Below are 127,187 nucleotides of genomic sequence, written 5' to 3'. Positions count from 1 at the left end.
GTTCAGGATAGGACTGTCTGTCAAGGCGACTTTACTCTGATTCCAGCTATCATCCAATCCATCCAATGCTCTTTTTGCTACTTCTCCAGTTAAGAAGGAACCGTCTGATTCTGATGTGACTCCCTACCCCACCCCCATTCATTTATTAAATCCGTTATGTACCAGGCACTGTTCCAGGCTCTGGATGCAGAGTACTGAATAAGACACCAAATTAACATTCTTGTAGGGGAAGATTCAGAGTAAGCATACAAAAAGTCTAAAATAAAATGTCACATAGTGATAAGAATTTGAGGTAGATAAAGCAACAGTGAAAGGGATGCTATTTAGATGTCCACTGGCTTTTGCTGTCATTTTATTCCCCCATAGGGTTATCTATAACCAGTGTCTTCTCTTGGCAAAACTCTGTTAGCCTTTGCCCTGCTTCATTTTGTACTCCAAGGCCAAAATTGCCTGTTACTCCAGGTCTCTCTTGACGTACTTTTGCATTCCAATCCCCTATGATGAAAAGGACATCTTTCTCTGATATAAGTTCTAGAAGGTCTTGTAGATCGTCATAGAACTGATTGACTTCAGCTTCTTCAGCATTAGTGGTTGGGGAACAGACTTGGATTACTGTGATGTTGAATGGTTTGCCTTGGAAACAAACAGAGATCATTATGTTGTTTTTGAGATTGCATTTCTAACTCTTTTGTTGATGATGAGGGCTGCTCCATTTCTTCTAAGGGATTCTTGCCCACAGTAGTAGATATAATGGTCATCTGAATTAAATTGACCCATTCTGGTCCATTTCAGTTCACGGAATCCTAAAATATTGATATTCACACTTGCCATATCCTGTTTGACCACACCCAATTTACTTTGATACATGGACCTAACATTCCAGGTTCTTATGCAATATTCTTCATTACAGCATCAGATTTTACTTTCACTGAAATCAGATTGATTATATTCTTTGCAGCCGAAGATGGAGAAGCTCGATACAGTCAGCAAAAAGAAGACCTGGAGCTGACTTTGGCTCAGATCATGAGCTCCTTGTTGCAAAATTCAGATTTAACTTGAAAAAAGTAGGGAAAACCACTAGACCATTCAGGTATGATGTAAATTAAATCCCTTATGATTATACAGTGGAAGTGACAAATAGATTCAAGGGATTAGATCTGATAGACAGAGTGCCTGAAAAACTATGGATGGATGTTTGTAACATTGTACGGAGGCAGTGACCAAAATCATCCCAAAGAAAAATACAAGAAGGCAAAATGGTTGTCTGAGGAGGTCTTACAGACAGCTTAGAAAGGAAGAGAAGCAAAAAGCAAAGGAGAAAGGGAAAGAAATACCCAACTGAATGCAGAGTTCCAAAGAACAGCAAGGAGAGATAAGAAAACCTTTTTAAGTGAATAATGCAAAGAAATAGAGGAAAACAATAGAATGGGAAAGACTAGACATTTCTTCAAGAAAACTGGAGATACAAAGGAACTATTTCATGCAAAGATGGGCACAATAAAGAACAGAAATGGTAAGGTCTTAAGAAGAAGAGATTAAGAGGAAGCAGCAAGAATACACAGAAGAACTGTACAGAAAAGGTCTGAATGACTCAGATAACCACGATGGTGTGGTCACTCACCTAGAGTCAGACATCCTGTAATGTAAAGTCAAGTGGGCCTCAGGAAGCATTACTACAAACAAAGCTAGTAGAGTTGATGGAACTCCAGCTGAACTATTTCAAATCCTACAAGATGATGCTGTGAAAGTGGTGTACTCAAATTTGGAACACTCAGCAGTGGCCACAGGACTGGAAAAAGTCAGTTTTAATTCCAATCCCAAAGGCAATGCCAAAGAATGTTCAAACTACCGCAAAATTGCACTCATCTCACATGCTAGCAAGGTAGTGCTCAAAATCCTTCAAGCTGGGCTTGAACAGTATATGAACTGAGAACTTCAAGATGTTCAAGCTGGATTTAGAAAAGGCAGAGGAACCAGAGATTGAATTGCCAACATCCGTTGGATCATGGAAAAAGCAAGAGAATTCCAGAAAAACATCTGCTTCATTGACTACAACAAAGCCTTTGACTGTGTGGATCACAACAAACTGTGGAAAATTCTTAAAGAGATGAGAATACCAGACCATCTTACCTGCCTCCTGAGAAACCTGTATGCAGGTCAAGGAGCAACAGTTAGAACTGGACATATAACAATGGACTGGATCCAAATTGGAAAAGGAGTACATCAAGGCTGTATATTGTCACCCTGCTTATTTAACTTATATAAAGAGTACATCATGCAAAATGCCACACTGGATGAATCACATGCTGTAATCAAGATTTGGGGGAGAAAGATCAATAACCTCAGATAGACAGATGATACCACCTTAATGGCAGAAAGTGAAGAGGAACTCAAAAGCTTCTTGATGAGGGTGAAAGAGGAGAGTGAAAAGGCTTGCTTAAAACTCAACATTCAAAAACTAACATCTTGTCATCCAGTTCCATCACTTCATGGCAAATAAATGGGGAAAAAGTGGAAGCAGTAACAGATTTTATTTTCTTGGGCTCCTAAATCACTGTGGATGGTGACTGCAGCCATGAAATAAAAAGATGCTTGCTCTTGGAAAGAAGCCTATGACAAACCTGCTCATGCTAAGTTGCTTCAGTTGTGTCCAACTCTTTGCGAACCTATGGACTGTAGTCCACCAGGCTCCTTTTTCCATGGGATTCTCCAGGCAAGAATACTGGAGCAGCTTGCCATGCCCTCCTCTAAGGGATCTTCTCGACCCAGGGATCGAACCCATGTCTCTCATGTCTCCTGCATTGACAGGCGGGTTCTTAATTCCCAGCACCACCTGGGAAGCCCTATGACAAATCTAGACAGCGTATTAAAAAGCAGAGACATCACTTTGCCAACAAAGGTGTAGAGTCAAAGGTATAGTTTTCTCAGTAGTCATGTATGGATGTGAAAGTTGGATCCTAAAAAAGGCTGAGTGCTAAATGATTGATGCTTTGAAACTGTGGTGCTTGAGAATAGTCTTGGGAGTCCCTTGGACTGCAAGGAGATCAAACCAGTCAATCCTAAAGGAAATCAACCCTGAACATTCATTGGAAGGACTGCTGCTGAAGCTGAAGCTCCAATACTTTGGCCACCTGATGCAAAGAACTGACTTATTGGAAAAGACCCTGATACTGGGAAAGAATCAAGGCAAATGGAGAAGAAGGCGGCAAAGGATGAGATGGTTAGATAGAATCACTGACTCAATGGACAAGTGTTTGAGCAAACTCTGGGAAATAGTGAAGGACATGGGAGCCTGACATGCTGCAGTCCATGGGGTCGCAAAGGGTCAGACACGACTTAGTGACTGAACAACAATTCCAATCATAAACAGAAAAGAAAGAAGTTCCTTCAAACTTATTTTATGAGACTAATATAATTACTATAACAAACCAATGAAAGGATGATACAAAATATGGAAATGGATGTAAAAATTATAGACAAACTGAATCCAGCAGTATATATTGATATGTCCTAACCAAGCTGAGTTTTATTCTAAGATTATAAGGATGGTTTAAAATTAGAAAACCAGACTTAACAAATTTAAGGGAAGCAAATTATATGACCATGTCAATATATGCAGAAAAAGCCTTTGATAAAATTCAATACTTACTTATGATAAAAAGAAAACTAACAACTTAGAGAACTATGAATATAAGGGAATTTTCTTAATCTGATCAAAATCACCTATTAAAAAACTTAAAGCAAACATCATGTTTAATGGTGTTAATGGGAACAAAGTAAAAAACAGAAGATGTTTGGTGCAACATCATTCATGTAAAATAAAACACACATCCTTCATCACCCATTCTCTTTTAAACCTTATCCTTGGAGTTTCACTCTGAAGAGAAAGACCCATTAACCCCAAATGGATTCCCTTGCTATTAGGATGCAGGCATACAGATCCAGCCAGTAACAAGCTGGAAAAGAAATGGGAAAAAAACATTCAACTTAGGCTACAAAAATTATAAAACAGTTCAGAATAAACAATAAAACATACCAAAAAACTATATTAAAAAGTATAAAACTTTACTGAAAAAAAAAGAAGACCTGAAAAAATAGAAACTACCACATTTCTAGAAAGGAAAAGCTGACATAATAAAGATGTCAATTCTTCATAAATTAATCTGGAAATTATTTGCCTGCATCAAAATCTAAACGTTTTTATGGACTTTTAACAAGTTAATTCTAGATCAAGAAGAGTAAGTGTTCAAGACATTTTTGAAACAGAAAACCAATGGTGAAGGTCTTGCCAAATTCCTTAGTTTGAATAAATGGAACTTAAATGATACAATTTCACTCTTGCCATTGAAAAGTAGAAAAATAAACTAGAGTCTAAAGTATTTACTAGTAGAATTTAAAATTGGCCATTTTAAAAAATGGGATGACTATAAAAATTTTTAAATGCATCCCCTTGAAAATGGAACTATATAAGATAAAAAACAAGAACAATATAGTATAGATATCATTTGACAGAAAAGCCACAACCTGGAGGATTTTACTGATATGGCGAACAGATCATAAACTTTTACTCTGTCTTCTAAAAATCCCTGAACTGATAGAAAGCGTATATATTTTTAGAGCAAAACCAAACTGACCACAGAAAATAAGAAAGGTTCAACAGTTCAAAATTTTAGAACTAACATCCCAGATGATACCACAAAACATAAAACACACAAATATATTTCAAACACTATGGAACATTTTGTAAAGTTGTTTATGAATTAAAGTTTTAAACTCAGTAAATTCCAAACTGTAGAAATCATGCAGTTCAGTCTCTGGCAACAATACAATAAAATTAAAACTTAAGAACAAAAGAATGGGCAAAAGTAAAACAAAACCAAACCAAAAATGTACTCTCCACTTGAAAGTTTTAAAATAGGCTTCAAAATAACTCTTTGGTTAAAGAGGAAACATAGAGTAAAATTATAAACTCTTCAGAAATGACCAACAATGAGAGCCTTATATATTAAAACCTATGGTGTGTGGGAAAACTGGTCATCTAGAAAAATCAATAACTGTAACTAAATTTATTAGAAAAGAGGAAAATATAGAGGGCGGATGGAGTTGGAGTTTGCAATTTGCAGATGCAAATTATTGTATATGGGATGGCTAAACAACCAAGTCCCACTGTATAGCACAGGGAACTATATTCAATATCCTGTGATAAAGCATCATGGAAAATAGTTTTTTTAAAAAAAGAATGTCTATATGTGTATAACCAAGTCATCTTGCTGTACAGCAGACATTAACACAACATTGTAAATCAACTATCAGTTCAGTTCAGTCATTCAGTCGTGTCCAACTCTTTGCGACCCCATGAATCGCAGCACGCCAGGCCTCCCTGTCCATCACCAACTCCCGGAGTTCACTCAAACTCATGTCCATCGAGTCAGTGATGCCATCCAGCCATCTCATCCTCTGTCGTCCCCGTCTCCTCCCACCCCCAATCCCTCCCAGCATCAGACTCTTTTCCAGTGAGTCAACTCATCGCATGAAGTGGCCAAAGTATTGGAGTTTCAGCTTTAGCATCAGTCCTTCCAATGAACACCCAGGACTGATCTCCTTTAGAACGGACTGGTTGGATCTCCTTGCAGTCCAAGGGACTCTCAAGAGTCTTCTCCAACACCACAGTTCAAAAGCATCAATTCTTCGGTGATCAGCTTTCTTCACAGTCCAACTCTCACATCCATACGTGACCATGGGAAAAACCATAGCCTTGACTAGACGGACCTTGGTTGGCAGAGTAATGTCTCTGCTTTTTAATATGCTATCTAGGTTGGTCATAACTTTCCTTCCAAGGAGTAAGCGTCTTTTAATTTCAGGGCTGCAATCAGCATCTGCAGTGATTTTGGAGCCCAAAAAAATAAAGTCTGACACTGTTTCCCCATCTATTTCCCATGAAGTGATGGGACCAGATGCCATGATCTTCATTTTCTGAATGTTGAGCTTCAAGCCAACCTTTTCACTCTCCTCTTTCACTTTCATCAAGAGGCCTTTGAGTTCCTCTTCACTTTCTGCCATAAGGGTGGTGTCATCTGCATATCTGAGGTTATTGATATTTCTCCCGGCAATCTTGATTCCAGCTTGTACTTCTTCCAGCCCAACATTCCTCATGATGTACTCTGCATATAAGTTAAATAAGCAGGGTGACAATATACAACCTTGACGTACTCCTTTTCCTATTTGGAACTGTTGTTCCATGTTCAGTTCTAACTGTTGCTTCCTGACCTGAATACAGGTTTCTCAAGAGGCAGGTCAGGTGGTCTGGTATTCCCATCTCTTTCAGAATGTTCCACAGTTTATTGTGATCCACACAGTCAAAGGCTTTGGCATAGTCAATGAAGCAGAAATAGATGTTTTTCTGGAACTCTCTTGCTATACTTCAATATAAAAAAACAAAGAAACATTTGACTTACTAAAAAGAGGAAAATAGTTAAGAAATGAATTGATTCTGCACACCATGCTCACATTTCTGTGTGCATACCCACATGTATACACACAGGGGATTGCCTTTCTTTATCGTGAGACGCTCACTATAAGAAAAGTATCCAGGAACAAAAAGGTATAAGTTCATCAGAGTGAAGGGAATATGGTGAGGATGGGAGGTTATCCTCAACTGACAGATTTCACCAATTTTTTGGAGATCAAGATGGGAATTAGTTGATGAATAAAACAGGCAGGAAAAATTCAGCCTAGAATATTAGACAGAGCGACTATGGAGTAGGTGGAAGCCAGTTGGTCAGATATAACACCAGAGAGTAGGCTCACAGTCAGCAGGCATGTGGTGGAAGGCAATAGAATTAAATGGGTCTGAACACCTGGGGATTCATTGTATGCCCCAGTACAGAATGGTTGCATCATTTGAAACCTCATCTCCTCTACCAGACAGCTGAGTTAGCAGCTGGAGCAGGCCTGCAGGGAAAATACCTGACAATTCTCTAAAGCAATTGAATGAAACATCTGTTGAAAACTAGGGCTTCCAGCCCACATGTGGGCAACTCTGTTCCTCAACTCCTTGCTTTCCACTGAGGAGTCAAAGCAGGAAAACGGAACTATTCCCCCTTAAACCTGATTAAATCACCAAAGCTATCCAGCCCTTCTTTGCTGAATATAAACCAACCAAACCAAAAAGCATCATCAGAAATTTGAAGAAAGCCTTCAACGTGAAAAATAGTCAAATACAACTATAGGTGAAAAATGAACTTGGAAGAATCCCAGAAAATGTGGAGGAAAACATGAGAAAGTTTAAATTTTTAATTACCATATCAGAGAACTAAGGAAATATTTTATCCAAAGAACAAGAACAGAATATTATGTAAAAGGAGTGAGGATACGAAATAATTATTGGAAATTAAATGTGATTATTAAAATTCAAATTTCAATTGAAATATTGAAAGATAGAACTGAAGAAGTCTCCTAGAAAATAGAACAAAGCAACACAGACAAAAAATATGAGAGAGAACATAAGGATTTTGGTGAGTGATCTAGGAAGTCCAGCCAGCAGCCAACAATAGTTTTTGTCAAATAAAAGCAAGAAAAAGGAATAGGAATCAGACCTCATAATAATACAGGAGGATAAAAGATAATAGGACAACAATTTTAAAAAGATATTAAGGCAATGCTTTCCAACTTCCAAGAGAAAATGATTTTCAATTTAGAATTCTACACCAGCCAAAATATCCATCAAGTGTGACAGTGAAATAAAAATATTTAAAAGTATGTAATACCTAAGAAAATTTACCTCTCAAATATATTTTCTTAGGAAGCTACTTGGGCTTCCATGATAGCTCCATTGGTAAAGAATCCGCCTGCAATGCAGGAGACCCTGGTTCAATTCCTGGGTCAGGAAGATCTGCTGGAGAAGGGAAAGGCTACCCACTCCAGTATTCTTGGGCTTCCCTTGTGGCTCAGCTGGTAAAGAATCTGCCTACATTGAGGGAGACCTAGGTTCGATCCCTGGGTTGGGAAGATCTCCTGGAGGAGGGAAAGGCTAACCCCTCCAGTATTCCGGCCTGGAGAATTCCATGGACTGTATAGTCCATGGGGTCACAAAGTGTCAGACATGGGACACGACTGAGTGACTTTCACTAGGAAGCTACTTAAGGATGTTCTCCAGTAAAATAAGCCAAGATAAAGGAAGATGTAGGATCCATAAGACAGTGGATCGAATCCAGGAAAGCTGTGACAGGAAATACCAAGGTTGCCAACTGGGCAGAAGGCCTGATTGGCAATCAGTCCAGATTGGAAGACAAGAATGGCAGGCTCCGGAAGAGAGGAAAAGTTTAAAAAAAAAAAAACAACTTTTAAAAACCTTTTAAAGTGTATGTATGTGAATTCAACATATTAGATAGTGTGATTGGGAGTTTGGAGAAAATTGAATTTGATTATGGTAATTAGTTCAAGAAAATAAGAAAAGCAGTTAGAAACAGCAGGGAAAAAAAGAACTGCACTGGAAGCTATCATCAAAATAAGAAGCAAAGTGAAATATAATTCTACCAGTTGATGATGTTTAAGAAAAGAGACTCCGTTAGCCCTTGATGCTAAGAAACTTTTTTCAAATGGCCCAGGGGTCATCAAATTAGATTTATAAGAAGGAAATGTAATCCTCTTTTTGACTGGGCTTTTTAAAATAGTTACAGAAGCATCCTAATGTGAATTTTTGTCTTTGATTTTTCAACTTGTAGAGTCAACCTATGCACAAAACATGGAGAGAGAGGTTTTTTTATAGGGTGGGACATAGCTCTTTCCCCCCCACGGGTAGTAAAGGGTTAACTCATCAGTCTTGGGTGTTTCTGAGGGTGGTCTTGGTGACCCCTGACATACCATATTTGATATTCACACTGTTATCTTTAGTTCTTTGTAAGTTTGAATAATACACTCAGATCTCTTGTTCTGTTAACTTTCTATAGCCGTGTATCTTTGACCACTTGGTATTAGCTACACTTACTTGTATATTGTCAGAATTAGCATTTATATCGGAGAAGGCAAGGGCAAGCCACTCCAGTACTCTTGCCTAGAAAATCCCATGGACAGAGGAGCCTGGTAGGCTGCAGCCCGTGGGGTCGCTAAGGGTCGGACACGACTGAGCGACTTCACTTTCACTTTTCACTTTCACACATTGGAGAAGGAAATGGCAACCCACTCCAGTGTTCTTGCCTGGAGAATCCCAGGGACAGGGGAGCCTGGTGGGCTTCTGTCTATGGGGTCACACAGAGTCGGACACGACTGAAGTGACTTAGCAGCAGCAGCATTTATATACCATCCTGATAAAGATGAAAAGATAATCACTAAGGGGGAGGTAGGAGACTGGAGGAAATTCAGGGAACAAAAGCATACTAGGGTTTGAAGGTGCTCAAGGAATCGCAGAAGAAGCTGAAATTGATCCCTTTTGTGAAGACCCAGAAGACCTCCTAGAACTAACACCAAAAAAAGATGTTCTATTCTTCACAGGGGATTGTAATGCAAAAGTAGGAAGTCAAGAGATACCTGGAGTAACAGGCAAACAGATTGACTTTGGAGTACAAAATGAGACAGGGCAAAGGCTAACAGAATTCTGCCAAGAGAACATACTGGTCATAGCAAACACCTTTTTTCAACAACACAAGAGACGACTTTACACATGGACATCACCAGATGGTCTATACTGAGATTAGTTACATTCTTTGTAGCTGAAGATGGAGACACTGTTTACACTCAGCAAAAACAAGATCTGGAGCTGACTATGGCTCAGATCATCAACTCCTCATAGCAAAATTCAGGCTTAAACTAAAGAAAGTGGGGGAAACCATGAAGCCAGTCAGGTACGACTTAAATCAAGTTCCCTATGAATATACAGTGGAGGTGACAAATAGATTCAAGGGTTTAGATCTAGTAAACAGAACGCCTGAAGAACTCTAGACAGAGGTCCATAATATTGTATAGGAGGCAGCAAACAAAACCATCCCAAAGAAAAAGAAATGCAAGAAGGCAAAGTGGTTGTCTGAGGAGGCTTTACACATAGGTGAGGTAAGAAGAAAAGTGAAAAGCAAGGAAGAAAGGGAAAGGTACACCCAACTAAATGCAGAGTTCCAGAGAATAGCAAGGAGAGACAAGAAGGCCTTCTTCAATTAACAATGCAAAGAAATAGAGGAAAACAGCAGAAAGGGTAAGACTAGCGACCTCTTCAAGAAAATTGGATATATCAAAGGAACATTTCACCCAAAGGTGGGCACAATAAAGGACAGAAATAGTAAAGAACTAGTAGAAGCAGAAGAGATCAAGAAGAGATGGCAAAAATACACAGAAGAACTGTTAAAAAAAAAAAGATCTTAATGACCCAGATAACCACGATGATGTAGTCTCTCACTCAGAGTCAGACATTCTGGAGTGTGAAGTCAAGTGGGCCTTAGGAAGCACCGCTGTCAATAAAGCTAGCAGAGGTGATGGAATTCCAGCAGAGCTATTTCAAGTCTTGAAAGATAATGCTGTGAAAGTGCTGTTCTTAATATATCAGCAAATCTGGAAAACCCAGCAGTGGACACAGGTCTCGAAAAGGTCAATCTTCTTCCCACTTCTCAAGATGGGCAGTACTAAAGAATGTTCAAACAACTGGACAATTGCACTCATCTCCCATACTAGTAAGGTTATACTCAAAATCCCCCAAGTTAGGCTTCAGCATTTTGTGAACTGAGAACTTCCAGATGTTCAAGTTGGGTTTAGAAACCACAGAGCAACTAGAGACCAGATTGCCAACATCTGCTGAATCATAGAGAAAGTAAGGGAATTCCAGAAAAACATCTACCTGTTTCATTGACTACAACCCCCCTCTGCTGCAGGCCTGGGGTCCCCATCCTCACTCCTTCCTCACTCCTGTCTGCACTTTGACCCCGGACATCATGAAAGGGATGCGTGAGCTCTGCCAGCCTGAGCGAGTCTTTCAGGATCCAAGAGAGGATGAGGGTCTTATGGAAGCACAGTTCATTTGGAGTGAGGAGGAGAAGGATGAGGTGGAGGAGGAGGTCATAGCTTTTCTTCTAAGTATCAAGAGTCTTTTAACTTCATGGCTGAATTCACCATCTGCAGACTACACTAAAGCCTGTGACTGTGTGGATCATAACAAACTGTGGAAAACTCTTAAAGAGATGGGAATACCAGACCATCTTACCTGTTTCCTGAGAAGCCTGTATGCAGATCAAGAAGCAACAGTTAGAACCCTATATGGAACAACTGACTGGTTCAGGATTGAGAAAGGAATACGACAAGACTGTTTACTGTCAACCTGCTTGTTTAACTTATATGCAGAGCACATCATGCGAAATGCCAGTCTGGATGAGTTACCAGCTGGAATCAAGATTTCCGGGAGGAATATCTACAACCTCAGATATGTGGATACCACTATAATGGCAGAAAGTGAAGAGGAACTAAAGAGCCTCTTGATGAGGGTGAAGGAGGAGAATGAAAAACTTGGCTTAAAATTAAATATTAAAAAAAAAGCTAAGATCATGGCATCCAGCCCCATCACTTCATCACAAACAGAAGGGGAAAAGGTGGAACCAGTGACAGATTTCCTCTTCTTGGTCTCTAAAATCACTGCAAATGGTGACTACAGCCAATAAATTAGAAGACGATTGCTTCTTGGTAGGAAAGCTTTGACAAACTTAGTTCAATTCAGTTCAGTTCAGTCGCTCAGTCACGTCTGACTCTTTATGACCCCATGGACTGCAGCACGCCAGGCTTCCCTGTCTATCACCAGCTCCCGGAGCTTGCTCAAACTCACGTCCATCAAGTCGGTGATGCCATCCAACCATCTCATCCTCTGTCGTCCCCTTCTCCTCCCACCTTCGATCTTTCCCAGCATCAGGGTCTTTTCCAAGGAGTCAGTTCTTCACATCAAGTGGCCAAAGTATTGGAATTTCAGCTTCAACATCAGTCCTTCCAATGAATATTCAGGACTGATTTAGGATGGACTGGTTTGATCTCCTTGCAGTCCAGGGGACTCTCAAGAGCCTTCTCCAACACCACAGTTCAAAAGCATCAATTCTTTGGTGCTCAGCTTTCTTTATGGTCCAGTTCTTACATCCATACATGACTACTGGAAAAACCATAGCTTTGACTAGATGGATCTTTGCTGGCCAAGCAACGTCTCTGTTTTTTAATGTGCTGTCTAGGTTGGTCATAGTTTTTCTTCCAAGGAGCAAGTGTCTTTTAATTTCATGGCTGAAGTCACCATCTACAGTGATTTTGAAGCCCAAAAAAAGAAAGTCTGTCACTGTTTCCATTGTTTCCCCATCTATTTGCCATGAAGTGATGGGACCGGATGCCATGATCTTCATTTTTTGAATGCTGAGTTTTAAGCCAGCTTTTTCAATCTCATATTTCAAACCTAGATAGGGTGTTAAACCTAGATATTTGGCAAAGACATCACTTTGCCAACAAACATCCATACAGTCAAGGCTATGGTCTTTCCAGTAGTCATGTATGGATATGAGAACTGGACAATAAAGAAGGTAGAGCACCAAAGAATTGATGCTTTCGGACTGTGGTGCTGGAGGAGACTCTTGAGAGTCCCTTGAACTGCAAGGAGATCAAACCAGTCAATCCTACAGGAAATCAACACTGAATATTCATTGGAAGGACTGATGCTGAAGCTAAAGCTCCTATACTTTGGCCATCTAATGTGGACAGCCAACTCATTGGAAAAGACCGTGATGCTGGGAAAGATTGAAGGCAGAAAGAGAAGAGGGTGACAGAGGATGAGATGGTTGAATGGCATCATCAAGTCAATGGACATGAACTTGGGCAAACTTCAGGAGATGGTGAGAGACAGGGAAGCCTGGCGTGCTGCAGTCCATGAAGGTCTCGAAGAGTCACACACAGCTTGGCAACTGAACAACAACAAAGAAATCCTATCCATTTTTTTCTTGCCTGAGAGTCACGGAACATGACAACATGATTCGAAGGTTCATCAGAATAAAGGCACAAGATGAGTAAAGAAAATTGACTCAAGGGAAAGACTTGCCATACTGGCTACCCATGGAAATTACAGTGAGGAAAATAGTGCAGCTTTCGTGCTGAAAGAGACAAAATATCAATGGGACTGAGAAGACCCTTGAGAAGACCCAGACACAGTCAGGGCAGATCCTCTTTCTGCTTCGTTGGCCTAACTCTGCTTAGATTCTGAATTCCACTCTTGTGTGATTCATGAAGAAATCCTGCTGTGAGGAATTGTGGTGACCCGTGACCTAGTTCTACGCAAAGAAAACTTCAGGCCGATCCTTCAGGGGCTTCTGGGAGGCCTCAGCCTCTCTAATCAGCTTGGACCAGCTGAAAGTGACATCTGAAATGGTGGCAGTAGCTCAATCAGGCCCCGGGAGTCTCTTTAGAACTTTCTCTGTGGTTAAGGGTTCCCCTGATATAACTACTTTGTCCATTGCCTCAATCACAAGGTACCTGTGGCCCTTGGGTGGCTTATAGCCACTTCTGTGAGGCCTTGGGAGATTAGAGACTTCATCAGTATGTGTTGTGATTTCCTAGTTTAGGCTTTCTCTTTTTTTAAAGTCTGTGCTGAATTTGTTACAATATTTCTTCTGTCTCATGGTTTTGTGTTTTTTGGCCACACGGCATGCGGATCTTAGGTCCCCAACCAAGGATCCTACCTGAACCTCCTGCATTGGAAGGTGAAGTCTTAACCACTGGCTAGTTTAGGTTTTTACCTTTGTTTTTTCCCTTGCTTACATTGGCTACTGTTCTATCTTTTGGTCTCATTTTTGGGTTCTCAGAAAACCAGTTTAGGGACTCATTTATTAGTTCTCTGATTTCTCTGTGTTCCTACTCAGTACTTTATGTTCTCATCATCCCTGTTTTCTACAATTTCTACTACATACAAATATTCTACAAGTTTTCCTGTGAATTTTTTTTAACCAAAGATGTTTTTTAAAGCAAGTCCTAAATTCTAAAGGTAGGCTGTTTTTTTCTTTTCTTTTCCATTTTTGTTATTAACATTCTATGCCAAGCATGGGTTTTGGATTACTTTCTTTTCTGTTTTATTAGAGTTTCTTTCAGCTTCATATTTGGTCACTGTTTCATCTGTCACTCTGCTCGACCGTGACGCCCAGCAGGGCTGTTCCTTACTGTGGTCTCCTATTTATTGGCTAATGGCTAGTCTATCCATTGGGGTCGGGCATTGAATGCCAGGAAAGGGGCACCTAGGACCACTGGGAAGTAGATGGGGAGAAGTGAGGCATGAAGTCACTGGAGGGACACAAGAGAGGATCTGGAATCCGGGAGGGCCTCGGCAGGAGCTACAGCAGGTGCCCTGGGGGCAGAGAGGGAGACAGGCAGTACCCTTCTACTCAGTCCCTCCCACCCTCTAGGCGCTGCTCAGGCCTCCTGCCATCCATCCTAGCTGGAAGCCCACTGAGCCCAGAGCCTGGGAGAGGGAGGCAGCGAGGCCTGCCCCAGAAGGGCAAGGGAGAGATGAGACATGATGTGTGGCCAAACAGGCCTGGGACAGTCCCGTAGCTGTTTAACATGCTGTCTAGGTTGGTCATAGCTTTTCTTCCAAGGAGCAAGCATCTTTTAATTTCATGGCTGAAGTCACCATCTGCAGTGATTTTGGAGCCCAAGAAAAGAAAATCTGTCACTGTTTCCATTGTTTCCCCATCTATTTGCCATGAAGTGAAGGGACCGGATGCCATGATCATCGTTTTTTGAATGTTGAGTTTTGAGCAAGCTTTTTCACTTTCCTCTTTCACTTTCCTCAAGAGGCTCTTTAGTTCTTCTTCACTTTCTGCCATAAGGGTGGTGTCATCTGCATATCTGAGGTTATTGATATTTCTCCTTTCAATCTTGATTCCAGCTTCTGCTTCATCCAGCCCAGTATTTCTCATGATGTACTCCACATATAAGTTAAATAAGCAGGGTGACAATATACAGCCTTGAGGTACTCCTTTCCCAATTTGAAACCAGTCCATTGTTCCATGTCCAGTTCTAACTGTTGCTTCTTGACCTGCATACAGATTTCTCAGGAGGCAGGTCAGGCGGTCTGGTATTCCCATCTCTTTCAGAATTTTCCACAGTTAGATGTGATCCACACAGTCAAAGGCTTTGGCGTAGTCAATGAAGCAGAAGTAGATGTTTTTATGGAATTCTCTTGCTCTTTCTATGATCCAACGGATGTTGGCAATTCAATCTCTGGTTTCTCTGCCTTTTCTAAATCCATCTTGAACATCTGGAATTTCATGGTTCACATACTGTTGAAGCCTAGCTTGGAGAATTTAGAACATTACTTTGCTAATGTGCGAGATGAGTGCAATTGTACAGTAGTTTGAACATTCTTTGGCATCACCTTTTTTGGGGATTGGAGTGAAAACTGACTTTTCTCAGCCCTGAAGCCACTGCTGAGTGTTCCAAATTTGCTAGCATACTGAGTGTAACACTTTCTTTCACAGCATCATCTTTTAGTATTGAAATAGCTCAGCTAGAATTCCATCACCTCCACTAGCTTTGTTCATAGTGATGCTTCCTAAGGCCCACTTGATTCCAGGATGTCTGGCTCTCGATCAGTGGTCACACCATCATGGTTATCTGGGTCATTATGATCTTTTTTATACAGTTCTTCTATGTATTCTTGCCAACTCTTCTTAATATCTTCTGCTTCTGTTAGGTCCGTACTGTTTCTGTCCTTTGTTGCACCCATATTTGCATGAAATGTTCACTTGGTATCTCTAATTTTCTTGAAGGGATCTCTAGTCTTTCCCATTCTATTGTTTTCCTCTATTCCTTTGCATTGATCACCTAGGAAGCCTTTCTTATCTCTCCTTGCTGTTCTTTGGAACTCTGCATTCAAATGGATATATCTTTCCTATATATCCAAAGATGGATATATCTTTGCCTTTCACTTCTCTTCTTTTCTTAGCTTTTTGTAAGGCCTCCTCAGACAACCATTTTGCCTTTTTGCATTTCTTTTTCTTGGGGATGGTCTTGATCACTGCCTCCTGTACAATATCACAAACCTCCGTCCAAGTTCTTCAGGCACTCTGTCTATCAGATCTAATGCCTTGAATCTGTTTGTCACTTACACTGTATAATCATAAGGGATTTGATTTAGGTCATACCTGAATGGTCTAGTGGTTTTCCCTACTTTCTTCAATTTCAGTCTGAATTTGGCGATAAGAAATTCATGATCTGAGGTACAGTCAGCTCCAGTCTTGTTTTTGCTGACTGTATAGAGCTTCTCCATCTTCAGCTGCAAAGAATATAATCAACCTGACTTCGGTATTGACCATCTGGTGATGTTCATGTGTAGAGTCATCTCTTGTGTTGTTGAAAGAGAGTGTTTGCTATGCAAGTGTTTGCATTCTCTTGGCAAAACTCTGTTAGCCTTTGCCCTGCTTCATTCTGTACTCCAAGGCCAAACTTGCCTGGTTACTCTAGGTATCTCTTGACTTGCTACTTTTGCATTCCAGTCCCCCATGATGAAAAGGACATCTTTTTGGGGTGTTAGTTCTCAAAGGTCTTGTAGATCTTCACAGAACCATTGAACTTCAGCTTCTTTGCATTAGTGGTTGGGACATTGACTTGGATTACTGTGATATTGAGTAATTTGGCTTGGAAATGAACAGAGATCATTCTGTCGCTTTTGAGATTGCACCTAAGTACTGCATTTCAGACTCTTTTGTTGACTATGAGGGCTAGTTCATTTCTTCTAAGGGATTTTTGCCCTTAGATTCACCCATCCTGGTACATTTTAGTTCACTGATTCCTAAAATGTCAGTGTTCACTCTTGCCATCTCCTGTTTGACCACATCCAATTTACTTTGATTCATGGATCTAACATTCCAGGTTCCTATGCAACATTGTTCTGTACAGCATTGGCCTTTACTTCCATCACCAGTCACATCCACATCTGGGCACTGTTTTCACTTTTGCTCTGTCTCTTCATTCTTCCTGGAGTTATTTCTCCACTGATCTCCGGTAATATATTGGGCACCTACTGACCTGGGAAGTTCATCTTTCAGTGTCTTATCTTTTTGCCTTTTCATACTGTTCATGGGGTTCTCAAGGCAAAAGTACTGTAGTGGTTTGCCATTCCCTTCTCCAGTGGACCACGTTTTGTCAGAACTCTCCACCATGACCCGTCTTGGGTGGCCCTACACGGCATGGCTCATAGTTTCTTTGAGTTAGACAAGGCTGTGATCCATGTAATCAGCTTGGTTAGTTTTCTGTGATTGTGATTTTCATTCTGTTTGCTGTCTGATGGAGAAAGATAAGAGGCTTGTGGAAGCTTCCTGATGGGAGGGACTGACTGTGGGGGAACCTGGGTCTTCAGTAATAATAATTAGATAATTATCATTAAACAATGTAGTCAAACCTTTACTACTTGATTGAACAACATTGGGCTATAGCTCTTCTTGAAAGATAAGGAAGTCAGCCCACTGGAAATTTCTCCCACCTCTTCTCCCTCTAACCCAGATTTCTTTTTCTGAATTAGTATTTCCATAAAGTCACCCTTCCAGACACAGATGTTTCATTTGGTGCAACAGCTCCTGATCTTCATGGACTTCATACTCACCGTCCTTCTACAGACTGTTTCCTTTCAGATAATTGCTCATTTCCAGAATGGGCTGATTACACCTGAAGCAGTTACAAAGATGCCCCTGGTCCCCCTCCACCCCGTGGGTTCACCACACCCAGCAAGTTCACCCCTTAGATGTACCGCTGCACTCTTCAGAGAAGTGTGCACTCTCAGCTGCCCCATTCATAAATTAATAGAAAAAGCAACAGTAGTGTCTGACAAAGGAGAATTCAGAGAATATGAAGTGGGACCCAAAAAGTACCATTTTATGTCAATGAGGAGAGTACTTTGCCATCAAGAAGTCACTGTGAAGAATCTTTATGAGCAACCCTTCACTGAAGCAGTTTCCCTGGTGGCTGGTGATTCCCTGGGATTCCCTGGTGGCTCAGCTGGTAAAGCACCTGCCCACAATGTGGGAGAGCCGGGTTTGATCCCTGGAGAAGGAAATGGCAACCCTCTCCAGTACTCTTGCCTCGAAAATTCCATGGACAGAGGAGCCACGGGCTCCACTTGAGCTACAGTCCATGGGGTCCAAAGAGTTGGACACAACTGAGCATCTTCACTTTCTTTCTTTTCACTGAAGCAGAGAAAGCACAATTTGCTGGAAATGCTCAAAGAAGAAATGGGCAGGAATATAACAGCGTTTTTCTTGGGGCGAGACAGAGAAAAGGTTTTGAGTTGGTGTTTCATTTCTTTTAAAGGTTGATACAAAGGGCCCATGCAGCAACAGGGGACAGGGCCCCAGGAAAATAAAGTGCCTTGCCTTCTCGGGTCCTAGAGACAGGACGCTTGACCTGTGGGGCCACATGGGGAAACCCCAGGGTGGTCAGGAGTCAGGAGAAGCTGAAGGTTAAGACTGTTATTGGGGTCTTTGAGGGCAAGGCGGAACAGGATGAATGGCTATGAACAGGGTGAAGACTAATGGCTGCTTTGGCTATAGTCTTGGCGAGCTTTGGACCGGGGGTGGAGGTCTCTAGTCGCCTGGCAGCTGGCTTTGGGATGATGAGGGTAGAGGAATATTGCCTCCCAGGCTATCGAAACAGATGCAGGAGGCCTGGCACTAAATTGGTTTGCACATCTAAGACATACACCTGCCTGGGCCCTTTGCTATCTCAGGGAACTGGATGGCCCAGGGAAGGACCATGTTTCCCCAGCCAGAATGTCAAAACCCTGTAATTTACAGAAACGTTATAAATATTTACTATAGCACACAGTCGGCTAAAACTCTCCTCCATGACATAGGTATGGACCTAACAGGGTATACTACCAGAAGACATGTTTTCCTGGTTCCAAGGAGAAATTGATAAAAAGTGATCCCAGAGTATGCTCCAAAGGAAATTGGAAGCAATTGCTCTAGTGTCCTGGACTTCAAGAAGTCCTCCCCACCCACAGCTCCTACAATTGCCACTGCTGTGCTGTACTATCCCACTCCACACCTGAGCTCTGCACTACTCCAGGTACCACCTCTCCCAAACGTTACAGGATCGAGAGACATGCTGAGTTTCATCCCCCCACCCAAAAGTACGTGCCATGGGGGCAAGGCTGAACCTTGTTCTGCACCCACCCTTGGCATTCAAATGTCAGTTGTCCCAACAGAGAAACTCCCAAGACGCACCTGCTTGTCTATTCCCTTTGTTATCCGGGGCAGGAAGGAAATAACATCTTTGTCATATCATCACGGTAGGGTCTAGGCTCCCCAGAGATGGGAAGCTGGACAGAGCTGTGGTCTGGCCTCTGCTTCTCAGGGAGCTCCCTTTCAGAGACGCCAGTAAGCATGGTCACGAGCGACTCCTGGGAAACAGGGCTCCCTGGTTGGGCATCTGGCAGGGCTGGGGTGGAGACCCAGGACTGCATGTGTCTGTCTTTTACATTTTTTTTCCCATCCAGGCTGGCTGTCTCCAGCCCTGGGACCTGGAGTTAGGCCTGACCTTCCTCCAGGGGCTCCTCCCCCATCGGTGCTTTGTTTCCCTGTAGCTCTCGCCTTCCTCTATTGGGTTGACCTTCAGGTCCCTGAGATGAGTAGGCAGGAGGGACATTTATGAGAACTCACTGTGTCTGATGACGTCTCTATCCTGCCTATTGGGCTAGTTACAAAGTTCGAGGTTGGAAATGATTCTTCTCCGGCATCTAGAGGAATTTGTGCCTTAGCTCTGGTTTCAAGGGTTGCCCTTCTGAATCTTGAGTCTTTCTCATGATTTCTGGCCCCTCTCTCTGTAAACATGTTGACTCTTCCCTTTGTCCTCAGTTCTCTGAATAAAGCATCGGGGGTGTTGATTTGGCTAATTTTGGCAAGGCCTTCTCAATGTGGCAGTTCTTGTCTTGCAATTCTGCGAGAGTGATTGGAAGGTCAGTCCCATCTGGACTCCCCAGAGAAGACACTTGTAAACCTTGCCTAGGGGCCCCAATCTGGATACAGAAGAAAAAGACCCTTGCCCTGTCCAGGTAGAATTTCACAACCCATTGACCCCTTGCTTGATCCTCTGACTTTGTTGCAAAGAATCGGACATGACTGAACGACTGAACTGAGCTGAAGTAGTTTCCACTCACCCACACGTTTTTTTTCCTTTCTTTCTTTTTTATTTATTTATTTATTTTAATTGGAGGCTTATTACTTTACAGTACTGTAGTGCTTTTTGCCATTCATTCACATGAATCAGCCATGGGTACACATGTGTCCCCCATCCTGAACCCCCCTCCAACCTCCCTCCCCATCCCATCCCTCAGGGTCATCCCAGTACACCAGCCCTGAGCGCCCTGTCTCATGCATCGAACCTGGACTGGCAATCTAATTCACATATGAAAATATACATGTTTCAATGCTATTCTCTCAAATCATCCCACCCTCGCCTTCTCCCACAGAGTCCAAAAGACTGTTCTTTACATCTGTATCTCTTTCACTGTCTTGCATACAGGGTCATCATTACCATCTTTCTAAATTCCATATATATGCGTTAATATACTGTATTGTCACCCACATGTTTTCTCAGCTCACAAAATGTTATTGCTGGGGCCTCAGCCTCTGCCCTCCAGTTTCGTGGAGATTCATGGTTTTTTTTCTCTCAAAAGTCTCTGGACTGTAGTTTACTGAAAGGGAGAATTAGATACAGACGTGCAGTCTGCTCTCTCAACCTGAAATTAAACTCTGTGCATTTTTATGTTCAGAGCGGCTTTATTGTAACAGTTCCAACTGGAAACATCTCAAACGTCCTTCAGAGTATGAATGAGGAGCTCACTGTGGTCCTTCACTCAAGGGAATCCTGCTCAACAACAAAGAGGAAGGAAATACTGAAAGATGCAGCCACCTGGGTGAACCTCCAAGTAATCATGCTGAGTGAAAGAAGCCAAGAGAAAAAACAAAGAGTCTATATTGTGAGTCCACTGATACTGTTAATAAAACTCTAGGAAATGCAGAGAGCAAACATATAGTGATAGGGAGCAGAGGGGGCACGCAGGGATTGAAGCTGCAGGGAGGGGATCCAGAAGGGGGGCGAAGGACTCTCTGGAGTGATGGCTACATTCATCTTGATTGCTGTGCTTCCCGGGTGTATATATGTGCCAAAATATGCCATGATGTCACTTTAAGAAATACGCTTTTCATGTGTAAGTTATACTTCACTAAAGCTACTTGAAATAAAGCACGGGAAATATGTTTTACACTGTAAAGAACTATTCTGCAGTGAACACCTGGGTCAGCACTTGGCAGCTCAGTCAGCCCTCTTTCTGCATCTTGTCTTCATTTTTGCATTCATCACGCCCTCATTCTTCTTTAGACTGTTGCCTGCTAAAGAAGCTTCCCGAACAAGAGTTTCCCTTGGCCTATTTTGGGACTTTATGTGGATAGAATAATGCAGTATAGGTTAGTTTGTGTGTCTCTTCTTTCACTCGCCATAATGTTTATACAATTCACCCGTGTTATTCAACCCAACTATACTTAAATAATTGTCATTCCAATATGATCTTTCAATGTCTGAATACAGCACAGTTGATTTCTCTGTTCTACTGCTGATGGGCACTTATGTGCTTTCCAGTTTTTGCTCATGACAAAGAGGCAAACGTTCTGTGAAAGTTCATCTTGGAGCCTGTGCCCAGCATGTCTCTCCATTGGCACAGACAGTCACCCAGGGGAGACATCTGTACCAAGTTACGGTCCCAGCAGCGGTGCCTAAGCGCTCCTGACACTTGGTGTCCCTTGCCCACTTGGCACTACTGTCAGAGCTGGGATTGTTCATTCTCGCCACCTGGTGCGTGAGTCATGGTATCTTCTTGTGGGTTTTCTGTCTTTCTTCCCCTCTGAAGAAGCAGAGGAATCTCAGGAAAAGACACCAGGGCAAGAGGGTGGGAGAAGCTTTGGGGGCCAGCATCAGGTTGGAACCTCCACATGGGAGGTCCCCTTTGCCTGCCAACTCACACCCAGGAGTGCCTGAGCTCCTATGCATCCAATCAAGACCCCTATTTGGGGCACAGTTGCAGTAGGGGGGACTCCTGTCTTAATTGGAGTCCTCCTGGACAGTCTCCAGCTCACCAGAGAGTTCAAGAAGCTTCTTAACCCCTCCTGGGTTAGGACAAGGCTTTCTCTTCCATATGCATACCAGTGGGAAGAGTTTCCTGTGAAAGCTACCTGCTTCCAAAGGAAATGAACAAGCAAAGACACCGAGGTTCTCAAAACCCCAGAGAACCCCAGTTCTGGTTGGTCTCAAAGAATCTCAGGATGCAAACCTTTGGAAGTGGAAGCTTCCACACCCGCGAGGCTGTAAAAGTCCTGCTCCCTCGAGGTGAGGACACAGAAGAAACCATGGGCTGGCTCGGAGCGCTGGCAGGGTCTAGACCATGTGCATACTCACAGCTCACCCCCAAGGGCTGGGCCTCTGAGCAAAAACCTCAGAGGAAGCTCCTGAGGTGACTTTCCTGAGAAGGACCAGTGAAATGGAAAGAGACTGTTCTAAATCATCTACAGTCCAGCATTGCCATCAAGCAGGCTGGCAAGAAGACAGCTTTACTTATCATTCTATTCCCTCAAAAGAAAATCATGTTTTCACAATTACTGTCCTATAAAGAGGCAATCAGAGTGTGCAGCCAAAACAAAGTGAGAAAAAGATAACACCGTCTGCTCAAGTTGAAGTGATCATGCAACAACAACAGAATTTTGCAGGCTTTTGTTGTTTTGTGGTAGTAGCCAACTGTTTGAGATGTGTAATTTGTTGACATTTCTGGTTGGTAAACCTATTCAGATCCTTAAGTGAATTCAAGAAGTTGATATTGTGGGGACCATACCACATCATGTTTTTTTTTTCTGTGCACAAAGATAATTTCTAAATGCTCCAAAAGGAAAAGAGAAACATTAATCAATAAGATCATAGAATTTGAGGTTATTATTATATTCTAATAAGTTTTCAAAATCTATACCTAACCATATAAAACCAACTAGGATCTTATAGTAAAAGTCTAAGCAGTAGGGTTTCCTTGATATGTGCTTTCTCTCTCTAAAATAAGTTTTTGGAGGAGAGAAAATGGAAAACTGGAGTTTTTTTTCTGTAATTGTTGAAATATCCTGGTTGCTAAGTTACAGGATAAGGGAAAGGAAACACATATTGCTATCAGACCAAATGTTAACAGAGACCAAGAAGCTTCAGGAACCCCTTCCGTATTAAACACACTTACCAATATGTCAAGGGCTTTAACAACATAAGAGAGATAAATGGGGCAGTGACCTTCGAGCCAAATCAGAATGGGAAAGCCAAGAGGTTTGCCTGCTCCACACACCTCCAGGGGCAATGACCAGGCTCCAACACTTGGGAGTCTTCTCAAGTTCCCACCAGTTATGGGATTCTAAGGCCATTTAACTGTGTGGCCTCAGGTTGCAAAGGCCCCAGTCACTGCCTTCATCTCCAAATGACACAACCCTGTTTTAATCTTGTGATTAAAACGTTTGGACCCACATATCAAGTCATGACCTTACTTGTACTCCACTTGATAAAATAAAGCCAAGGGAATAATCTCAAACTCCTAGTTCCTTCAATATTTCTATGCAAAGTAAATCCTTGAATAAACTGTTTTGTTAATTTTCATATAAAAGATACCTCTGTCTTCTCCCTAATTTTATCACAATATAAAATACCATGAAAACACTACATTTGGGTTTTTGCAAGATTTGAGATGTATTTATTAATTTTTTATAAGAAACTATTAAATGTAACTTCCTAAACTCCTGAGAGTTATCCTATAGATCAGATATGTTAGGACTTCTTAGACTAAATAGCTACAGTTATGTAAAGGTAAACACATGAGTTGAACTTAATTGAGTTAAAATAATGTGTTTTTTAACAATTGATCCTTTTAAATTTCCAACAATAGCAGTAATTATGTAACCCTACAAAGCTACTCCATTTTGTACAGTGAGTGATTCATTCATGAACTGTGATCGTAATTTTCTTCTATCTCAGTTCAGTTCAGTTCAGCGCTCAGTCGTATCTGACTCTTTGCGACCCCATACACTGCAGCACGCCAGGCCTCCCTGTCCATCACCAACTCCCGGAGTTCACTCAAACTCATGTCCATAGAGTCGGTGATGCCATCCAGCCATCTCCTTCTCTGACGTCCCCTTCTCCGCCCTCCCCCAATCCTTCCTAGCATCAGAGTCTTTTCCAGTGAGTCAACTCTTCGCATGAGGTGGCCAAAGTATTGGAGCTTCAGTTTTAGCATCAGTCCTTCCAATGAACACCCAGGACTGATCTCCTTTAGAATGGACTGGTTGGATCTCCTTCTTGACCCACTATAATTTCTAAGATTCCCTAATCCATTGACTTTGAGACCTTGGGTGAATAATAAATTGAGGTAATCAGCAAGTAATCTTTACCTGGACAATCTCCAAAGGAATTAAAATTCATAGAGACAGAGAATACAGAAGGACATGATCACTTTTTGCTGATACATTTTTGTCTGTGTATAAACAAAACTGCCCTTCATGACACTCAAATTCAGAAAATTACTGTAGTATAGACATTGTTTTGTGCTCGGCATGGTGGTTTTCATTATATTCAAAACCTAAAAATCTTAATGCTTTAAAGAACATTGCCACTGGAACATCTTTCACTGTCGCTGTTTGTAAGTGTCAATTTGCATAATACATATAAAGTGTAATAAGTCAGTAAATGTTTTAAAAGCTTATGTATAATACAGTAGAGAGGCCTGAGCACGCAGAAGAGAAAGGGTCTTTAATTAATCAATATCTTTTCAGCACAAGTATTCTACCGAGAGAGTGGAGTTTTTTGCATCACCACACTAGGCACTGAGAGCTTAAAATTCTGCTAGCAGAGGTGCTGTCCTGACGCCCCTGGGTATGGTTATTTCAGAACTGAGGCCAATTATAAGAAAAGAAACAAGAACAAGGAGCAAAGGAGGAGCTGAAATTCTTACTGGTTATCGTGTTACTTTCTCTTGTGTGTTGTTATCAAATATTGTGACTCTGGTTACACTGTCAAGGCCACTGGCATTTCTGGTTCCAGGGCGCCTGCTGCACTCTTATCCAGCAGTTGACCAGTCTCCTCTGACAGGGCTCGGAGAACAGCAAGGTTTGCCCCTTTGCCTGGCTTGAGTGACCCACCACACAGCACATGTGAATAAAGCGAGAGGCGGGGGTGGGGGGCGGTCAGGAGAAATGAAGCCTGATCAGAATGCACCATATGAATGTTCCTATGGCCATTTTGTTAATTGCTTTGGATTTGTTTTTGTAGGTCTTTTTTGCCTCTTCTTTTGTTCTCTTGTGATTTGATGGCTATCTTTAGTGATATGTTTGGATTCATCTTTTTTGTGTGTATATCTATTATAGATTTTTGTTTTGTAGTTACCATGAGGTTTTTGTACAACAATCTATATATATCTATATGTTATTGTTCTATTACATACATATACATCAGGGAAGCCCTAAAAAAGTGAAAGTCGCTCAGTTGTGTCCAACTCTTTGCGACCCCATGGACTATACAGAATCCTGTGAGATTCTCCAGGCCAGAATACTGGAGTGGGTAGCTCTTCCCTTCTCCAGGGGATCTTCCCAACCCAGGGATAAAACCCAGGTCTCCTGCATTGCAGGTAGATTCTTTACCAGCTGAGCTACCAGGGAAGCCCCTAAGTTGCTGATCTCTTAATTTCAAATGCATTTTAAAGACCCTGCATTTGTACTCATCTCCCCTCATGAGTACTGTTTTTGATGTCATAGTTTATGTCTGATTGTTTTGTGTATCCCTTAACTGCTTAAGACTTCCCTGGTGGCTCAGATGGTAAAGCATCTGTCTATAATGCGGGAGACCCAGGTTCAGTCCCTGGATTGGGAAGATCTCCTGGAGAAGGAAATGGCAACCCACTCCAGTACTCTTGCCTGGAAAATCCCATGGATGGAGTAGCCTTGTAGGCTACAGTCCATGGTGTTGCAAAGAGTTGGACACAACTGAGCGACTTCACTTTCTTTAACTGCTTATTATGGATACGGATGATTTTACTACTTTTGTCTTCTAAACTCCCTACTAACTTTGTGTGTAGATGATTTCCTACCTTTCTGGTATGTTTGCTTCTACCAGTGAGATTTTCCATTTTGTCATCTTCTTATTTCTGTTTGTGGCCTTTTCTTTCTCACCTAGGAAAGTTCCTTTAACATCTATCATAAAGCTGGTTGGTTGGTGCTGAATCCTTTTAGCTTTTGACTTCTCCATCAAACCTGAACAAGAGTCTTTCTGGGTAGAGTATTCCTGGTTATAGGTTTTCCCCTTTGATCACTTTAAATATATCGTGCCACTCCCTTTTTGGCCTTCAGAGCTCCTGCTAAAAAATCAGCTGATAGCCTTTTGGGGGTTCCCTTGTATTTCTTTTCCCTTGCTGCTTTTCATATTCTGGCTTTAATTTTTGTCATTTTGATTACAGTGTGTCTTGGCGTGTTTCTCCTTGGGTTTATCCTGCCTGGGACTCTATGCTTCCTGGACTTGGGTATTTATTTCCTTTCCTAGGTTAGGGAATTTTTTAGCTATTACCCCTTTAAATTTTTTCTCAGTCCCTTTCTCTCTCTCCTTCTTCTGCAATCCCCACAATGTTAATAGTAGTGTGCTTGATTTTCTCCCAGAGGTCTCTTAAACTGTCCTCATTTCTTTTCATTCTCTTTTCTGTTTGGTGGCAGTGATTTCCACTACATTACCTTAAATGTAAATGGACTAAATGCTCCAACCAAAACACTCAGACTAGCTGAATGGATAGAAAAACAGGACCATATATATGCTGCCTACAAGAGACTCACTTTAAATCTAAAGATATGTACAGAGTGAAAATAAAGCGATGGGAAAAGGTATTCTATGCAAATGGAAATCAAAAGAAAGCCAGAGTAGCAATACTTACATCAGACAAAGTAGGCTTGAAAATAAAGACTGTCATGAGAGATAAAGAAGGACACTACATAGTGATCAAAAGATCAATCCAAGCAGAAAGACATAATGACCATAAATATATATGCAGCCAACACAGAAGTACCATAATACACAAGGCAAACATTAACAGACATAAAAAGGGAAATTGATATACCACGATACCACAATAATAGTGGAGGATTTGATATTTTTGAAAATATCTAAATTATTATATACATAAATAAATTATGTCTTTGATAAAAAGACATGGGTTTGATCCCTAGGTTGGGAAGATCCCCTGGAGAAGGAAAAAGCTACCCACTCCAGTATTCTGGCCTGTAGAATTCCATGGACTGTATAGTTCATGGGGTCGCAAAGAGTCGGACACGACTGAGCGATTTTTACTTCACTTCAAAAAGGAATAAAATACTGCTTCATGCTACATTTTCAATGAATCTCAAAAGCATGATGCTCAGCAAAAGAAGCCAGACACAAAAGGCCACATATTGCATGATGGAATGTCCAGAACAGGCAAATCCATAGAGATGGAAAGTAAAATGGGAGGTTGCCAAGGGTTGGGGGGAGCAGGGAATGGCAAGTGACTGTTAACAGGCACAAGATTTCTGTTTGGGATGATGAAAGTGTTCTGGAATTAGACAGCAGTGATAGTTATACAACACTGTGAAAGTACCAAATGCCACTTAATTGTACACTTTAAGATGGTTAATTTTATGTTATATAAATTGCTCTTCAATAAAAACACATAAAATATGTTTTGGCAATTGCCTAACTTCTTAGGATAAATTTTTTTAAGATAAAATTTTAAATGCTCCTATTTTCATGCAAGAGCTGAGATAAGCAATCAGCACAATGACTTTTATACCTGCTGAGAGATCATGCTATGCTAAGTTGCTCAGTCATGTCCCACTCTTTTGGGACCCCATGAGCTGTAGCCCGCCAAGCTCCTCTGTCCATGGGATTTCCCAGGCAAGAATACTGGAATGGGTAACCATTCCCTTCTCCAGGGCATCTTCCCGACCCAGGGATCAAACCCATGTCTCTTACGTCTCCTGAATGGGTAGGTGGGTTCTTTAGCATTAGTGCCACTTGGGAGCATATTCCAAGATTTAAAATCCCTTTGCTTATTAACAGTCTTAGGGATACACAAAATAGATTGTCAGGCCCAAGGTGGCTGGAAACACATGGCCCCACAAGACAGTATCATGTTGGGTATCCTGTCCAACTTTGAACAGTGTCTTCCTGGGTCTTGGGTTTTCTCTCAGATGTGTGCACGGGCAGCACTTCTCAGTGGATGGGCAGAGATGACCCCTGCAGTGGCTCCCATTCTGCATATCCTCCTGCAATACACCTGGACCACTCCTCCTCCCAACAAGAGGCAGAGTCTCTTTCCCCTTCTCCTGACCAGGTCTGGCCCTGCTACTTTCTTTGACTAAAAGACTGAGGCAGAAGTGATATGGGGTGGCTTTCGGGCCTAAGCAGAAGAGGTTTTGCAGTTTCTGTACTTACCCTCTTGGAATCCAGTCCCAAGGGAAAAAAAAAGTTTGGGCTATTTTGCTTGAGAGGCCCCACAGAGAGAAAGACCCTGGAGGATGCGACACCACGTGGAAGAGAATAATAAAACACAGTTCAGTTCAGTCGCTCAGTCGTGTCCGACTCTTTGCGACCCCATGAATCGCAGCACGCCAGGCCTCCCTATACATCACCAACTCCCAGAGTTCACCCAAACTCATGTGCATCGAGTCGGTGATGCCATCCAGCCATCTCATCCTCTGTCATCCCCTTCTCTTCCTGCTCCCAGTCCCTCCCAGCATCAGGGTCTTTTCCAATGATTCAACTCTTCTCATGAGGTGGCCAAAGTATTGGAGTTTCAGCCTCAGCATCAGTCCTTCCAATGAACATCCAGGACTGGTCTCCTTTAGGATGGACTGGTTGGATCTCCTTGCAATCCAAGGGACTTGCAAGAGTCTTCTCCAACACCACAGTTTAAAAGCATCAATTCTTCGGCGCTCAGCTTTCTTCACAGTCCAACTCTCACATCCATACATGATCACTGGAAAAACCATAGCCTTGACTAGATGGACCTTTGTTGGCAAGTAATATCTCTGCTTTTTAATATGATATCTAGGTTGGTCATAACTTTCCTTCCAAGGAGTAAACCCAGCTCAGCCAGCACCAACTGCCAGACATGGGACTGAGGCCATCTAGAATGCTTGGGCCTCCTTGGCTATGCACCCAGCTGAATCAAGTCACAAGAGGGACCCCAACCAATATCATGTGGATGAAAGAACACCCCCTAGAGCTCATCCAATACATTGATTCAGAAATAACAAATCACTGAGATTTCAGGGTGGCTTGGTGAGCACTAGAGAGCAGATAACACCTGAGATCCAGCACAAATTATCCAATGCATGTAAACTCCTGAGAACAACCAGAAACCACATGAAGAACCCATGTCAAGTGGGAGGGGACAAAAGCTCAAGATTGCTAGGATCAACCCTGACCAGAAGCAGATGACTTCCTGAGGTGGGCTACTGGCCAAAGACCCGTGAGCAAGATGTAATTATCAGAAACGATCTGGGAACAAGTGAAACTGATGAGGAAGAACCAGTTGTCACGATCTGTCCTGGCATTTGGGGGGATTATCCTCGTTGTCCCTTTTGCTAATAGTCACACACTGAAACCTTTTCTTCTCTCTCTTTCTCTAGTTCTCAATTTAAGAGGTTACACCTGTGCAGATTGTACTTCACAGCCCATTGACATCAGGATCATGTTAGATTTCCCTAATGTCACCATGTGAACAGGAAGTACTACCATGGAGAAAATGTTCCAGAAAACCTGAAGATGATTTCTACAGAGCCAGGTGCAGATTCACTGGATCCCATGTGGATTCAAAAGCCCACAACTGTCTTTTGATAGAGGAATTGGTCTTTTGATAGTGTATTAACCTTGACCTTTATTCATTTATATCTCTCTTACCATTCTGACCCTGGACCCCTGCCTAAAGACATATCCTTCTCATATGCAAAATATTATTTATTTCATCCTGACAGCTCCCAAAGTCTTAACTGGTCCCAGCGCTGACTCAAAAGTCTAGAGTCCAAAAGTGAAGTGAAGTGAAAGTCGCTCAGTCATGTCCAACTCTTTGGACTGTATAGTCTATAGAATTCTCCAGGCCTGAATACTGGAGTGTGTAGCCTTTCCCTTCTCCAGGGGATCTTCCCAGCCCAGGGATCAAACCCAGGTCTCCCACATTGCAGGCAGATTCTTTACCAGCTGAGCCACAAGGGAAGACCAAGAATACTGGAGTGGGTAGCCTTTCCCTTCTCCAGAGGATCTTCCTGACCCAGGAATCGAACCAGGGTCTCCTGTATTGCAGGCGGATTCTTCACCAACTGAATTACCAAAGCCACATGTAAATAGCATCTAAATGAGCTGTGTGTCAGACTCGACATCCAATTTGTCCCGAGGCAAACTCCTCTCCAGCTGGAAACTGCTAAAGGAAGCAAGTTCTGTGCTTCCAAAATACAACCACAGGACAGGTAGAGGCTGGACACTGCCATTTCGAAAGGGAGACATCAAAAGGAAAGAGCCGACAGGTCAAGAAGCTCTGGCAAAACATCAAACGCAAAGGCTGGAGTATCAGCTTCTTGACCCCAGTGCTCTGCCCACCAGATCCAGCCGAGCAGGAGCCCAGCCTTCCGAACTTGCTGCAGGGTCCCTGTCCCCAGGGCTTAGCTGGGCACAGTCCACACAGCAGCTCTAATGGACCAGGGTCGGGTGCCCGCAGCTCTTCGGGCTCCAGTCATATGCCCATGTCTCGGCTAGTCTGAGGGCTCCAGGGATGGCCCCATCCTCACAGCTGCACTGGGTATATTCCCCAGGCTGAGGCCCTCTGCCTGGGTCTCTTGCCTGCCCCACCAGTTGGATGGAGATCGTCTGGCCTGACGAAACCCAGATGATACCCCCCACCTTGGATTGGAGCAGGTAGTGCTGACGATCTCCGAGTAGCCTTTGGGGTCCACACCAGGTTTTAAAGAATCATCACACTGTCCCATCTCATAAACTCTGAGAAGTTCCATGGCCTCCCTTCACTCCTTCCTGTCTCCGTCCCCTTCAGTTCCAGCTGGGGTGGCCACAGTCAAGCCAGTCTGCTCATCAAACGCTCGCTCAGCCATGACTTTAGTACTCAATGCAGAACACCTGTTCCTAATATTTTGTGCTATGGGAAGGCTGAGAATTTTCCAAATTTTAAGTTCTGCTTCACTTTGGATTGGAGAAAGATTGGATTAGTCATTCCATCTTTAAGTCATTTCTCTGTTTTCAGATTGGACAGTGAGCTTTCAAAGGAAGGCAAGCTGCACCTTCACCAAACATCCAATTTCACGCTCACACATTTGACCTTCTACAAAACACTAGAAGAACATGAACCCAGGGTAGACAAGTTCTTTGCCATTCTCCAACAAAGAGGGCCTTTCTTCCTCACTTCTGTTCTGCAACCTCATGAGAATGACCGTTACCATCCACACCTTTACCAACATTCTGCCTTCCCTGGGAAGACCGAGGTTCTCCTCTTTAACTTCTGGGTCCTTATCAGACTCACTTCCAAACTCTTCCAGCCTTTACTCCCAACAGGGTTCCAAAGCTGCTTCCACATTTTTAAGTATTTGTTACAGCGGCACCCCAACTATTCGTTAGCAATTTCCTGTCTTAGTCTGCTCAGGCCCCCGTGACAAAATACCATAGGCTGGAAGAGCTTATGAACCACAAACAGTGATTTCTCTCACTGATTTCCAGCACTGGGAGCTGGAAGTCAGAGATGAGGATTTGAGCATGGTCAAGTGGGGGCCCTCTTTGGAATTTCAGACTTCTGGCTTTCTTCAGAAGGCAAAAATATCTTCACATGGCAAAAGTCTCTCTCAGATTTCTTTTATGAGGGCACAGTCTCATTCACAAGGGTTCTGCCCTTATGATTTAATCAGTGTCCAAAGCTCTCACCTCCTAATACCAGCACATGTGCCAAAGTCAGCGAAGAACTTGACCAAAGGCAGTTGCCAAGGGTGTGCTGGGTCTCTTTCCAAGGGCCGCCGGGCTTCAGAGGAAAGCAGTCATTTGCATCAGTCCATCCAAGGTGAGCCTCTGGATAAATTGAATTCATAATCACAGCCTCACCAGAAATGTCACTTATAAGGTAAAGGGCAACTGATCAGATTCAGACATGCAGACTTAGAGAAGAAAGCTCGAATGGACCGGGCAGAAAATGGCCTGGGACATCCCCTAAGGTGTGGAAGTTCATAGCCTCACAGAGGAGCAAACAGGTCACTTCCCCAGAGAAATAGGGGCACCTTCCACTTGGCTCCCTGAATCAAAGACAGTAAAAACCTTTCCAGAACAATGAAAACAAAGCAGCATATCTTTTGCTGAAGTGTGAATAAAAGGCAGAACAAACAAAAGGAACACACATAGTAACAGATAACGTGAATACACACAATAAAACCACAGAGTCCTGAGCTACAGCAAACAGTACTGTTAAAACGGCTTCTCCCTAAGCTTCTGTTTGGAATTTCATCCTTAACCAGGGTGGACAGTTAAAGGGAGTCATATTGCATACCCACATCTTGTTGATAATTTAATTGCATAAATATTGGGTAAGCTTTTGTCTGATTTCCACTGTTTGTGATAGTGAAAATGGTTTCAAATTTTAACTGGGCCACAAGTGAGATTCGTGATCTCAATACCAAAAGAACAAGGAAGACTGTGCTAATGCACTAACGCCACTGAAGTGTACACGGAGAAACGGTTATGATGGTAAATTCTGTTATGTGTGTTTTACCACAATTTAAAAACTAATTTTTTGGAAAGAGAAAAAAAAAAGACAATGAGATTTCTGGGTGCAGGGAGGAGTAGGGAGCAGCAAAACACCCGAACTCCACTTTTAAAAGTGCAGAAACCCCCGTCACCCCCCAGTTCACACTCGTGGAACCAGAAGGCACAGACAACTGGCAAACGGAAAAACCCGTTGGACCAGAAGCCACGAGGGCGTGGCAGGGCAGCAGGACGGCAGGAAAGGTCCCAGGCGTCCCCGGGGCGCACCGACCGGGATCCAGTCCCTCTGGAGCCGACCCGATGCCGCGCGGGGAGCGCGGTGCGCGGACCCGAGGCGGTGCAGGACGAAACCGGAGCGGGGGTTGGAGGTGCAGAGGGCGGAAGCGGCCCAGGCTGCCGCTCGCCGAGGCCTAGCCGGGGGCCGTGGCACGGCAGCGCCAGGAGAGGGCGCCCGAGAGCCGGCGCCAGGGCCCAGAGCCCATCCCTTCCAGGACCCGCCCCCCGCCACTGGGACCCCTCCCCGCCCCGGAGACCCCGCCCCATCGCCCCCGTAGGGTCCCTGCACCGAGAGATAGGGGTCAGAAAAGCCAAGTCGATCCCACCCAGCGAAGCATTTTTGCACGCCAGTGCGGACTCGGAGGCTGGCACACATGCCACGGCTGTCAGCGGTTCTGTTCGATGCTCAAAGGGTCACCGGCGTGGCCGCGGGCAGCCCCTCCCGCGCCTTCCCGCCGGTTCCCCCAAGCTCAGCGCCCCATCGCCGCAAAAGCTGGCGTGTGGGTTCCCCCTCCCACGGGACGTTCCTGCGAGATCAGACGCTTCCCCTGGGCCTCAGGTGGGCAGGTGCGGCTCCCACAAACCCCAGGCTCTGGCCCAACGCAGCTTCGAACTCAGCCAGATGCCTGGTTGGCTTCTTTGGAGTGGTCGCAACCCGGACACCAATACTTTCGAAGGGACAGCGCCGCCCGCCTTCACAGACCCACAGAGACCTCAGTGCCAGCCATGTAACGACTTCTTCGTGTTCTTTTTAGCCGCAGGGGAGTGGCTGAGCGCTTCTCCCATGATGGGGTACGCTGTTGCCAAAAGTCACAACAGGGGTGTGATGTCGTTGATGGCGTCAGAAGAATATATATATTTTTTCATTTGTATTTGCATCACACACTTAAGCTCATCATTTCTAAATGTACAGTTCGGTAGTGTTACATTTTGTTCAGTCAGGGGCCATGAAACACTAACTCTACATCTGCCCTCCTCCCAGTCCCTAGCCCCCCACCCTCCTACATTCTATCCCTATGACTTTGACTACTCTAGGAATCTCATTAAAAAATGGAATCATGTCCTTTTGTAACTGGCTTTGGAGAATATGTCTTTTTCAAGGCCCTTTATATTCCAAACTAAACAGGTTAATTACAGTGGAAATTGCAGTTTAAGGCTTGCCTGTGAACTGGATTATATAACTATAGATCAGATTGGAAATAAAACACTTTTCTCTCCAAGTAAAAAGGAGAAAAATAAAATTTCAAATACAAGGAAGAAGAAACAAAAAAAGAAAAAGCAACAAAAAGCCCAACAGGTTTTTTTGGAGTTGAATTCCGTAACATTGGAAATGAACAAAGCTGTGTGTTTCTCCTCAGTGGCGGTCACAGCGAGCAGAATTGAGGGACAGAGGCATGGCAACTTTTAATCCATTCAAATTTCAGATATTTGCACACAAACTTTTTAGGTATCCCTTGTTAATTCTGTTGCTGGGGTGGGAATAAAGACCTATGGATGAGCTGCAAAGGTGTGGGAATTACTGATGAAGGTGATACCAAAATAGTCCTCCTCCAGCCAAAAATCAACTGAAGCCTTGTGGGGATGAGGAACAGAACAGAGGCAGTCCTAGTGGGGAGCTTTAAAGTTAGGGCTTCAGTGTCTTTATAGATACAGAGCTCTTCAGATTCCCTGTTTCCTCTCAGACTCATTTGACTAATTTGTGTTTCTCTAGGAGTCTGCCCATTTTATCTAAATTTTCACATCCGTTGGGATCAAACTGTCAGCACGTCTGTCCTCTTTGGGTAACATCTGTGGCTTGAGATGCTGGCTTCTTGTCATTGCTCAGTTGGATTCCTGCCACTCAGACCTTCCCTCCACCAGCCACACCCCCACTGCCCTGACTTCTGGACTGCGGACCACCCCATCTTATGCTTACTCAGTTCCCAAGCCTTTGAGCTGGCTTTGACTCCTCCCTTCCTTCACCTGCTTCTAAGGCAGCCACCCAGAGACTGCGAGCCCTGCCTGCTGGTTGCCTTGACACTCTATCAACTGGATGCCCGCAGGGCCTGTTACACGATAGCCCTGCTACCTCCCTGGCCCCTAACACTCTCAGAACATCCACCAGAGGGAGTGTGCCATCATGTAAATCACTTTGCTGCTGCTGCTAAGTCACTTCAGTCGTGTCCGACTCTGTGTGACCCCATAGACGGAAGCCCACCAGGCTCCCCCGTCCCTGGGATTCTCCAGGCAAGAACACTGGAGTGGGTTGCCATTTCCTTCTCCAATGTGTGAAAGTGAAAAGTGAAAGTGAAGTCGCTCCGTCGTGTCCGACCCTTAGCGACCCCAAGGACGGCAGCCTACCAGGCTCCTCCATCCATGGGATTTTCTAGGCAAGAGTACTGGAGTGGCTTGCCATTGCCTTCTCCGAAATCACCTTAGATGAACGTGATTTTTCACTTTCACTCCAAAAATCATAACATGCTCTGTATTTCATTTACAGTGAAAGATAGCATGCTGAAAATGGCCTCCGGGACACACAGAGACACTGGCCCTCATCCCCTCTGTGATCTTCCGTTTCCTAGGCCCCACTAGTTCACTCTGCTCCAGCTGCCCTGGTCTCCTTACTGTGCCCGTAACACACCAAGCATGCTCCTGTCCCAGGGCATTTGCACTACTTCCGGGCCCCCTCTCTCCTTTGAGACTTTGCTCACATGTCCCTTTCCCAGAGAGTCCCACCATGATGCCCTATGAAAACGGACATCTGTTCTCTCCCCACCCTCTACATTTCATTTGTCCTCTTTTTTATTTTTATTTTTTTCCATTTGTTCTCTTGTTCCCATCCTCCATCCTGCTCGACACAGCTTATTTGTTGCGTCTAATGTTCATGTTGTATTGTTCCTGCCCCCAACGAGCAGGGCAGCTGCAAGAGGACTCTGTTCACCCGGAGCCGAGAACAGGGCCTGGCCACAAGACGCGCTTGCTGGGTAGCTGTGGAATGAATGGCTAGAACTTTTCAAGAGGATGACCTCATTCAAGCGTTACAGCAAGTAAATGTTCTCCCTATGTTTCCAACGAGAACACACACTCTAGAGATGGTGGCTGACTTGCTCAAGGTCCTGGAGGGTAGCCGCAGAAAACAGATGCATTAGGAGTATGGGCCCAAGGTAAGCGTTTGCTGACTAGACTGACGAGGAACTTTGAGCTGGTTTGGGGTATCAGCCACCTGGACAGGTGAGGAAAATCTGATGGTTATCAGTTCTGAGATCTGCTGGAGAAGGGATAGGCTACCCACTCCAGTGTTCTTGGGCTTCCCTGGTGGTCCAACTGGTAAAGAATCTGCCTGCAATGTGGGAGAACTGGATTTGATCCCTGGACTGGGAGAAGGGAAAGGCTACCCATTCCAGTATTCTGGCCTGGAGAATTCCATGGACTGTATAGTCCATGGGGTCGCAAAGAATCAGACACGACTGAGTGACTTTCACTTCACTCACTTCACTGTCAGGTCTGAGTAGAGCCATCGGGACTTGGTGGAATGGTCACAGAAATGGGGAAACAGCCCACCCTTGTCTTTAGACTTCATATCCAAGGTCCCTGTTTAAAGATATCTAAAGAGCTTAAGTTGGGAGAACTTTTCAACAGAAACAAAAATGGAAATGGAGTCATATTTCATCACAGAAAAATCAAAATTCAATGTATATAAATCTTTGCCAAACACAAAGGCAATGGATGATCCTTGAAAATCCTGTGCTAAGTGAGAGAAGCCAGACACAAAGACAGACCCCATATGACTCCACTTGTATGAGGTGCCTAGAGTCATCAAACCCTAGACAGAGAGAGGAAGATGGGGGAGGGGGTGTTGGTGTCTAATGGGGACAGAGTTTCCACTGGGGAAGATGGACAGTTCTGGGAATGGTCAGTGGGGATGGCCACACACCCACGTGAACATACTTAATGCTGCCAAACTGGACACTTAGAAATGGTCAAGATGCTAAATTTGATGTCATGTATATTTTATCACAGTTAAAAAAAAGAGGCCAAAGGCAAATGGCCAAAGGATTCCTTGCCATGTTGTGGTGGCCACGGACTCTTCATGACTAAGCCCCTGGTCTACTGGCCAGAGCCAAGAGCAGAATCAAGGTGACAGCTCCCGGGGCTGCTAATCAGCACCCTGCATCGAGTCACTTCTCCATAGTCGGATTAGAGACAAGTCTGGCATCTCCTCTTCTAGCCTGGCCAGGGGGGCCCAAGTGGGGCAAGGGGGAAGGCCTCGCCTTGGCCCAGGAGCCCCAATTTCCCCAAGCACTCAAGCCTCCCGCCTTGGCCCCTTCTCCTTCCTCCCCTGCCTCCTTCTCCAGCTGCAGCTCATTCACATTTTGGCCCCACCTTCCTGGTCTCCAGCTCCCTCCCAAGAACCCCGCCCCTTCTCTCCACCTTGAGTCAGATGCAGGACCCCAGTGAGCTTACGCTGGGCCTTGGGGAGCACACGTGTGCACCCAGGTGCTAGGGGACTTTCCAGGGCAATAATCTGCTTTTGGCTAAAACGGGACTTGATCTTCTGTTAGCCCTAATCATCAATTAGCACCCCCACTCTGCAGACGGCCGGGGGGGGATGTCCAGGACTCACTGCTACCACCTCTGCTCCCTGTCCCCCTTTCCCAGGGTCTGGGGGCAGTAGGCAGGATGGATCAGCTCTGAGGCTCTGGCTGGAGGCTCCCCCAGCATGTCTGGCTGTCCGGCTGATTTGGCACTTCACAATCACAAAGGGTTTCCCAATGGCACAGCAGCCCTGGGAGCACCCCTCCCCCATCCAACCGGCAGCCTCCTGAGAGGGTGGGGTGGGTGGGGGTAGGCAGGATGGGTCTTCTTTCTTTAGACAGAAGGTGAACCTGGCCTGAGATGGAGGGATCATCCCACCCAAGACTACCCAGCTGGTCCATGGCCTTGCTGGCAACAGGCGGTCCTGCAGCCAGCACTCAGAGGGAGCCCACTTCCACCTCTCACATTCTCTGATGTGCTGATTCTTTGACTCGGGTGGGGACAGGCGGATTGAGCCCCCGGCAATCTAGACCTGAGAGAAAAACATGGCCTTGGAAGTTGGAAGAACCTGGGGTGGCGTTCTTGGGATCTGACCTCGTTACATCAAGTGTCGTCAAACACGCTCTGTTCATGCTGTGAACAAAAGCCCTGTCCGTTCTTTTGGGCATGTACTCAGAAGGACAATTGCTGAGTCACATGGTAATTCTATTTTTCAATCTTTGAAATTGCCCAACTTTTTTCTGCGGTGGCTGTACCATCACCATCTAATTTTAGAATTATTTCATCACTCCCCAAGGCATCCCTCTTTCTCTAAGGAATCCCTCTCCATGCCCCTCCTCCCAGCCCCTGGCACCCACCAATCTGCTGTTTCTGTGGGTTTGTCTGTTCTGGGCCTTCCACCATCTGAGATCGTTTGTGTCTGCTCCTTTCAGTTAACATCATCTTTTCAACATTCCTTCATGTTGTAACATGCATCACAATTTCATCCCTTGTTTTGACTTTATGATATTCCAGTACATGGATATACCACATTTGGTTGGGTGTCCATTCACCTGTTGACTGACTTTGGGACAGTTTGACCTCTTGCGAATGATGCTGCCCTGAGCATGCATATATGCTTTCTTGTGTGGAGACAGGCAAGGCTAGAGAATCGAGTGATTTCTAGGTAACAGGTGCCCCTGCCAAGTGCTCAGCTAGCGGCAACCAGACAGCAATGGGTGCAATGTGACTGTTGAGGCAGCCTGTCTGGAACATTCTGCAGAGAAGTTTGCTTTTGAAGGCACGTCTAGAGGAAGTCCTAGTCAAGGGCAGTCCAAGGAAAGTTGTGAATTCAGAGGAGGGAGAGTTGGACAGGTGGGGCCTGTGGGCACCCTCGGAGGCTTCAGGATGGCTGCTAGGGGGGCCTGAAAGAGCCCTCTGGTGACCAGGGGAGCTGCAGCTCATGGGAAGCAAGGTAGGAGGGGCAGGGAGAGCCGGGTGGATGGTGGGATGTCCATCCCTTCCTGGGGAAGGAGCCCTAGTGGTGCAACTTGTATCCATCTGGGCCCTCAACATGGCCTGACCCTCCAGGAGGCTCTAGGTCCTGGCTCGAGGCCCCAAAAATTGCTTGGGGAGGAGCCGCTGTGAAAGGCAGGGCTGGGCTCTGGACTGAAAAGTCCGCTGCTTGGGCCTGCCTGGCCTAGAGCAGGTGCTGGACGGTAGAAAGGAAGAGAGGACAGGGAAACAGGAGTGAGGGCCCGCAGCAGCCCCCGCAGCACCCTGGCTCAGAGTTTGGCTCCCAGCAAATCCCTCTGAGACACCCCCGTGGGCTCACCCAGGAGCCAGCGGGCCCAGCGCTGGGGGAGGAGGAGGTCTAAGTCCCAGGCCCAATTAAGAGATCAGATGGTGAAGGGTTTGGGGGCTTTTAAGGTGAGGAGGCCTGGGCTGATCCCACAGGCCGGTATAAAGTGCTGTGGCCCCCCAGGCAGTGCCAGGGCTGGCGGGCATCAGGGACAGGGCTTTGCAGAGCCATGGCCCATGAGTGGGGCCCCCAAAGGCTTGCAGGTGGGCAGCCGCAGGCCAACTTTGAGGAGAGCACCCAGGGGAGCATCTTCACCTACACCAACAGCAACTCCACCAGAGGTGAGCAAGCAGGCTGGGTCGGACTGGCTGGAATGGCCCTCTGGGGACACAGGCCCAAGTGGCTGCGAGTGGGGTGCTGGCTGGCCACCCCGCCACCCAAGAGAGCTTCTGTACCCCATTGCTCCCCTTAGATTTTATGATGCCATGAATGGGGGGATCCTTTCTGAATACAAAAAGAAAGAAAGAAAGTGAAGTTGCTCAGCTGTGTCTGACTATTTGTGACTCCATGGACTGTAGCCAACACCAGGCTCCTCTGTTCATGGGATTCTCCAGGCAAGACTACTGGAGTGGGTTGCCATTTCCTCCTCCAGGGGATCTTCCTGACCCAGAGATTGAGCCTGGGTCTCCCGCATTGCAGGCAGACACTTTACCATCTGAGCCACCAGGGAAGCCCCTAAGGACACCATCATATCAAATGTGCATTTTCAAACCACATTGGCTTTACAGAGCCTCTGAGAATCCCTGTCCTAGACTGCTAGTGAGCGCTCATTGCCCTCAACCTCACTGCGTCTATGTGGGGGCTCTCTTCCTGGGGAGGGAACCTGGACCTAACTCATCTTTGCATCTCCCAAAGTCAAACAGAGATGGCCAGCTGGAGAGGGAGGCTTGGGTGGCCCAGAGGGGGCTGAGTGCCTTCGAGAGCCTAAGGATAGAAGAGACCATGGCGGTCGTCTTGTCCAAGCTCACCCTGGAGTCTTTGGCCCCTGGCGGCATGTGCTAGGGAAGAAGTTAGCTTGGCTCCTCAGGAGAGGTGCTTCAGCCACACCAGACAGTAGAAAACTCTGTTGAGGCAGCTGGCATTCAGCCCTGGGCATGGCCCAGTCACAAGGCTTTGTCTGTCAGCCCGTCAGAGAGCTGAAGATGCCAATGACCCCCCAGCCCCTACACCCCCACGTCCCTCCTTCCAACCGAAGACCTTCAGTTCCTTCAAAAATGTCTCAGTTCAGTTCAGTTCAGTTGCTCAGTCCTGTCCGACTCTTTGCGACCCCATGGACTGCAGCACACCAGGCCTCCCTGTCCATCACCAACTCCCGGAGTTCACTCAAACTCATGTCCATTGAGTTGGTGATGCCATCCAACCATCTCACCCTCTGTCATTCCCTTCTCCTCCTACCTTCAGTCTTTCCCGGCATCAGGGTCTTTTCCAACGAGTCCATTCTTCACATCAGGTAGCCAAAGGATTAGAGCTTCAGCTTCAGCATCAGTCCTTCCAATGAATATTCAGGACTGATTTCCTTTAGGATGGACTGGTTGGATTTCCTTGCAGTCCAGGGGAAAAATGTCTCACTTGCCACAATTTCCAGAAGCCATACCGGCTCCTTGACACCCAGAGCAGGACCAGCAATAGGGTTCCCAAGCCAAACTGGTAGAGAACCGTGAAGTTCACCTTGACCTGATGGTTTTCACCCCAGAATGTTCCTGATGGAGACCCAACAACACTCTTCCTGGAGGCCCCTGGGGCTTTGTCGATGCCCCAGATTTCCTTATTGTAATTTTTTTTTTTTTACAAAAATTCATGTGTCTAGCAAAATAGGAGAGGATAATGGCACTGGGTACCCATCACTTGTTCCCTCCCATCACTTCTCTTATTTCCTCTCTATCCTATCCACTAACCACTCCTGCTGATTTCTGGAAGCAGATCCAAAACATCACATTGTTTCCTCTGTAAATCTTCAGAAGGTAACTCTAAGAAGAAAAGACTCTTTAAAAACATAAATGCAAAGTCATACTTTTAGAATGTCGTTGCAATTTGTTTGTTGAAGAAAATGAGTTGATTGTTCCTGGACTGACCCATGCTTTTCTGCCCAACCCCCCTCCCCATCATCCTGTTTCTGTCACTTAGCGGTTGAGTAATCTGCTGAAATGGTGGCAGCAGAAAGGTCCCTCCAACAGGGAAAGGTGTAGACCCACTGTCATAATAAAGGGAAGCTACTCCTCATTTTCATTCTGTGTGCATTTGCTCCAGCTGCAATGGCAAAGCACCACAGACTGGGTGGCTTAAGCAACAGAAATTGATCATCTCCCAGTTCAGGAGGCCAGCAATTATGGGCTCGACAGGGTTGGCTCCTCTGGGTGGCTCTGAGGGACACTCTGTTCCAGGTCCCTCCCCTGGGTTATGGTGAGTGAGTGAAGTTGCTCAATCATGTTTGACTCTTTGCAACCCCATGGACGGTGGCTACCAGGTTCCTCCATCCATGGGATTTTCCAGGCAAGAGTACCGCAGTGGATTGCCATTTCCTTCTCCAGGGGATTTTCCCAGTCCAGGGATCGAACCCAGGTCTCCTGCATTGCAGGCAGATTCTTTACCAGCTGAGCCACCAAGGAAGCCCAAGAACACTGGAGTGGGTAGCCTATCCCTTCTCCAGCAGATCTCAGAACTGATAACCATCAGATTTTCCTCACCCATCCAGGTGGTTAATCCCCCAAACCAGCCACCAGGGAACACTACCAGGGTTATGGTAGTCTCTGGTAATCCGTAGTATCCCTCCCCCAGTTTATGGTAGTCTCCAGAAATTCGTGGTATCCCTCCCCCGGGTTATAACAATCTGTGGTAATCCGTGGTATCCCTTGGCTACTGAAACACCACCCTGATCCTTGCTTTCATTTTCACATGGCCATCTTCTCCTGAATGTGTCCAAATTTTGCCTTTTTGTAAGGACACAGTCCTATTGGACTAGGGCCAGCCTAGCGACGTCATCAGAAGTTGATCATCTCTGTACAAACCCTTTCTCTAAATAAGGTCACATTCTGAGGGAGTGGGGGTTATGATTCCCACATGTCTTTTTTTGGAAGGGACACAATCCAATCCATAGCAAAGGCCCTCAATCATTCATTCTCGGGGCACTGACTGTACATGCACGAGACACAGTTCAGCAAGGAAGACAGGACACGCACGTGCAGAGCTCCGACATGGAGTTAAATCTCAGCTGGGGAATTGGAAAAGGTCCTGGAAGGCAAGGGAGTGAAGCCAGACTGGATGGTATGAACCAGCCAAGGACCCGGGTACGAGTGAGACCACAAGCAAAGATCTGAGGACAGAATGATGTGTAGCACACACAGGCAACAGCATCGGGGTACCGGGGGGCTTTCAGGGGAGAAGGAGGCAGCCAACCACACTCCAAGAGGGTGACCTGACAGACAGTGGGTGGGCAACTCAGACCAGGGAGCAATACCTGGCATGGATGATGCTTTGTTAAGTTCAAGGACGCCCATGCAGGCATTTCCAGCAGGTCGTGGCCTTGGGTCTGGGAGACAGAATCGAGGGAAGGTTGCCTGCAGATGAACAAAGCTAGGGGAAAAGGCCAGTTGCAAAGGCGAGGGTAGGTGTGGCCGTACAGGTGATGAAGCAGCTGCCCGAGTCCTCTGCTCACTCTGTACCTCCTGCCTCCAGATCCCTTTGAAGGCCCCAATTACCACATCGCTCCCAGATGGGTGTACCACCTTACCAGCGCCTGGATGGGCTTTGTGGTCATCGCGTCCGTCTTCACTAATGGGCTCGTGCTGGCAGCCACCATGAGGTTCAAGAAGCTCCGCCACCCTCTCAACTGGATCCTGGTCAACTTGGCCATCGCTGACCTGGCGGAGACCATCATCGCCAGCACCATCAGTGTCGTGAACCAGATGTACGGCTACTTTGTGCTGGGCCACCCCCTGTGTGTCGTGGAGGGCTACACTGTCTCCTTGTGTGGTAAGTCCCCTGGGGGCCTGGGTTCAGGGGAGACCCAGCCTGCTGCATGTAAAGGAGACTGTTATGTGGCGAAATCGTCAGGGGCAGCTGTGGGATGCGGGCTCAGCACATCTTTGAAGGGGGACAGACCTGCTGGGGAAGCTGGGCTGGGACCATTAGAGGTGTCTGCTCTGAAATAGACCTGACCTGGCAACATTCAGTTTGAGACCATGTAGCTGGCATGGACGGAGACAGACAGATCCACGTAATCCCAGAACAGCGTGGCACAGGAGGCCTCTGGGCACCCCAAATGAGACTCCCACTCAAATCTGGGACACGTGCTCTTTCAGCTCACCTGTGTCAGTTTTTCCCTGGCAAGGAAGCAATTCCCAGGAGAGCTCCCAAGATATTGAAACTAGATCCTATGTCCCTTTCCCCAGCCCAATCGCTCATCTCTCCATGGGTCATGGCTCTGCTGAGATCTCCATTGGCTGCCAAGCCCCTGTGTTCGTCACTCTGTGCTGTCGGGCATCTGGGTAGTGAGAGTATGGTGCCGTCAGTCCTTAGAGGACTGGGACCTGGAGGAGGCCATGAGGGAGCTGGATGTTGAGTCAGAAGGACGCGAGGGCAGTCACGCCAAGTGGTCGAGTAGGGTGGGGCACCAACAGCTAGGCTGGTTGGGTGGCCAGAGGCTGGGTGGGCAGACAAGGGACGAAGGAGGCCCAGGATGGCAGGCTGAGATGGGGAGGAGGGGATCGGAGGGGGAGACTGAGAGGAGGCTCGCCAATGGCTGGGAGGATGTGAGGAAACCAGGGCTGGCTGGCATCTACCGCACGCTGAGCACTAGGCAAGGCTGGGGCATGCTGGGAGGCCAGGTCTGCTTGCCAGGGGCCTATGAAGAAGAGGACATGGACCCCTTGGGGGCACATATCCCCAGGAGAGAACCAAGGGCTGTGGGGTTGCAGCTTGGCATCCACCGAAGACGACAAGGAGCCCGAGGGCCCCAGTGGTCAGCATGTGCACCCCATCTCCAGGCCCCCGGCCATCAAAGTAGCGAAGGCTCGCAGCTGCCTCCTCCTGGTTTTAAGTTCCTATGGCCACCTGCTCACATGCCTGGGTCCTTGGCACCCACATCTATGTTGGGTTTGTCTCATTGCCCTACAGTGATCTCCAATTTGGATTCTCAAGAGATGAGCCATAGAAAGACAATAGGATTAGTAGGGCAGGTGAGAGGGGACCTGACCAGTGATCTGAGCCACTGGCGGTGTCACCTCCACTCACTGACCTGACCAAGTTCAAATCCTTCGGGCACCATGGGTAGCTGGTGCTGGGACCCTCGAGTGGCTCCTCCATCCCGTCCATCCCACCTCTGTAACTGTTCAAGGTCTGCTCTCAGGTCACCAGTTTGGGGGGCCATGGATTCCCAAGGAAGCCGATGATACTGAAATACGGTTATCGAAGTATGAAACATGAATTAATGACACAATCCCTCATTCAAAGTGTTCACATTAAAAGTAGTTTGTAGAAGTATTCAGGACACCACTCCATGAAAGTATCAACTGTATCTGGCCGGAGAGCCCTGAAAGGTCAACGTGGTATTGAATATAGTTGTCTGGGCAAATGCCTGGCACCTCTGTAAAGTGACAAGCCATGGGTGCTGCTAACGCTACTGCACTCATGTTGGGAGTAAGGGAGGCCAAGTGTCCAGCAGACGTTGGTGGAAATGAACACATTGTTGCCCCATCCCGGCTCATGGAATCCTGAATCCCACGCAGATTGCTGCCAGGTGGGCCGTGCTGAGAGGCCTGGGCTGAGGGCAGGCATGCCCACGGCTGGAGTGTGCCAGTCACCGGACATGTCCTGTTTCCTGGCCTTGGCTGGGACAGTGGCACCTCAGTGTGGCCTCAGGGGTGTACGTGGCCATCGGGATTTGCATCGACAGTATCACGAGAAAGGCTGGTGGCCAGATAAAAGAGACGAGAAGCGAGGTGGGCCATGAGACTGAACCAGAGAGGGCAAAGGGAGGCGGCTGCAGGCACACCAGGAAAGGAACAGGGAACACAGGTGTTAGAGAAAGAAACTGACCAAGAGACCTGCTGCTTCATGGACCTGAAAACACTTTTTGGAGAATCTGGTTTTGCAGGTAGGTGGGGGGGGCGCGTGGGGGGCATTCTCCCTCTTGATCTTGCAAAGTGTTGACTCAAAGCCCTCCTATGTCTGCTCTGCCCCAAAGGGATCACCGGTCTCTGGTCCTTGGCCATCATCTCCTGGGAGAGGTGGATGGTGGTCTGCAAGCCCTTTGGCAACGTTAGATTTGATGCCAAGTTGGCCATTGCGGGCATCGCCTTCTCCTGGATCTGGGCTGCTGTGTGGACGACTCCGCCCATCTTTGGTTGGAGTAGGTGAGGAGGCAGGGTGCCAGGAAGACAATGTGTATAGAACGGGGCAAGGAGGGTCAAACTCGTCGTTCACTTTGAGACCTTGGGGCAAATCACTCTCTGTCTCTGGGCCTCTGTGACCCCAGGAGTGAAGTGGGAGTAGACCTGACTCCTCCTGAGGGTCTTTCAAGCAGGCCAGGTCTGCGGCTGTATGATTCTGCCTGGCTGCCACGTGGGCCCTGTGGTCTCCAAGCCTCAACAAAAGTCTGTTTCTCCTAGACAGGAGCAGCTCATGAGAGTTCAGAGAGGAACACTGCAGGCTCAGGCCATGGGCACACTGGATCACTGGGCAAACAGAGTCTTACTCACTCTGTCCTAGGCCTCTTTCTTGCACCTGCTAAGGGGCCCCCTTTGCAGAGGCTTCTTGGGTCGCAGCTCACCAGTGTCCTCATCAAGTGGATTATTTGGGGGAAGACCCAAATTTCCAAGGAAGCAGCTCCGATATTTGAGTGGGCGTGATGGGACAAGGCCACTGCATTTCTGTCTTCTGATGCAAGCTGGTGAACAAGTTCTTTCTTTGGGAAGCTTCCATCATCATAGGGGCCAGGCTCTGTCTGTCACCCTCCTCATGCCCCCATGCCCACAATAGCTGGGATTGTTGAACACATGCTCATGTAATCCTCAGGGGCTCACAGCTATTCTTAAGGCAAAAGGGTGCCTCGCCTCCCCTTTGTAGAAAGGGGATGTGACGGGGATGATGAAAATGTTCTAGAACCAGATTAGTGATGGATGCACAACATCGCAAATGCACCAAACCTCCTGCTGCTGCTGCTAAGTCACTTCAGTCGTGTCCGACTCTGTGCGACCCCATAGACGGAAGCCCACCAGGCTCCCCCGTCCCTGGGATTCTCCAGGCAAGAACACTGGAGTGGGTTGCCATTTCCTTCTCCAATGTGTGAGAGTGAAAAGTGAAAGTAAAGTCTCTCAGTCATGTCCGACCCTTAGCAACCCCATGGACTGCAGCCTACCAGGCTCCTCCATCCATGGGATTTTCTAGGCAAGAGTACTGGAGTGGCTTTCCATTGCCTTCTCCACCAAACCTCCTAATTATGTGTAAAGAAAAAAAGAAAGTAAAGTCACTCAGTCGTGTCCGACTCTTTGCAACCCCATGGGCTGTAGCACACCAGGCTCCTCCATCCATGGAATTTTCTAGGGAAGAGTACCGGAGTGGGTTGCCATTTTCTTCTCCAGGGGATCTTCCCGACCCAGGGATTGAACCCAGGTCTCCCGCATTGCAGGCAGATGCTTTACCGTCTGAGCCACCTATGTGTGTTTTACCACCAAAAAAAAAAGGGGGGGGGTGGAATGAGATCAGAGATGGAGAAGGATTTACAGAAATCCTACCAAAGGCCTTCCTTCGGGGGGTGGTGATAAAAATGTCTTGGAAGCAGACAGAGGCGGCAGTTGTCCCATACCGTGTATGTCCTAGATGGCTCTGAACTGTTCACTGCAAAAAAAAGTCAATTCAGGTAATGTGAATTTCACCATAATAATAATAATAATAATAATAATAATAAAAAGCCCAACAACCCTCAATCAAATCATTGGGGTGCCGGGGCGGGGATTTTGTTTCCTGCCCATTTCAGCACGGGTTTCCGGCCCTTCTCTGAAGGTACTGGCCCCACGGCCTGAAGACTTCATGTGGCCCCGATGTGTTCAGCGGCAGCTCTTACCCGGGGACGCAGTCGTACATGATCGTTCTCATGATCACGTGTTGCTGCATCCCACTCAGCGTCATCGTGCTCTGCTACCTGCAAGTGTGGCTGGCCATCCGAGCGGTGAGCTCAGGCAGAGGGGAGCCACAGGGGACCGCCCAGTCTGCTCTCCTGCCCCCAAACCAGACGTGAGGCTCCCTTGGCCCTGCCTGTTCAGGGTGGGCAGGGACAGTCCCCGTCTCTTCGTGGAGGGACCCAGAGCTGACCCTGGGGAGGGGGGTGAGGAGGAAAGCTAGCCACAGACCCAAAGCAAAACCTGCAAAGCATCAGAAGTCTGCCACCCGAGGGCTCCCTTTGCTCCCCATTCTCACTGCCCACCCCACCCCACCCCTTGGCAGTCAGGGATCAGAAGCAACTTAGCTAAGTCCCACGGACTTGGGCCCTGGTCAGGCCAGGCACTCCTTTGGGTGGGAATTCTGTAGTGGGTAGCCATTTCCTTCTCCAGGGGATTTTCCTAACCCAGGGATCAAACCCGGGTCTCCCGGGTTGTAGGCAGACGCTTTACCATCTGAGCCACCAGGGAAGTCAGCAGCAGGGAATCTCCTGAGATACCCGCTCATACCCCTCAGTCCCCAGGATGACTCTCCGTCTCCCCCAGGTGGCGAAGCAGCAGAAGGAATCTGAGTCCACCCAGAAGGCGGAGAAGGAGGTAACCCGCATGGTGATGGTGATGATCTTCGCTTACTGTATCTGCTGGGGGCCCTATACCTTCTTTGCCTGCTTCGCCGCTGCACACCCCGGCTACGCCTTCCACCCTGTGGTGGCTGCCCTGCCAGCCTACTTTGCCAAAAGTGCCACTATCTACAATCCCATTATCTATGTCTTCATGAACCGCCAGGTAAGGCACACAGTTGGCAGAGCAAACTGCAGATAGACCCTGGAAGAGCCCAGAGATGGCTCCCACCAGGAAGTGTGTCTGCAGGAAGCCTGAAAATGACCTCCAGGAAAATAACCCCGGGAGGCTCGGCACCAGTGACCCAGCCCCAGCCTCTGGATCCTTTTATGGTCTGGGCCTGACAGTGGGCACTTCCTGCAGGGCACTATGTGTGCGTGCCCATCCCATCAGCTGACCTTAGCTGAGCCCGGAGCTCAGACACTCTAGGATTGCCAGAATGCATCTAGCATACAAAGTAATCTGGGTATGTGCGTCTTGATTTCACAGATAAAACTCTTCTTGGGAACTTAATCTTTCCATATTCAAACCCTAATTCTGACAAGGACACAGAGGCCCTTCTTGCCTGTGCTGACTTTTGGCCTTCTTAACTTTGTGGGTCAGTCCAGGCAGGACATACTGTGGTCTTGCCAGATGGCAGCCATCAGAAGCTGTATTGAGCCTCAGCAGTAAACTGCCCATGATTCCTAGACTTCTTGCAAAGTTACAGGTGACCATCATCACCTACCTGTAAGGTCCATCATCTTTGAAGGGCCATTTGCCTTATTCTTCCTCGAATCCATCATGTCCACTCCAGTAAGGTGTCGAGTAGATGTGATATGGTTTGATAATCAGAAAGGTCTGCAGGTTAGAATACCACTCTCCCAGGGGCCTCGCATCTCACCATGGTATTGTTTAGGTTATCGAATAGGACCGACACCATTATGGAGTCCCCAGGACTTCACACTGAGAGCAGAGCTCACCCCTTGGCCCCCAATTCCTGTCTTTCCCATGGGTCTCTTCTGAGGTTTGACTTTCGTTTGCGGAATCCTAGGCCATTGTCGTCTTTTCTTGAACTTTTCCATTCTCCCCCCTGGAGCTCCCCTTCCTCTACTACTGTCTGTGTTCCCAGATTCTCCAGGCTTTTGAACTTTGCTTTCACCCTTTCCACACTGTTATCCCTTCCTGTTGCATGCAGAGAGAATTTTCTGGAATGGAGCTCCACAAGGACATGAAATGTTGCTCTTTTGATTTAATGCAGATGCCCCAAGGACACATGGGTTCAGCGTGGGTGTTCAGTATGTAGATGCTGAATGTGTAGCCAATGGATCCCTCAACCTCATCTGCTGGGTCTTCAGCTGAGTCTGTTCTGCTGCTCAGCCCAATTCTGGTGTTACTGACTTCAACAATTATGTTTTTGTTAGAGTTTTGATGTTGGAGGTAGCTAGAGGTAGTTGAGAACAGGCCCCAAATATATAGGAAATGCCTCTGCTTTGTATTCTCAAAGCATTGTTGTTAACTCAGTCATGAGATATAATCTGGTAAATGCATACATCCCATTAGGGGTTCAGTAGCAAAGAGCAGAGGGCTTCCCTGGTAGCTCAGCTGGTAAAGAATCTGCCTGCAATGCGGGAGACTCCAGTTTGATTCCTGGGTCAGGAAGATCCCCTGGAGAAGGGATAGGCTACCCACTCCAGTATTCTTGGGCTTCCCTGATGGCTCAGACAGTAAAGACTCCACCTGCAGTACAGGAGAACAGGGTTTGATTTCTGGATTGGGAATATCCCTTGAAGGAGCTCATGGCAACCCACACCAGTATTCTGGCCTGGAGAATCCCCATGGACAGAGGAACCTGGTGGGCTACAGTCAACAAGGTCACCAAGAGTCGGACACAAATGAGCTTTAAGCACAGCACAGCACAGAGCAGAGTCCTCCTGATGCCAGAAGACTCTTGGTTGAAGAGACAAGGTGGGCTCTTGCCTACCTAATCCTCACCTGGCCCCTTGTTGAGAGAACAGAAACAAGACAACAGTCACTTTCCTTTTCACAAAAATGCCTCTGAGACTCTCCCAGACATTGGCCCCTTAGCTGAGATCATTTTTCGTCACTGTGTATGTTTCGTGGGGCTGTCATAACAAAGTACCACAAGCTAGGGGTGTTCAAACAACAGAAATCTATTCTCTCTTGGTTTGAGATCAGGGTGTGGGCAGGGTTGGTTCTTTCTCCTAGGTCCTGACAGGTACCTGTAACCTCTGGCGTTCCTCGCATTGGAGATGAGTCCCTGTGATCTCTGCCTTTACCTTCACATGGCGTTTTTCTGTGTCTGAATCCAAATTGCCTTCTTTTCTTGAGGACATCTGTCATTGAATGAGGGCCCACCCTACTCCAGTATGACCTCATTATAATATGCACCTCAATCACATCTCTAAAGACTTATTTCCAAATAAGATCACAGTTACAGGCTCCAAGGATTAGGACTTGAACATATCTTTGGAGGAACACAATTTGGCCCACAGTAGTCACCATCAACTAGTCAATTAGATAATTCAGATAACCGAATAGTCAGGAACAGACTATCCACCTGTGCAAGGAGTAACTGGAGCCTTCCTCCATTCTCCTTGTAGATTCTGAATGTGTAAGCCATCAGTTCAGTTCAGTTGCTCAGTCCTGTCCGACTCTGTGACCCCATGGACTGCAACACACCAGGCCTCCTTGTCCATCACCAACTGCCGGAGTTCACTCAAACTCATGTCCACTGAGTCAGTGATGCCATCCAACCATCTCATCCCCTGTCATCCCCTTCTCCTGCCTTCAATCTTGCCCAGCATCGGGGTCTTTTCCAATGAGTCAGCTCTTCACATCAGGTGGCCAAAGTATTGGAGTTTCAGCTTCAGGCCTCCTAAGCCATCAAGGTGACACATAAGGACTGCTATCCTCACAGGGCCCCACCATTGTGTTTAGCCTAGCACACTGGCCCTGCCTGCTCTGCTATTCAATAGCCCTTTCTGTCCTGCCAGTTTCGAAACTGCATCTTGCAACTTTTTGGGAAGAAGGTGGATGACAGCTCTGAACTCTCCAGTGTTTCCAAAACAGAGGCGTCATCTGTCTCTTCGGTGTCACCTGCATGAGTCTCTGCCAGCCCCGAAAATGAAAACACCTGCCTCTCACCTGGAAATGGAAAACGGAACCTGTCCCCACCTCCAGGGCTTTGGCCCCCATCCACCCCGCCTCCCCACCCTTGCTTCTCCATCCCTGTGAAATAATTGTAGTTTCTCTTTGCCAAAAACAACCATGTCACAGGGGCTGCCACTGCCGTTTTGGGGCAACCGAGCCTCTGGGCATTGGGTCACTGGGTCACGGGAGGGCACACAGGGTAGAGAGGGGTGCAGTACTCCAGATGTTCATCTTTTATAAGCCTCCTATCTGCAAGTGAGAAAGAGAAGCGTGAAGCAGGTGGGCATCACCAGGCTGCCAGGGATGGAACAGGAAGGCAGAGCTGAGCAGTGGCCATCTGGAGAGGTGGGAGGAGCTAGCGAAGCCAGGCCCTTTAAGGCCCCTTGGATGGAGGCCAAGAGGCCCTGGCAAACCGTCTCCACCTGGAGGGGACCCAGGCCTGCCAGTCTGGGGTAGGAATGGCGTGCCGCTTCTGCCAGGCCAGGGTGCTGAGACCAAGGAGCAGGAGCATGGTGCAGGCGTGCAGACGCAAGTGCAGCAGCAGCAGGGGGCAGGCACAAGCACCAGACAGCAGGACCAGGAGCACCGTGGCCAGAGTCAGCAGCAGGCTCGTCAAGTGGCATAGGATGTCCTGGAGCCAGCTCTGTGGGCGCTCCATCAGTCCCAGCTGGGTCACCTGCTGCAGAGCCTCAAGCTTGCCCATGCGGTTCTTGAAGTTCTCCATGACCTCCTGCAGGAGGAAGACCGTGAAGCTGAGACCCCATATCCCTGCTGCCCAGGGGCTGGAGAGTCGCAGATTGTGCCTGAGTCCCCAGATTGGCTAAGCCGGCCCCGGCCCCGGGGGAGGGCAGTGTGATCATAAAGACCAGGTGCAGCAGGGGCATAGTGCCAGGCACGATCCCTTCCCTGGGCTCCGGGGGTGTCAGAGTAGACTCCCTCATCTTCTGCTGGCCTGGTCCCTATCACCACCTCCTTATCAGCCATTTCTCACAAAGGTCCCCCAGGGCTGCTCACCCAGATCTCCTTGGCTCTCTCATAGGACAGGTAGACCATTCTCTCCTCGGTGCAGGCCAGGTTCTGTTTGAGGTGGTAAATCTCGTTCAGGTGCCCCTGCAGGTGCCCATTCACCTGTTCTTCCAGCAGCACTTGTCTTGGGAGCAAAAGAGACAGTGACAGGCCCTGAGCAACCCTGCTCAAAGCTCATGTGGGGCTGAGTGGTCCTCCGCCAACACTAGATGTGGCTTCAGAACACGCCTTCCTCCTCTCTCCTCAAGCTGCAGTCAAACCCTGCCTCCTCCTCCAGGTTTGTCTCAGAACACCCCAAATGCACATCAGCCAGCCACACACACACACCGATATTCATGAATCTTTTATATATATAGTCACTCTTTTGTAACGGCTTTACAAAAATAGCAATACATGAGAAGTAGAAATCGAGATCTAAACTGCATGTATATGCCATAAATTCCATATATATATATATATACCCACCCCAGTGTTTCATGTGCAGTAGCCCTTCCCTAAAAATCATTTGTTGATTATCAGGATGGAACAGTCACAAAAATCCACATAACTGTATGATTCCATGGATAGGAAATGTTCAACATAAGCCAATCCATAAAGACAGAAGCAAATTTATGGTTGCTAGAGGCTGGAGGAGGGAGGAGGTGGGGAGTGACTGCTAGCAGCGATGGAGTTTCTGCCTGGAGGGATGATAGGGTCCCAGACTGAGACAGTGGTGACTATGGCACGGCTCTGTGAATATGATAAAAACACTGAATATGACAAAAACACTTTAAATGGGTGAATTGTATGGGATGTCAATTATATCTCAATAAAGCTGTTATTAAAACAAACCAAAATTGGATTGCGGTAACGGTTATACAACTCAGTAAATTTACTAAAGCTCGTTGAAACATACAGTTAAAATGGTACATTTTCTGGCATGTAAGTAATATCTCAGTAGACCTATTTTTAAAAAAACACAAAACATCACTACCTGTTGTTTACAGCCACATATTTAAGTAGCAAAAGTCTAAAAATACGTTTGGAAAAGCTAAGTGCTTAACAAGGATAGCAAGGTGGGCAGAAGGGGGGAAGGTGAAGGGGAGAGTTTCAAGCAACTCATCTTTTAAGCTTTTATTTCTTAAATAAAATTTGAATATTTGAATAAAATTTGAGAAAGCTGGGGGTGGGCAGATAACCTTGACCAAGTTATTCTCTGCTTTCCCTGGGTTTGGAATATTTCATGATGTCAAAAACACTTTGAGGCCCCTCATTTGGGCACCAGCAAGGATGGGCTGGAAAGACACAGGCCAGGCAGCTTCCGGCTCTTTAACGAAAGCTGAGGAAGGCCTGACCAGAGCCAGGGTGACAACGCTGGATACCAGTGGGGGCCTGGGGCCCTGCAGAGAAGTAGAGGCAGGGATAAGAATTGGGAAGTGAGCAGTTCAGTTAGGTCCTGTTCAGGGACTTGACCGGCATGCCATGGAGATGGTCCCCAGGCAGCTGAGAAGCTGAAACACTCATTTGTGGAAGCCAGTTCATCAAGAGCCAGTTCACAATGGTATTTCAAGGAATAGTCCATCAATCTCTGCCTTGTTCCCTGTTGAGAAGAGATTGGTCTGACAACCTGACTGAGACTATCGCCCACAGAGAAGGGGAGAGAGTGGGGTGTCCACCCTGAAAGCAAATTCTCCCATGACTGTCCTTCCATTCGCATATGGGATGGAGCTGCAAGGATATTCAAGATATCTACCACGTTTAAGTGTATATTCATGAATATGTTCTTCATTAAGATGAAATTAGCAAGCAGATTCTTCATTAATATATTTCTAAGAACAAATGACTATACTCTTACACACTTTCTTGAAGAGACTGTTGAATAAGACAATATTAACATATAAGGCTGTTCCCTCCATCTCCCCTTATCAGTGGGCCACAGCAGGGTCCTGGCTTGTGACACATCTCTCCCTTGGTCAAGGACTCCTCTCTGTCCAGCTCCTACAGCCACGGAGGTAGAAGCACCACCATAGAAAATGCTCTTATGAGGGCAAAATGATGGTCGGTCAACCAAAACACCCCTCAAATTCTTCCAAAGCTGTTAAGACCACCCTGTCTGATACAAATGGCCTCAAACATCATTGCTGCTGCAGGAAAGTATATTCTTGTTCATAGCTGAGGATGGGCTTTGACAAACCGAGCTAGAACCTAACAGCCTGAAACATAGAGAAGTCTGAGATGGAGAGACTGAGGTGGGAAGAATGAAGCGGGCCAGATGGGGTAACCTGGTAGAGACAGAGCAACTCCTCCGAGCTCGTGTGGTATCACACACGTCCTTAGAAGTGGAGGCAGCGGGAACGGTTACACACAGAGTAAAAGGGCATGTGAAGACGGAACAGAGGGAAGGAGAAGGTGCTGGCCTGGAAGACTGCAGTGACAAGGCCACAAGCTAAGGAAGCCAGCAGCCCCCAGAAGCTGGGAGAGGCTAGGAATAGATTCACCCTTCCAGAAGGGACACGGCCCCATCCACACGTTGACTTTGACTTCAACGTGCTGACCTCCAGAACTGAGAGAATCCATCTCTGTTGTTTGAAGCCACTAAGTTTGGGATACTTTGTTAGAATGGCCAAACAAAAGGCCTCCAACTGCATCTAGTGGGGAGAGAACAGGGACGCAGCGAAACAGCCCACAACACGTGACACGGTCTCCTACAACAGAGAATCACCTGGTGAAAAATGCCAATAGTGTTGAGGTTGAGAAAAAACTGTGCTTTGGTGACACAATCTAGAGTTCCCATCCACTAGGTGACACCTGAGTTTAGGAGCCTGAAGCTTCAAATACTGACCATACCACCAAATATTGCAAGACCATGCAGCAACTCAAACTCTCACAGACTCCTAATGGGAATGTAAAATGGTACGATCATGCAGGAGACCTGGGTTGGGAAGGTTGATTCCTGGTTGGGAAGATCTTCTGGAGGAGGGCATGGCAACCCACTCCAGTATTCTTGCCTGGAGAATCCCATGGACAGAGGAGCCTGGAGGGCTACAGTCCATGAGGTTGCCAAGAGTCAGACACGACTGAGCGACTAAGCACAGCACATGCTGGAAAAGTTGCTTTAGATGTTGATCTGGCAATTCCACATATAAAAGTGTATGTTCACAAAAAGACACTCATAGTGTTCACAGTAGCTCTACTCCTCACAGCCCCAACTGGTAGCAAATGAATGGGTCAATGCACTGCGTTCACATCACGGAGCACTGCTGAACAAGAAGGAATGAGCCACTCCTGTGTGCAATGCGGATAAATCTCAAAATTATTATACTACGTGAAAGAAGACACAAAGTCTGATATAATATATGCTTCCATTTACATGAAATGTACCGGAACAGATAAATCCAGAGAGATGGAAAACAGATTGGTGGTTACCAGGGGCTGAGGGAAGCAAATGGGGAGTGGCAGTGTCTCTTTCCAGAGTGATGAAAACGTTGGGGAACTATTATTAATAGAAATACTTTTCATTGCACAATACCGTGAATGCACTGAATGCCATTGTACACTTTAAAATCAGCAATTTTAGCCTTTCCAGCAGTGACAACCTCCCTATGAGAACATGCCTCTCAAAAGGATCTCCCTCATCTCTCTCCAGAAGACAACAGGAAACACAAATGAAGCATCTGGTGCAGAGCCCCAATTCCTATTTCATGGATGTGAAATGCCCAGGATGTTATAAAATTACCACTGTCTTTCAGTTCAGTTCAGTTCTGTTCAGTCACTCAGTCGTGTCCGACTCTTTGCAACCCCATGAATCACAGCACGCCAGGCCTCCCTGTCCATCACCAACTCCCGGAGTTCACTCAAACTCATGTCCATCGAGTTGGCGATGCCATCCAGCCATCTCATTCTCGGCCGTCCCCTTCTCCTCCCACCCCCAATCCCTCCCAGCATCAGACTCTTTTCCAGTGAGTCAACTCATCGCATGAGGTGGCCAAAGTATTGGCGTTTCAGCTTTAGCATCAGTCCTTCCAATGAACACCCAGGATTGATCTCCTTTAGAATGGACTGGTTGGATCTCCTTGCAGTCCAAGGGACTATCAAGAGTCTTCTCCAACACCACAGTTCAAAAGCATCAATTCTTCGGTGATCAGCTTTCTTCACAGTCCAACTCTCACATCCATACATAACCACTGGAAAAACCATAGCCTTGACTAGACAGACCCTGGTTGGCAAAGTAATGTCTCTGCTTTTTAATATGCTATCTAGGTTGGTCATAACTTTCCTTCCAAGGAGTAAGCATCTTTTAATTTCATGGCTGCAATCAGCATCTGCAGTGATTTTGGAGCCCAAAAAAATAAAGTCTGATACTGTTTCCACTGTTTCCCCATCTATTTCCCATGAAGTGATGGGACCAGATGCCATGATCTTCGTTTTCTGAATGTTGAGCTTCAAGCCAACCTTTTCACTCTCCTCTTTCACTTTCATCAAGAGGCCTTTGAGTTCCTCTTCACTTTCTGCCATAAGGGTGGTGTCATCTGCATATCTGAGGTTATTGATATTTCTCCCAGCAATCTTGATTCCAGCTTGTGCTTCCTCTATCCCAGCGTTCCTCATGATGTACTCTGCATATAAGTTAAACAAGCAGGGTGACATTATACAACCTTGACGTACTCCTTTTCCTATTTGGAACCAGTCTGTTGTTCCATGTATAGTTCTAACTGTTGCTTCCTGACCTGCATACAGGTTTCTCAAGAGGCAGGTCAGGTGGTCTGGTATTCCCATCTCTTTCAGAATGTTCCACAGTTTATTGTGATCCACACAGTCAAAGGCTTTGGCATAGTCAATGAAGCAGAAATAGATGTTTTTCTGGAACTCTCTTGCTTTCTCCATGATCCAGCAGATGTTGGCAATTTGATCTGTGGTTCCTCTGCCTTTTCTAAAACCTGCTTGAACATCTGGAAGTTCACGGTTCACATATTGCTGAAGCCTGGCTTGGAGAATTTTGAGCATGACTTTACTAGCGTGTGAGATGAGTGCACTTGTGCAGCAGTTTGAGCATTCTTTGGCATTGCCTTTCTTTGGGATTGGAATGAAGACTGACCTTTTCCAGTCCTGTGGCCACTGCTGAGTTTTCCAAATTTGCTGGCATATTGAGTGCAGCACTTTCACAGCATCATCTTTCAGGATTTGAAATATCTCAATTGGAATTCCATCTCCTCCACTAGCTTTGTTTGCAGTGATGCTTTCTAAGGCCCACTTGACTTCACATTCCAAGATGTCTGGTTCCAGGTGAGTGATCACGCCATCGTGATTATCTTCATCGTGAAGGTCTTTTTTGTACAGTTCTTCTGTGTATTCTTGCCACCTCTTCTTAATATTTTCTGCTTCTGTTAGGTCCACACCATTTTTGTCCTTTATCGAGCCCATCTTTGCATGAAATGTTCCCTTGATATCTCTAATATTCTTGAAAAGATCTCTTGTTTTTCCTATTCTGTTGTTTTCCTCTATTTCTTTGCATTGATCGCTGAGGAAGGCTTTCTTATCTCTCCTTGCTATTCTTGAGAACTCTGCATTCAGATGCTTATATCTTTCCTTTTCTCCTTTGCTTTTTGCTTCTCTTCTTTTCACAGCTATTTGTAAGGCCTCCTCAGACAGCCATTTTGCTTTTTTGCATTTCTTTTCCATGGGGATGGTCTTGCTCCCTGTCTCCTGTACAATGTCACGAACCTCCGTCCAGAGTTCATCAGGCACTCTACCAGATCTAGTCCCTTAAATCTATTTCTTACTTCCACTGTATAATCATAAGGGATTTGATTTAGGTCATATCTGAATGGTCTAGTGATTTGCCCTACTTTCTTCAATTTAAGTCTGAATAAGGAGTTCTTGATCTGAGCCACAGTCAGCTCCTGGACTTGTTTTTGCTAACTGTATAGAGCTTCTGCATCTTTGGCTGCAAAGAATATAATCAATCTGATTTCGGTGTTGACCATCTGGTGATGTCCATGTGTAGAGTCTTCTCTTGTGTCGTTGGAAGAAGGTGTTTGCTATGACCAGTGCGTTCTCTTGGCAAAACTCTATTAGCTTTGCCCTGCTTCATTCCGTGCTCCAAGGCCAAATTTGCCTGTTACTCCAGGTGTTTCTTGACTTCCTATTTTTGCATCCCAGTCCCCTATAATGAAAAGGACATCTCTTTTGGGTGTTAGTTCTAAAAGGTCTTGTAGGTCTTCATGGAACCATTCAACTTCGACTTCTTCAGCATTACTGTTTGGGGCATAGACTTGGATTACTGTAATATTGAATGGTTTGCCTTGGAAACGAACAGAGATCATTCTGTCGTTTTTAAGATTGCATCCAAGTACTGCATTTTGGACTCTTTTGTTGACCGTGATGGCTACTCCATTTCTTCTAAGGGATTCCTGCCCACAGTAGTAGATATAATGGTCATCTGAGTTAAATTCACCCATGCCAGTCCATTTTAGTTCACTGATTCCTAGAATGTCGACGTTCACTCTTGCCATCTCCTGTTTGACCACTTCTAATTTGCCTTGATTCATGGACCTAACATTCCAGGTTCCTATGCAATATTGCTCTTTACAGCATCGGACCTTGCTTCTATCACCGGTCACATCCACAACTGGGTATTGGTTTTGCTTTGGCTCCATCCCTTCATTCCTTCTGGAGTTATTTCTCCACTGATCTCCAGTAGCATACTGGGCACCTACCATCCTGGGGAATTCCTCATTCAGTATCCTATCATTTTGCCTTTTGATACTGTTCATGGGGTTCTCAAGGCAAGTATACCGAAGTGGTTTGCCATTCCCTTCTCCAGTGGACCACATTCTGTCAGGCCTCTCCACCATGACCCGTCCGTCTTGGGTGGTCCCACACGGCATGGCTTAGTTTCATTGAGTTAGACAGGGCTGTGGTCCATATGGTCAGATCAACTCACAAACAGTGGTTTTGTGTGTTGGTTGCCCTACTGTCTTCTGCCAGCCTACAGGAGGAAAAGCAAGGCTTACAGAAAGCTGCTCCTGCAGACAGAAGCAGCATTAAAAGTAACCTGTATCAAGAGGAATAGGAAACCGTCCCAATAAACATGTTTTGGAGAAAAAATAAAATAAAATAGATAACTTTATGCTTTGTCAATTTTGTCTCAATTGAAAAATAAAATAGCCCTCTTGAAAGAAAATACATATAACCTGTGAGAAGTGTCACAGAACTCTCCAGTTTGAAACCTCAGTTTGTGACACACCAGAGAAGATGTGACAACTGCAGGGGCCTGGGTAGTGACCAGTTGTGGACACCAGGTGACACTTCATTGAGCTGAACATATGCCCTTGTGCCTGAGACTCTGTTTCCCCATCTGTAAAGTGGGCGCTGAATGGTACAAGTGATCAGTGCTACACGCTCCCTGTTGTCACTGTGACTATGTTAAGTCTTCTTCAGCCCATTCACCATTTCTCTCAAGAAATCTGAGTCCTATGGACCTGCTTTTTTGTTTTTAATGTATATTAATCAAGGTAGGCTAACTGCTATAGCCAATGACCAGAACATCTTGGTGGCTGAAGACGATGCCAGTTTATTTCACAGTTCACTGGTGGTAGTGTTGGTGTGAGGAAGGTGCTGGCTTAGAAGTGCAACCGTGCACAATTCCCACAGAGTTGTGTGAGAAGGTAGTTTGCTCTGCTCCCCTGCACAGCTGGCAGACACTAATATGCTATGGGTTAAGAACTTTCTAGAGCACCACAGTCCCATTGGCCTAGGCAGTGTGGAAACATACAAGGAAATGCAAAACTGTCCTGAGTTCTGGTCTTGCTTTACATAAATCCAACACTGAAAAGAGAATTGGACCATAAAGAAGGCTGAGCACTGAATAATTGATGCTTTTGAACTTTGGTGCTGGAGAAGACTCTTGAGAGTCCCTTGGACTGCAAGGAGATCCAACCAGTCCATCCTAAAGGAAATCAGTCCTGAATATTCACTGGAAAGACTGATGATGAAGCTGAAGCTCCAATACTTTGGCCACCTGATGCCAAGAACCGACTCATTGGAAAAGACCCTGATGCTGGGAAAGATTGAAGGCAGGAGGAAAAGGGGACAACAGAGGATGGGATAGTTGGATGACATCACCAACTCGATGGACATGAGTTTGAGCAAGCTCCAGGAGATGCTGAAGGACAGGGAAGCCTGGCATGCTGCAGTTCATGGGGTTGCAAAGAGTTGGGTGCAACAGCAATTGAACAACTACAACAACCTTGAAAAAGTCATCCCCAAAAGAAATCTGAATTGTGACTGGCTGCCTTACTTGACAGTGGGTTGCCCCTTCATACTCCTTTAACTGCCTTTCAGGGATTGGTCCATCAGTGTCAGTGCAGGTAGGATTTCCCTATGCAAACAGAAGGTGACTGCAGGGCTCAGAGAAAGGAGTTTGGCACCTATGAGGACGGCTGGCACCCCAAGAAGGGCTCAACAGAAATGGGGATGTCCTTGAGAGACTGAGTTTGCTTTTTTTTTTTTTCCTATTAGTGGGCCCTAGTCTGGTCTTAAAAGTAAAAGTGAAAGTTTCAAGTTGCTAAGTCGTATTGGACTCTGTGACCCCGTGGACTGCAGCCCACCAGGTCGTCTGTCCATGGGATTTCTCAGGCAGGAATACTGGAGTGGGTTGCCATGCCCTTCTCCAGGGGATCTTCCCAAACCCAGGGATCAAACCCAGGTCACCCACATTGCAGGCTGTTTCTTTACTGTCTGAGCCACCCAGGAAGCCTCTTGGATGAAGATAAAATCAACCCACCGCACTAGGGGCCAGGGAGGAGAGAAAGAATTCCCTGGAAGGTGGTCATTTTCGGAACATATCACCCACATGGGAGCTTCTGCCTCAACTTAGACATGAGCCCAGGTGATGGGGTCAGGGCAGACAAGACGATTCCACTCATGTATCATCTGCTGCTCCGAGAGGAACACCAGGTGGCCAGGAGCTCCGCCTCACCTGGACTTTTCCTCCTGAAGGGACTCCAGTGCCTGCAGGTCGGTCAGATACTGCTCCCTGAGGCTCTGGTAGGACCCCTGCAGGCTCAAGTGGACCATCTTCACCTCTCTCAGCTCTTCCTTCATCTTCTGCCCCAGCAGGGCTCGTAGCTGGGCCCCGCACTTGCTCTCCAAGGACCTCTGCTGCTGGCAGGCTGGGAAGTGAGTCTGCAGAGGGACGTGTCTGATGACGGTGGACAGGTCGCTGGATAAGCAGTCTTTTCCACGTGGCCGGGGGGGCTCTGCACACAGAGCCTTCTCACGGGACTGCTCGCAGTTGTTGTCCAGGCTGCTTTTGGTCCCCAGCACTAAGCCCTTGGGCCTGCAGCCCTCCTCTAGCTCCTGCAGCTGCTGGTGACACTGGTGGAGCCTTTGCTCGATCTGAGCGATGGTGGCAGAGGTTTGCCGGTTCACCTTTTTGAAGGCCTACCAGATGTGGGGGACCTGGTGCCGATCAGCCTTGGATACCAGCTTGAGGTAGCCCACTGTGTTCTCATCGCGGCTGGCCTTCTCCACCCTCAGCTGCTCTGAGGTAGAGGATACGGTGCTTGACGCTGTCCTGTACGTTCCGGGTCAGTTCCCCATCTGAAAGGCTGGAGTGGCCACTGGGGCCACCCTCGCTGGATGACAGGGATCTGCAGGAGGGGACACCAGAGGAGAGGGTGGCAGTTGGGCCTTTGGTGTATTCTGTCTGCATTGGGAGATAAGAATCATAAAACGGGTACTTCCGTAAGAGGCAAACAATGGGAGAATCAGACTCATTATTGCTCCATGCTAAACAATACTTCTAGGTGTGAGCAGGTACTTACATGCCCTACATGCACTTCCATGGACATGCCTTCCATGTATTTACATGTGCAAGAACATGTGTGAGTACATGCGACACAGACTGGACATTCTTTACAGGCATGGCATACCTCACTGCGACCTCCAGGTGGCTAGCACACCCTCCACACCTGCCCTGTCTGTTCCTGAACCTCTCTTCAAAGAATTACCAGCTGCGCATCTCATTTTATTATTGTTATTGTGAAGCATGGAATAAACTCATTTCCATCAACCCATACAGCTTGCTATATTGCTACTGCCAGGTGGACAGAAGGGAGAGGCAGGGGGATTTGCAGCCTAACAGGTTCATTCCTTCACCTAATCATTCATTAAACACATATTCCTGAGCCTGCCATGTGGGACAGAAGGCAGACATATTCCGTACTCTCATAGAGCTGACCATCCAGGGTAGATGGTTCTACTGTAACACAAAGGAGTCTCTTACATGGAAAGGGATAATAGTAAGCACACTGCCTTGGAGACAGAGCACAGTTCAAATCCTGACGCCACCACTCTGAGACCTTGAGCACTCAGAGGGTCAAATTTCTCACTTCTAAAATAAAGATGGCCATAACAGCATAATTGGAACACAGGAGACCAAGGCAGAGTGGACAGTGGTGAGCTAGGAGAGGTAGGTGTGATCAGGACAGGTGGAGCCTCTGTTCTGTTCCCACTTTTTAACTAAAAACACCTTCATGACTGTGTTTGATCTGAAAATGCTATCCCAGTGGAGAGCCAGGAGTGATTATATTGTAATAGATATTTTGGTTCTGTGTATTTTATTCTATGAAAATTATACCTTAATCTTAAAAAATAAATGTGATACCACTATGCACCGTGCAGAGTGGCAAAATTTAGACTAACAATAATAAATCTCAGACAGGATATGAAACAACAGGAACCCTCCATCACTCCTGGTGGGAGAGTAAATGGTATAAAACTTTGGGGAAAGCATTTGGTAATATCATGAAGTTGAAGACATGCATGCCGAATGGCCCAGGTACCCTGGTGGTTCAGATGGTAAAGAATCTGCCTGCAATGCAGGAGACCCAGGTTCGATCCTTGGGTGGGGAAGATCCCCTGGAGAAGGGAATGGCAACCCACTCCAGCATTCCTGCCTGGACAATTCCATGGCTAGAGGAGCCTGGCAAGCTATAGTCCATGGGACCACCACAAAGAGTCAGACACAACTGAGCGACTAACACACTAATGCTGAATGGCCTGGCAATAACATACCTAGATATACCCTTGAGAGGCCGGTACAATAATACCCAATAATCAACTGCTAGAAACAACCCACCTGGTCTATAGATCAAAGAATGTGTAAGTGAACTGTAATATATTCAGTAATATACTACAGCAATGGAGCTTCCCAGGTGGCACTAGTGGTAAGAACCCACCTACTAATGTAGGAGACATAAGAGATACGGGTTTGATCCCTGGGTTGGGAATATTCTCTGGAGGAGGGCATGGCAACACACTACAGTGTTCTTGCCTGGAGAATCCTATGCACAGAGGAGCCTGGCAGGCTGCAGTCCATGGGGTCACAAAGAGTTGGACACGATTGAAGCGACTTGGCACACACCCACAGATACAGCAATAAAAATGAACTACAGTCTTGAAAACATGAATGAACAAGTATAATGTTAAACAAAAGGAGTCAAACACAGAAGAATCCATACAATATATGGCTGTATTCATATAAAGTTCAATTCAGTTCAGTCACAGTCGTGTCTGATTCTTTGCAACCCCATGGAGTGCAGCATGCCAGGCTTCCTTGTCCATCACCAACTCCCAGAGTTTACTCAAACTCATGCCCATTGAGTCAGTGATGCCATACAACCATCTCATCCTCTGTTGTCCCCGTCTCCTCCCACATCATATCAAGTTCAAAAGCAGACAAAATGAAATGATGTTGTTCAGGGATGCATAGAGAGGAAGTAAAGTTATAAAGAAACACAAGGGCTTTAGTAGCATAATCATCAGGATAGTGCTTCCTGAAATTTCCACTACAGCGAGAGAAGGGGATTGTGATTGGGAGAAACATGTGGAAGCTAGGGTGCTTGATCTGAGTGGTAGCTAAATGTGTGTTTACCTTATCACTACTTCCTAAACTAAATGTTGAGGTTTTTGCACCTTTATATGCATATGCCAGATTTCACAATTTTTAAAAGTTTTTAAATGTTCAATAGATGGTTTTAATAGTGGATTAGAAATGGCTGGAGAAACAATTAATAAATTATAAAACAGAGCTAATAAAAGCATCCAGAATGTAGCACAGAGGCACAAAGAAATAGAAAACCTGAAAATACTGAAAAATAGGACACACTGAAGATAGAATGAGAAAGTCTAACAAAAAAGTAACTGCCATGCCACAGGGAGAGGACAGACTCAGGCAACAGCAAGATTTTAAGAGATAGTCACTAACAACTTTCCAAAATTGATGAAAAACATAAATCCACAAATTAAGAAGCCCAAGGCAAACCAAACAGGATAAAACACAAATATATACAAATCTAGACACAGATCTTAGAAGCAGCCAGATTTAAAAAGCTGATTACCCTTAAAACCATGACTTTTAGACTAAAAGCTGCCTTCTCAGTGGTGTCAATGAAATCCAGAAGAGAGTTGAATAATATCTTCAATACGCTGACAGAATAACTGTCAAAGAGAAAGAAAAAAAAAGGTCACATTCAAAGAATCAGAAGTGAGAATGTTTTCCAACTTTTCAGTGAAGCACTAAGAATTAGAAAACATTAGAAACATTAGAAAACTCAAAATGGATTAGAGATCTAAATGTAAGACCAGAAACTATAAAACTCCTAGAGGAGAACAAAGGCAAAATACTTTCTGAGATAAATCACAGCAGGATCCTCCATGACCCACCTCCCAGAATATTGGAAATAAAAGCAAAAATAAACAAATGGGACCTAATTAAAATCAAAAGCACAGCAAAGGAAACTATAAGCAAGGTGAAAAGACAGCCTTCAGAATGGGAGAAAATAATAGCAAATGAAGTAACTGACAAAGAATCTCACAAATATATAAGCAACTCCTGCCGCTCAATTCCAGAAAAATAAATGACCCAATCAAAAAATGGGCCAAAGAACTAAACAGAAATTTCTCCAATGAAGACATACAGATGGCTAACAAACACATGAAAAGATGCTCAACATCCCTCATAATCAGAGAAATGCAAATCAAAACCACAATGAGGTACCATTTCACACCAGTCAGTATGGCTGCTATCCAAAAGTCGACAAGCAATAAATGCTGGAGAGGGTGTGGAGAAAAGGGAACCCTCTTACACTGTTGGTGGGAATGCAAACTAGTACAGCCACTATGGAGAACAGTGTGGAGATTCCTTAAAAAACTGGAAATAGAACTGCCATACGACCCAGAAATCCCACTGCTGGGCATACACATTGAGGAAACTAGAATCGAAAGAGACACATGTACTCCAATGTTCATCGCAGCACTGTTTATAATAGCCAGGATATGGAAGCAACCTAGATGTCCATCTGCAGACAAATGGATGAGAAAGCTGTGGTACATATACACAATGGAGTATTACTCAGCAATTAAAAAGAACACATTTGAATTAGTTCTAATGAAGTGGATGAAACTGGAGCCCATTATACAGAGTGAAATAAGCCAGAAAGAAAACCTCCAATACAGTATACTAATACATATATATGGAATTTAGAAAGACGGTAACGATAACCCTGTATAGGAGACAACTAATCTTCGAACGTATAGGCATAAAGTTGTTTCTATTATTTATATTCTTAATGCTTCTATGAATAATTCCCATTTTTAATATTGTTTATTTGCAAGATTTTTCTTGTTGATTATTGTTATCTGATGTTTCCCTTTTTAGAGCAGCTTTTTAAGGCAGCTTTGACTCTGTTGAGCCTCTCAATTTTATTTTTATTGCATTAATACCTGGTATGTATTAGGTGCTTCCTTTATGATTATTCTGCTTATCTTGCTAACTTCTTAAACTGACTGTATACTTGTATACTCACTGTTTTTCTTTTTTATGTAAAGTCTACTACATTTAAGGCCTCAGTGGATAATGTTTTCCATATCCCGTAGGTTTTAAGACTTTGTATTTTTGTTATCTTTCTTTAATGATGTTGTTTTTAAATGCCATGTAGTCAGTGAGTGATATAAACACATTGTAAATTTCAGTTTTCTAATAAAAAATAAACTAAAAAAAAGAAAACATTGAAGTGATGCCTTTGAAATTTGGGGGAAAAACAATTTTCTCACCTAGAAGTCTACAACCAAACTGTCAATTTTCAGGTTAGACTAAAGGTTTTTCCAACATGAAAGAACTCAAATAATTTACTTCCTCTGCATTCTTTTTTTTTTTGTCTGGAAGCTACTAGATAAGATGTGCCACTAAAACCAGAGAAAAACCTAAGAAAGAAGTAGAGATGGGATCTATGAAACTGGGGTCTCAAGCCAAAAAAAGTCAAGTGCAATCTCCAGGATGATGGAAGGGGAGTCCAAGCTGGATGTGGGCCTGGAGGGCAAGTCAAAAGGCTCCAGGAAAGAGTGTTCCAAGTGAATGAAATCAATGGAATACTGTAGGACATCTTTCAGCAGCTGGAGAGGAAAGATAGCCATTTTGGAAAAGTACTGACCTATGGTAAGTAGTAGAGAAGAAGCAACACGGGGGTGGGGAGAAACAGTGTTAACTCTAAGGAAAACAAAATATCAAGACAGGGGACTTCCCTAGTGGTCCAGTGACCAAGACTCCATACTCCCAATGCAGGGGGCCTCAGTTTGAGCCCTGGTCAGGGAACTAGACTCCCCCATGCTGCAACTTTGACCCTGCGAGTCAAATAAATAAATAGTTTAAAAAGTATATCAAGAGAGAAAGGAAAAATAATCAGGGTTGTCACAGACTTGATAATGTGAACACCAAGGAATGACCTAATGCAGATCATTGTATACTGTCCTGGGAGGATGGGGGTGGTGAAAGAGCTACACCATCATCTTTTATTCTAAGAATAGTCAATCAATAATTCCTAAAATCTAAAAACTAAAGAAATAGCAGTATAAACTATTTAACGAATTGGAAGTAAATGCCAAAAGAAATAGCTAAAAGGGATGAATATAGTTGATTCTGGGGAATGGATGGATGAATGTGGATGTAAGCAACAGGTTGCTATTTTTGTAATAAACCTTGTAGGGGAACCCTTTTCCTCTTTGAACCAGGGGTTGGTAAACTATGGGATGGTTTTGTACACAGGTGAGCTAAGTACGGTTTTTACGTTTAAATGGTTGAGAAAATCAGAAGAAGGACATTTTCTGGCATGTGAAAATGATGTGAGGTTGAAATTTCAGTGTCCGAAGTGTTATTAGCACACAGCCACACTGGTTCATTTATATATAGTCTTTGTGTCATAACAAAGGTCCAGTTGAGCAGATAAAACAAAGAACATGTGGCCTCAAATATTTACTATCTGGCCCTTTATAGAAACAGTTTGCTGATCCCTGCTTTAAACTATGTTCATACATACCACTAATAAATGAAAAAACTAAGTATTTTTAAAGGAAGTAGGAAATACAGGAAATTAAAATTTGCTAATGACTTGGTCTATTGGGAATTTTATAGATATCATATAAAACTCAAAATTGAGGTGACCTAATCTTGCCTGGCGGAGAAGGCAATGGCAAGCCACTCCAGTACTCTTGCCTAGAAAATCCCATGGATGGAGGAGCCTGGTGGGCTGCAGTCCGTGGGGTCGCTAGGGGTCGGGCACGACTGAGCGACTTCACTTTCACTTTTCACTCTCACACATTGGAGAAGGAAATGGCAACCCACTCCAGTGTTCTTGCCTGGAGAATCCCAGGGTCGGGGGAGCCTGGTGGGCTTCCGTCTATGGGGTCACACAGAGTCGGACACGACTGAAGTGACTTAGCAGCAGCAGCAGTAGCAATCTTGCCTGGAGAATCCCATGGACGGAGAAGCCTGGTAGGCTACAGTCCATGGGGTCACAAAGAGTCGGACACGACTGAGCGACAGAACGGAACGGAACAGAAATTTGAAGGAAATCCAAAAAAAGAGAGGATATAGGTATACATGTAGCTGGTTCACTTCACTGTACAGCAGAACCTAACACCACACTGTAAAGCAACTATACCCCAATAAAAATTATTTAATTAACTCATTGACTACACTAAAGCCTTTGACTGTGTGGATCACAACAAACTGTGGAAAATTCTGAAAGAGATGGGAATACCAGACCACCTGACCTGCCTCTTGAGAAACCTGTATGCAGGACAAAAAGTAACAGAATGGGGCATGGGTCAATAGACTGGTTCAAAATTGGGAAAGGAGTACGTCAAGGCTGTATATTGTCACCCTGCTTATTTAACTTATATGCAGAGTACATCATGTAAAATGCCACACTGGATCAATCACAAGCTGGAATCAAGATTGCCAGGAGAAATACCAATACCATGAGATATGCAGATGACACCACCCTAATGACAGAAAGTTAAGAGGAACTAAAAAGCCTCTTGATGAAACTGAAGGAGGAGAGTGAAAAAGCTGGCTTAAAACTCAACATTCCAAAAACTAACATCATGGCATCTGGTCCCATCACTACATGGCAAATAGATAGGGAAACAATGGAAACAGTGACAGACTTTATTTTGGGGGGGCTCCAAAATCCCTGCAGATGGTGACCATAGCCATGAAATTAAAAGATGCTTGCTCCTTGTAATAAAAGGTATGACCAACCTAGACAGCATATTAAAAAGCAGAGACATCACTTTTCTGACAAAGGTCCATACAGTCAAAGCTATGGCTTTTCCAGTGGTCATGTATGGATGTGAGAGTTGGACTGTGAAGAAAGCTGAGAACCGAGGAATTGATGTTTTTGAACTGTGGTGTTGGAGAAGACTCTTGAGAGTCCCCTGGACAGCGAGGAAATCAAACAAGCCAATCCTAAAGGAAATCAATCCCGAATATTCACTGGAAGGACTGAAGCTGAAGCTCCAATACTTCGGCCACCTCATGTGAAGAACTGACTCACTCGAAAAAGACCCTGATGCTGGGAAAGATTGAAGGCAGGAGGAGAATGGGACAACAGAGGATGAGATGGTTGGATGGCATCACCGACTCAATGGACATGAGTTTGAGCAAGCTCTGGGAGCTGGTGATGGATAGGGAGACCTGGCGTGCTGCAGTCATGGGATCGCAAAGAATCAGATATGACTGAGGGACTGAACTGAACTGAACTGAGGGAGGCCTGGCATGCTGCAGTCCATAGGGTCGAAAAGAGTCGGACACAACTGAGTGACTGAACAACAAAATGTAATTAAGAAAACTCAAAATTGAGAGAATAGGTTGGTGAAAAAAATGCAAGGCCACTAGTGGAAAAAAGAGACAGGTACATAACATCCAAATAACCAAGTGAAGAAAGAAAGGAACTTGATTAATACAAAAAGCAGAAGGAAAGAAGGAACAAAAATAAATGAGATACCAGAGTAAATATAAAATAGGATGGCAAAAAGATGTGATTATCAGTGACTGTATATCATGTTCTTGAGGATAACAATCAATACTGTAAATATGTCAGTCCTCTAAAATAAGTGAAGTCGGTCAGCTATGTCTGACTCTTTGTGACTCCATGGACCATGGAATTCTGCAGGCCAGAATACTGGAGTGGGTAGCCTTTCCCTTCTCCAGCATTAATGTATAAATTTAATAAAATACCAATTTAAAACCCAATGGGACTATCTTATGAATCTTGGATTAGCTAATACCAAAATTTACTTGGCACTCCAGTATTCTTGCCTGGAGAATCCCATGGACCGAGGAGCCTGGTAGGCTACAGTCCATGGGGTCGCAAAGAGTCGGACACGACTGAGCAACTTCTCTCTCTCTCTGAGCGACTGAACAACAAAAATAACAACAAACTTTGAGTGGAAAAAAAAATTTACTTGGAAGAGAAAATGAAAAACAGTAGCTAAGAAATTTTAAGAAAAATAGTCTTGGGATATGTGGCTATATATAAAATAAATTAAGTTAGAGTGCTACTTTACATCACAGAGACATCAGTGTGCCAACAAAGATCCATCTGGTCAAAGCTATGATTTTTCTAGTAGTCATATATGGATGTGAGAGTTGGACCATAAAGAAGGCTGAGCACCAAAGAATTCATGCTTTTGAACTGTGGTGCTGGAGAAGACTCGTGAGAGTCCCTTGGACTGCAAGCAGATCAAACCACTCAACCATAAAGGAAATCAACACTGAATATTCATTGGAAGGACTGATGCTGAAGCTGAAGCTCCAATACTTTGCCCACCTGATGTGAAGAGCCAACTCATTAAAAAAGACCCTGATGCTGGGAAAGACTGAGGGTAGAGGGAGAAGGGGGTGACCGAGGATGAGCTGGTTGGATGGCATCACCAAGTCAATGGACACGAGTTTGAGCAAACTCCAGGAGATAGTGAAGAACAGGGAAGCCTGGCATATTGCAGTTCATCGGGTCAAAAACAGCTGGACACGACTTAGTGACTAAACAACAACAATAAGAAAGCCGAGACAGCATAGAGTACTAAACATAAAAATGAAACTAAAACGGTATCAGAAGAACACAATAGGAAATGTTTTTATAATCTTTGTGTGGAGAACATCATTCCGAACAAGTCTCAAGTCAAAATGCCATAAAGGAAAAGATTTACATACTGTAAATGTACTACATTAAAATTTTTTTAAAATCTATAAACCTTATTATAGTGAAAGAAGTATAAAATTAAAAAGAAGCAATATTTCAGCTTGGTTCAAACACTTGCTCCTTAAAAATAAAGTATCTCCTGATAAACTCACTCAGTTCAGTCGCTCAGTCGTGTCTGACTCTTTTCGACCCCGTGGACTGCAGCAGCATGCCAGGCTTCCCTGTCCATCACCAACTCCCTGAGCCTGCTCACATAAACTCATTCAGTTCAGTTCAGTTCAGTCGCTCAGTCGTGTCCGACTCTTTGCGACCCCATGAATCACAGCACACCAGGCCTCCCTGTCAGTCACCAACTCCTGGAGTTCACTCAAACTCATGTCCATCGAGTCGGTAATGCCATCCAGCCATCTCATTCTCTGTCGTCCCCTTCTCCTCCCACCCCCATAAACTCATTAGGTGTTGCCAAAAAAAAAAAGTATCTCCATTAATATTTTTAAAAAGCAACAGATTAAAAGATCTGCAATACCTGTAAGAGACAAAGGACTAATCAACATAATATTTTAAAAATTCCTTCAAATTAGGAAGCTAAAAAGAATTAATGAAACATAAAAACATTAAAGGGTTGTAATAGGCAATTCAAAAAGGATGAACTACGAATGTCAGTAAACGTACAAAAAATGTACAACTGCAAGTAAATCAGGAAGATATGAAACGAATGATTAAAAATGGTTTTCTTATCCATCAGAAGGCCGGACATTAGAAATATGAACAATATCCATTGTTGACGGGGACTTGGGGAAAGGCGCACTCACATAACCGCGAATAGAATGACAGAGGTTCTGGGTTTCATTGCGCCATTATCACTGCACGAAGCCTTTAACCCAGCAAGGACGTGGGTCCCTGGCCGCCTTCAGGGCCACTGTGGGGGCTCTCGGGAGAGCGGCAGGTTTGAACTAAGTGGCTGAAATAAGGGTGTGTTGGTGCAGAGAAAGTGCCAGGGGGACCACGGAAGAGCACTTCAGAGTCACGGACGAGCTCCGTGGCCTTGCTGATGGGGGCTTTCAGAAAGATGGAAAGTTAACGGGAGTCCCTTTAAGTTAGGCTTCCGGGACTGTAGCCTAGCGTTGGGCACACAGCAGCTCAACGGTTCGGTGGGGTTTGAAGTACGGAAGGGTCTAGAAAGAGAAACAAGGTCCGTGAAGAAACGCCTTGCTGCCTCGAGACGCACAGACCGCTTCACCTTTTGTGATACGCGTTTCCCCCGCCCCTCTCGCCACCGCCCGACGTTGGGCTTCTGTGGGGCTGGAAAGGGGGCCAACTGGAAAATTCCAGCGTGGCTTTTATCATAGTGTGAGAAAATGTACAAAACAAACTTAACCACTGTAACTCTTTTAAAGCTTGTGAACGCACAGGTACTCCGTTATTCCAGTCAGCACGTCTCAAAACCGTCGCATCATCTAGTCCAAAAATTTATCTATCACCCCATCCCCCCACCCCAAGTAGATTCTGGTGCTGGTGCAGAGGCAGCTCTCTTTGAGTTGACAGGACAAGGGCAGATACAAAGGACTAATTTCAAGTTATCTCGAATAATGTGCAACATATGAATGACAAATATTCAAAACCCATGGGATTGGAGGGCGCGCGGAGGGAGCGGCGCGCGGAGGGAGCGGCGCGCGGAGGGAGCGGCGCGCGGAGGGAGCGGCGCGCGGAGGGAGCGGCACGTTTGTACGCCGCGCAGCACACTTCGCCGCATTCGCTCCTCAGTCGCGGGCGTGATTGCAGCTATGGCCGACGCTGAGGCGAGCGCCGCGATGGCGAACGAAGCCAAACCTGACGCGAAGACTTTGCAGATTCTGCGGGACATGGCCAATCGTCTGCGCATCCATTCCATCAAGGCCACCTGCATTTCGAGCTCTGGGTAAGGCGCCCTCGTCGAAGCTCGGGTCGTTGAGCGGCTCGCCCTGCGGGGACGCCTGTGGAGAGAGTTGAGGGAACTGTCGGGGGGCGGGGAGGGCTCGGTTGTGGAGGCCCCGTTTCACGCTCGCCGGGTTTGGCCGCCACGTGTTCCGGCAGCCACCCTTCTCGGGCCAGTGGCCGGCCGACAGTGGCGGCCCGGGGCCTCCGTCTCTGAGGTTAACGTAGAGGAGCCCGGACGCGGCGTGCGGAGCGCCTGGCCCGGGCGCCTAGCGTGGGAGCGGGAGCTGCCTGCCGCCGTTTGTGTGTGGAGTTGTCCTCGACTCCAAGGCCTCGAACCCAGAAGGTGGAGTTCGGAGAAATATTAAAAGAAAGTGATGGAGAAATAATCCGAGCAAAGGGGGAACTGTTGCTTCTGCTGTTATTTTGTCAAAGATGTTTCCGTCAATATTCATAAGAGATATTGGCCGTTAGTTTTCTTGGAAGGTATTTGTCTGCCTTTAGTATCGGTATAAGGGTTATTCTGGCCCAGAGTGAGTTTCAATGAGTTCTCTTCAGGGTTTCCCCCCCCACACACACCCGGAAAAATTGGAAGAGGATTGAGGATTCAGCAGTGAGGCCATCAGGTTCAAAGTTTTTCTTTGTCATAGAACTTTTCCACAACTGATAAAACTTCCGTATTGTAGATTTATTCAGATTTTCTCTTCATGATTCAGTCGTCTTCGATTTTGTTTCTAGAAATTTCTTCTAGGTTAAATGATTTATTGCCATACAATTTTTCGCAGTACTTTATAGGCCTTTTTATGTCTGTAGAATTGGTGGTTATAGCCTTACTTTCATTCCTGAAATGAAATTAATAATTTCGAATCTGCTTTAGTACATTTAGTAATTTTTTTTCATTTACTCTAGTTAAAGGTTTGTTAATTTTGTTAATCTATTCAAAGAACCAATTTCTGTTTTGGTTCATTTTCTACATTGTTTTCCTAGTCTATTTGTTTCTGCTCTAATATTTTATTACTTTTTCCATTTTGGTAGCTTTGGTTTATTCTGCATTTTTTAGTAAGTTGTGAACTTAAGGGCTTCCCCTGGTGACTCCGACAGTAAAGAGTCTGCCTGCAGTGCGCGAGACCCAGGTTCGATCCCTGGGTCGGGGGGATCCTCTGGAGAAGGAAATGGCCTCCCACTCCAATATTCTTGCCTGGAAAATCCCATGGACGGAGGAGCCTGGTGGGCTTCAGCCCATGGGGTCGCAAAAAGTCGGACAGGACTGAACGAGCTCACTTTCTTTCACTGTGCACTTAGGTTTGGTGTTTTTTTTTTCTTCCCCCTTGAGAGACATTTACTTAAATCAGCCTCACCATGCAGCTTGCAGGATCTTAGTTGCTGGATCGGGGATCGAACCAGGGCCCAGGGTAGTAAAAGTGCCGAGTTCCAACGACTGCACCGCCAGGGGATTCCCAGAGATAGTTCTTTTATAATGCAAGCATTTATGGCTATAAACGTCTCTCATCACTGCTTTTGCCACATCCCACAAATTTTGGTATAATGTGTATTTCATTTGTCTCTAAAAGTTTATCAGCTTTCCTTGCAATTTCTTCTTTGACCTATTCATTTAAGTACACTGTGGAGGATTTTTGTTGTTTTCTTTTAAAATCTGAATTATAGTTGACCTGCAATATTAATGTCAGGTGTACAATACAGTGATTTAATATTTTTACAAATTATAGTGCATGTAAAGTTATTTTAAGTATGTGTTGCCTAATTCCCACAAATGTGTAAGCTTTACCATTTTCCTTCTATTATTGACTTCTAACTTCACCCTGTCATGGAGATATGCATGGTTCTGTTTGTTTTGCTCTTTTCACCTTCTAAATTAATAATGGTTTATGTTTCTCAAGAGATCTCTAACAGGAGCTTCCACTTAGGGGATACTTGCAAAGCCAAGAGGTTTAACTCTCCATTTTCTGTATTGTGAAATTTGAAAGGGGAGATTAGTAATACACATGAGCTGCACTTAAAATCTTACTTTTCTGACTTTTGGGGCATGGCAGGGCTCTAGAGTGCCTGCCTGGACGCCTATGAAAGCTGCTTGTTAAGAGCAAGGGTTGCTTTATTCTATAAGGGCCTCAAGTTACTCCACCATGAGAAACTTCTCAGTCTGACCATTTACTTCCTAAAAGAAATTCATTTTAGGTAGTAGAATGCATTTTATTCATTGGGTTTTTTTTAAATTTTCTTTCCCAGTTTTATTGAGATGTAATTGAGCACATGGGGCTTCCCTGGTGGCTCAGGTAAAGAATCTGCCTGCCAGTGCAGGAGATGAGAGTTTGATCCCTGGAGAAGGAAATAGCAACCCACTCAAGTATTTATTCTTCCCTAGGAAATCACATGGACAGAGGAGCCTGGCAAACTATAGTTCATGGGGTCACTCAGAGTGGAACATGACCTCGCAACTAAACATTTGAGTACACAGCAGTAATATATCAGCATAATAATTTGACTTAAATATATTGTAAAATGATGACCACCACAAGTTTATTTACAAATACATCCACCATTTCATAGAAATAAAATAGTGGAAAATAAAAAAATTTTTCCCTGTAAGATAACTGTTAGGATTTACTCTTTTAACAACTTTCAAGTGTATATCATACAGCAGTGTTAACTATAGTCATGTAGTTGTGTTTTACTTCCCATATCTGGAAGTTCATAGCTTTTGACAACTTTATACAATTCCAGCTCCCTCCAACCCCCACCTATGTCTGGTAACCACAAATCCGATGATCTCTGAGTTTGGATGTTTGGTGTGGGGTTGTTTTTTGTTTGTTTGTTTATTTTTAGAGTCTACATATAAGTGAGATAATACAGTATTTGTTTTTCTCTGAATTATTTCAGTTAGAATAACGTTCTCAGGGTCCATCTATGTTGTCACAAATGACAGAATTTCCTTTTTATGAGTGAATTATATTACATCATATATATACCATATGTCCTTTATCCATTCATCTTTTTTAAAGAAATTCTTTTATTTAGTTAGTTAGTTTTGGTGGCTCAGCATGTGGGATTGTAGTTTCCTAACCAGGGAAATCCCCCATTCATCTACCAGTGGACACTTAGGTTGTTTCCATGGCTTGGCTACTAGAAATAATGCTGCTGTGAATGTAGGGGTGTAGATATCTCTTCCACATAGTGTTTTCATTTCCTTCAGATACATTCCCAGTAGTTGAATTGCTGGGTCATAAGGTAGGTTGTTTTTTTGTTTTTTAAGATCCTCTTATTGTTTTCTGTAGTGGCTGCTCTGGTTTACATTCTCACTGACAGTGCACAGGATTCCCTTTTATCCACATCCTTGATAGCATTTGTTAATTCACGTTTTTGATGATAGCCAATCTGATGGGTGTGAGGGGATAGTTCATTGTGATTTTGACTTGCAATTTCCCTGATGATCAGTGACATTGAGTACCTTTTCACGTGCCTATTGGCTGTCTATCTTCTCTGGGGAAATGCCTATTCCAATCCATTGCCCATTTTTAATAGGATTTTTTGTTGTTTTGTTATGAAATTGTGTTGAGTTTTTTATATATTTTGTATATAAACACCTTATCAGATATGTGATTTGCAAATACTTTTCTCCCATTCAGTAGGTTGCTTTTGCATTTTGTTGATGGTTTTCTTTGCCATGAAGAATTTGACTCAGTCCCATTTGGTTTATGTTTGTTGTTTTATTGTTTTTGTTGCTTTTTCTGCTTTTGCTTTCAGTGTCAGATTCAAAAAATCCTCACCAAGACTCAGGTCAAGGTGCTTAGTGTCTATGTTTTCTTCTAGGAGTTTTATGGTTTCCAGTGTTACATTTAAGTCTTAATCCATTTCAAGTTAATTTTTGTGAGTGGTATAAGATAGAGGCCCAGTTTCATGTTTTTACATGTGAATATCCAGTTTTTCCCTTACCATTTGTTGAAGAGACTCATTCTTTCTGCATTGAGTATTTTTGGCTCCCTTGTCAAAAATTAGTTGACCATATAGCCCTGGGTTTATTTCTGCTTCGTGGAATTTCTGATTAATGATATCACAAATAAATTCAAGTGAAATAACACTCAAATGTTTGCAGAGTCACCAGGTGAACTTCTCCAAGTATGCCAGTGCTCCACTGATAGAAGGAGGCTAGTCTATGAGGCCTTGCTCTCTTCAGGGAGAGGAGTTGTGAGATTCAGTTCGGCTCAGTTCAGTCGCTCAGCCATGTCCGACTCTCCGCGACCCCATGAATCACAGCACGCCAGGCCTCCCTGTCCATCACCAACTCCCGGAGTTCACTCAAACTCATGTCCACAGAGTCGGTGCTGCCATCCAGCCATCTCATCCTCTGTCGTCCCCTTCTCCCGCCCCCAACCTTTCCCAGCATCAGAGTCTTTTCCAGTGAGTCAACTCGTCGCATGAGGTGGCCAAAGTATTGCAATTTCAGCTTTAGCATCAGTCCTTCCAATGAACACCCAGGATTGATCTCCTTTAGAATGGACTGGTTGGATCTCCTTGCAGTCCAAGGGACTCTCAAGAGTCTTCTCCAGCACCACAGTTCAAAAGCATCAATTCTTCGGTGATCAGCTTTCTTTACAGTCCAACTCTCACATCCATACATGACCACGGGAAAAACCATAGCCTTGACTAGACGGACCTTGGTTGGCAAAGTAATGTCTCTGCTTTTTAATATACTATCAATGTTGGTCATAACTTTCCTTCCAAGGAGTAAGCGTCTTTTAATTTCATGGCTGCAATCAGCATCTGCAGTGATTTTGGAGCCCAAAAATATAAAGTCTGACACTGTTTCCACTGTTTCCCCATCTATTTCCCATGAAGTGATGGGACCAGATGCCATGATCTTTGTTGTGAGATTACTGGGCCTTAAATCATTCTTAAAAGCTGTGAGCTTGGTGGGGGGTGGGGTTGGGGCACTGAGTGGCTTAGCATCCCTTTCCCTTGACTGGATTCTTCTGGGGCTGGAAGAAATGACTGCTGCTTCTGGTTTGAGGAGACCATGTGTTGAAAGGTCTCCTTATGCACTGTGTGTGTCCTTGCTGAGTCACTTGCCTGTGAGAAATGACCTGTGCCATGTCTTCCAGCCACCCCACATCATGCAGCAGTGCTGCTGAGATCATGTCTGTGCTGTTCTTCCACGTCATGAGGTATAAACAAATGGACCCTGAGAACCCAGATAATGACCGTTTCGTCCTCTCCAAGGTAAGCTCGCACAGGAACCTAGGGCCAGCTCAGATACTTGGTTCTTAAACTCACTTTAAAAGCCACCATGTGTCAACAAGGCCTGAGATGGTCTCTGTTTATCCTTTTGGTTCTTCCCTCTTTGCTTTATGTCTTCATCTGTTTAGGTTGGTATAACAAAACACAAGAGACTAGGTGGCTTATAAACAATAGAAATTTTATTTCTCACAGTTCTGGAGGCCAGCAGTCTAAGATCAAGGCACTAACATGGTTGTGTTCTTGTGAAGGCCATCTTCCCAGTTACAGACTTCTCATTGTATCGTGCAGTGGAAGGAGAAACGGTTTCCCTTTTCATAAGGGCACTGACCTCACTCCTGAGTGTTCTGCCCTCATGACCTAATCATTACCCAAAGATCCCCCACCTCCTTATACCATCACCTTCAGCTTCAGATTTTCAACATAAGAGATTTGGAAGGAGGGGCACAAACATTCAGACCATGGCAACTCATAAAGATCTAAAAGGTGTTCTAGCAAAAACTGCGTAGTGGGAAAGATGACCCTGTTTTCCTTTGCTACTTCACCTTAACCCATCTGACACTAAGGCCCCTCTACCCAGAGTCATGCTGCTCCCATCCTGTGCCATCTGGGTAGAGGAAGGCAGCATTGAGCTTGTTTTGAAGGTACATCCCACTCCTATCAGTCACCTTTCTCTTCCACTTTTCTGCAGATCACCAGTAGGGAGTTTCTCATGAGGCTTGATATGGTAACCAGGTACCTCATGACAATGGAGAACAGGAAAGAAAAGGAATGTTAAAAACAAGATCGATCTAGGAGAACAAGCAGCTCTTTTGATGCTCTCTTAAGGTTTGCTGTGTTCTGAGCAAAGTATTTTAAAACTTAACTGGTAGAACATCATGTGCAAATAGAAACCCCAGATCTAGGCAGTGGAAAGTAAAGAGAAGGCAGAGTATGGGCAGATAACCTGGAGCTGTAGTTAATGACCCTTGTCTTGGTTTCTAAAATGTAATTTCAAGTGAGGTTTACCCAAGGAGGAATAAAAGGTGTGTGTAGAGGAAGAGAGAGAAAGTAGACGAGTGCAATTAGTAATAGCTAATAAAATCTAGGTAAAGAATGTAAAGAATATGGGGAACTTCACTGTGTTCTTTTTGCAACATTTCTGTAAGTTTAGATTTTCTTCATCATAAAAAGTGAATAGTTATGCAAAGTATGACTGTTTAGAGCTCTAGTTTGGTTTTGGGGTTTTTTGTTTATTGGTTTTGGGTTGGGGGGTGGCTGCAGCATTCAGAATCTTACTTCCCTGACCTGGGATAGAACCCACATCCCCAGCAGTGGAAGCGTAGAGTCTCAACTACTCGACCACCAGGGAAGTCCTTAGAGCTCTAGTTTTTAAAAAAAAGGAAAGAGGGACTTTCTTGGTGGTCCAGTGGGTGAGACTGTGTGCTTCCACTGCAGGGACTCAAGTTTGATCCCTGGTTGCTGCTGCTGCTGCTAAGTCACTTCAGTCGTGTCCGATTCTGTGTGACCCCATAGACGGAAGCCCACCAGGCTCACCCATCCCTGGGATTCTCCAGGCAAGAACACTGGAGTGGGTTGCCATTTCCTTCTCCAATGTGTGAAAGTGAAGTCGCTCAGTCGTGTCCGACCCTTAGCGACCCACGGACTACAGCATACCAGGCTCCTCCATCCATGGGATTTTCTAGGCAGTAGTACTGGAGTGGCTTGTCATTGCCTTCTCCATGATTCCTGGTTGGGGAAATAGGATATACCCCATACCATGGGACACAGCCAAATAGAAAGAGAGAGATATGGGAATTCCCTGGCAGTCCAGTGGTTAAGATTCGGTGTTTCCACTGCCAGGGGTGCAGGTTCAATCCCTAGTCCAGGAGATAGCTGTGCAAACAGGACAGCACGGCCCCCCCAAAAATGCCTAGATTCTCTCATAACTGCTGCTGTCGTATAATCAGTCATTAGCCTTAGAGGTATAGAGTGACTTTCTGGCATGTAATCGCAGGCTGGACGCTGCTTAGCTACCAGAATTTGTGTGTTTGTCAGATTTATGCAGCAGATAAAGCTAGAAAAGAGAAAACACTAAGGAGCATAGTCCATCTCGGCTCTGGTCGGGAATAGAGTAAATGGACTTGCTAGAGGCCAAGAGGGAGAAGGCAATGGCAAGCCACTCCAGTACTCTTGCCTAGAAAATCCCATGGACAGAGGAGCCTGGTGGGCTGCAGTCCATGGGGTCGCTACGAGTCAGACATGACTGAGTGACTTCACTTTCACTTTTCACTCTCACACATTGGAGAAGGAAATGGCAACCCACTCCAGTGTTCTTGCCTGGAGAATCCCAGGGACGGGGGAGCCTGGTGGGCTGCCGTCTATGGGGTCACACAGAGTTGGACACAACTGAAGTGACTTAGCAGCAGCAGCAGCAGAGGCCAAGAAGCCAGGATCTTCATAATCTATGCTCCCAGGGCACAAGTGTCTATGAATACAACTACAGATGGAGGCCACCTGCTAAGGCCTGGCCATGGCGCTGACTGAAGTGCTCGGATTCCCTTGGAGCCCTCGTGGTGCTCATGATCCCTCCATCCACCACCCTGGCCATAGCTTTTGTTTCACAAACTTTTGTTTTCTTCAGCGAAGCAGGACTGGGAAGTAACCAAAAAGCCTGTTTGTAAACTTGTTATTGAAGTGTACTTTGTGTCAGAACAAAGATGACAAATGCTACCTGGAAGAGAAGACTTTTTTTTCTGGGTCCCCTTGGCACACTGAGTGCATCTTTATTCTTGGCCTTGGGCCACCTCAGTTGTGTGTCTCCACATAGCTTAGGAGTTCTTAGAAAAGAAAAGGGAACCCATGGGAAGGGTGCTTCCACCACAGCAGATGTTGTGCTGATGCCCTGCCAGTCTCCTCAATCAATCCTACAGCCTCTTGCTGCCTGAGGGAGATTTCATCACCATCATACCCAGAAAGCAAAGCCTTGTGGGGGTGGTCTTACTTAATTACCACATTATACCTGGGGGAAGTGGAGTTGGTCTGAGCATAGAGCCCAGGCTTGGTCCAAGGGCTCACAAGGCACCTGGGAGCCAGAGCTTGTTACAGGAGTAAATTAGGAACTGTGGGGAAGAAGACAGAGTTAGGAAGGTTGTCAGAAGGGATTTCAGTGGGACAGTTGTCAGAGCTAGAGGTGCAAAACAGAAAAAGAGTGAGGGCACGAAGCACGTGGAGGAAGGTCAGGAGCCCAGGAGGAGCAGAACCATAGGGTGGATCAAGACAGGAGAGGATCTGAGAACTCACAAGTACCATTCAGCCATCCTGTAGTGACAATACTAACCAATCTCCGCTTGAATGAAGCTGACATCTGAATGGAGGGAGGGGACAGAGAAGAAACAAACCCAGAAATAGCTAGCATGCCAGAGGGGCCAAGAATCCTAAATCCAAAGGAAGTGGAGGGGCAGGAAGTACTAGGTGAAAGAGATGGTCCAGAAAGGTCTTGGTGTCGACATTTGAGCCAAGAGTTGAAAGGAGTGAGCTGTGCCCCTACTTAGGCATAAGCACTGGGTACTCTGCGGGGAGAGGAAGGCACAAGTGCTGAAGCCCTGAGTCAGGAGTGTGCCTGGTAAATTCAAATTCAGAAGACAGCCACGACACCAGGCACCCGGGGCAGTGGGGGAGAGAGTAGGAGGTGATGGGGGTCACTGCAAGAACCTGAGCTCTGCTTGACATTAGATGGCAAGACCTTGGACAGTTCTCCACAGCGATTGAGGAGCAGGCTTAGGTTTTAACATGCTCTGCCCGGTGGCTGTGTTGAGAATTGACTGTGGAGGGAAGTGGGGAGGCCACTGCAGTGACAGAGGAGAGAGAGGTTTGTGGACAGACTGAGATGGTAGCAGTGGGAGCACTGACTAAGTTTGGTGTCTCTTTAGAAGCTTGGGCGTGGGGCCTCAGTGTCGCAGACCTTTGACACCACCTTCTCTCCATGGAACAGTGACAGCCTGTGCATACAAGCAGGGTGGGGGGAAACATTGGAGTGATGGTGGAAAGGGATTTATTTCTAGCATGACCTTTTACATAACCCCTTCCCAAATCTCAGTTGACTTGAGTTTTACAAACCAGGGAAATGGAAGTCTTCAGTGTTTCTTGATTCCTGTTTAAGAGCCCGTGTTCTTCAAAAACATTGAACATTTGGTTGGTATATGGCTAGCTAAAAGGCCTTGCGAAAATGGCAAGGCTCATGCTTAGATGTTTTTTCCTGGTTTGCTCTTGGGCTCTGCTTAGGCTGCCGTGTGGAAAAGTTGCCCTTTTCTATGTTGTCAAAGCTGCAGTCACCCTCACCAGCTGCGTAGATTCCCTGTGATTTCCTTGTCTTTGTAATGTTGATCTGAGACTTGGGGTGCGTGTGGGTGTGGGGAAGAGTAATTCCCTTGCAGGGTGGGAGGGGCTGCTGTGAAGAGAAACCTTTGGTGCCTGATCCTAGGAAGTTGGTCTGATACTCGTGCCCTGCAGGTGCACCTAACCTAGGTTCATTTGGTCCCTTCTCCTACAGAGACTCTCATTTGTTGATGTGGCAACTGGATGGCTGGGGCAAGGACTGGGGGCTGCGTGTGGGATGGCGTATACTGGCAAGTACTTTGACAAGGCCAGGTAAGACAGTTACTCAGAAACCATTCAACTCTCCAACTACCCCACCCCTGGCACTTTGGCTTTGTTTATCATTTATTAGTTTGGGAATACAGTGATTTAAAAGTTCAGGTCACCAAGTATTCAAGCAATAAAAAGAAATCGTATTTCAGGAAACTGTTCTGGCATCTCTGGTTGGGTTCTAAGTGCTGCCTGCAGTATAGAAACTAGTTTGTTAGGATTCAAGTCTTTCCCAAGATAGATATCTTCCTGTTTCCCATCTCTCAGTGAGGTTCACTATAGAGTGAATAGATGGTGTGTTCGCCTTTCCATTTGGGACCCCTATGTTAATAATCAAAGGTCTCTTTTTGGAACGGTTCCACTTTCCAAAAGACATGCAGATTCATGCCTTTGTTATAAGGGGGTATGTCTGGGTGCTGCTGATATAGGAGCAGCAAAGTGGGGTGTCCCTTTTGTGTTGTAAGTTGCTCTTTAAAAATTTCACTTACAGCATTTTTCTGCCCCAGCAGTGGATAAAGCACAATAAAGTGTTTCCAGAGGGGCCACCTGGGCTGGAACCTGGGACTGAGGGGCCACATACTCAGGTGCCCTGGGGGAACCATGGGACCAGAACATACACTCCATGGTGTGCTTTCTCCACTGCTGGGGCAGTTGCTCTGCTCCATTTCCCACAAGAGTGTTGACCTTTTTCATCTCTCCTTTTTGCCTCTATTAATCTCTGTTGTGTGGTTAATCACATTTTTAAAAGTTCACTTACAGCCTGGGGTCTGCATTATATTTTATTGGTATAAACATTTCATGTTTCTGCTGCAGAGGAGTTTAATATATACAACAACATATGCTCCTGAAGTAGAATGTTTTGATTGTTAGGGTTATTGTAAATAAATTTGTAAGATCAGAAATAGAAGGTAGCCGTGCTTTAAAAAGAAGCTTACCAAGAAACTGTGTGTGTGAGTGTTTGGGTGTTTAAGGGCCTTCTCTCCATCCCCTCTTGTTTGTTGGACCCAGAGAAGTGGAAGAAGAACCTCGAAATTGCGTTTGCAGCTAGAATGAGAAAACTAGTCAGAGGTGCAGCCCATCTCATGAGGCCCAAGCTCTTAAAGCTGTGATTCCTCAGCTGTTGAGTTTGGGCAGCTTTGACAAGGAAAATTGTCTCATAGGAACCTGCTGATCCGAAGCACCTGCTTCATTCTCTTCCTCTGTTTCTCTTTGTGAAATGTACTTGTTCGAATGGCTCAGAGGAGCCCTAGGCAGGGTCCTAACCTCTCTTGACTTCCCCCAGCTACCGGGTGTTCTGCCTCGTGGGAGATGGTGAGTCCTCGGAAGGCTCCGTCTGGGAGGCCCTGGCCTTTGGGGCCCACTACAATCTGGACAATCTTGTGGCCATCTTTGATGTGAATCGCCTGACCCACAGCACCACTTTACCTCTCGAGCACTCCATAGATGTCTGTCAGAAGCGCTGCGAAGGCTTTGGGTAATTGTCCTATTTGGTGTCACCTTCTTTCTGCTCCTTCCCCCTTTGCCTTGTAACCTTGCTGCCGCTTCTGTTGACAGGTGGAATACTTTGGTGGTGGATGGCCGTGACGTGGCGGCACTGTGCCAGGTGTTCTGGCAGGCAGTTCAAATGAAGAACAAGCCCACAGCTGTGGTTGCCAAGACCTTCAAAGGCCGGGGCATTCCAAGTAAGGAAGTGTTGCTTTTATGCTTAGGGTTGTCAGCCTCTGCACAGCACATGAGGCTGAAGGAGGCTGAGGCTTGCTGAGCAGACAGACAGCTGACTTCATGCACAGTGATTACGCTTCTGACATGTGCCAGATGCTCCCGCTCTCTTTGATGCTTGTAGATAGCAGATCTGGTCAGGGTTGGGAGGGGAAACCCAGACGCCCAGCAAGTGAGCACGAGGGAGCAACTGGGAGGATAGTCCATCAGTTATCGGACCAGCAGGGAACCATCTCCATGGGGCATGCAGAGTGAGAGAGGGTGTGTGAGCAGATACGTAAACAGGAATGTATGCACATGCATGCAATGGCCTGTGCCCACGCTACCTGGGAGGACACACAGGCCGCTAGTAAAGTGGCCCTTCTGGGAAAGGCAGTTGTGGAACTGACGGTCAGGGGAGGAGAGTGGTTGAAAGTCTTAACTTCTTGCAAATTTCAAAGCAGACAATTAAAGTTGTTCATCTCCAGTATAAATAGTTGCAGTGGGAGTGATTTCTGGTGTGTTCTTAATATTATCATTTTAGAAGAAAACTATTCTCTGACTTCTCAAAATAGTCTTCTGGTACACTCAGTTCAATAAATGACAACTTGCCCAGTTTGCTCCTGTAAGAAACCTGGGTATTTCTTTGCCTCCACCTCTCCTTTATGTACCCCCCCACACCCCCAGTCTGTCATCCATTCTAATTGATTTTGCTCCTAACGTATGTCTCAAGTCTGTTCACTCCTCTCCACCTCTCTTGCCCAAGCCTGGTCTTCTCTCCTTCACTTCAGTCTCCTCAAGCCAGTCCCCATATGCCTGCCTTGGTGATCTTTGTACAACATGGATCTGATCAGTTACCTCCCCAACTTCCAAACCCTTCAGGAGTTTCCCATCTTGCTTTGGGAAAAACTCAAATTCCTTGTACCCACAGGATCCTCTCTGCCTGTCTCCAGCCTCGTCTCCCTCACTGTTCCCTCCATTCAGCAGCACGTTGGCCAGCGGCCCGCTTAGGAGCCTCTCCACCTTTGTCCAGGCTGTCTCCTGCCACCGCAGTAACATGTCAGGCCCCCTGTGCCAGGTTTTTACTCTGTGGTTGACATCTTTCCCTTCCAAATGTTTTTCAGATGACTGAACAGGGGCTTGTGAGTTACAGAATAAATGTCTTTTATCCATTGGGTTACAGGTGTTGAAGATGCAGAAAATTGGCACGGAAAGCCAATGCCAAAAGAAAGAGCGGATGCAATTATCAAACTAATTGAGAGCCAGATAGAGACCAACGTGAGTCTCAAACCAAAAGCCCCTGTTGAAGACTCGCCTCAAATCAACATCTCAGATATAGAAATGATCTCTCCACCTGATTATGAAGTCCGTGATATGGTAGGCAAACTGCTTTTTCTCTGCTTTTGCTAAATACAGAGGACTCTTATTTACTCTGATTTCCCCAAATGAACCAATTCTTAGGTGGTGTGACATTTAGCTAAAGGTTATAAGCAACAAAGGAGAAGGCAATGGCACCCCACTCCATTACTCTTGCCTGGAAAATCCCATGGATGGAGGAGCTTGGTAGGCTGCAATCCATAGGGTCGCTAAGAGTCAGACACGACTGAGTGACTTCACTTTCATTTTTCTCTTTCATGCATTGGAGAAGGAAATGGCAACCCATTCCAGTGTTCTTACCTGGAGAATCCCAGGGATGGGGGAGCCTGGTGGGCTGCCGTCTGTGGGGTTGCACAGAGTCAGACACGACTGAAGTGACTTAGCATAAGCAACAAAGATGGATTTACTTTGTCTTTTAACTATTTTGAAATTTATTCTTTGATTTCAAACTTAACTCGGGTCTGAACTTTCTTACCAGTCAGTCACTACTTATTTGTGTTCAGTGCTATGCAGCTTTTGCTTGCTTCCTAAATTCAGTCTGTAGTCTGGCAGACCGTTGTGCATGAAACTCCATGATTCTATGTCAACTTGAAGGACAGGAGCCTAGCTGGATTGATCTTTTGGGCTTAATCCCTGGTTTACACAAGGAAGAGCACCAGTTCACCGAAGGCCAGTTCTTCAAAAAGGAAACAAATTAGGCATGAAACCCTGATAAACCCTTTCTGTTTTTATCATGATTTTTGTGTCCTGCTTTCTGGTATGTTACAGCAGATCCAAAATAGGCAGGCTCTTCACAACCTAAGGAAACAAGGTGGTGAGCCTGGGAGGAAGGAAATTTTTCTGACCCTTGTTTATTTTCCTTATTTATTTGGGGACATTTTGAGTGTCACTTATGTTTTCTTAGCCTGGTAATATGGATTAATAATAAATGAATTGACTATTTGAGAAATTAGAAAATTTAAAAGCAGAAAACTATTAATAAAAAGCACATATTAACAGAAGGTACTTTGGTAATATTGTGTTAACACCAACTGTTCACACCCTTCAAAGTAGAAGTGCAACTCACAGGTATTTATCCTACAGAAATACCTGTGCAAGCATGCAGAATAGAATGAATGTTGATTCCAGCATTGATTATGGTGAAGTGTTTATGTCTAGAAAGTGTGTGAGATTATTGGAACTTTTTGTTTGAAGTGTATATATTTTATTAATAGGAGAAATTAAGGACACAGGCCGATTGATTAAAAAGTTAGTGAATTTAAAGAACAAGGAGTCACATTAATACACAAATTTAGGAGTTGACTCTCTGAATTACTAAACAGTAGACAAGCTATTACCTAGTCTGCTTAAAGAGATGAAAGCAATAAATGAATAAAATTAGTCACTAGAGGAGATAAACACAAATTGAGAGAACATTCAGAGAATTTGGGGAAAACTATGCTAATTGGTATGAAAACCTATTTAAAAAATTGACCTTCTTAAGGAAAACATAAAATACCAAAGTTAAGTAAAAATACACAAAATACAGGGACTTCCCTGGCGATCCAGTGGTTAAGACCATGCTCCCAATGCAGGAAGTGTGGATTTGATTCCTAGTCAGAAAACTAAGATGCTGCATGCTGCACAGTGTGGCCAAAAATAAAAAAAATTTTAAATACTTATGGAGATCAGCAGCCATTAGGAAAATTTGAGAAAACTGTCTAGGAGTTATACCTCCAAAGTGCCAGGCTCAGTTAGTTACAAGAGTGACTTAATTTTAACTAAACTTCAAGGGATAGATTAATTCCTCTGCTGTTTCAAACCTTCTTGAATATGGAGAAGGTCATTTATGAAGCCAAAATGTTATAAAACTAGCACAAAGGAAGAAACTACAGGCCAGCCTCACTTAGGAATATTGATTTAAAAATTCTAAATAAGACATTTGCAAAGAGCTGGACATGACTAAGTGACTGAACTGAACTAATGGAGCTCAAATAAGACATTCACCAGTGTCAACTTCTTAAGTGCCTTAAAAGAAGTATTGGAATCAGTGAAACTCAAATTAGTAATGCAAATCATTCACCAGTATTAAGAGAGGAGACATCATGTTCATTCACAATAAAAGACTCTGTCCTGACAATGAGAAGGCAAGCCTATTTGCAGGTGGTAGAGTTGTATGTCTGGAAAACTCAAAAGAGAATCAAAATCAGAATGAGTAAGAAAAGAAATAAGAAAATATGTTAGAAATAAGAGTCCAGAAAGAGAGCTTATAGCAAAAATAATATATAAGGATTGATTGTTTTCTCATATTAATACAATTTAGAGATTATCCCCTTTTACAATAGCAATAAAAAGTAAAAATTAATACATACGGTCTATATTAAGGTACTTATGAAACTATAGCTTTAAAAGCTCACATGCCTTGTATGCATGAGATGCTGTGTGAGTAGACCATTCTCAAAAGGATACTTCACAACCCTATCATTTCCCTTACCTCTGGGGAGAGGAACTGGGAGAGCAGGAGGAAGATGGCCTCTTCATTCAATATCCTTTCATAACTTGACTTTTGTACTCATCTATGTGAATTGCCTGTTTTAAAAAAAATATTTTTGAGAGTGTTTAGATGAATGAACAAAGATAAATGAAGACGCAAACCTTATTTTTTAAATAACAGCTTTATTGAGGTAAAATTTTCTTTATTTGAAGTGTACAATCCAATGATTTTTAACATACAACAGAGTTGTGCAACTATTATCACACTGAATCTTACAGCATTTCAGTCATCCCATAGAGAAACACTATATTCACAAACATTACTCTCCATTCTCACCCAGCCCCTAGTAACTGCTAATTTACTTTGTGTCTGCAGATTTGCCTATTCCAGACATTTCATATAAATGAGATCATCTAATATGTAAACTCTATATGAGTCTGCTATTTATCCATTCATCTGTTGCTGCATATTTGAGTTATTTCTACCTTTTGGCTATTGTGAATAATGCTGCAATGAACGTTAGTGTACAACTTTTTGTGTATTTGTATTTTTCTCTTGGGTAATTACCTAGGAGTAGAGTTGCTGGGTCATAATTGTAATTCTATGTTTAACTCTTTGAGGGAATATCAAATCTGGGTTTTTTTTTAATAGACAAAATATAGTAAAGATGTCAGTTCTCCCCCAGATTAATCCATGGGTTCAGTCCACTCTCAAACAGTACGCTAATTGAATTATTTATTATTTGTATCATGATTCCAAAGTTCTCCATTTTAATATTTACAGTGAGTATTATCATTTTTAAAAAATACCTGTTTTTGTCTGTGCTGTATCTTCGTTACACATGGCCTTTCTCTGGTTGTGGAGAGCAGGGACTATTCTAGTTGTATTGTGTGGCTTCTCACACCGTGACTTCTCTAGTTCCAGAGCATGGGCTCTTGGGCACATGGGCTTCAGTAGCTGTGGGATCTCCCAGGAGCAGGGATTGAACCAGTGTCCCCTGCATTGCAGGGTGGATTCTCAACCACTGGACCACCAGGGAAGCCCCTGTTACCAACTTTATAATTAAAATAAGTCACAGAGGCATTTACATGTTGGGAAATTTAAGTTTTTAATCAACTATAAGAATGATACAAGAATAAATTTATTTTTGGGAAATTGATACTCAAGTGAGCAAAGTATGGATGTAAGATTGGCTAGCAATCCTATTGTTTTTTTCTCCTTTTGGTTGCATGTGTGGCATGTGGGATCTTAGTTCCCTGATCAGGGCTTGAACCTGTGCCCCCTGTATTGGGAGCGCACAGTTTTAACCACTTGACCTCCAGGGAAGTCCCAGCACTCCTTTTTTATTACCCGAAAGGAGGTTATTGGTGAATTACAAATTTGTTTTCTTCATTAAGAAGGATGACAATTTATAATTCTACCAAATTTTACCTTCCTTCTAAATGCATTCTAAGAAACTCTCCTGTTGACTTTCAGATAGCTACTCGGAAAGCATGTGGTTTGGCTCTGGCCAAGCTGGGCCATGCAAACGACAGAGTTATTGTGCTGGATGGTGATACCAAGAACTCCACCTTCTCTGACATATTCAGGAGAGAACACCCTGAGCGCTTCATCGAGTGTTTTATTGCTGAGCAAAACATGGTACGTGTGCTAGGAACATCACTTTGAGTCGTCTCATTGACAAATGGTGACACACTCGAGGAGGCCTGCCCACCCTTACAGTTTTTCTTTCCACTTAAAAAAGCAAAGAAAGTGGAGGGGAAAAGTCTCAGGGGAAACAAGTAGAGAGCAATCAGGTAGAGTGTGAGGGGTGGCTTCCAGGATTGCTTGGACAGGCATGGTTAGACGGTCCCACGCTCTCTCCAGAGAGTCTGCGGGCTACAGCCATCTGATCTCAGGGCTCCAGGTCTGAAGAATGCCCAGCTCCCTAGTAGCTCATCCCAGGTGGCCCCTGGGATGTTGTAGGATTGCCTGGTTGTAGCCAGTAGGTGTAGAACCTCAAGGGATTGTAGTTTGTCTCTCCACCTTGTAGTATGGGGCCTAATATGTCCTAGATATTTCAGTGTTCGTGCAAGTAAGTACCTTGACTTCTAAAGCTCTGCACCAGTGCAGAGGACAGCACACATTTACCCTCACATCACACAGGCCAGAAACAGCACTGGCCAGAAATCTATGGGTCAGCAGGCCTCATGTGACCAGAGATATTTTGTTTGGAACAAATAGTATTTACAAATATTTTAAATTAGTTGCCAGATTTTTAAAGTCAGGACATTTTTATATGGAATCCAGATTTCTGGATTTTTCTTAAAGAATGGGAAGATCTGGCAACACTGGAACAACATTCCCTCCTTCCTGCCACCAGTTGGCTGGAGTCAAGCAGGGGCCCTGTTTAGACGGGCAGCCACAGCCATCTCGCCATGTCTCTGCCTCCTGCTGGTCTGCTCCTTTGTTCACGGTGCTTCCCTGGCCCTATCAGTGTCGGAATCTAAGCCCCTCTGCTCAGTAAACCAGGTCATTGCAATTGTAAGGATATGAGCATTTTTCAGTGTGTCTCATTAACCTATTTCCATTTTGAATAGAAAAAAATACAACTCATATTTTTCTGAATTGAGCCTCAAAAAGTTTGCTTCCCTATGCATTGATTCTTTCAACCAGCAACTGAAAAAAGAAAAAACCTAGTAAAGAAGCAGCCACCAAGTGAGTAGTGTCCTGTGCTGCCAGATAAGACTGGCAGCTACAGAGAGAGCATGACTAGGGCCAGTCAGGAGCAAGCTCTCAGAAGAAGTGACAACTGAGACTTAAGTGACAAGGAGTCCATCACACGCAGATCCAGGGACAGCATTCCCAGAAGAGCACCCAGCTAGCTCTGCTGCATGCCCAGATTGGAGCTGTTCAGGGAGCAGAAGGAAGGGCCCAAGACTCTGGTGTGGAGAAGAGCTTGTTGAGGGAAGTGGGGGAGTGGCAGGGGATGACAGCTTGGACCAGGACAGTAGCTGTGGGGTTGGGGTGATGCAGACTCATGCAGGGTAGATGACCAGGTGGAACCAAGGCTGGCAATAGGGCATAGGCCAGAGCACCTGGAAGACAGACAAGACTGGGGCAGGAATGGGTTTTGGGGACACAGGAGCTCTTGCTGAGCCCTGAGGGGTTAGACTACCTCTTAGACTGGGGATAGGGGTGCCAGGTAGGTCAGAGGATAGATCATTTATCTCCAAATGTCCAATAAATGTCCAAATCTCCATAAATCTCCAGTTTATCTCCAAACAACTGAATGTCTTTTTCTGAGTAGATCTAAAAGCTTTAAGTTAACATCTAAATTTTTCATTAATTTTTTTAAGTTCACATCTGAATATATCCTTGGCATCTAAATTTAACTGATGCCAAGGATGTAACTTCCCATATATTGTAATTTGTGGCACTCAAATACTTAAATCATTCAGTTACACGAAAGCTCTGTTTGTCAGAAATTAAATGTTTTTCTACTTGAATTTTTACTTCCATTCTATTTCTTATGCATGAAAGCCTTTTACTGATAATTCTGTAATAAACTATGCATATACATTGATGGTTTTTAAAATTTGTTTCCTACATCCACAGGCCTTGGAGCATTACCATTTTTTTGCTTCTGGATTGAGCAATGGCTATAATTTTTAGCTTGTGTAGCAATAGTTAAGTACACTAAGAGCTAGAATGAGACAAGATTCAGGACAAAATTTATTTGTATTTAAATGATGTAAGTGCCAGAAAACCTTATTCAAGTAAATATGGTGCTGGGAAAAGTAAGAATTTTGTTGCAGCAACGTCATTCAGTTCATTTGAATCCCGTCCCAGCTATAAGCCAAAAATCACACAGTGATCTTTCATGTCCAGTTGTTTGTGGAAAATTGCTTGTAAAGGATTGACACTTCAGTTAGGTTCTCTTTCAGTTTTGTTAAAGGAATTGGAAAACCCCTGACTTACAGAAGGATTTGTTATCCAGTCTTTTGAGCTTTGTAGTTTTTCAAGGCTGCTGTGATTATTTCAAATTATTCTTTCTGTTTCTGGAGCTCTTACATTCCAGGATGTTGCCCCACTGAAGGAGCAACCCGAGGTGGGTGAGAGTATACCTTTTGGCAGTTAGTTGCTGGGAGGTGATTATCAGGGAGACAGTGGGAAGGAGACCTTGGGCCCTTTCCCCAGCAGGCAGATGTGGGAGTCAAGGATCTTGATGTTGAGACCAGCCACAGCCATGCGCCCTTTGGAAGGTCTTTGTTTGCCTCTGAGATACTCATCTTCTAGTTTGAAGGCCACCAGTGTGTGTGAGCCTGGCTTTGCAGGAGAGGTGAGTAATAGAGGAGACCTTAGCATCATGCATATCAGAGAGACACCATGGGACCCCATGCTGGTTCCCTGTGAAGGGGGCAGATGAGGAGGAGTGTGGCACTCAGCCCCAGGACTTAGTCCAGGGGCACCACCTGGCAGATCCAGCCAGGGAGGGAGCAGCAACATCCAGTGAGGCAGACGGTCCCTAGCGCTAGATGCGCCTCAGAGGTCAGATGCGATGCAGAGGAACTCAGGTAAACTCTTGCATTTGGCAGCTTCCAGGTATCTCATGGGGATTGTGGCCTAGATGAAGGAGAATGTGCAGGAAGTAGGAAATGAGGGAGCGTGCAAGGTTTACCTGTGAAGGAGAACATGGACGGAGAGCAGGATCTGGAGCAGAAGTGCAAGGGGAAAGTGAGGGAGAAACTGAGGTGACGTGGGAAGGGAGGGGACAACTGCATAGTCAGAGAGCCCCTTGAGAAAGCAGAGAAGGATGAGATTCAGCAGGGTGGGGAGAGGGGACAGAGGCAGGGGATGAGGAGAGTGGGAAGGAGACCCACAAGGACTGCAGGGCAGCCTTGAATGTCCCGAGGTTCCCCAGCTTGGATTTGAAGGAATGGGGCCAGCACTTCAGTTCCTCTCGTTTCTGGCAGTGTTCAGGGGACACAGTGAATTTACCAGATTTGGGGTTTTCCCAGGTAGGTGGCTGGAGGAGGGGTGTGGCGAGGTGAGGGGGAGCAAAGGATAGATCCTGAGAAGCATACACTCTACACTGGGAAACAGGAGGGGAAGTGGGCTCCAAGAGTGTTCTGATTCACCTTCTTTGTGATGCAGGTGAACGTGGCACTGGGATGTGTCACCCGTGGTCGCACCGTGGCTTTTGCTTGCACCTTCGCTGCTTTTTTGACCCGAGCATTTGATCAGATCCGGATAGGAGCCATCTCGCAAACCAACATCAATCTTATTGGGTCCCACTGTGGGATGTCCATAGGTATGAGTTCTCAGTGCCATTGTCTTAATTGCCCTCCTCCTCTACAGAGAAAGATCAGCGTGTGAGCAGTTGAACTGCCCAACATAGAGTTCCATTATATTAGTTTGATTATTTGTAACCTATTTTTTGGAAAAGGCCATATTGTGTTTTAGAAGTTCCAGAAACTGGGCAACTTTTTAGCTGATCTCCTGGTATTACTGTAAAGTGCCCATTGTTTCAGTCATTGAGAAATACTTATCCTGAGTGCCTCTTCTGTGTCAAGCCACATACTAGGTAGTGATTGGGCCACTCTGGTATCACAGAATTCTTTCCTGCTGTTTGGTTGCCTTAGTCTGAGTTGGGACAGACAGCCTGCCAGGGCTCTACTGGGATAAGCAGCCTGGTCAGATAGAATGGGAAGCCTCAAGGCGCCCAACATCAGGGCATTAACTGTGGATGGGAAACGGGAGAGCCAGGAGGAGGATGGAGGTGTGCATTAGCACTGGATAGAAAATGGAACGAACCTGCAAGAGCCTGAGGAAAGACATCAACATCGCTGACAGGAGGAGGAGTCCCAAACTGCATGAAAAGCAAAACGCCAGTGCCCAGTGGTTTCTTGTCTAGGAAACATCTGGGAGTTGTGTTTGTGGAGGGTAGCAATGGGGACTCTAGAAAGATGGGGCACCTGACATGCCTGTGGCAACACAGGTCATCAAGGTAGATGTGACTGACAGCTGACCCTTGCTGCCAGAAGGCTGGAGGGGAGGGCTGGAACTGCACATCTGGGTGTTGTCCCAGGGACTTCCAGGGAGAGCTCGACTGGCAAAGGAGACTCTGGGTGGGCCAGATTCAAGAGGAAAGAGGAGGGCCTGCACAGGGGCCTTTCCTGGGGCTGGGTGCAAAGTCAGTTTTGAAGTCAGCCAAGTGGAAAAGTGTTTCTAAGTCCAACCCAGAGGAACTGTAGTTGTTTGGAGAGACAACGGTCCCAGGCCAGGCAGTGTTCATGGTGACACTCCTCTTCCTAGCTGAATGAGCTCGGCCACCCTAGTATACATTGGGTTACATGAAGTCCCTGAGTTCCAACAGTACCCCCAGGGCACCCCGAAGGTATGTTCTATAATGCTCAGCTACTTTGAAGGCCAAGAGAAATGAGAGACCACTCGAGTCTGAAAACTTTCATCTCTTGATGGAAAAGGTAAAAGAGCAGAGAAAAAACAACAGAGTCTGGAGGGACCCTCCTCGGAGAAGAGGACAGGGGCGGAGACCTGGTACTTAAAAGAGAGCATGGGTCACCTACGGCAGCAGTACCAGTCACACTGAGTGCCAGATGGTGGTGAGGCTCGAGGCCAAGAAGTGGCTTCTGCTGTGTTGCTTGCAATGTTTGTGGTGACTGCTGCGATGGTGGCCCCCATGGCAGGCAGCACAGTTGCTCATCCAGTGGAGGGCAGGCTCCTACTTGGGTCTCTTGTTGGGCTATGGTTTTGCTTTCTCAGGTGAAGACAGCCCCTCCCAGATGGCCCTGGAGGACCTAGCCATGTTCCGAGCCATTCCAAACTGCACGATTTTTTATCCAAGTGATGCCATCTCGACAGAGCATGCTGTTTTCCTGGCGGCCAATACCAAGGTATTTCTTAGAGAACACTGGTACAGACAAAAAATGTGTCTGGGCTCTGCTGCTAGTTTGGTACTGATGGTTTGATATTACTTTTCTCATCATAAAGGTAATAGACATTTGTTACAGGTAATTTGATTGCAGGCTTTTTTAATCTGCACTGAGTCTTTGTTGCTGCACAGGTTTATTGTAGTTGAGGCAAGTGGGGCCTACTTTCTAGTTGTGGTGTGCAGGCTTTTCATTGTGATGGCTTCTCTTGTTGCAGAGCATGGGCTCTAGGGTGCACACAGGCTTCAGTAGTTGTGGCGCATGGGCTTAGTCTCTCTGCAGCATGTGGGATCCTCCTGGTCCAGGGATCTAACCTGTGTCCCCTGCACTGGCAGGTGAATTCTTAACCACTGGACCACCAGGGAAGTCCTGTAGGATTCCCTTTAAAGATAGAACAATTTCCGCAAAAAGGGTAATGGAAGCACGTAGAACATGAACACATTTGCATTGTAAAAAAACAGTGCAGAACAAGGTCAAACTCCCAGTGACCTGTATGGGGTGGGGCTTAGGTCAAGAAGAGGGGGAAACTGTGGGGCTCTGGGACTGGGAGTCCTTGGCAGAGCCATGGGAGTGGGCTCTAGTGACAAGCCACCAGGTATGGGTATTTGATACAGCCTGTGTGACTGCCACCTTGTGATAGCCAGAAAGCTGGAGAGTTGTCAGCTGCAACTGCAGATGAACCCTAGAATCCCCAGCCCTGGCCCACCCTCCTCAAAAACTGCTTAGAATGGTAAGAGTCTGACTTCTGCCCTGCCTGCCCCTCCTGAAGTCTCACCCAGGGGCATCAGTTGGACACAACCTGGCTCCCATCCAGAACCCAGCTGCAGGGGCTTACTTCCCTGATGGCTCAGCGGGTAAAGAATCTGCCTGCAGTGCAGGAGACACTGTTTAGGGAACGGAATCTTTACCTTTCCAAACTCTCCAGCTAGCAGTCACTGGACTCACCTTACCACCACCGCCTCCCAGCCCTGCACACAACCCTGTGCACAGTTGAGATGTGTCATGCAACATGCAAGTTCCATTCCTGTCATTTCCAATGTGTGTGAGATATGAGTTTCTTTGACTTTTTTCTTTTTTTTTTTTAACCTAAGTGGGCTCACACATGGTTCTGTACTTTTCTATTTGGTATATCCTGGACATTATCAGCACAAGTTCATGTGTGCTGCAGTATCTTATTTGTGGAAAGTTCAAAAGAGACATCAGAATAGAGGTTGCTTCTTGGGTGGGAGAGAGGCATGAGGGAACTTTCTGGGCAAGTACAAATGCTCTCCAGACTGAGGAGACAGATACATAGTGTATAACTTGTCAGAATTCAGGGTGTGCTCCACTTAAGTAAATTTTACCTCCTAAAAATGTACTGGAATAGAACTGGTTCATAGCGTGTAAATGAACAAAAGGAAGCAGTGTTTCTAAATTAAAGTATTAGTTTATCGTGTATGATTTAAATACGTATGTAAATCAGCAATTGGGTTCTCAGGTGGCGCAGAGAATTCGCCATTTCACCCTGTCAGGGGATCTTCCCAATCCAGGAATTGAACCTGGGTCTCTTAGGTCTCGGGAGGCGGGTTCTTTACCACTAGTGCCACCTGGGAAGCCCCCTAGACAGAGGAGCCTGGTGAGCTACACAGTCCATGGGGTCACAGAGTTCAACATGACTTAGCACGCATGCACACAAATTAACAAATACTCTATAGATATTTGAGTATTCATTTATAGTTCTATTTATATGTTCAAGGTGATGATGATGAAAAGAATTGACATCTTCTCATTGGAAGATGAGTAATTTTATGTTTTGGTATCTAAGGTATTTCTAAGAATGAAGTATTACACGCTGTTGTGACAAAAATTGTTTACTATGATGTTTTAGGGTTTCTATTCAAGGTAAGTAAGTGTTCATGCCCCAAGTTTACGTTCTGTTGAGACAGAATAGATCGGTGTGTATCTGAGGAAGTTTCCCCAAAGGGGTGAGCATGATAGCATGGAGAGCTTGTCACTGAGCATCCAGCAGCTTCCCTCACAGGCTTTTGCCTCCTGATCAGTAACACCTGACCTGTTGCCAGTGGTTAGAGACAGTTATCCCTCTCTCCAGAATGCACATTTTGTTTTTCATACTAAGAATTGTTCAGTCCTTCCCAGCTTCTTTTTAAGATTTATTAGTTGGAAATTTAGTTTTATTGTCTAAACTGTGGCTCTGATATTCATTTACATCTTAGGGGATGTGCTACATTCGAACCAGTCGTCCAGAAACTGGAATTATTTACACCCCACAAGAAAGCTTTGAGATTGGACAGGCCAAGGTAAGGCCTTAAGTTCTCCTATGTCTTCCAGTATTAGTTTGTGTTGGGAGCACTGTTCTTTAAAGCCAGAGCTAGGGGCCCCAACAGTTGAGGCTTCATTCTTCGTTTGTTCTAGTTTTTTAAAAAAATTCATGATACTTGCCTGCTTTTCTTCAGAAAGTAATATTCTGCCGATGTCAGCCTGAACTTTTCTCCTTTCTGAAAGGAGTCTCTGTTGAACTTTTAAAGATAAATAACTTGAAGACTCTTGAGTTGCTTGGCTGTATGTTACCACAGACAGCATCAATCTAAAAAAATGATAGAACCCATTTCAAATGAGTAGTAGATCTGTTAGGTTCTTGTTTTGCCCATCAGAGGCCAAGAATATAACAAACATGAACCATCTTGCCTCTGGCCATCGTGTGGCCCTGAGGTTAGTTTTGTGGGATGTGGCCACACTTTCAGGCCTGCTGGGTACTTCCTATCTCCTGTGTCCTTGAGAAAGCCTTGGAATCATAGATAGTTAGCAGCCATATTTTGAAGATGAGGGCCAAAGAAGGGTGAGCAACAAGCCCGGTCAGCACCCCGCGGTCTGTGGGCCTGCCTTTTGGAGTTGTGTATGCAGAAAGCCAATAACATCTGCAGAGAAAATACATGATTGTCCACCACCTAGAGGGCATATAGACATTTGGGTATATTTTCTTCCTGACTTTTTCTAGGTGTATATCTTAGTTGAGATCATGCTGCGTAGGACTGTTTTATGTCCTGCCTTTTATCTTATAAGCCTTTTAGAATACTCTTCTTAAGTATGTAAGAGAATGATAGTCACACTTAAAGAAGCAATACATGACTTCCAACTTGATTGGTAAAGGCTAGGCTGCTGCAGAATTCACAGTGGGAGTGCTCAGAATGAATAAATGAGACCTAAATAGCTTTAGTGCCACAGGAGAGCAGGTATATTCAGAACAGTTCCTAGCCCCCCATAGTTTCATTCCACTGAATGGAAAAGCTAAACTATTCAGTGTGAACTACAGGTGCTATTGTTCCCTTGACTCCCACTCAAGGCCATCTGTTTGCCTCTGGGGGTGGCAGGGAGGGTGTCTCGTTGACAGTCATGTGATTTTCAGAGTTTTCACATCTCTCTTATCCTTTTTTTCCCCGTGATGTTTGTCCTATCCTGACAAAATGAAGTAAATTTCCTGATGTGAGTTAAATTATGTGTGACAATATGCATGGCATGAATAATTCAAGGCTGGGTTTGCAAAGGGGCATATAGGTGTGTGTGTGTGTATATTTACATATATGCACATACAAAGGCTAGGACATTCTTAAAAAGGATGGGGCAAGTGGTTTGAAGCCCTAAATATCTAGTCAGCAGTGGTGCTTATGCTACAGGGAAACCCATAGAGAGGAATGCAATGCAGACTAATTCCAGATGCCTTTGGCTGGGTGACTTTGAAAGAAACAAACCAATGAAAACAGAGCAGAGAACCCTGTCTGCTTACAGACTAGCAAATGGTTGGGAACATGGGCTTTGAATTCATACAGGTCTGGCTGTTGGTCTCAACCCTGCCCTGGGCGAGTTCCTCCTGTTCTCAGGTTTGCTTTCCTCAGTCACAGAATGGGCCCACTAATGCATGGGTGTCACAGGGCACTTGGGCATGCAGGGTGCTTGGCACAGAGCACCCCAAGATGCTCTCAAATAGCCCTCGTTAGCATGTTCATCATCAAAGTCCAGTCTGCATGGATGCCTCCAGAAAGAGGTCTAAGCAGTCCAGAGGGGTGGACTTTCAGACCCCTTGGTGGGGGTGGATCCACACTGGAGCAGATGGACTGTCGAATTTGCTTCTGGCCTTCTGCCTTTCACATTCCAGTTGGAAATCCACCTGCTTTGGTAAAGGGTTATTTTGCATACATACTGTAAAAGAACTTAGTGATTTGGCATTGTAAATCGTGAGGAAAGGTAGAAAAATTTGTTAAATAAACATGAAGTGGGGCTTATTAAAGTGAGCAGTCCTTATTGGTCAGTGTGCTGACTCAGCCTTTCGTATAGTGAAATATGAAGCACTGAAATAGGTAGGCTCGGGAAAGCAGATTGTCTTCCACTTTGAGATTCATTCTGAGTAGTAAGCACAGCATTTTTGTTTTGTGGGCGCAACACCAGGTCATCCGTCGAAGTGTGAACGACAAGATTACGGTTGTCGGAGCTGGAATTACTTTGCACGAAGCCTTAGCTGCCGCCAATGATCTTTCCAAGCGAGGTCAGTTGGGGGTTGCTGAACACTGAATTTCGGGCTGGAAGACATAGAGGTTGGGCTGCCTGTCTTCCCCAATGCATCTTTTTAGTCTAAGTCTGCTTGATACACTAAGCTGGTTATTGCTGTTTTCCAGATATTTCTATCCGTGTCATTGACTTGTTTACTATTAAACCTCTGGATACTGCCACCATCATCTCTAATGCAAAAGCCACAGGTGGCCAGATTATCACAGTGGAGGATCACTACCCAGAAGGTGTGTGCAAGCCTTGGGGTGGGACCATTTTGAAAGTCTGCTTTGGTGGAACATGTTTTGTTTTCCTTGACAAGAAGTATGCCATGACCATGGGCAGTCCCTCCAGCCAACCACTCACCCTGTATTATTTGCTCTTTGCAAGGATGTGGATGTAGGGTCTCTTGCCCATCTACACTAGCTAAGGGAGGTCCCATGTCCATCCTCGTTGGTGTGTACTCAGCACAGTGTGCCCTGCCTGGTCCTTGGGTGGCTCAGTGGCAGTACAGAGGAATGTCTAACTTGGCATTGTGGCGGGAGGGATTGTAAGAAGCTTCAAAGTTGCTCTTGTGTATTGACTGATTCATAGTTTGCCCCCTGCAAAAAATGCAGACAGTACCTTGCAAGCAGAGAACACAGCAAATGCAGGAAGTGTGGCCAGGGAGAGGGGGCTGGGCAGCGTTTGGCCTGGGAAGGTCAGGAAGGGCAGAGGAGCAAGTGGGGAGCTTCATGTGTTCGTATGTCAGAGGCTCCGGAGCAAGCCCGTGGTCTGCAAGGAAGCACTCTCCAAGGAAAGGGCACACACTGGGACCCCCAGGGGCAGAAGACATAGGTCAGGGGTGACTACCCCCATGCCTTTGGTTCCCTCCCTTCCTCCTTTGGGGGCCCCCAGCATGCTCCCTTAACTGGCAACAGATGCTCCCCTGGAGACCTAGGGAACCCACTCGAGACTCGTTGCCGCAAGTATTATTGAGGGCTGATGGCTGCCAGGCACATGCCAAACTTCCCGACTCCCAGAGGAAAGCAGGTGTGCCCCATAAACCACCCTGTGGTGCCAACAGCTGAGGCACAGAGACCACTCTTAGCAGTAGGGGAAGTATCTCATTGATGTCAAGGATTTGCACCAGCCTACTGCCTGGGCACCACCCCCAGGCTAGCCTTGCACGCCCGCCTTTCTGAAGTCAGCAGCCAATTTTTGGACTCCTGACGGGTTTGAGAATCTGAACTTCACAGATCCTTGCGTCCATGGAGCCCCGGTGGAGATAACCCCTGCCGTAAGTGGGGCTGGGAGCAATTTGAAGACTTGTACTTTTGAATGAGAACTCTTCTGGCCAGTTAGGGAATGGTTGTTTATAAATCAATGCCTAGTGAGAAACATTTCTCCCTGGGAACCACACATTCAAAGGTCTCTACATGATGGGGTTTTGAGGCTGACTAGCTGCTTCCAGAACAGACCCTAATATCCCTTGCTTCTCCAGGTGGCATCGGGGAGGCCGTCTGTGCAGCCGTCTCCATGGAGCCTGACATCGTGGTCCATCAGCTGGCAGTGTCAGGGGTCCCTCAGAGCGGGAAGCCCAGTAATCTGCTAGATATGTTTGGAATCAGTTCCAAACACATCATATTGGCTGTGGAACAAATTTTAATGAAATAGCTTAGCTGTTGGCTTTGACCAACAGAATGGCCTGTTTACCTTACCTTACGTTTATACTTGTTGCCAAATGATCACTTAAATCTATGCTATTGTGCTTTATTCTTTTTAAAAACAATGCAAGTTAACTGCTTTCTTGTTAAGCCATAACTACGTATACACGTATAAGTCTTACCTTTGAGTCATTAAAGTGGATTATAAGATAAAGTTTGAAGTGACAGAATAACTAACAAAACAACCACCTGATAGCAAGTTTTCTGATGAGACTAGAGATAACTGGGGTAGAGACCAACATAAGGTAACAGTTTCTTAAATGTGTGCATTTTCCTCATAAGTAAAAAAAAAATGTGAATTGTAGACTGCAGTGGCCCAAGTTGGGCAGCATTATATCATCATGCTGCCCACTGATGGCCTGTGCATGAGGTCAGGTGCTACTGTCCTACCTGCAGCCTTCCAGGTACTGCAAGTAGGATACTGGACTGCAGTTGGTGTGGAATTTCCTCTGGTGTTTGCCTTCATCCCTCCTCTCCTGTGCGGAGGCTGTGGAGCAGCAGTGAAAGCTCTTAGGATGTTCTGTGCTGTTCAAAGTGACTGTTCTGTGAAGAGAGGACACGACTAGGTCTGACCTCCACACTGTGCTCTCTGGTGAGATCTCAGGAATGTCTTATTTACCCAGTGACCAAACCAAACTGTTAGCTAAATTGTACTCACCTACCGACGATACTAAAGTTGACGTTAATAAAGCAATGAATAACTGGCTTGCTGTTTCGCTCTGTTTGTGCCTTGTATGTGTGATTTTGTTTCTCCTTGATAAAATCCTAAATAAGGAAGAAGCTGTTCTTTAAACCAGGAGAGAGATCCATGTCCCCAACAAGCCCTGGAAAGGGTAGTGGGCAGGGAGGTGGACCACTAGAGGACAGTATGCAGCCTGAAAAGCCAGCCCTGAGCCAACTCCTTGTTTTAGGTCAGAGCATTTAAACCATGTGGTTGGAATACAAGAGAATACCTGCCAGATAAATGAGAGATAGACTGGAGCTTCAAAACTAAAGTTGACTGGATGTATCTGGTATGTTGTGGTCCTTATTTCTGTCATTCTCACTAACTGGTCATCAAGGGGTTTTTTTCTAGAATGTGTGGTAGAGATGGAAGAATCAGTCTGCCACTGAGTCATTTGCATGGCCTAGTCTTTCTGTTCCTAGCTTTTTAATTCACTAAGCTGGTTCCCTGACCTGTAAAATTAGCATGATAATTAGTATGCTTATTTCATAAGACTTCAAAAAATTTTAAAATAGTTGATATAATTGCTAGAAAATATATCAAATGTATCAAAATACAAAAATATTAAAAATACCAGAGACTTCCCTGATGGTCCAGTGGCTAAGACTTTGCTCTCCCAATGCAGAGGGCCTGGGTTAAATCCCTGGTTGGGGAGATAGAGCCCACATGCTGCAATGCTGCAAGTAAGTCCTGGTGCAGCCAAGTAAATATTAAATAGTTGACATTTTTCTATAAAAATAACAGTTGATTACAGGGTCATATAGAAAATTGATAGAATGCAAATAATCAAAAGTTTACCTCACTTAACTGGACATCTCACATTCCATGCAGTTCACCCATTGAAAGAATATAATTTAGTGGTACTTAGCATACTCAACAGAGAAGGCAATGGCAAGCCATTCCAGTGTTCTTGCCTGGAGAATCCCAGGGATGGGGGAGCCTGGTGGGCTGCTGTCTGTGAGGTCGCACAGAGTCAGACACGACTGAAGTGACTTAGCTTAGCAGCAGCATACTCAAAGAGTTCTGTAACCATCACTGTGGTTCATTTTAGGACATTTGTATCACTCCAGAGAGAACTGCACCCTTGAGTAGTCTCCCCATTCACTGTCCCAGCCCCAGGTAACCACTCATTTGTTTCCTGTTTCTAGGGATTTAACATATTCTGGACATTTTGTACAAATGGCATCCTACAGTGTGACCTTTTTGTCTACTAGCTTCTTAGCATAATGTATTCTAGGTTCATCTACATTAGAGCATGTTATAGAATTTCATTCTTTTTTATGGCCACATAATAGTCCATCCTATTTATAGACTGTTTTGTCCATCAGTTAGTTTGTAGAAATCTGGATTTTTACTTTTTGTCTATTGTGAATAATGCTACGAACATTCCTTTTCAAGTTTGTGGATTATAGTTTTACTTAGATTGGGTATATATAAAGCTAGGAGTTGCTGGGTCATGTGATAATTCTGTTTGCTCGTTTGAATGTGTGTGTGTGTGTATGTATGTGTGTGGTTAAAGCAGATTCATGAGGGGTGAATGAAACAATGACCATAATGGTACCATGACATCTGTAAAGCACTCTCAGGTAAAGCCGTTGTGAACACAGATAAGGCAGGATGTGTGACCATGCACTATGCACCACACCAGCTTGTATTTAAATGTATAATGCCTGATTTGGTGATGTCCACAACAAATACTGTGCAGCAATGGACTGTTGAAGCCTAAATGGAGTTCCAGATACAATCCATGATAAAAACTCCATTCCGAAAGCCTGAGTTCAGGCCCCCACAGGTGTTGGGCAAGAACAGAAGAGCTAACCTTAGGAATAGGGGCTAGGAGGAGAGATGATCATGTAGGGGTGGGAGCGGCCCAGCTATACCTCTGGGGTGCAGAGTAGCCGAGGTGATGGGGGACAGGAATGCTGTCAGCTGGTCTAGGCACTTAAGTGTCTGAATGTCCCTTGATTGTTCTGGAGCCACAGACTCGGGTGACCCAGCCACATGATTCTAATGCGCAGGTTGCATACTCGTGTATGTAAAGGTGAACTAGTTTTGGCCTTAGTTTCATTCGTCAAAGGGGATGACAGTGCTGAGGATGGGGACAGCTTCTCCCATAGGGTTGTGGCCAGGATTTTAGAAATGCCATGTAGATGTCCCCACTGAGGGCTACCCTAGCTTGTGGTGCGTTCGTACTTCCCAGCAGTGGACTCCTTACGCACGCACGCCCCAGCCACTTTCCAGCCTCAATGGGATCGCCCAGGGCTCGGCAGGGAATCGGCCCCGCCTTCTCTCTCTCTGGCCAACCCTCTCCTCGGCAGCCTTGGCTGCTCGAACCCCCGCACCTCCGACCCGCCTATACCTACCCACCATTTGGCCACTGCCTGGCGAATGCCTGCACCCTACGCGCCCCGCTGGCTCTCCGCACACCTTGCGCCCGCCTGCCCGGGGCCGGCCAATCCGTGAGGCCCGGGCCACGTCATTGGGTTTTGTCCGGTCACTCACTGAGCCTTAGCCAATCCGTCGCTTGCGCCGCCCCAGGGGGTGGGGCCGCCCTGAAAGGGGTGAATCTGACGGCGTGAGGGTGCAGCCTCGGCCCCCGAAGGAGAGAGAGGCCTGCGGCGGCCTGGGTCCCCAGAAACAAGCCGAATAAGGGCAGTGCTCCCAAACGAGGGCTGACGGCCAGCAGAGAGCAAGAGGTATGGCCCGAGAGAAGAGGAAGCTGAGGTTGGTTGAGGTAGGGGCGGACGGGCGGGGACGGGCGGGGGCGTGGTGGCGGATATGCATGAAGGTGCACAAAAGGCTGGTGGCAAAGGTGTGCAGCACAAGCCCTCCGGGACATAAAAGGACAAAGAAAGTGATGCCACGTGGAGAGTTGGGGTCTAGGAGCGGAGTCCTCCAGTCGGAGCACGCCCACCTACAGACATGCCTCCCCAAGGACAGCTTTACCAGCCACCAGAGAGGAAGACAGGTACATTCTATCTCCCTACTGTGGCACAATACCTTGCTGGGCCATGCACAGGATGAGAAACGGGGTGTCTGACACTCAGTAATCCTGAAATGATTCCTACAGGGTTCCCTGCTTACTGAGAAGAACAAACAGAAAACTTGCAGGCCAGTCAAGCCAGAAGGGAGGAATGTAGTGGAGAGGGGCAGAGATGAAAGATGCCCCCACCCTTACTGTATCCCTGTCCCCTGGATCATGCAGTAATCGGACCCCACTTAGGGGTCTAAAAGGCTTCCCTTGTGGCTCAGCTGGTAAAGAATCCGCCTGCAATGCGGGAGACCTGGGTTTGAACCCTCAGCTGTGAAGATCCCCAGGAGAAGGGAAAGGCTACCCACTCCAGTATTCTGGCCTGGAGAATTCCATGGACTATACAGTACATGGGGTCACAAACTGTTGGACACGACTGAGCAACTTTCACTTCACTCACTTCACTATGGGTCTCGTGGCAACAGGGTCTGGAGGGACCCTGTTGGTGGCAGAGGGTATGGAGGACAATTGGTGACCCCTTGCAAGGCATTGGCACCAGGCACAGTCCTCAAAGGAGAGAACACCAGCCTCCCAGACACGGCCGGGCAAGCCACTTCCGTCAGCAAGGGAGGTTCTGGGGGACTGGGGGCTTGCCGATTGTCAGCTTCCACTGAGGGCAACCAGATATCCCAAGTCTCGGTTTCAAGGCCCCACTCGTCCACGCAGTGCCCCTGCCTTTCACCTAGGAAATGCAGAGAGGCTGGGAATTCAAGCGCCCTGGGGATTCTGCAACTGACATGGTCAAATGCTGTGTTTGATTTCCAGCCCCATCAGCGCTGCAGGCACAGGGGAATTTGCAGGCTGCCATGGATGAGCTGTGGCTGTCATCCTGTGACCTGAGCTGAGAGGTAAGGCAGGTGTCCTTGTCAGTTTCCTCCCAGAGACACTGCAGTCACCGCACAGCCCAGCCTTGGTCTCCGGTGTTCCCTCCATGACAGTTCGGGGTAGCAGCTGCTCTGGCTCCTTGGGCACTTGCTGCGCTTGGCCCTTCACCCCAGTCGAGCGCAGGGGGCAGCATGGTGACTGCTGAGACCCCCGCAGGTCATGGGAGACTTGAACCCAGGTGGTCACTCAGGGATGGCTCTGAGGGCTGAAGGCACACAGCGAGGACAGGAAGCAGCTGCTGCCCCAGACCCAGGGCAAGAAGGGAAGGGGTTGACGTCATCAGAAGCCCGGAAGCCAGGATGAGGGGCCAAGAAGACCGGCCCATCTCTCCTCAAGGTCACTGCCTTGTCATCTTCTGAGTCATCTACCTGTGGTTTGATTCATCAGCTCAGATTTTTATTTCAAATGTGGTTTTGTTTCTAACGTCTAAAGTTCCTTTTTCGTTTTAAAATCTGCCTATACTTTTAGAATTCGTCTTATCTTTTTGATTCCTTCTTGTATATCTACTTTTTAAAGTTTATTTTTAATTGGAGGATAATTGCTTTACAATACTGCATTGGTTTTGTCATACATCATCAAGGATCAGCCATAGGTATACATATGTCCCCTTCCCTCTTGAACGTTCCTCCCACCTCCCACCGTGTGTGTCTCCTTTGGTGTGTCTCGGAGGCTAGTGAAGATTTGGGGAGTTGCAATAGCCTTCTATCAAAGGAATGCAGACAACTGGTAAATATCCATGAGAACCGCTCTCTGATCTCATGAGAATTCAAAGGTACTGTCGGTCTGTTTCAAAGTCCCCCCTGATTAGGCACAAGAGTACAGGTGTTTCTCATTCCCACCTCCTCCCTTTATAGACCAGTCCAAGGCCCAGGGATATTCACTGGGACTCACCTCTGATGCTTTCAAGACAAGCCGATGTGCAATACGATGCCCCAGGAACCTCCTTGGGAGCCAAATGGAGAGCGTAGCCTGCAAAAGGGCTTCCCTGAGAGCTCAGTTGGTAAAGAATCCGGGTCAGGAAGATCCGCTGGAGAAGGGATAGGCTACCCATTCCAGTATTCTTGGGCTTCCCTGGTGGCTCAGCTGGTAAAGAATCCGCCCACAATGCGGGAAACCTGGGTTCGACCCCTGGGTTGGGAAGATCCCCGGGAGAAGGGAAGAACTACCCACTCCAGTATTCTGGCCCGGAGAATTCCATGGACTGTATAGTCCATGGAGTCACAAAGAGTCGGACACGACTGAGAGACTTTCACTTCACTTCACAACCTGCAAAAGGAGGTCAGGCTTAGAGGCCAGTGTCCTTATCCACTCCTCCCTCCTTCTAGTTAGAGATTCAGAACAAGCTCCACAAGCCTTTGTGTCCTCATCTGCTCACCTGGAGAAGGGGGTGACACGCTACTGACTTCCTAGAGCCCCTGCGAGGCTGGAATGGATGAGTCCAGGCATGTAGCAGACACTCCCAGCCCTTACCAAAAATTATATCATCTGGCCTCTGACAGTGACGCCCTGGGGACGTAATAGGGCCACTCCTCTTTTTGAGGGATCTGCCCAGCGTTCCATGAGAATGGGTAGTGTCTTCAACGTGAAATCGCAGACGGGTCTTCAGCTGGTCCTCGGGGAGTCCTGAGTGGGAAGCCAGGGGTGAGCCGTCCCTTCTGGGAGCATTCGCTCTGCCAGGAGCCCGGCAGTACAACCACGGTGCCGGGGCGGGGGGAGCCTCCCTCAGCCAGTGGTTTGCTGAAGCCCCACAGTCTGTGGCAGAGGGATGGAAGCCCCTGCTTGCAGATGATGGGGACAGGTCTTCTGCTCACTCAGACCCATGATGGGATGGACCCAGTCCCTTTTACAGCCTTGTCCTTTCTTCTCACTGTGCAGGTGACCTTTCGAGAGCACTGGTTTTAGGTGGATTCTCGGTTCTTATTTGTGCTTTCCCCATGGATCTTGCTTGATCACTTGTGGGCCACCTATGCGTTTAAATAATATAACGCACTCTTCTCAGTAGGTGATTCCTCGTCTTTTCCCCAACTGACCTGGCATCCCAGGAGGGCAGGGGCTGGGTGTCTGAGAGGCACTGGCCCCAGTCCTGGCCTCCCTAGCCTGGGATCATAGGCCAACTACGCCCCCCCCACACACACACACAAAGTAGAGGAGCCAGCAGGACAGCAAGAATCAGCCAGCCTGGGTCCATGAAGCATTGGGTGTGGGAACTCAGAAATTCTGCCCTGAGTCACATGATTCTCCTCACTTGAGGCAGGACAACTTTGTGCCCAAGATACACAACGCAGACATCATCAATCCAGAGTTTAATAATTTGGTCACATAAAACTGTGTAACTACTTGACAGCCGAAACCAGCCGGCCTCGTCTTTTGAAACAAGAGACAGGGGAATCCCACAGTGGTCCAGTGGTTAAGACTCCATGCTTCCACTGCAGGGGGCGGGCTCAGTTCAATTCTTGGTCTGGGAATTAAGATCTGGCATGCCATGATGTGCAGCCTAAAAAGGAGAGAGATCCCTTTCTTCCACGGCCCCTAAGGTGCTCGGTCCTTCCGAGTAGCCAAGGCTGTTTGGGGGTGAGGTCCTCACTTCATCTGGCGACTAGTACCGAGCCCAGCAGCCCCACCGAGCACGCGCCCACACCGTGGCCTCTGTCTCAGAGCTTCCCTGCACCTACTTGGCCCTCATTCTGCCTGGTGAGGTGATGGTCACAGAGGATAAGATCAGTGCCCTCAGTAAAGCAGCCGGTGTAAATGTTGACGGTTTCGGGCCAGGCTTGTTTGTAAAGGCTTTGGCCAACGTCAGCATCGGCAGCTACATCTGCCATGTGGGGGCTGGTGGACCTGTCCCGACAGCTGGTGCTGCCCGCTCCACCACTGCTGCCCCATCTGAGGAGAAGAAAGTAGAACAAAGAAAAAAGAATCTGAAGACTCTGATGATGACATGAGCTTTGCTCTTTTTGACTAAACCTCTGTAGTAACTTCCCTGGTGGCTCAGATGGTAAAACGTCTGCCTACAATGTGGGAGACCCGGGTTCGATCCCTGGAGAAGATCCCCTGGAGAAGGAAATGGCAACCCTCTCCAGTACTCTTGCCTGGAAAATCCCATGGATGGAGGATCCTGGTAGGCTACAGTCCATGGAGTCGCAAAAAACCGGACACGACTGAGCAACTTCACTCTCTTTAGTAACACATTCAATAAAAAGCTGAGCTCTTTAGAGAGAGAGAGACGGAAAGAAAGTCTCTGCGACGTATGGAACACAGGGCTAACAGCCCTGCTATATGCCGATCAGGGTCTTTCGCGGAGGCAACTGCTTAGTATCAATGACCTGGTAGTTCCACTTAAAGGTAATATCCTGAGGGAGATTTACAAATCTTCAGAGGTGCTAACAAACAAGAAAAACAGAAAAGGTAATACTACATCAGTTGGGGGTTTGTTATGTAAACTATAGTACATGTGTTCTCTTCAATACCTTTGGCCAGAGATGCCATGAGCTAGACTTTTGTGTACTGACAAGGAAGACTTTTGCAGATATATTATTGCTAGTAAAAATCACATTGAATATAAGGGTGTGTTTTTTTTTTAACCTGAGTGGGGAACTATGTAGGTGATCCCATAGAAGAATATAGGTAGAGGTGAGAAACAATTGTTAACAGTCTTGCCTAAAACAATGTTTTGTAAAAATCTTCAGTTATGTGCTTTAAAAATATCCGGGGTGGTAAGGTAAAATGTTCCAGCCACAGTGGAATGCAAATTGGCAGTTTCTTCCGAGGCTAATCGTCCACTTCCTTAGGACGCAGCACTTGCACTGCCGGGCGTTCATGCCAATGAAATGGAAAATTCTGACCACGGGAAAGCCTGGATACAAATGTTCAAAGCAGATTTTTTCTAGAAACCTAAAAGTGGAAACGGGCAACATGTCCTTCAGTGGGTGAAGGCTTGAACAACCGTGGCTGACCCACACCAAAGAAGAAGGCTAGCAATACAAAGGGAGAACTGACTGCTGAAACCAACTATCGATTTGGATGGACGGATCTCAAGGGCAGTGTGTGATTGATCAAAGGCCCGTCCCGGGTTTCAAACTGCATGGTTTCATTAATGTAGTGACGTGTGGTGTGTGTGTGTGTGTGTGTGTGTGTCTGTGTGTGTCTGTGTGTCTGTGTGTGTGTGTGTGTGTGTGTGTCTGTGTCTGTGTGTCTGTGTGTGTGTGTGTGTCTGTGTGTGTCTGTGTGTCTGTGTGTGTGTGTCTGTGTGTCTGTGTGTGTGTGTCTGTGTGTCTGTCTGTGTGTGTGTGTGTGTGTGTGTGTGGCGAGGTATGCATCATCATATCGACCCATCCAGGAATCGAACCCAGGCCATTGGCAGTAGGTGTGGTGTCCTAACCAATGGTACCAATGCCATCTCCTGGTGTGAGGGCCCACTGGCTATGCAACACGCTGATGCTGGGGCAACAACGGGAGGGGCATTTCCCTGTAACTTCCCGTGATCTTAATTCCTTCAGAATACAAGCTCACACCAAAGGCACACAGCAGGACTTGGCGTGTACACATCGGATCATTCTGTGCGTGACTCTGCACGGACAGTGTTGATCTCTTCGCGGGAAAGTCCAGAAGCCCATAGCACGCCTGCCTGCGGACTAGAAAAAAGTCCGAGGGGTGAGGGGAGGGCGGAGCTCACGCGATCGGCCTGCTCTGACTGGGTGACAGAGATGCCCGTCACAAAGAGGGACGGGCTTGCTCGGCGCTGGGGGCGGGTCTTCTCAGGAGTCGAGCATGTCATTGGCGACGCCAGCCGGAAGAGGTGGGCAGGAATGCGGTGCTCCGCGGGTTCCGGTGGGCGGGCTGTGGAGGCGAGCGAGAGGGGACGGCCGCGGGGACGCTCAGGGCGGGGCTCGAAGCACGGAAACGGCCCCCCTGCTTCGCATCCCCGCCCTCCATTTCGGTACACGGCAGCCCGCCCTCTGGGTCCTGGGCAGGCCAGAGCCCCGCAATTCGCTGGGTTGTGCGCCCTCTCCTGGGGAGAGGGCGAAGAGACGCCTCCCCGGAGCCCAGGGCCCTGGAGACCTTGGGGATTCCGTCGGGGTCCCACCCGCCGCTCCCGGCAGGACTCCCCCTGCTGTACTGAGAGCATCTGGCCCTCGAGATGTCTCGGGACAGTGTATTGGGGGCGCCCTCCAGTCCCGGCCTCTGGGGGCGGCCTTGCCCCGCGCTCCTGATGCCTTCCACCCTCCCAGGGTCTAGAATCTGGCCTCATCCAGCCGCCCCCACCCCTTTCCCGGCCCATCGTGTTCCTCCGCCCGTGAGTGTGACTGGGACGATTCTCTGTGAAGCCCGGATCTTCCCCTCTAACCCCCGCCCCGCACGGAGTAACAAGGGAGAGGTGGGCAGAGCTGATCCCAGTGCCCAGAAAGGCGGAGTCGGCCAGGAGTGCCATGTTTCTGGAGTGGAGAGGGCCCGAAGTAACACAGTCTTCCCCCGTCACTCGACAGGTGTGGCCCGCTGGGAGGGGATCTTGCCCAAGCTCTCCTGTTCTCCAGGACCGCCTATGATTGCAGCCCTCAGTGTCTGCTGCCCGCCTCTCCCCTGGAGGTCAAGGTGAGTGAGCCCGGCAGGGAGAGAAAGTCCATGGCTTCACTAGGAGTGGATGAGATCAGAAACCGTCCATCCCGACGGTGGTTCTCAGGCTGGAAGGGACGTGAGAACACCTGGAGGGCTCACTCAAAGCCGGTTGGCAGGGCCCCGCCCTAGATTCCCATCTGGGGTGGGGCTTGAGCATTTGAGACTCCAACAAGCTCCCGGTGCTGCTACCGCTGCTGGTCCACGAACCCCACAGTGAGCAGCGCTGCTCTAGAGGCCTGAGACTCCTAGGTGTGTGCCCCCTGCTCTTCTCCCGGACTGGCTCTCTGCAGGGTCCCCGCGGGGCTGGGAAATGCCAGGAGGCTGGTGGCTCTCAGGAGATCTGGGGCTTCCCGTTGAGCAGTCGTCACCCTTCCCTGCCTGAAGCTGAAGGAGGCGGTTGTCCACAGCCCAGGCAGGATCAGGTGTCAGGTTTGTGGAGCTGCTCAACAGCTCCTCTCTTGGGCTGATAACATCTGGACACGTAGGAGGGTGGGGCGAGATCAGATCCAGTGTCTGGGTGTGGGGATGGAGGAACTATCTGATGAGGCAGAGGAAAAAGGCGTGCATGCCAAGCTCAGGGATGGGAAAGGAACATTGGCCCTGAGACCAAGTGTGGGTTTGGGGGAGCGTGGAGACCCGAAGGGCTTCCCAGGTGGTGCTACTGGTAAAGAACCCACCTTCTGATCTGGGAGACGTAAGGAGATGGGGATTCAATTCTTGAGTTGGGAAGACCCGTGGAGGAGGGCATGGCAACCCGCTGCAGGATTCTTGCCTGGAGAATCCCATGGACAGAGGATCCTGGTGGGTTACAGTTCATGGAGTTGTGAAGAGTTGGACACGACTGAAGCGACTTAACACACATGGCCGGAGACAAGAAAGGGGGTTCTCTGCCCAGGAATTGCCCTGACAGTTGTCTGGTCTGCAGGTGTGGTCAGCCTTCTCTCGCTGGTGGGAAGCCACCGCCTTTCCTGCCACACGTTCCTCACCAAGAGGATCTCCCAGCTCCTGGGTGATGCTGCCCAGACCTGCTCAATGCCCAGCGCCACCACCGACTGCTTTGGCCAGTCTTTGCCAAGGCTGGCCTGTCTGTGGCTCCAGGATGGCCCGCCATCCAGTTGGAGCGGCAGATCAAAAGCAATGGCAGTGTCCAGCTGCCCCATGTGCCCAGAACCCGCAGCTCTGGGACCCCAGCCCCCGAGCACATTCTGGCTGTGGGATCATTCCGGGGCGGGGCAGTTTGGTTGGCATTTTCCAAGGCCCTCTCCTGCACCCTTTTCCTTGGGTCGCTGGTCTCTTCTTATTGGCTCGTTCAAGTTCTCTATACCTTTTTGATATGAGCCCTGAGTCACATCTTGGCACTATTTTTTGCCCCACTTTGTCACTTGTCTCCTGACTTTGTGGTTTGGGGTTTGTGTTTGGCTAGGCAGACGATCTTAGCGTTTGTGTCATCAGACTTTCCAGGCTCTTCCTAATGGTTTGGGGTTTCTTGTCGGTTTGTTTGCTCCCAGTTGATTTAGGGTGATCTCCATTTAGAGTCATCGTGAATAAGTTACCCATTGCTGAGTAACAAGGGGCTACCCAGGTGACGCTAGCGGTAAAAAACCTGCCTGTCAACACAGGAGACATAAGAGACGTACGGTGGGAAGATCGCCTGGAGGAGGAAATGGCAACCCACTCTAGTACTCTTGCCTGGAGAATCCCATGGACAGAGGAGCCTGGCAGGCTACAATCCATGGGGTTGCAAAGAGTCAGACACGACTCAAATGACTTAGCATGCAAGCATGTGTAGCAAATTATCCCAGATGTAGTGTAGTCCCTTAAAACAACCAGCACTCTTAATCTCCCAGGTGTCTGAAGGACAGGATTCTAGAAGGCCTGGCTGGGGCTTCTGGCCTGGGGTCCATCACAGGCTGCGGTCAAGGCTTCTCCGGGGCCACAGCCCTCTGGTCTGCCTGGGGTGTCAGGGTGGGAGGGGGGCAGGCTCCACTTCTGGAGGGCTCACTGGGCTGCGGCAGGTGATGGTCCCTCCCCACCAGGCCTCTCCACCGGGCTGCTCGGGTCAGGCCTTCCCCAGATCCAGCGATCTCAGAGAGACAGAGGAGCCCCGAGATGGAAGCCACAGTGTTTCTCTCATAACTCATCTCGAGGTGACACTCCCTCGCCTCTGCTGTGTTTTTATGGGTCACACTGGTCACCCCATGAAGAAGAGAATGGTTCCCGCGTGGGCCTAGTTTCTTCACGTTCGTGGTGCGTGACAAGGCTCCGAGGAGTGTCCCTGCCCCTGAGCCTGGGTGTGGGACTCCCGGGCTGCCCGGGCCCCTCCAGAATGTGTCCTTTGTGGAAGCAGGGTGGCGTGTGTTGTACAGGCAGAGTGGCTTTTCACCTCGAAATGGTTGCAGACAAAGCCCGCGGAAAACCAGAGAAACAGAGACCATGTGACCGAGCCCAGCATGGCCCCCCGAACCCACGGCATGAGCCCTCTGCCCTCCGCCCAGGGGTCCACAGCCTGGAGGGCTGTCCCAGCTGCTGGTGCAGCCCTGGGCGTGGGTGCAGAAGCTTTCTCACCCTGGCAGCCCGTGCACGCCACGGCTGTGCAAGTGCACACTCAGGCCTGGGCCCCGTGCTCTCCCACCTCCGAGGTGTCCCCACCCTGTGGTCAGCCCTGCCCGCACGCCCTCCTTCCCAGGGGGCCCCCGTTGAGGGGGCGCAGGCTGACGAGCCCCTTTTCTTCAATGACTGTGCCCGGTAGCCCCGGGCTGGGATGGTGCCAGCCTGGGGTGGCAGCCGAGTGTCCCTTTGGTCCCCTGAAGGCGCTCCTGCTGTGCTCGTGGGGGACGTGTCCGCCCCCTCCACCACCTGGCTGGGACTGAGTGGGGACTTCCGGTGACATGCTTGGTGGCTCTGAATGTGTCACGCAGCTTCTCAGGCAGTGAGGGCTCCTCCTGTTGCCTCTTGCTTCTGGGCAGCACTGGGGCCCTTGGCGACATCTCCTGGCCCCGTCCGTGGCCACCATGCTCTTCTCTAACCTAACGCCCGTGGCCTCGGGAGATCCGGGCTGTCTCCGTCCCGGGGCAAAAGCAGAGGCTGAGGCTGAGCTTGGGGGGCCTGTCCTCGGGGATCGTGGCCCTGGCTCACGGGGACACCCCTCAGCTAGGATGTGCAGCCTCCACAGGGTCCCGGGGGAGAGGCTTGAGCACCCCGTGGTCCCACACTCCTGGGCCCACTGACTGTTCCCCTGAGTAGAGCCGCCTTGCAGCCCCTGAGCCCTGGGCACAAGGACCAACAAGGGGCCGGCTGCCCTGCCGTCTTCGCCCTCCTCAGGGCTGCCTTCCTCAAGCCTGCCCTCGGGCCCAGGGCTATGTGGGCACTGTCCTCCCTCTCCTGCCACCCGGGCACTGTGGCTGGCAGAGCTCCTGCAGGTACCCGCCTGGTGGACAGGCAGAGTCTGGGCAGCGGCCCCGCCCCGCTGTCCACCTGCCTCGGGCTTCACCCTCTGTCCGCATCCTCTGCCCATCAGGCATGATGATGCCTGCCCTCCTGAGCTCGGGTGCTGGGTGCTCCCGAGCCTCCGCTGGTGCTGGGTCCCGGAGCCGTCCCCTGGCCCCGGCCCTCATTCAGCCCCGCTCCCCGGGCTGTGGCCTCCCTGGGCTCATGGGGACCTTGCAGATGTCCGTCGAGAGTCGTGGAGCTGGCTGAGGCCAGCCTGACCTGTGAGCAGCACAGTGTGCCCCTGCTGGGTGCGTAAGTCCTCCTGGGGGTGCCCGTGGCCTGTGGAGGAGGCTGCTGTAGGTGGCGGGCCTTGTCCTCTGGGGACCTGTCCACAGCTGGATGATACACACACGCAGCTTGGACGTGGAGCTGGATCTCTCTCTCACACACACACACACACACAGCTTGGACCTGGATCTGGATGATACACAGACACACGGATGCACACACACTCGAGTTCCTGGCAGCCAGTATACATTGCTGCTCATGTTCGCTGACCATTACTTGTCCTCCACAGCTGGGACCTGGAGCTGGATCACACACACACACACACACACACACAGCTGGGACGTCGAGTTGGATCTCACACACACACACACACACAGCTGGGACGTCGAGTTGGATCTCACACACACAGACACACACAGCTGGGACGTCGAGTTGGATCTCACACACACACACACACACACACACACTCTCTCTCTCTCTCTCGAGTTCCTGGCAGCCAGCATCCATCATTCCTCACATTCACTGCCCCTGACTTAGCAGCTGCTCTCCCCTCGGCCCACTGCCTCCGTTGGGGTCCCAGTGGGGTGCCCGTCAGTGCCCTGGCCCTGCCCCTGGAATGGGGTGTGGCTGCCCAGACTGGGGCCGTGTGGGACCTCCTAGGGTCTCTAGACTGTCGCCATCGTTGAAACTCTGAGGCTCCCTCTCTTTGGGTGGGTCGCCGTCCCATCCTGAAGGGCGCTGTGCCCATCGCTTCACCTAGGTCCAGCTCACCCTCCTGGGGGAGCGGGCACCAGAGCGAGTGGGGTGCAGGGGTGCCCGGGGGTGGGGGGTGCCGGCTGTGGTGTGAGAGTGGTCAGCTCCCCGGTCCCCCTGACTCAGAGCAGACAGGACCTGCAGGATGCAGGGGCCGCTCCCCACAGGGTGACCAGACACCCCCTCCCCAGGCTTAGTAGGGAAGAAGGGCCCCGGCGGGCATCTGTGGCTGGACCCCTCCTCTGCTCCGGGCACCTGGTGGTGGGCAGGGCTCAGCCGTGGGGCCTCTCAGGGCTGGGTCCCCTCCCCTGCTGGCTCCGGGCGGGCGGCCTGGGCTGGACCCCCTGTGCAGAGCCCTGAGGAGGCCTGGCTCACCCCTGCCTGTGTCCTGGCAACCGGGGTGTGCTCTGGGGGTTCTGCTCCGTGGGGCCAGGTCTCAGGCCACTTGCCCCACAGCAGATGGGCTCCTGGTGCCATCTGCGTGTCCCCCTCTCCAGAAGCCCTCCAGAGGTGGCGCCCTGTCTTGCTCCCTCCTGCCCCTGCCTGGCCAAGGCTCTGGCCTGGTCTGGCCCGTGGCCTCCATCCTCAGGGTCATTCCCCCTGTGGGTTCCAGCTTCTCCCCTTGCTGCTCCGCAGGCTTCATGACCGCCCGGGTGCGATGTGGCATCCAGGGAGGGGACAGCACTCCTTGTTATGCTCGGCACTCCTCTGGGGCCATTCTCCCTCCGGGGGCCCCCACCAGGCAGGCTTTGGAACACAGGATGGCAGGGAGGACTGTCTGCTCTTGGCAGGCTGGTTCAGGGAGCCGGCAGGAGGCTCTGGGTGTCGGGGTGCAGGAGTGGTGCCTGGTGGGCCGGCAGAGGTGAGAAGGGGCTTTCTGGGAGGACCTCCCTACTCGGCTCTCCCCAGTGGTAGTAGACTTCTCTGGGTAGGACTCGATTTTCTTTTTCCCTGAGTTCCTGCCTGCCCTGGGGAGGGGCTGGGGCTAGTGTCTAAGGCATGGGTATGCTGACCCTAAGGCCAATGGCCAGCCCCAGGGGCGGTAACAGTGACACCCTCCTTTCCTTTAGTCCCGTGGGGAGGTTCATCCTCATGGACCCACTGGCTTGTACCCACAGGCTTGTGCCCACTCTTGGATGGCTGCTGCTTCAGTGCTGGGACTAGCCCGGTAGAGTGGTCAAGGTGGGAGTGGTCCTAGATTGCAGAATGCTGTCTGCTACTTCCCCTAGACCTGGGCGTGGGGGGAGAGGGTGGCCAACATCAAGGGTGGCATCAGGAGGTCCCCCCGTTTGCCTTACCTCCTGGGCACTTCTCTCTGTGCTCCACCAGGGATGCTGCTCAGGCTGTCTGGCAGGGTCCCAAGCTACCAGCTCAGTTGCCTCATCCAGGGCCTCCCGGGCTCCTCCATGTCTGCCAACCACCACCACCACCATCCCCCAACTCCACTCTGGAGATACCTAAGATGGCAGATGTCTTGCACGCTAGGAAGCTGCTGCCCCCTGCTGTGCTTCCAGTACCACTGCAGCCCATGGTCCAGGCAGGAGCCTGGAGGTTGGTCTCAGAGCCCTGGAAAGCCCTAGGTGGGGACTTGGAAGCCTGAGGTCTCTTGGGGGCTCACGGAGCCCTCAAAAGCTTTGGGCAAGCTTTTGAAGCAAGGCCCTCAGAAACCCTCCATCTGGTGCATGGTGATCAATGGATATGGTCACCCATGGGAAATAAAAGGGTGAGACTATGTCACCTGGGAGGCAACTCCATCTTCCTTCAGACACGGCAGTGGTTGCCATGCACATCTAGCCTCCCCCTTGGTCCTGCAGATGGAGGATCTGAAGCCCGGAGGGGAGCATTCCATCCAGAGGCCATGCCATCTCTCTCCCCTTCCTCCCTGCAATCCTTCCTCTCCACCAGGACCCCGTGGGGCTCCCGCTGCACAGCCACCCCCAGGAGGAGCACTTGAGATCACTCACGTGCCAAAATGAGATGTTGTGTCATGCCCCTGTGGAGTTCTGACGCCCTGATGATGGAACTCCTCCTCCTCCCCTCCAGTTCACCGATTTGACCACCTGCCCCTACAGTCACAGATGAGCAGGCCACACCTCCTGCCCATGCCCACCACCCACCACGGAGCATCCGTGTCTCAGCTCTTGGTCTGGGATGGCACAGGACAGATGCCGGGGGCCCAGGGGTGTCCTGGCCACAGCGGACTGGTGGAGTCAGGTAGGAGTGCCTAACAGCAAATGAGGGAGGCTAGGGCTCTGCGAGGGGTAAGAATATGAGAAGCCATTTCTTTTCGGTGTATTTGAAATGCACAAAAAAAGCCTGTTGCTTTTAAGAAAACACTCACCCCACCGAAGTGCAGAGACTCGGATGCAGCAAAGATAAATGTCCGGGAGCTTTGGTAGAAAGGTTCCAGCCCCATCCCTGAGCAGAGCTTAACCAGTGGCCATAGACAGCAGAGAGCCCCAAAGGCTCAGGAGCCCACGGGGCACGTGCAGGTGAGAGGGCAGGCCCTGCCAAGTCCTGCCACCTGTAGGAAGGAGCCTGTCAGAGCTGAGGTGCCAGGGTCCCACCCAATGGTGGCCCAGGGGGTGCCTCTGCTTCCCTTTTGCGTGCCTGCCTCTCTCGGCTTTACTGCCCTTTACAGGCAGTGCAGAGCCCAGATGCACAGTGTGGCATTCTACCCCAGGTTTCCTTAGCATTTGATGTTAAGTGAGTGATAGTCGCTCAGTCGTGTCAGACTCTTAGCGACCCCATGGACTGTAGCCTGCCAGGCTCCTCTGTCCATGGGATTCTCCAGGCAAGAATACTGGAGTGGGTTGCCATTTCTTTCTCCAACTCGATGTTAAAATCACATGTAAACTGTGAAAATTGTGAAATGCCCACGGCAGAAAACCTTGTGGTAATACCCAGGTGAGGAACTGGTTTACTGAAAGGGGATGGAACATTCCAGAGGACTGAGAGCCTTCCTCTGTCATTAGACAACCAGCTTTCCAGCAGAAACAGCCCATCCAGCAGATGCTTCATTTCTTCCCATCACTCTGCCCTTGGACACCACGGTTGGTATCTGCTGGTCCCAGTTGAAACACCCAGAACTGATACGGTGCAAGCAGCCTCACCTGCGTTTCCCAGTGGGCTCTCTGTGTGACGTTATTTTTAATAATTACTTACAAGAGCTTCTGGTGACATGTCAGGGAGCAGGCACCAAAAGCAGAACACAAATGAGTCTATGGGTAGCCTATGATTCCTATCTCAGGCTCAAAGGACGAAAGGATGAACTGACAAAGTCGGATGGCAATTCTGGAGACCCAAGGCCTGGAAGCCTTTAGCAGGGGGGCAGCCCAACCCCTCCCCACGTTAAAAGAGAAGAACCCACATGTTAAAAATAAATGGTCTTTTATTGTGTCCACGAAAACAAACTCAGGGTGGCCTTTGGTTAATCCCCCCATGAGGACGACAAATAGGAGGCATGCGATGACCAAAATCATGTTCTCTCCAGGAGAAGGGTCTTGCCCTCCTAGGCCCAAAGGGTGACAGGCAAGCAGGGCCAGGAGGATTCAGAGGCAAGTCCACCCAGGCCCACTATGATGCAGAGGGCCCAGGCCTGCTGCCTCCTTGGCAGGATAGGGCAGGGGTCAGCAAACATTGCCCCTGTCCCGGTAACCCCAAGCTAGAACACACAGAAAAGCCCCAACCCCCCTCCCCCAACAAACACTGATAAGGCAGTCAGCCAGGGCTTCCAAGAGGAGCTGGCCTCCAAGGTACGAGGCCAGACCCTTAGGGCTCTGCCCAGAAGGGGTTGCCATCCTCGGCCTGCATGGAATAGTAAACAAAGAGCAGGAAGGCAGCAAAGACCAGGAACAGCAGCACCTGGCCCCAGAGCGGGACCTGGCGATCCTGGCCCAGGCCGGCAGCCCCAGGGGCCTGCTTTTCAGGCCGGATGGCTCTGCGGGTGAGCCAGGAAGGGGGCGAAGATGAAGATGAGGACACACTCAAGGTGGAGGAGGATGTGGGATAATAGGACAGGCCCAGGGAGCTTCTGGAGATGTTGGAAATAGGGCGGTAGTGTGCGATGTTCTGGTAGGCACTGTCCCGGCCATACAGGAGGCGTTCCCTGAGGCAAAGAGGGCAGCAGGTAGACCAGGAGGGCCTGAGCCCTGAATCAACCCCAGCCCCTGGTTCGCCTTAATACTCACCGATCCTTGCCTTCCTCTTCCAGAGAGAAAAGATTGTCATCACGGACCTACAGAAGTGAATCAGAGTGAGGATACCTATTGGCGGGGTCGGTGTAGGTATGACAGGTCATAACCCTCAGTCCAAACTGCCCTTCCCAGCCTGTCTGAACACTGCTTAAAGGCCTGGGCCCTGCCACCCTCCAGAACCCCTTCGTAGTCCTCAGCCTTACGTCTGCAGGGCCGTTCCACTTGCCCTGGCTGCCTGCATCCTACTTTCTGCCCCAGGATTCTCAAAAAGAGCTCAAACCTAGATCCCAGACCAGGGCCAGGGCACGTCCTAGGCACACTAGTCAAAACAGTTCTGACAGCTCCCCCCCCTGCCCCCCGGCCAAAGAAAGGCCCTGACCCGGCAGGTGTCTGCAGGCCCCGTCTCTCCCTGGAGGTTTCTGAGCCACCATTTGCACCCAGTGGTCCCCTTGACTCATCCAAACCCCATGAGGACCCCCTCAGGTTGTACCCAAGTACAGGGTGCCCGACAACTCAGCTCACCTGGCGGTGAAAGGGGTCAGCATCTGAGAGTGAAGCTGAGGGCTGGCGGAAGCCCTTGGATGTGCCCATAGACTCAGGTTCCCCGTAAGTCCTGGTGGTCAAGTAACTCTCCTCATAGTAGTCATCATTATAGCCTTGGGAAGGGGGGGCAGCGGTAGCAGAAGGGGCAACGGTGTCCCCACCTGGCCCGATGGTCCTAATCTGAATCCCATTGGGAGGGCCTGTGACACGGTTTCTCCCCTCCAGGGCTACTGCAGGAAGCTTGGGGCTGAGGTCTCAGGTTCTGGCTGACACTGGAAGGAAGGTGTCAAGAGTGCCCACCCCACCCCTGCCTTACCCTTGCTCTGGTAAAGTAAGGCGTCCTCTTTCTTGGGCAGATCATACATATCCGAGTCCACGGACGCCGAATCTAAGTCTGAATGGGGGAGGGGCTAGGACCATTGGCCCACAGGGGTCCCCTCCCGTTTTCCCCGCGCCCCTTCCGGCCAGTGCCCCGGCCACACCCCCGCGACCCCTTCCTCAGCGTCCCCCAAACCGTGTCCCCAAGGGCGGCCAGGCGGGGCCCTGGGACGGGAGCCTCACCCGAGAACCGACAGGAGAAAGAGGTTGCGGACGAGCTCGGGGGCGAGAGCCTCCGCCTCTGGGTCTCATACTCGAAGATTTTCTTTTCATAGAGCTTGCGAGTGGAACCTGATCAGACGCGGGGCACAGGGCGGTCAGGGAGCGGGCCGGGAGGGGGCCGCGGGGCTAAGCGCGGGGAGCGGGCCCGCCCTCCGTCCACCGCGTACCGACGACCGGCCCGTGTGGGATGTTGTACTGGCGCAGCACGGCGGCCAGCTCGGAGTCCGACAGGACTGCGTAGTCGTCCATGGCGGGCAGTGGGCGGCGGAGGCCTGGGGGAGGCCTGGGCCTGGCAACACCGGCCGAGAGACGACGGCCTCGGAGGGCGGTGGGGGCAACAGGAGCGCCTCGGGAGCGGCTATGCGCGCGTCACGTCCGCGTCACAGTCGCTGTCTCGGCGGGCAGCGCGCGCTGCGCGGAGCGGGGTCTGGCCTCGCGGAGGAGCCGCCAGCGCAGATTGGTGGGGCCTTGAGAACGGGCGGGGCGGTGCGCGGCTCGCGAGCCCAGACGTCACAAACGGATGGGTGGGGCTGCAGCTCAAACGGCGTGGACAGGCCGGGAGGTGGGGGTGGGCGGGGCTGGCGAGCCCAGAGACGTCACACGCTGGCGCATTTAGGGCCGGACGCCATTGAGGGGTGGGGCCTGGGAGCGACAGGAACTAGTTTAGACCCGCCCCGGCGTGGGAGCGGGGCGGGGCCCGCGAGCCTCAACGTCACCCGCTCGGCTCTTCGGGTCAGAAGGGTGGAGGGGCGGGGCCTGTGGCCGTGCAACCAGCAGAAACTGGCCAGGATGTGGGAGCTGGGCGGGTCTGCGCGCTGGGCGGGGCTCGCCCTCCCTGAGTCACGTGGACTCCGCTTGGTCCCCGCCGCCCCCTCTGCCCCGAGCTCCAGCGCTTGGGGTCCCTGGCCGCGCCCCAGCCGGCCGAGTCGCCGGCAGCTGCGAGAAGGGGCCCGATCCGAAGGGGCGAGCCCTTGAAGAGCGCAAGTACGGACTAGGCCCTGCTACCCACGCTGGGCGCGCGTGCGCCACGCCAGGAGAGCCTGTAGCCACCCGAACCTAAGCCGCCCCCCAGACCCCCAGACCCCCTGCCCCAGCACGCCGTTCCACTCTGCGGGACCCTGGCCTGCGCCCGCCGGTCCCCACCACCTCCCTCCCTCCCCGCTGCACCCCGGAGGAAATGGGGCACTGGGCCAGGAGGCCACCGGCGCTCCAGGAGCCAGCAGCCTTGGAAGGGGCCCCGGGCATGCCAATGGGCACTGGCACGGGGCGCCCTGTGATGCGATGCATGCAGAGATGGCGGGTGCCTGCCTCACCCACCGGCAGTCCACCCTCCGTGGCTGGGATGGCCCCTGAGCCCAGCGTGACCCAGGAGGCTGCCAGAGGGACCTGCCCGGGGCTTCCGATAATGTGCTCTGAGCACCTGGGTCTCAGTGGGCTTCAGGGTCGTGGGAGCGCAGAGGGGGCCTCCCGGACAGGGGGCCAGGGGACTGAAGAGGGCAAACCATGGAAGGCAGCCAGGGCCTGTCACAGGGAGTTGGTGAGAGCCTTGGTCAGGAAAGAGCTGTCCCATGAAAATTAGGAAGGAGATGACAGTCACGTTCTAACAAAGCCAGCCAATGGAATGAGGGAAAACTGAAGTGCCCTTCCCGGAACTGGGATGAAGGCTGGCAGACTGGCCCAGTCTCAGCGAAGGTTCGTTCATGTGGTGGAGAGAAGACAGGGCCCTGGTTTAACCACATAGGAAGCCCTTCCGCAAGGTTGCTATTGGCCAGGTTTTAGAGATGAGGCTTTCTCCATCTCCCAAAATATGATGGCCCCACGTATGCATGGTCGGATGAGGGGCAGCAACCCAGGCAGGGCAAGGGTCTTGCTGCTTATCTCCAAGCAGGGAGGGAGATGGCATTTGGGCTCTGGGCTCCTCAGAGCCAGCTTTGCGGAATTTGGAGTTTGGGCCAGATCAGATTCCCCAGCACCTCTCTAAGCCTTCTTTTGCAGTGCTGGCCCTTGTCCCAGAGGCTGGCCTCCCCTTGCCACCCCCCCCCATACAGACCCAAGCCGTTTCCTTATGAGGTCAAGGAATTCTAAGTTTGCCTTCTCCTCTGGGAGCACCCCCTCCCCGGCACCTGCCTTGGCCCTCTGCCTTTTATTTCCCTCTCCCCCAGTTGCCCCACTATGAGGTCCCACCACGGATGGCACCACACAGCTGACCTATGATGGCCTCCTGCACACAAGCCCACCTGAAGCCCCAAGCCAGCCCCACTGCAGGCAGACCTGTCTCAAACCACCAGAAACCAGGCAAGCCCTTGACCACCAGAGCTGAGAGGCCCTTGGCACTGCCGCTGTCACATTGAGGAGGAATTAGGGGCCCAGAGAAGGAGAAGACTTGTGCAGGGGCACCCAGTGCAGCAATTCATTCATGGATGTTCCCCTAGCCAGTGCCTAGCCCTTGGGGTCATAACCTGAACAGCGTGGTCCATTGGGTATTCCGAGTCAGCAGAGGAGCTGTTAGTGGAAATCTGGGGCCTTGAGGGGAGTCTTCCTGGGAAGAGTGGGCAGGGTTAAAAGGAGGCATTTCTCTGGAACTGTAGCCAGAGCAAAAAGGGCTTGGAAGCCACCGATTCCAAGTAACAAGAAGACAGTTTCTCCTTTAAGGACTGGGATTCTAAGCAATAGATTATGTAACTTGTGATCCTAGCAACATCAAAAATTGTAAGGAAAAGTAATGTCAACATGAATACATTTCTCAACAGGTCCAAGGAGATGATTATTCACTGAGTGATTAATGTTTTAAGATCAAAACTTTAGCTTTGGTACAATACAAAGCTTACTTTTTCTCTTCAAGGATGTAAAAGATCCTCTGGGTTTGACCTGGCAGTTGAATGCTTTAAAACATGGCTTCAGTTCAGTTCAGTTCAGTCGCTCAGTCGTGTCCGACTCTTTGCAACCCCATGAATCACAGCACGCCAGGCCTCCCTGTCCATCACCAACTCCTGGAGTTCACTCAAACTCATGTCCACAGAGTCGGTGATGCCATCCAGCCATCTCATTCTCTGTCGTCCCCTTCTCCTCCCGACCCCAACCTTTCCCAGCATCAGAGTCTTTTCCAGTGAGTCAACTCGTCACATGAGGTGGCGAAAGTATTGCAGTTTCAGCTTGAGCATCAGTCCTTCCAATGAACACCCAGGATTGATCTCCCATAGAATGGACTGGTTGGATCTCCTTGCAGTACAAGGGACTCTCAAGAGTCTTCTCCAACACCACAGCTCAAAAGCATCAATTCTTCGGCGATCAGATTTCTTCACAGTCCCAACTCTCACATCCATACATGACCATGGGAAAAACCATAGCCTTGACTAGACAGACCTTGGTTGGCAAAGTAATGTCTCAGCTTTTTAATATACTATCTAGGTTGGTCATAACTTTCCTTCCAAGGAGTAAGCATCTTTTAATTTCCTGGCTGCAATCAGCATTCGCAGTGATTTTGGAGCCTAAAAAAATAAAGTCTGACACTGTTTCCACTGTTTTTCCATCTATTTCCCATGAAGTGATGGGACCAGATGCCATGATCTTTGTTTTCTGAATGTTGAGCTTCAAGCCAACTTTTTCACTCTCCTCTTTCACTTTCATCAAGAGGCTTTTGAGTTCCTCTTCACTTTCTGCCCTAAGGGTAGTGTCATCTGCATATCTGAGGTTATTGATATTTCTCCCAGCAATCTTGATTCCAGCTTGTGCTTCTTCCAACCCAGCGTTCCTGATGATGTACTCTGCATATAAGTTAAATAAGCAAGGTGACAATATACAGCCTTGACGTACTCCTTTTCCTATTTGGAACCAGTCTATTGTTCCATGTACAGTTCTGACTGTTGCTTCCTGACCTGCATACAGGTTTCTCAAGAGGCAGATCAGGTGGTCTGGTATTCCCATGTCTTTCAGAATGTTCCACAGTTTATTGTGATCCACACAGTCAAAGGCTTTGGCATAGTCAATGACACAGAAATAGATGTTTTTCTGGAACTCTCTTACATTCTCCATGATCCAGCAGATGTTGGCAATTTGATCTCTGGTGCCTCTGCCTTTTCTAAAACCTGCTTGAACATCTGGGAGTTCACGGTTCACATATTGCTGACGCCTGGCTTGGAGAATTTTGAGCATGCCTTTACTAGTGTGTGAGATGAATGCAATTGTGCGGTAGTTTGAGCATTCTTTGGCATTGCCTTTCTTTGGGATTGGAATGAAGACTGACCTTTTCCAGTCCTGTGGCCACTGCTGAGTTTTCCAAATTTGCTGGCATATTGAGTGTGGCACTTTCACAGCATCATCTTTCAAGATTTGAAATAGCTCAACTGGAATTCCATCACCTCCACTAGCTTTGTTCGTAGTGATGCTCTCTAAGGCCCACTTGACTTCACATTCCAAGATGTCTGGCTGTAGGTCAGTGATCACATTATCGTGACTATCTTGGTTGTGAAGATCTTTTTTGTACAGTTCTTCTGTGTATTCTTTCCACCTCTTCTCAATATCTTCTGCTTCTGTTAGGTCCATACCATTTCTGTCCTTTATCGAGCCCATCTTTGCATGAAATGTTCCCTTGGAATCTCTAATTTTCCTGAAGAGATCTCTTGTTTTTCCTATTCTGTTGTTTTCCTCTATTTCTTTGCATTGATCACTGAGGAAGGCTTTCTTATCTCTCCTTGCTATTCTTTGGGATCTGCATTCAGATGCTTATATCTTTCCTTTTCTCCTTTGCTTTTCGCCTCTCTTCTTTTCACAGCTATTTGTAAGGCCTCCTCAGACAGCCATTTTGCTTTTTTGCATTTCTTTTCCATGGGGATGGTCTTGGTCCCTGTCTCCTGTACGATGTCACGAACCTCCGTCCAGAGTTCATCAGGCACTCTATCAGATCTAGTCCCTTAAATCTATTTCTCAGTTTCACTGTATAATCATAAGGGATTTGATTTAGGTCATATCTGAATGGTCTAGTGGTTTTCCTTACTTTCTTCAATTTAAGTCTGAATTTGGCAATAAGGAGTTGATGATCTGAGTCACAGTCAGCTCCTGGTCTTGTTTTTGCTAACTGTAAAACATGGCTTAGATGGTGACAAAAGTTGTAAGATGGTGACTAGCATGAAAATGACTGTGTGGAAGGTTGTCACAATCAATACATAGCAGGGAATACTTAGCCCACCAAAAGCCTCTCAGATGACACCTTGTGTTCCAGTCCTAGTTACATCAATCTGCCTTGGGACAGTCGGCATGGCAGCAGGAATGGAGCTGCTTCTAGTGCTTTTGTGGAACCTTCAACACAAGGTGGTGGTTTAGTCGCTAAGTTGTGTCTGACTCTTGCGACGCCATGGACTGTAGCCCGCCAGACTCCTCTGTCCATGGTATTTTCCAGGCAAGAATACTGGAGTGGATTGCCATTTTCTTCTCCATCAACATAAGGAGCAAAAACCTTTGTTAAAATCTTTTACCAGGGAAGAGCTGGTGCTGTATAAACCTTCATTCCCCCCAGACCTGGAAAAGTAGAGATCCTGAGTTGCATGTGTCTCAGGGATGTGGAGGGAGGGGAGAGAGAGAGTTAAAGAGAGGATTAAAATGGAGGTGGGGGTGTCCTGAGATCCAACCATGAAGCCATCACTTCCTTTCTGCTACCCCAGCTATTGCACCACTGATTCCCATTGCAAT

The 127,187-nt window shown here is 47.3% G+C and overlaps 6 protein-coding genes, 1 long non-coding RNA gene and 1 pseudogene across 12 annotated transcripts; 6 read left to right on the top strand and 2 right to left on the bottom strand.

Moving 5' to 3' along the window:
* The first annotated feature begins 39,620 nt into the window (after positions 1-39,620).
* Positions 39,621-51,690, top strand: LOC129534822 (long-wave-sensitive opsin 1). The gene is made up of 6 exons (XM_055393303.2): positions 39,621-39,732; positions 43,124-43,420; positions 45,633-45,801; positions 47,450-47,615; positions 48,151-48,390; positions 51,222-51,690. Exons 1-6 carry the CDS (start codon positions 39,621-39,623, stop codon positions 51,330-51,332), a joined length of 1,095 nt encoding a protein of 364 aa, XP_055249278.1. The 3' UTR covers positions 51,333-51,690.
* TEX28 (testis expressed 28) lies at positions 51,690-62,098 on the bottom strand. Its single transcript, XM_055437695.2, is given in 4 exon segments — positions 51,690-52,108; positions 52,393-52,528; positions 61,364-61,933; positions 61,935-62,098. Coding segments are annotated over 4 exon segments (1,227 nt in total). The 3' UTR covers positions 51,690-51,751.
* On the top strand, positions 56,011-59,430 carry LOC148773538 (small ribosomal subunit protein eS27-like). Of its 2 annotated transcripts, none has more exons than XM_088833717.1 (2): positions 56,011-56,141; positions 59,317-59,430. In XM_088833717.1, exons 1-2 carry the CDS (start codon positions 56,049-56,051, stop codon positions 59,428-59,430), a joined length of 207 nt encoding a protein of 68 aa, XP_088689843.1. In that variant the 5' UTR covers positions 56,011-56,048. The 2 variants fall into 2 exon arrangements, with proteins under 2 accessions (XP_088689843.1, XP_088689842.1); XM_088833716.1 differs by having other exon boundaries at positions 56,085-56,123.
* Positions 62,099-72,640: 10,542 nt separating the features above from the next.
* Positions 72,641-102,144, top strand: TKTL1 (transketolase like 1). Its single transcript, XM_055438282.2, has 13 exons — positions 72,641-72,846; positions 77,957-78,074; positions 82,621-82,718; positions 83,998-84,189; positions 84,270-84,397; positions 85,597-85,790; positions 89,740-89,904; positions 93,400-93,556; positions 95,029-95,159; positions 97,409-97,492; positions 99,636-99,732; positions 99,863-99,982; positions 101,218-102,144. The coding sequence occupies exons 1-13, from the start codon at positions 72,713-72,715 to the stop codon at positions 101,388-101,390; spliced, it is 1,791 nt and encodes a 596-aa protein (XP_055294257.2). The 5' UTR covers positions 72,641-72,712; the 3' UTR covers positions 101,391-102,144.
* Positions 102,145-104,694: 2,550 nt separating this feature from the next.
* On the top strand, positions 104,695-106,574 carry LOC129564504 (uncharacterized). Its single transcript, XR_008687496.2, has 3 exons — positions 104,695-104,888; positions 105,961-106,043; positions 106,237-106,574. It is a non-coding gene; the product is annotated as an uncharacterized LOC129564504 (long non-coding RNA).
* A 1,070-nt stretch (positions 106,575-107,644) lies between these two features.
* Positions 107,645-110,194, top strand: LOC148773537 (large ribosomal subunit protein P1 pseudogene; annotated as a pseudogene).
* Positions 110,195-110,601: 407 nt separating this feature from the next.
* Positions 110,602-119,414, top strand: LOC129534903 (uncharacterized). Of its 5 annotated transcripts, none has more exons than XM_055393420.2 (3): positions 110,602-111,016; positions 111,564-111,669; positions 118,069-119,414. In XM_055393420.2, exons 1-3 carry the CDS (start codon positions 110,784-110,786, stop codon positions 118,168-118,170), a joined length of 441 nt encoding a protein of 146 aa, XP_055249395.2. In that variant the 5' UTR covers positions 110,602-110,783; the 3' UTR covers positions 118,171-119,414. The 5 variants fall into 5 exon arrangements, 1 of the variants encoding a protein (XP_055249395.2); XR_016036889.1 differs by lacking the exon at positions 110,602-111,016 and adding an exon at positions 111,059-111,373 and having other exon boundaries at positions 117,978-119,414; XR_016036888.1 differs by lacking the exon at positions 110,602-111,016 and adding an exon at positions 111,059-111,440 and having other exon boundaries at positions 117,978-119,414.
* Positions 119,415-119,536: 122 nt separating this feature from the next.
* On the bottom strand, positions 119,537-121,973 carry EMD (emerin). The gene is made up of 6 exons (XM_055393417.2): positions 121,670-121,973; positions 121,464-121,571; positions 121,219-121,296; positions 120,882-121,015; positions 120,354-120,400; positions 119,537-120,271 (listed from the first exon to the last, which is right to left on the bottom strand). Exons 1-6 carry the CDS (start codon positions 121,749-121,751, stop codon positions 119,935-119,937), a joined length of 786 nt encoding a protein of 261 aa, XP_055249392.2. The 5' UTR covers positions 121,752-121,973; the 3' UTR covers positions 119,537-119,934.
* Positions 121,974-127,187: the final 5,214 nt, after the last annotated feature.

The sequence above is a fragment of the Moschus berezovskii genome, chromosome X (genome assembly GCF_049115385.1).
Source record: "Moschus berezovskii isolate FMDL1 chromosome X, NW_MosBer_1.0, whole genome shotgun sequence".
Lineage (NCBI taxonomy): Eukaryota > Metazoa > Chordata > Mammalia > Artiodactyla > Moschidae > Moschus > Moschus berezovskii.
The sequence above is the reverse complement of the archived record's forward strand: the minus strand, read 5'-3'. Positions and strand labels throughout refer to the sequence as shown.

Bases quoted from the DNA above. Each gene is read 5' to 3' on its own strand.
- LOC129534822 (XM_055393303.2), top strand. From the start codon at position 39,621: ATGGCCCATGAGTGGGGCCCCCAAAGGCTTGCAGGTGGGCAGCCGCAG. The intron at 47,616-48,150 runs GTGAGCTCAGGC...CGTCTCCCCCAG, and splicing joins TGTGGCTGGCCATCCGAGCG to GTGGCGAAGCAGCAGAAGGA. The intron at 48,391-51,221 runs GTAAGGCACACA...CTGTCCTGCCAG, and splicing joins ATGTCTTCATGAACCGCCAG to TTTCGAAACTGCATCTTGCA.
- LOC148773538 (XM_088833717.1), top strand. From the start codon at position 56,049: ATGAAGCATCTGGTGCAGAGCCCCAATTCCTATTTCATGGATGTGAAA. The intron at 56,142-59,316 runs GTTCTGTTCAGT...CCATATGGTCAG, and splicing joins CTGTCTTTCAGTTCAGTTCA to ATCAACTCACAAACAGTGGT.
- TKTL1 (XM_055438282.2), top strand. From the start codon at position 72,713: ATGGCCGACGCTGAGGCGAGCGCCGCGATGGCGAACGAAGCCAAACCT. The intron at 89,905-93,399 runs GTACGTGTGCTA...TTTGTGATGCAG, and splicing joins TTATTGCTGAGCAAAACATG to GTGAACGTGGCACTGGGATG. The intron at 99,733-99,862 runs GTCAGTTGGGGG...GCTGTTTTCCAG, and splicing joins CAATGATCTTTCCAAGCGAG to ATATTTCTATCCGTGTCATT.
- LOC129534903 (XM_055393420.2), top strand. From the start codon at position 110,784: ATGCCCGTCACAAAGAGGGACGGGCTTGCTCGGCGCTGGGGGCGGGTC. The intron at 111,017-111,563 runs GTACACGGCAGC...GTCACTCGACAG, and splicing joins CATCCCCGCCCTCCATTTCG to GTGTGGCCCGCTGGGAGGGG. The intron at 111,670-118,068 runs GTGAGTGAGCCC...CCTCTCCACCAG, and splicing joins CCTCTCCCCTGGAGGTCAAG to GACCCCGTGGGGCTCCCGCT.
- EMD (XM_055393417.2), bottom strand. From the start codon at position 121,751: ATGGACGACTACGCAGTCCTGTCGGACTCCGAGCTGGCCGCCGTGCTG. The intron at 121,297-121,463 runs GTGAGGCTCCCG...TCCCCCATTCAG, and splicing joins TTTCTCCTGTCGGTTCTCGG to ACTTAGATTCGGCGTCCGTG. The intron at 120,401-120,881 runs GTGAGCTGAGTT...TCACTTCTGTAG, and splicing joins CTGACCCCTTTCACCGCCAG to GTCCGTGATGACAATCTTTT.